We start from the raw sequence: 141558 nt of genomic DNA, 5'->3' as shown, positions 1-141558 counted from the left end.
TTTTTTGGTGGGGGCACAAACCAACCAGTCATTTCAGTCAGTCGTGTGGCAGACCCTGTCTCTGAAATGATGGGTTCATCAATGTTTTTCTTTTCAATCTAAGCCCCTGCAGTTTTCTGTAAGCATCTGCTTCGCTATGATGATCAACAAGTCACATGGGCAAACACTCAGGGCTGGAGGCGTAGATCTTAGGACCAGCTGCTACAAGCATGGCAGAGGTGTCACTATCACTGGTGACACCCAGAGAGGTGGCGAAGGAGATTGTAATGCAGTGCGCGCAGATAAGCAGCGCAATGGTAAAAAGGAGGCATGGTCTCATAGGTAGGGGCGTGGCCTGAATCACCATTTTGTTGCTCCGGGTATCCCGGGGGTTGGGGGCTGCACCCGGGGACCCTGTGTGTGAGTGGTGCTGGCTCCTGCACAGTGACAGAAACTGGGTGTTGCACGTAATGTCACAGTGAAACACCCATATTCTGTCACTGAAGAAGAGCCGGCACTGTGGTGTCACCCCCCCTTGGCGGGTGACACTCGGGTGTGTGCCGCAACCCTGTTGTGATGCCACTGACCCATGGGAAGCTTTACGTGGCTTACCCATGTGTTAGTAGCCCCAAGCATCTTTTGTGTTAGTCCCTGAAGAAAAACTTCAAATATTGTTTACAATTTTGTAATCAATGGGCCTAATTCAGTAAGGATTGCAAATTCTGCTAAGTAACAGAATTTGCAATCCTTTGGTTCGCATGCTGGGGCCACCCATCACAGGGCATGGCCACCCAGCATGCCGCCTCCCTTCTTGACCACGCTGAAATTGCAGTCTCAGTGCAGTTCAGCGTGATCATAAAAAATGGGTTAGCCTCCTGTTGGTGCAGACTGTACGTGTGCGCAGGAAGCCGCCACCATTTTTGTGATCGCAGCGGCTGCATGTGATGTCATGCAGCCGCTCTGACCACGCCTCATGTTTCTCCGTTGCCGACCCCATTTTGTAGCCCTGCCCCTGCACCGCTCCATCTCCGACTTTGAAATGGATTGTTGCTGACCCCCCCCCCCCCCCCCGCACCGATTGACAGTCAGAGGTGATCGCATTATCTGTGGGGTGCCACAGAAAATGCAGGCGCATGCGTATGCTCTTAGCAATTTTTGCAGTTGGATTGCTTATTGCGATTACAATCCAACCTGAATCAGGCTCTATTACCTATCACAATGCACTGCAGGTAGTACAAAATGGGGTTAATATAGGAGAAAAACCCCCAGAGCTGTGCTCCTTAACTGTCCCTGGTGGCTAGTGGAGCGGCTGCCCAGTAATCAGTGTCCACGCCAGTGCGCACACGGCCCGCCCCCTACAGCCACGCTGGATCTCGGTATAGTGTGGGCACAGAAGCCCCTTACCTCCCTTTCATCAGCGGCCTCGTGATCCCGGAGGGCGGTGTGTGTGTGACTGACCTTAGGAAGAAACCGGAGCCTCCGCTGCAGTGACCCAGCAACCAGGGCACGGGAGTATACTGCGCCGCTGGGAGTGATGGAGCTGCAGTAAAGATGTCTATTAGACCTAGCCTGCTGCAGCCCTTGTAGATTCTTATAAAAAAAGTTCTTCTTTTCTTGTCAAAATTAATAGCTAAGAATAGGCTGCCTGAGGCAGCCCCCTGTTAAGTGGCCTGCTACTGAAGGCACCAACTACAAACTGAGCTCCCTGTTCATGGAAGCGAGGTTATAGAGCAGGGGGCGCTGAGCATCTTGGGAACAGTCAAAAGCTTTGAGCCTGTTGGTGCCTCAGATCAAGATCCTACTCTACACCCCAATGTGAATCCTTGTGGAGTCCAGTGTACCCCACAGAAGAAATGAATGTGTCACACCCATTGGCAGCAACATTAGAATAGCTGCTGATGGGCACAATTGAGAAAGGAAGGGGGGAAAACATTTGAATCCAGCACATATATGTAATTTGAATATGTAATTTGTACCTTCCTACTTTAAAATGTAATGGATGAACCTCACCCTGTGAGAACTATCTTTATGATCAAGAGATCTCATATGCAAGATAAGTATGTGTTGGCAGAGGCGCTCACTGGGCAGAGATGCTGATCGCATCTCTGGCATGTGCTGGTGCACTGCGGCACCAGCACACACACACACTTCAGACCTGATCTCCTGTTGTGTGAATATGCACAGCAGAGATCAGGTCTGAATTAGGCCCTATATACAGCTGTCAGTAAGGCAGGGATCTGCTGCTGCCAGTGAGGCAGGGATCTGCTGCTGCCAGTGAGGCAGGGATGTGCTGCTGTCAGTGAAGCAGTGATCTGCTGCTGTCAGTGAGGCAGTGATCTGCTGCTGTCAGTGAGGCAGTGATCTGCTGCTGTCAGTAAGGCAGGGATGTGCTGCTATAAGTGAGGCAGGTATGTGCTGCTGTCAATGAGGCAGGGATGTGCTGCTGTCAGTGAAGCAGGGATGTGCTGCTGTCAGCAAGGCAGTGATCTGCTGCCCACTATCTCCCTATCACCCCTGCCTGAGTCACACACTTTCCCTGTCACCCCTGCCCCAGTTACCCACTATCTCCCAGTCACCGCTGCCTCAGTTAACCACTATACCTGCGACCCCTGCCTCAGTCACCCACTATACCAGTCACCACTGCTTTAGTCACCCACTATCTCTGTCACCCCTGCCTCAGTCAACCACTATCTCCATATCACCCCTGCCTCAGTCACCCACTATCCCTGTCACCCCTGCCTCAGTCACCCACTGTCACCCTATCACCCCTGCCTCAGTCACCCACTATCCCTGTCACTCCTGCCTCAGTCTCCTACTGTCCCTGTCACCCCTGCCACAGTCATCCACTATATCCCTATCACCCCTGCCTTAGTCACTGACTATCTCCCAGTCACCCCGGCCTCAGTCACCCACTATCTCCCACTCATACATGCTTTAGTCACCCACTATCTCCCAGTCATCCCTGCCTCAGTCACCTACTGACACCAGTGCAGACATTTCTGCTGCGGCCTCTCCACTCTCCAGCGTGAACGTCCTGACGACTGAGGAAATCCGCTTCCCAGTTGAGGACTCCGGGAATGAACACTTGCCGATATTGCTGGCAGATGACGTTCTACCCAATTGAGGATTTTTGATACTTCCAGCTTTGCTATGCAATTTCGAGTGCCGCCTTGATGATTTGTGTACACTACCGTGGTGGCGTTGTCCGATTGTACTTGAACAGGCCTGTTCTGTACTAGAGGCAGGGCCAGTGTCAATGAATTGAACACTGCCTGCAATTCCAGAATGTTTATCGGGAGGAGAGATTCCTCCCTGGTCCACCGATGGTGAAGGGTCGTCATCACGGCCATGACCTTGGTGAATTTCCGAGGTGCCGTGGCCAAACCAGAAGGCAGGACCTGAAATCCAAAAACTAACCAGGCACAACACTGCTTAGCTTCCAACATCAGATGAGATTGGACATATCCAGTGTGATGCGGCTGTAGATGATTTTTGCTGTTTCTAACTTCTACTTCTAACTACTGGTACATCAATGAATAAGTTTCAAAATAGAATGCATCAAGAGAACGGTGTTGGTAGTATAAAACTACCTACAGCACCTGGTATTCCCAGGTGGTCTCACATCCAAGAACAAACCAGGCCTAAAATCAGGTGATATTGGGCATATACAGTGTGGTGTGGCTGTAGATGAGCTTAGTGGTTTCTGTTAGAGTTCTTCTACTTCTAACTACTCGTACATAAATGAGTAAGCGGACGATTTATTAAACCTGGTGAAATGATAATTTGCATGGTGATAAAGTACCAGCCAATCAGCTCCTAATTGCCATGTCACAGGCTGGGTTTGAAAAATGACAGTTAGGAGCTGACTGGCTTGTACTTTATCACCTTGCACTTTATCAGTTCACCAGGCTTAATAGATCTGCCCCAATGTTTCAAAATGGAATGCATCAAGAGAACGGTGTCAGTATTGTAAAAATACACACAGCTCCTGGTATTTCCTGGTGGTCTCCCATCCAAGTACTAAAACCAGGACCAACACTGCTCAGCTTCCATGATCAGGAGAGATTGGGCAAATCCAGTGTGCTGTGGCTGTAGATGAGCTGGTGGTTTTTATTACAGCTCTTCTACTTCTAACTTCTGGTACATAAAAGAATATATGTAAAAATTAAATGTACCAAGAAAATGGTGTTGGTAGTTTAAAAACACCTAAAGAATCTGATACTACCAAGCAGTCTCCCATCCATGTATTAACAAAGTCCAATACTGCTTTGCTTCAAAAATCAAATGAGATTGGGCATATCCAGTGTGGTGTGGCTTTAGATAAGCTTTGTGGTTTCTGTTAGAGCTCTTCTACTTCTAACTACTGGTACATTAATGAATATGTATAAGGTTGTAGTTTATCCAATATGCCTTTACTACCTTACCTTTCAACCCTCCCTCCCTCCCCTCTTCTCCTTATAGCTTCCTTAGTTCTCTCCTCCTCATGTGTGCGTTATTTGTTTTCTCATACGTCCTAGATGATGCTGGGGTCACATTAAGAACCATGGGGTATAGACGGGATCCGCAGGAGACATGGGCACTTTAAGACTTTCAAAGGGTGTGAACTGTCTCCTCCCTCTATGCCCCTCCTCCAGACTCCAGTTTTAGTATTGTGCGCAGTGATACTGGATGCACTACAGGGGAGCTCTACTGAGTTTCTCTGAAAAGACTTGTTAGTTTTTTTTATTTTCAGGGAGGCTGCTGGCAACAGTCTCCCTGCTTCGTGGGACTTAGGGGAGAGAAGTATGACCAACTTCTAGTGAGTTCAATGGCTCTGCTTCAGGCTGACAGGATACCATTAGCTCCTGAGGGTGCTGCTCGCTAGGTACGCCTAGATGCACACTCCCGCAGCCTGCCGTCACCCCCTTACAGAGCCAGAAGACAGATGATGCTGGGGTCACATTAAGAACCATGGGGTATAGACGGGATCCGCAGGAGACATGGGCACTTTAAGACTTTCAAAGGGTGTGAACTTCTTCTCCAGTGATGGCATTCTGAGGTACCGAGCAGCGAGCGGAACGCTGCGCGCCATGCTCCCACACAAACACAGGCACTGCAGGGTGCAGGGCACGGGGGGGGGCACCCTGGGCAGCATAAATTCCTCACAAAAGGCTGGAAAAAGTGGACATTAGTGCCTGGGCACTGTCCTTACCCCGCTAGCGTAATTAATTATTTCTGAGCGGGACAGATATGCGCCATTACAGTAGCGGGGCTTCTTCCTCACCTCACCAGAACATCTTTAGAGCATTACAAGTCTATCACTATAGAGTTTATTATTTCCCAGACTGTGTACTTTTGGCGCTGGATTGTGAGCTGAAAAATCCTCTGTGTCCCTCTGACAGATTTACTGACGGTCTGTCCCCCATAAGCCGATGTGTCTGTGGGTACTTGGTACATGTGTGTCAACATGTCGGTGGCTGAATGTTTTTCCCAAGAGGAAACTATATTAGGAATGCAGACATATGATGGTGGCCCTGTTGGCACCACCAATAACTGACTGGGTAAAAGTTTCAGTAATATCAGAGTAAGGTTGGATAAATCTGTGTCCCAGACACAGACGTAGAGAATAGATGTGATGTTCATGGCTATGTTTCTTTTCCCTCAGGCCCCGCGGGGTCGCAAAAATGTTATTTTGCCCAGTTACTACACACTGATACTGACACGGATACTGATTCCTATGTCGACCATAATGTTTCCTGATTAGATCCAATATTGGCAAGGAGCATTCAGTACATGATTGTGGATATTAAGGACATATTAAAATTACTGAAGACCCTGCTGTTCCTGACAAAGGGGTCTATATGTATGTATATATAGATATATAATGAAAGCTGATGTAACGTTCCTCCATCTCTGTTTGAGAAAGTCTGGGCCAGCTCGACAAGATGGTTTCAAATCCCCAAAAGGATTCTGGTTGTTTATTCATTTCCCGCCGCGGACAGAATAAAGTGGGAGTCACCCCCTGTTCTGCACGGGGCCCTGTCACAAATCCAGCGGATCGTATGCAGGAAGCTACATTATTTCTAGTTATGTAACCAAGGGTACATTACTTAGACCTGCCATTACATGTGCATGGGTGAGTAGTAGTATTCAAGAATTGGTCGAATACCTTGTCATCCGATATAGATACCTTGGAGAGATGGGATACTCCTTACGTTGTATCATATCAAGGACACTGCAGCATACTTACGTGAGACTGCAAGGGATATAGGACTCTTGAGTTCACGGGCCAATTTCATGGCAGTCTCGGATAGGAGGGCATTGTGGATTCAACAAGAGAATGCTGATGCTGACTCCAAGAAGAAAGGGAGTCTCTTCCCTATGAAGGTGAAGCGTTGTTTGGTGACTGCCTAGTTAATTTGATCTCGGCAGCTCCCGCAGGTAAGTCAACCTTCTTGCCCTATGTTCCCTCCCAACGGATGAAGACGCATCATTATCTGATGCAGTCATTTCGGCCCAATAGATATGCAAGAAGTTAAGATTCCCCTTTCTTTGCAGGTAGAGGAAGGAGAAGAGGGAAGAGGTCTGCATCCTCTTCAAGATCGCAGGAGCAGAGATCATCCTCTGCTTCTGCCAAATCCACCGCATGACGCTTGGGCTCTCTTGCAGGAGCCCGCACCAGTGGGGGCACGTCTAAAACTCTTCAGTCAGTTCTGGATTCATTCGGACCTGGACTCGTGTGTTTTACAAATAGTGTCCCAAGGGTACAAACTGGGGTTTCAAGACGTTCCCCCTGACCGATTGTTCAAATCGGCTTTAGTCAGCAGGGAGAAGGTTTTTATTCAAGCCTCTCCGTGGTCCCTAAGCCGGACAGCTCAGTCAGACCAATCTGAAATCTGAAATCCCTCAATTTCTACCTAAGGAAATTAAATTTCAAGATGGAATCTCTCAGTGCAGTGATCTCCAGTCCGGAGGAAGGAGATTTCATGGTTTTGGTAGACATAAAGGATGCCTACTTACATGTTCCCATTTAGCCTCTGCATCAAGCTACCTGAGGTTTGCAATTCAGTATTGTCATTACCAATTTCAGACATTGCCGTTTGGTCTGTCCACGGCTCCGAGGATTTTCACCAGGGTGATCGCAAGCAAGGAGTAACAATTATCCCGTACTTGGATGATCTTTTGATAAAGGCGAAATCCAGGGACCAGTTAGTGCGAAACATTGCACTCTCCCTGACAGTTCTTCAACAACATAGTTGGCTCCTAAACTTGCCAAAATCGCAGTTGGTCCCAATGACGCGGTTGTTGTTTTTGGGAGTGATACTGGACACAGAAGAGGTTTTCTTCCAGTGGAAAGGCTCTGGAGATCCAGAGTCTGGTCAAACAAATTCTGAAACCAGCAAGAGTGTTAATCCATCAATGCATTTGGTTGCTGGGTAAGATGGTTGCGGCCTACGAGCCCATTCAGTTTGGCTGGTTCCATGCCAGAGTGTTCCAGTGGGACCTGTTGGACAAGTGGTCCGGATCCCACCTACACACGCACCGGAGGATAATCCTGTCTTCCAAGACCAGAATCTCACTCCATTGGTGGCTGCACAGTTCTCACCTCCTAGAGGGGCGAAGGTTCGGGATCCAGGACTGGATCCTAGGGACCATGGATGCAACCCTCCGAGGCTGGGGAGCAGTCACACAGGGGGAAAACGTCCAAGGAAGATGGTCAAGTCGGGAAAGTTGTCTCCACATAAATGTTCTGGAGTTAAGGGCCATTTAATAACTGCAGACACAGTACGCACTGGGACGGGTGCCCAGCATCCTCTACGGACTAAGAGAAAAGGATTTACCGGTAGGTATTAAAATCCTATTTTCTCTAACGTCCTAGAGGATGCTGGGGACTCCGTAAGGACCATGGGGATAGACGGCTCCGCAGGAGACATGGGCACTTTAAGAAAGACTTTAGTTCTGGGTGTGCACTGGCTCCTCCCTCTATGCCCCTCCTCCATACCTCAGTTTGATACTGTGCCCAGTGGAGACTGGGTGCTTTTCAGGAGCTCTCCTGAGCTTTCTGACAAAGTATTTTGTTAGGTTTTTAATTTTCAGGGAGCACTGCTGGCAACAGACTCCCTGCATCGAGGGACTGAGGGGAGAGAAGCAGCCCTACTCTCCGAGTTGCAAGGTCCTGCTTCTTAAGCTACTGGACACCATTAGCTCCAAAGGGATTAGCTCCAAAGGGATTGGTACGCAGGATCTCACCCTCGCCGTCCGTCCCAGAGCCGCGCTGCCGTCCCCCTCGCAGAGCCGTAAGATAGAAGCCGGGTGAGTATGAGAAGAAAAGAAGACTTCAGAGGCGGCAGAGGACTTCATGATCTTCATTGAGGTAACGCACAGCACTGCAGCTGTGCGCCATTGCTCCCATACACCTCACATACTCCGGTCACTGTAAGGGTGCAGGGCGCAGGGGGGGCGCCCTGGGCTGCAATATAAACCTCTTTTTGGCAGAAATATAACATATATACAGCTGGGCACTGTATATATGTATGAGCCGCCGCCAATTGTACAGTTTAAGCGGGACAGAAGCCCGCCGCCGAGGGGGCGGGGCTTCTCCCTCAGCACTCACCAGTGCCATTTTTTCTCCACAGCACAGCTGAGAGGAAGCTCCCCGGACTCTCCCCTGCTTATACCACGGTAGACAAGAGGGTTGAAAAGAGAGGGGGGGGCACATAATTTGGCGCAAATTACATACAGCAGCGCTACTGTGCAAACATTAAGTTACTGTGCTATTCCTGGGTTATATAGCGCTGGGGTATGTGCTGGCATACTCTCTCTCTGTCTCTCCAAAGGGCAGAGCCGGCCATAGGCATAGGCAAACTAGGCAATTGCCTAGGGCATTTGATATGCCTAGGGGCATCAGCAACTTCTGCTGATTAAAATGATATGCGGCATGCCTATATTCTGTGTGTAGCATTTCATATGCAGATACAGCCACAGTCTCACACAGTATATAGGCGTGCTGCATATCATTTTAATCAGCAGAAGCTGCGTGTGCATCCTAACAACATAGCAATGCAAATAAGATGCATTTTAATAAAAAAAAGGTGCCCCAACGTTAGCATTGAGGCAAGATTTATGAGGACACATCTGTATCCAAGCAGAGGCAGAGGTCACAGTGTTAGTGGCAGTGTGAGTGCTGTGTGCATGTGAGTGGGTTGATTGTGCAGTAGTGTTCGGAATATGAGTAAGGAGCATTATGTGTGTCATGTAAAAATGCATTAATAATGTGCAACATATGTGTAAGGGGCACTATGTGTGTCATTATGTGTATAAGGGCATTAATAATGTGCGGCATATGTGTAAGGGACATTGGTGGTCATTCCGAGTTGTTCGCTCGGTAATTTTCTTCGCATCGCAGCGATTTTCCGCTAATTGCGCATGCGCAAGGGTGGTCATTCCGAGTTGTTCGCTCTGTAATTTTCTTCGCATCGCAGCGATTTTCCGCTAATTGCGCATGCGCAATGTTCGCTCTGCGACTGCGCAAAGTAAATTTGCTATGCAGTTAGGTATTTTACTCACGGCATTACGAGGTTTTTTCTTTGTTCTGCTGATCGTAGTGTGATTGACAGGAAGTGGGTGTTTCTGGGCGGATACTGGCCGTTTTATGGGTGTGTGTGAAAAAACGCTGCCGTTTCTGGGTAAAACGCGGGAGTGTCTGAAGAAACGGGGGAGTGTCTGGGCGAACGCTGGGTGTGTTTGTGACGTCAAACCAGGAACGAAACTGACTGAACTGATCACAGTTGTCGAGTAAGTCTGGAGCTACTCAGAAACTGCTAAGAAGTGTCTATTCGCAATTCTGCTAATCTTTCGTTCGCAATTTTGATAAGCTAAGATTCACTCCCAGTAGTCGGCGGCTTAGCGTGTGCAATGCTGCTAAAAGCAGCTTGCGAGCTAACAACTCGGAATGAGGGCCATTATGTGTAAAAGGGCATTAATAAAGGTTGTCATAATGTGTAAGACGCATTATGTTTATAAGGACATTAATGATGTGTCTCATATGTGTAAGGGGCATTACTGTGTGGAATTATGTGTATAAATGCATTACTAATGTGTGGCATTATGTGTATAAGGTGCTCTAATATGTAGCGTTGCGTATAGAAAGGGCATTTACTGTGTTGTCTAATGTGAATAAAGAGCAATAGGGTGTGGTGTAATGTAAATAAGGAGCAATTCAGTGTGATGTAATGTGAATAAGGAGCACTACTGTACGAAGTAACGTTTATAAGGTAAAGTGATACTACTGTGGGATGTAATGTGAATTATGGACACTATCACGTGATCAAATGTGAATAAAATTGCAGTACTGTGTGGCGGAATTTTAATTGGGGGTACTATTGTGTGGACATGCCCATTGCCAGCAAAAACACACCCCTTTTTGGACTGTGCGCCAAATGTGCGAACTGTTCCTGTTTAGAATATAGGGGGTACAAACACCAAAATAAGTACTGTTATGGGTGAGGTTTGATGGTGCTGGGAAAGAGGTGCAAGGTCAGAGGCGGAACCAGCGGTGGTGCTAGGGGGCACCAGGCAAAATCTTGCCTAGGGCATCATATTGGTTAGGGCCAGCTCTGCCAAAGGGCCTTGTGGGGGAAATGTCTTCAGTAAAAGCATTCCCTGTGTGTGTGGTGTGTCGGTACGCGTGTGTCGACATGTCTGAGGAAGAAGGCTATATTAGAGAGGAGCGGGAGCAAATGAATGTGGTGTCTCCGCCGACACCTGATTGGATGGATATGTGGAATGTTTTAATTGCTAGTGTAAACTCATTGCACAAAAGATTAGACAAGGCTGAAGATTTGGGACAGTCAGGGTCTCAACCCATGCCTGATCCTATGTCGCAGGGACTGTCAGGGTCTCATAAGTGCCCACTATCCAGATTGTTGACACAGATACCGGCACGGATTCTGACTCCAGTGTCGATTACGATGATGCAAAGTTACAGCCAAAATTGGCAAAATACATTTGATATATGATTATGGCAATAAAAGATGTTTTGCACATCACAGAGGAGCCCCCTATCCCTGACAAGAGGGTACATATGTACAAGGGAAAGAAGCCTGAGGTAACCTTTTCCCCTCACACGAGCTGAACGAGTTATGTGAAAAAGCTTGGGAATCTCCTGCAGATTTCCAAAAGGATTCTTATGGCGTATCCTTTCCCATCAACGGATAGGTTACGATGGGAATCCTCCCCTTGGGTGGACAAAGCATTAACACGCTTATCCAAGAAGTTAGCCCTCCCGTCCCAGGATACGGCTACCCTCAAAGAGTCTGCTGACCGCAAACAGGAGATTACCCTGAAGTCCATTTATACACATTCAGGTACCTTACTCAGACCGGCAATTGCGTCGGCCTGGGTGTGTATGTGTAGTGCTGTAGCGGCATGGACGGATACCCTAGATAAGGATACTATTTTATTGCCCCTGGGGCATATAAGAGATGATGTCCTATATATGTGTGTATGCAAACTACAGGTGGTGCTGCATGGCTCACACCCTTTTGCTTGTCTTGTAGAGCAACTCTGGAGCTGTTACTGGGTCCAGCTGCTGCAAGAAATCAGCTTGAATGCTTCAGGGGCTGGGGCATGGCCAACATGAGCCCCACACTGATGGGGGTGTATAAAGCGATCTAGGGGTCATCCAAGCGCAACCCCACAAAGGCCGCCATGCCCTGCGTGACCATTTTCTCTTTTCATATGCAGACGAGGGTTGCAGCCAACTATACCCATTGCTTGGATGACATCACCATATGCGAATCCATCTGCTGCAGGCCTTCCCCCAGGAATGCTTGCACTAGTTGTTGCATTTGGTTTGTTGTTTGGGGGGTGCTTCAGTATTAGGCAGCCTTCTGCCCTCACACATTCGTCTGAAAATGTGTTCTCCCTGCAGTTGTTGTCCCCAGATGAGAGTTCCCTTGTGCTGCCTCAGTTGAATCTCCTTTACTTGACGGAGGTGTGCCTGAGCAGCGGCCCTCCCCAGCCCTATCTCAAATCATACTTATTTTGCTTAGGTGATACCATGGTCATGAAGATTGTTTTCCCAGGGTGAGGTTCATTCATTGCATTCTGGGTATGCTGACCTCTGTGATTTCCCCAAATGTGGGAATCTCGACTGCATAATTTGTGGTAGGGGGGGGACTGCATTTGTGCTTTCCCCTGGTTGGCTCTGGTATAATTTAGATCTCATTGTCTCAGGTCTCTCTCCAGCCTAGTTTGCTGTCTGTTTCCACTTCTCTTTTCTTGAGCCCCTCCCTTCTATGCCCTTGTGCACTATCCTGACTTCTCCCGTCTGCTTACTTTGTGCCTTCCAACGCACAATGCGAACTACAGGTGGTGTTGCAGGGCCCACACCCTTTTATTTGCCTTACAGAGCAGCTCTGGAGCTGTTACAGTGCCCAGCTGCAGCAAGAAATCAGCTTGAATGCTTCAGGGGCTGGGGCATGGCCAACATGAGCCCCACACCAAAGGAGGGTGGGGGGTGTTCAATGCGAACTAGGGGTCATCCAAGCGCCCCTTTTCTCTTTTCATATGCAGATGAGGGTTCCAGCCAACTTTGGCCCACTGCTTGGATGACATCACCGTATGCAAATCCGTCTGCTGCAGACCTTTCCCCAGGAATGCTTGTACTAGTTGTTGCATATGGTTTGATGTTTGAGGGTGCTTCAGTATTAGGCAGCCTTCCGCCCTCTCATTTTCATCTGAAAAGATGTGGTCTCCCTGCAGTTGTTGTCCCCAGACAAGAGTTCCCTTGTGCTTCCTCAGTTGAATCTCCTTAACTTGACGGGGGTGTGCTCGAGCAGCCGCCCTCCACAGCCCTATCCCAACACATGCTTTTCTTGCGTATGAGATCTCTTGATCATGAAGATAGTTCTCACAGGGTGAGGTTCATCCATTACATTTTAAAGTAGGAAGGTACACATTACATATTCAAATTACATATATGTGCTGGATTCAAATGTTTTCCCCCCTTCCTTTCTCAATTGTGCCCATCAGCAGCTATTCTAATGTTGCTGCCAATGGGTGTGACACATTAATTTCTTCTGTGGGGTACACTGGACTCCACAAGGATTCACATTGGGGTGTAGAGTAGGATCTTGATCTGAGGCACCAACAGGCTCAAAGCTTTTGACTGTTCCCAAGATGCTCAGCGCCCCCTGCTCTATAACCTCGCTTCCATGAACAGGGAGCTCAGTTTGTAGTTGGTGCCTTCAGTAGCAGGCCACTTAACAGGGGGCTGCCTCAGGCAGCCTATTCTTAGCTATTAATTTTGACAAGAAAAGAAGAACTTTTTTTATAAGAATCTACAAGGGCTGCAGCAGGTTAGGTCTAATAGACATCTTTACTGCAGCTCCATCACTCCCAGCGGCGCAGTATACTCCCGTGCCCTGGTTGCTGGGTCACTGCAGCGGAGGCTCCGGTTTCTTCCTAAGGTCAGTCACACACACACCGCCCTCCGGGATCACGAGGCCGCTGATGAAAGGGAGGTAAGGGACTTCTGTGCCCACACTATACCGTGATCCAGCGTGGCTGTAGGGGGTGGGCCATGTGCGCACTAGCGTGGACACTGATTACTGGGCAGCCGCTCCACTAGCCACCAGGGACAGTTAAGGAGCACAGCTCTGGGGGGGTTTTCTCTTATATTAACCCCATTTTGTACTACCCGCAGTGCATTGTGATAGGTAATAGAGCCTGATTCAGGTTGGATTGCAATCGCAATAAGCAATCCAACTGCAAAAATTGCTAAGAGCATACGCATGCGCCTGCATTTTCTGCGGCACCCCGCAGATAATGCGATCGCTTCTGACTGTCAATTGGTGCTGGGGGGGGGGGTCAGCAACAATCCATTTCCAAGTCGGAGATGGAGCGGTGCATGGGCAGGGCTACAAAATGGGGTCGGCATCGGAGAAACAGGAGGCGTGGTCAGAGCTGCTGCATGACATCACATGCAGCAGCTGCGATCACAAAAATGGTGGCGGCTTCCTGCGCACACATACAGTCTGCACCAACAGGAGGCTGACCCATTTTTTATGATCACGCTGAACTGCACTGAGACTGCAATTTCAGCGTGGTCAAGAAGGGAGGCGGCATGCTGGGTGGCCCCAGCATGCGAACCAAAGGATTGCAAATTCTGTTACTTAGCAGAATTTGCAATCCTTACTGAATTAGGCCCATTGATTACAAAATGTATTTGTAAATATTTGAAGTTTTTCTTCAGGGACTAACACAAAAGATGCTTGGGGCTACTAACACATGGGTAAGCCACGTAAAGCTTCCCATGGGTCAGTGGCATCACAACGGGGTTGCGGCCCACACCCGAGTGTCACCCGCCAAGGGGGGTGACACCAAAGTGCCGGCTCCTCTTCAGTGACAGAATATGGGTGTTTCACTGTAACATTACGTGCAACACCCAGTTTCTGTCACTGTGCAGGAGCCAGCACCACTCACACACTAGTCCCCGGGTGCAGCACTCAACCCCCGGGATACCCGGAGCAACAAAATGGAGATTCAGGAAAACAGGCCACACCCCTACCTATGAGACCATGCCTCCTTTTTACCATTGCGCTGCTTATCTGCGCGCACTGCATTACAATCTCCCTCGCTGCCTCTCTGGGTGTCACCAATGATAGTGACACCTTTGCCATGCTTGTAGCAGCTGGTCCTAAGATCTACGCCTCCAGCCCTGAGTGTTTGCCCTTGTGACTTGTTGATCATCATAGCGAAGCAGATTCTTACAGAAAACTGCAGGGGCTTAGATTGAAAAGAAAAACATTGACGAACCCATCATTTCAGCAACAGGGTCTGCCACACGGCTGACTGAAATGACTGGTTGGTTTGGGCCCCCACCAAAAAAGCAGCAATCAATCTCTCCTTGCACAAACTGGCTCTACAGAGGCAAGATGTCCACCTCATCATCCTCCGATTCCTCACCCCTTTCACTGTGTACATCGCCCCCCTCACATATTATTAATTCGTCCCCACTGGAATCCACCATCTCAGATCCCTGTGTACTTTCTGGAGGCAATTGCTGGTAAATGTCTCCACGGAGGAATTGATTATAATTCATTTTGATGATCATCATCTTCTCCACATTTTCTGGAAGTAACCTCGTACGCCGATTGCTGACAAGGTGAGCGGCTGCACTAAACACTCTTCTGGAGTACACACTGGAGGGAGGGCAACTTAGGTAGAATAAAGCCAGTTTGTGCAAGGGCCTCCAAATTGCCTCTTTTTCCTGCCAGTATACATACGGACTGTCTGACGTGCCTACCTGGATGCGGTCACTCATATAATCCTCCACCATTCTTTCAAAGGTGACAGAATCATATGTAGTGACAGTAGACGACATGTCAGTAATCGTTGCCAGGTCCTTCAGTCCGGACCAGATGTCAGCACTCACTCCAAACTTCCCTGCATCACCGCCAGTGGGTGGGCTCGGAATTCTTAGCCTTTTCCTTGCACCCCCAGTTGCGGGAGAATGTGAAGGAGGAGCTGTTGACGGGTCACGTTCCGCTTGACTTGACCATTTTCTCACCAGCAGGTCTTTGAACCTCTGCAGACTTGTGTCTGCCGGAAAGAGAGCTACAATGTAGGTTTTAAATCTAGGATCGAGCACGGTGGCCAAAATGTATTGCTCTGATTTCAACAGATTGAATCCTGGTTAAGCGAATTAAGGGCTCCATCCACAAGTCCCACATGCCTAGCGGAATCGCTCTGTTTTAGCTCCTCCTTCAATGTCTCCAGCTTCTTCTGCAAAAGCCTGATGAGGGGAATGACCTGACTCAGGCTGGCAGTGTCTGAACTGACTTCACGTGTGGCAAGTTCAAAGGGTTGCAGAACCTTACACAACGTTGAAATCATTCTCCACTGCGCTTGAGTCAGGTGCATTCCCCCTCCTTTGTCTATATCGTGGGTAGATGTATAGGCTTGAATGGCCTTTTGCTGCTCCTCCATCCTCTGAAGCATATAGAGGGTTGAATTCCACCTCGTTACCACCTCTTGCTTCAGAGGATGGCAGGGCAGGTTCAGGAATGTTTGGTGGTGCTCCAGTCTTCGGCACGCGGTGGCTGAATGCAGAAAGTGGCCCGCAATTCTTCGGGCCACCGACAGCATCTCTTGCACGCCACAGTCGTTTTTTTAAATAATTCTGCACCACCAAATTCAATGTATGTGCAAAACATGGGACGTGCTGGAATTTGCCCAGATGTAATGCACGCACAATATTGGTGGCATTGTCCGATGTCACAAATCCCCAGGAGAGTCCAATTGGGGTAAGCCATTCTGCGATGATGTTCCTCAGTTTCCGTAAGAGGTTGTCAGCTGTGTGCCTCTTATGGAAAGCGGTGATACAAAGCGTAGTCTGCCTAGGAACGAGTTGGCATTTGCGAGATGCTGCTACTGGTGCCGCCGCTGCTGTTCTTGCTGCGGGAGGCAATACATCTACCCAGTGGGCTGTCACAGTCATATAGTCCTGAGTCTGCCCGGCTCCACTTAACCACGGACATGTGGACTAGTGGACCTTGGGTACAACTGCATTTTTTAGGACACTGGTGACTCTTTTTCTGAGGTCTGTGTACATTTTCGGTATCGCCTGCCTAGAGAAATGGAACCTAGATGGCATTTGGTACCGGGGACACAGTACCTCAATCAAGTCTCTAGTTGCCTCTGAATTAACGATGGATACCGGAACCACGTTTCTCACCACCCAGGCTGACAAGACCTGAGTTATCCGCTTTGCAGCAGGATGACTGCTGTGATATTTCATCTTCCTCGCAAAGGACTGTTGGACAGTCAATTGCCTACTGGAAGTAGTACAAGTGGTCTTCCGACTTCCCCTCTGGGATGACGATCGACTCCCAGCAGCAACAACAGCAGCGCCAGCAGCAGTAGGCGTTACACTCAAGGATGCATCGGAGGAATCCCAGGCAGGAGAGGACTCGTCAGACTTGCCAGTGACATGGCCTGCAGGACTATTGGCTTTCCTGTCTAAGGAGGAAATTGACACTGAGGGAGTTGGTGGTGTGGTTTGCAGGAGCTTGGTTACAAGAGGAAGGGATTTAGTGGTCAGTGGACTGCTTCCGCTGTCATCCAAAGTTTTTGAACTTGTCACTGACTAATGATTAATGCGCTGCAGACGACGTATAAGGGAGGATGTTCTGAGGTGGTTAACGTCCTTACCCCTACTTATTACAGCTTGACAAAGGCAACACACGGCTTGACACCTGTTGTCCGCATTTGTGTACAGGATGCATACCTTCATGTCCCCATTTATCCATCTTATCAGGCGTACCTCAGATTTGCGGTACAGGACAGTCATTGCCAATTTCAGACGTTGCTGTTTGGTCTCTCCACGGCCCAGAGAATTTTCACCAAGGTAATGGCGGAAATGATGGTTCTCCTGCGTAAGCAAGGTGTCACAATTATCCCGTACTTGAGCGATCTCATAAAAGCGAGATCAAGAGAGCAGTTGCTGAACAGCGTATCACTTTCACTGAAAGTGTTACAGCAACACGGCTGGATTTTCAATATCCCAAAGTCGCAGTTGGTTTCTACGACTCGTCTGTCTTTCTTGGGCATGATTCTGGACACAGACCAGAAGAGAGTTTATCTCCCGATAGGAAAGGCCCAGGAACTCATGACTCTTGTCAGGAACCTATTGAAACCAAAACTTGTGTCAGTGCATCACTGCACTCGAGTCCTGGGAAAGATGGTGGCATCATACGAAGCCATTCCATTCGGCAGGTTCCATGCGAGGACTTTCCAATGGGACCTACTGGACAAGTGGTCTGGGTCACATTTGCAGATGCATTGGTTGATCACCCTGTCCCCCAGGGTCAGGGTATCACTCCTGTGGTGGCTGCAGAGTGCTCACCTTCTCGAGTGACGCAGATTCGGCATTCAGGACTGGATCCTGGTGACCACAGAGGCAAGCCTCCAAGGTTGGGGAGCAGTCACACAGGGAAGAAATATCCAAGGTCTTTGGTCAAGTCAAGAGACTTGTCTTCACATCAACATCCTGAAACTAGGGGCCATATACAATGCCCTACGTCAAGCGGAGACCTTACTTCGCGACCAACCGGTTCTGATCCAGTCAGACAACGTCACCGCAGTGGCTCATGTAAACCGCCAAGGCGGCACAAGGAGCAGAGTGGCGATGGCACAAGCCACCAGAATTCTTCGCTGGGTGGAGAATCACGCAAGCGCACTGTCAGCAGTGTTCATTCTGGGAGTGGACAACTGGGAAGCAGACTTCCTCAGCAGACACGACCTACATCCGGGAGAGTGGGGACTTCATCAGGAAGTCTTTGCACAGATTACAAGTCGGTGGGAACTGCCACAGATAGACATGATGGCGTCCCGGCTCAACAAAAAGCTACAGAGGTATTGCGCAAGGTCAAGAGACCCTCAGGCAGTAGCTGTAGACACCCTAGTGACACCGTGGGTGTTCCAGCCGGTCTATGTATTTCCTCCTCTTCCTCTCATACCCAAGGTGTTAAGGATAATAAGACAAAGAGGAGTGAGAACAATCCTCATTGTTCCAGATTGGCCACGGAGGACCTGGTATCCGGATCTGCAGGAAATGCTCACAGAAGATCCGTGGCCTCTTCCTCTAAGACAGGACCTGTTGCATCAGGGGCCCTGTCTGTTCCAAGACTTACCGCGGCTGCGTTTGACGGCATGGCGGTTGAATGCCGGATCCTAGCAGTGAAAGGCATTCCGGTTGAGGTCATCCCTACGCTGATAAAGGCTAGGAAGGATGTAACGTCAAAACATTACACCGTATATGGCGAAATTATGTTTCTTGGTGTGAGGCCAGGAATGCTCCTACGGAAGAATTCCATCTGGGCCGTTTCCTTCACTTCCTACAAACTGGAGTGAATTTGGGCCTAAAATTAGGCTCTATTAAGGTCCAGATTTCGGCCTTATCCATTTTCTTTCAAAAAGAATTGGTTTCTCTTCCAGAAGTTCAGACTTTTGTAAAAGGAGTGCTGCATATTCAGCCTCCTTTTGTGCCTCCGGTGGCACCTTGGGACCTTAACGTGGTGTTAAGTTTTCTAAAATCACACTGGTTTGAACCACTTAAAACGGTGGAGTTAAAATATCTCACATGGAAGGTGGTCATGTTATCAGCCTTGGCTTCGGCTAGGCGAGTGTCGGAATTAGCGGCTTTGTCACATAAAAGCCCATATTTGGTGTACCATGTGGATAGAGCGGAATTGCGGACCCGTCCTCAATTCCTACCAAAAGTGGTCTCATCTTTTCATATGAACCAACCTATTGTGGTGCCTTTGGCTACGCGTGACTTGGAGGATTCCGAGTTACTTGATGTGGTCAGGGCTTTGAAAATTTACGTGGCCAGGACGGCTAGAGTCAGGAAAACTGAAGCGCTGTTTGTCCTGTATGCAACCAACAAGATTGGTGCCCCTGCTTCAAAGCAGGCTATTGCTCGCTGGATTTGTAACACGATTCAGCAAGCGCATTCTATGGCTGGATTGCAGTTACCGAAATCGGTCTAGGCCCATTCCACGAGGAAAGTGGGCTCTTCTTGGGCGGCTGCCCGAGGGGTCTCGGCACTACAGCTGTGTCAAGCTGCTACTTGGTCAGGTTCAAACACCTTTTCAAAATACTATAGGTTTGATACCCTGGCTGAGGAGGAACTCATGTTTGCTCAATCGGTGCTGCAGAGTCATCCGCACTCTCCCGCCCGTTTTGGAGCTTTGGTATAATCCCCATGGTCCTTACGGAGTCCCCAGCATCCTCTAGGACGTTAGAGAAAATAAGATTTTAAACCTACCGGTAAATCTTTTTCTCGTAGTCCGTAGAGGATGCTGGGCGACCGTCCCAAGTGCGGACTACTTCTGCAATACTTGTATATAGTTATTGCTTCAATAAGGGTTATGTTATAGTTGCATCGGTCCTGCACTGATGCTACAGTATGTTGTTTTTTCGTACTCATAACTGGGTAGTTTATCACAAGTTATACGGTGTGATTGGTGTGGCTGGTATGAATCTTGCCCTGGATTAACAAAATCCTTTCCTCATACTGTCAGTCTCCTCTGGGCACAGTTTCTCTAACTGTGGCATAGAGGGGCATAGAGGGAGGAGCCAGTGCACACCCAGAACTAAAGTCTTTCTTAAAGTGCCCATGTCTCCTGCGGAGCCCGTCTATCCCCATGGTCCTTACGGAGTCCCCAGCATCCTCTACGGACTACGAGAAAAAGATTTACCGGTAGGTTTAAAATCTTATTTTCTACTTTATTCTTTTCTATCCTAGTTTATTACGACCAACTTTCATCCAAGGAGTTTGATATTCTACTACCTGCATGCAATTTAAATTGCTTAAATTGTTTATATGGTTGATTTGTCCTTCACAATCCATAATCTGCAACTTGGATGTACTTGTGTCATTGAAAATCTTATAATAAAAATGTTTATATATTGAAAAAAAAAGTTATAAGACATATGCCTACCTACTAAATGGGGTAAAATTAGGGGATTCTGTACTGGAAAAGGACTTAGGTGTCCTCATAGATAGCAAGCTAAGCAGTAGTACCCAAAGTAGGACTGCAGCAAAGAAGGCTAATAAGATATTAGCATGCATAAAACGGGGTATTGATGCTAGGGACGAGAGTATTATACTCCCGTTATATAAATCACTAGTGAGGCCACACCTTGAATACTGTGTACAGTTCTGGGCACCGTACTACAAAAAGGATATCCTGGAGCTTGAAAAGGTACAGAGGAGGGCGACCAAACTAATTAAGGGCATGGAGATGATGGAATACAAGGAAAGGCTTGAAAGACTAGGCATGTTTACATTGGAAAAGCGGAGACTAAGAGGGGATATGATCAACATCTACAAATATATAAGGGGACAATACACAGAGCTTGCGCGGGACCTGTTTCTGGTTAGATCAACACAGAGGACTCGTGGACACTCGCTCAGGTTAGAGGAGAGGAGATTCCGCACAATACAGCGTAAAGGCTTTTTCACGGTAAGGACAATACGTGTTTGGAATTCCCTGCCCGAGGGAGTTGTAATGGCGGAATCTGTCAACACCTTTAAGAATGGGTTAGATAAATTCCTATTGGATAAGGATATCCAGGGGTATGGTGCATAGTCATGCATTATAGTTACTATAAATAGGGATAAAATGTAATGGCTGACAGCAGCATCAGTCAGAAATTTTAGTAAAATCATCATGCATAGGACACCACAAATAGGTTGAACTCGATGGACAATTGTCTTTTTTCAACCTCAGATACTATGTTACTATGTTACTATGTAATATTTGAAGAAACAAAATAAAATAAAGCTATGTATTGGGTTTCACTAACAAGCACATTGGAAGACTTGACTACTGTTAAAAGACATGCATTACATGGTATAGAGCCACAAACCACAATGTAGTAAAATAAAAACAAACTTACATGTGTATCAAACCTATGTGAGGCTTACATTGATAGTGCAAGATCAACACTCTATCAACTGTGCAAACTAGACTGCACATAAATGCCATAAAATTTATCTGAGATTTTAGTAAATAAGGCCCGTTGCTGTCCGGGTCACACAGCCGTCACGGCCCCGCCCCCATACGGTCCGGTCATGTCTGCGTTGTCCTGACTGTGCCCCCAAAATGGCGGCACAACGCCGCTGGCCCGACTCCTCCTGCCCAGTGACCGCCTCTACCTGTCAATCAGGCAGAGGCGCTCACTGGGCAGAGATGCTGATCGCATCTCTGGCATGTGCCGGTGCACTGTGGCACCAGCACACACGCACTTCAGACCTGATCTCCTGTTGTGTGAATATGCACAGCAGGGATCAGGTCTTAATTAGGCCCTATATACAGCTGTCAGTAAAGCAGGGATGTGCTGCTGCCAGTGAGGCAGGGATGTTCTGCTGTCAGTGAAGCAGTGATGTGCTGCTGTCAGTGAAGCAGTGATGTGCTGCTGTCAGCGAGGCAGTGATGTGCTGCTGTCAGCGAGGCAGGGATGTGCTGCTATAAGTGAGGCAGGGATGTGCTGCCGTCAATGAGGCAGGGATGTGCTGCCGTCAATGTTGCAGGGATGTGTTGCTGTCAACGTTGCAGGGATGTGCTGCTGTCAGTGAATCAGGAATGTGCTGCTGCAGTGAGGCAGAGATATGCTGCCCACTATCTCCCTATCACCCCTGCCTGAGTCACACACTTTCCCTGTCACCCCTGCCTCAGTTACCCACTATCTCCCAGTCACCGCTGCCTCAGTCAACCACTATACCTGCGACCCCTGCCTCAGTCACCCACTATCCCTGTCACCCCTGCCTCAGTCTCTTACTGTCCCTGTCACCCCTGCCACAGTCATCCACTATCTCCCTATCATCCCTGCCTTATTCATTTATTATCCCTGTCACCCACTTTCTTCCCATACTTACCCAACCCCTTCCTATCACCCCTCCCTCAGTAACCCACTATCTCCCTGTCACCCCTGCCTAAGTCACCCACTATCACTGTCACCCCTGCATCAGTCACCCACTATCTCCCAGTCACCCCGGCTTCAGTCACCCACTATATCCCACTCATACATGCTTCAGTCACCCACTATCTCCCAGTCATCCCTGCCTCAGTCACCTACTGACACCAGTGCAGATATTTCTGCTGCAGCCTCTCCACTCTCCAGCGTGAACGTCCTGACGACTGAGGAAATCCGCTTCCCAGTTGAGGACTCCGGGAATGAACACTGCCGATATTGCTGGCAGATGACGTTCTACCCAACTGAGGATTTTTTTATACTTCCAGCTTTGCCATGCAGTTTCGAGTGCCGACTTGATGATTTGTGTACACTACCGTGGTGGCGTTGTCCGATTGTACTTGAACAGGCCTGTTCTGTACTAGAGGCAGGGCCAGTATCAATGAATTGAACACTGCCCGCAATTCCAGAATGTTTATCGGGAGGAGAGATTCCTCCCTGGTCCACCGATGGTGAAGGGTCGTCATCACGGCCATGACCTTGGTGAATTTCCGAGGTGCCGTGGCCAAACCAGAAGGCAGGACCTGAAATCCAAAAACTAACCAGGCACAACACTGCTTAGCTTCCAACATCAGATGAGATTGGACATATTCAGTGTGATGCGGCTGTAGATGATTTTTGCTGTTTCTAACTTCTACATCAATGAATAAGTTTCAAAATAGAATGCATCAAGAGAACGGTGTTGGTAGTATAAAACTACCTACAGCACCTGGTATTCCCAGGTGGTCTCACATCCAAGAACAAACCAGGCCTAAGATCAGGTGATATTGGGCATATACAGTGTGGTGTGGCTGTAGATGAGCTTAGTGGTTTCTGTTAGAGTTCTTCTACTTCTAACTACTAGTACATAAATGAATAAGCGGCCGATTTATTAAACCTGGTGGAATGATAATTTGCATGGTGATAAAGTACCAGCCAATCAGCTCCTAATTGCCATGTCACAGGCTGGGTTTGAAAAATGACAGTTAGGAGCTGACTGGCTGGTACTTTATCACCTTGCACTTTATCAGTTCACCAGGCTTAATAGATCTGCCCCAATGTTTCAAAATGGAATGCATCAAGAGAACGGTGTTGGTATTGTAAAAATACACACAGCTCCTGGTATTTCCTGGTGGTCTCCCATCCAAGTACTAAAACCAGGACCAATACTGCTCAGCTTCCATGATCAGGAGAGATTGGGCAAATCCAGTGTGCTGTGGCTGTAGATGAGCTGGTGGTTTCTGTTAGAGCTTTTCTACTTCTAACTTCTGGTACATAAAAGAATACGTGTAAAAATTAAATGTACCAAGAAAAGGGTGTTGGTAGTTTAAAAACACCTAAAGAATCTGATAATACATGGATGGGAGACTGCTTGGTAGTAACAAAGTCCAATACTGCTTTGCTTCAAAGATCAAATGAGATTGGGCATATCCAGTGTGGTGTGGCTTTAGATAAGCTTTGTGGTTTCTGTTAGAGCTCTTCTACTTCTAACTACTGGTACATTAATGAATATGTATAAGGTTGTAGTTTATCCAATATGCCTTTACTACCTTACCTCCCCCCCCCCCTCCCCTCCCCTCCCCTCCTTATAGCTTCCTTTGTTCTCTCCTCCTCGTGTGTGCGTTATTTGTTTTCTAATACGTCCTAGAGGATGCTGGGATCACATTAAGAACCATGGGGTATAGACGGGATCCGCAGGAGACATGGGCACTTTAAGACTTTCAAAGGGTGTGAACTGTCTCCTCCCTCTATGCCCCTCCTCCAGACTCCAGTTTTAGAATTGTGCCCAGTGAGACTGGATGCACTACGGGGGAGCTCTACTGAGTTTCTCTGAAAAGACTTATGTTAGTTTTTCTTATTTTCAGGGAGGCTGCTTCGTGGGACTTAGGGGAGAGAAGTATGACCAACTTCTAGTGAGTTCAATGGCTCTACTTCTGGCTGACAGGACACCATTAGCTCCTGAGGGTGCTGATCGCTGGGTACGCCTAGATGCCCACTCCCGTAGCCTGCCGTCACCCCCTTACAGAGCCAGAAGTCAGAAGACAGGCGAGTAGCAGAAGAACAGATGGCATTCTGAGGTACCACGCAGCGAGCGGAATGCTGTGCGCCATGCTCCCACACAAACACAGGCACTGCAGGGTGCAGGGCGTTGGGGGGGGGGGGGCACCCTGGGCAGCATAAATTCCTCACAAAAGGCTGGCAAAAGTGGACATTAGTGCCTGGGCACTGTCCTTACCCCACCAGCGTAATTAATTATTTGTTTCTGAGCGGGACAGAAGCGTGCCATTACAGCGGCGGGGCTTCTTCCTCACCTCACCAGCACATCTATAGAGCGTTACAAGTCTATCACTATAGAGTTTATTATTTCCCAGACTGTGTACTTTTGACGCTGGGTTGTGAGCTGAAAAATCCCATCTGTCCCTCTGACAGATTTACTGTAGGTCTATCCCCCATAAGCCGATGTGTCTGTGGGTACTTGGTACATGTGTGTCAACATGTCGGTGGCTGAATGTTTTTCCCAAGAGGAAACTATATTAGGAATGCAGACATATGATGGTGGCCCTGTTGGCACCACCAATAACTGACTGGGTGAAAGTTTCAGTAATATCAGAGTGAGGTTGGATAAATCTGTGTCCCAGACACAGACGTAGAGAAAAGATGTGATGTTCATGGCTATGCTTCTTTTCCCTCAGGCCCCGCAAAAATGTTATTTTGCCCAGTTACTACACACTGATACTGACTCAGATACTGATTCCTATGTCGACCATAATATTTCCTGATTAGATCCAATATTGGCAAGGAGCATTCAGTACATGATTGTGGATATTAAGGACATATTAACATCACTGAGGACCCTGCTGTTCCTGACAAAGGGGTCTATATGTATGTATATATAGATATATAATGAAAGCTGATGTAACGTTCCTCCATCTCTGTTTGAGAAAGTCTGGGCCAGCTCGACAAGATGGTTTCAAATCCCCAAAAGGTTTCCGGTTGTTTATTCATTTCCTGCTGCGGACAGAATAAAGTGGGAATCACCCCCTGTTCTGCACGGGGCCCTGTCACAAATCCAGCGGATCGTATGCAGGAAGCTACATTATTTCTAGTTATGTAACCACGGGTACATTACTTAGACCTGCCATTACATGCGCATGGGTGAGTAGTAGTATTCAAGAATTGGTCGAATACCTTGTCATCCGATATAGATATCCTGGAGACATGGGATGCTCCTTACGTTGGATCATATCAAGGACACTGCAGCATACTTACGACTGCAAGGGATATAGGACTCTTGAGTTCACGGGCCAATTTCATGGCAGTCTCGGATAGGAGGGCATTGTGGATTCACCAAGGGAATGCTGATGCTGACTCCAAGAAGAAAGGGAGTCTCTTCCCTATGAAGGTGAAGCCTTGTTTGGCGACGGCCTAGTTAATTTGATCTCGGCAGCTCCCGCAGGTAAGTCAACCTTCTTGCCCTATGTTCCCTCTCAACGGATGAAGACGCATCATTATCTAACGCAGTCATTTTGGCCCAATAGATATGCAAGAAGTTAAGATTCCCCTTTCTTTGCAGGTAGAGGAAGGAGAAGAGGGAAGAGGTCTGTAGCCTCTTCAAGATCGCAGGAGCAGAGATCGTCCTCTGCTTCTGCCAAATCCACTGCATGACGCTGGGGCTCTCTTGCAGGAGCCCACACCAGTGGGGACACGTCTAAAACACTTCAGTCAGTTCTGGATTAATTTGGACCTGGACTCGTGGGTTTTACAAATAGTGTCCCAAGGGTACAAACTGGGGTTTCAAGACGTTCCCCCTCACCGATTGTTCAAATCGGCCTTAGTCAGCAGGGAGAAGGCTTTTATTCAAGCCTCTTCGTGGTCCCGAAGCCGGAAGGCTCAGTCAGACCAATCTGAAATCTGAAATCCCTCAATTTCTACCTAAAGAAATTAAATTTTAAGATGGAATCTCTCAGGGTAGGGATCTCCAGTCCGGAGGAAGGAGATTTCATGGTTTTGGTAGACATAAGGATGCCTACTTACATGTTCCGTTTAGCCACTGCATCAAGCTACCTGAGGTTTGCAATTCAGGATTGTCATTACCAATTTCAGACGTTGCCGTTTGGTCTGTCCACGGCTCCGAGGATTTTCACCAGGGTGATGGCGGAAATGATGGTTCTCCTTCGCAAGCAAGGAGTCACAATTATCCCGTACTTGGATGATCTCTTGATAAAGGCGAGATCCAGGGACCAGTTGTTGCAAAACATTGCACTCTCCCTGACAGTTCTTCAACAACATGGTTGGCTCCTAAACTTGCCAAAATCGCAGTTGGTCCCAATGACGCGGTTGTTGTTTTTGGGAGTGATACTGGACACAGAAGAGGTTTTCTTCCAGTGGAAAGGCTATGGAGATCCAGAGTCTGGTCAAACAAATTCTGAAACCAGCAAGAGTGTTAATCCATCAATGCATTCGGTTGCTGGGGAAGATGGTTGCGGCCTACGAGGCCATTCAGTTTGGCAGGTTCCATGCTAGAGTGTTCCAGTGGGACCTGTTGGACAAGTGGTCCGGATCCCACCTACACATGCACCGGAGGATAATCCTGTCTTCCAAGACCAGAATATCACTCCATTGGCGGCTGCACAGTTCTCACCTCCTAGAGGGGCGATGGTTCGGGATCCAGGACTGGATCCTAGGGACCACGGATGCAACCCTCCGAGGCTGGGGAGCAGTCACACAGGGGGAAAACATCCAAGGAAGATGGTCAAGTCGGGAAAGTTGTCTCCACATAAATGTTCTGGATTTAAGGGCCATTTAATAACTGCAGACACAGTACGCACTGGGACGGGTGCCCAGCATCCTCTACGGACTAAGAGAAAAGGATTTACCGGTAGGTATTAAAATCCTAGTTTCTCTAACGTCCTAGAGGATGCTGGGGACTCCGTAAGGACCATGGGGATAGACGGGCTCCGCAGGAGACATGGGCACTTTAAGAAAGACTTTAGTTCTGGGTGTGCAGTGGCTCCTCCCTCTATGCCCCTCCTCCATACCTCAGTTTGATACTGTGCCCAGTGGAAACTGTGTGCTTTTCAGGAGCTCTCCTGAGCTTTCTGACAGAAAGTATTTTGTTTGGTTTTTAATTTTCAGGGAGCACTGCTAGCAACAGACTCCCTGCATCGAGGGACTGAGGGGAGAGAAGCAGCCCTACTCTCTGAGTTGCAAGGTCCTGCTTCTTAGGTTACTGGACACCATTAGCTCCAGCGGGATTGGTACGCAGGATCTCACCCTCGCCGTCCGTCCCAGAGCCGCGCCGCCGTCCCCCTCGCAGAGCCAGAAGATAGAAGCCGGGTGAGTATGAGAAAAGAGACTTCAGCGGTGGCAGAAGACTTCATGATCTTCACTGAAGTAACGCACAGCACTGCAGCTGTGCGCCATTGCTCCCATACACCTCACATACTCCGGTCACTGTAAGGGTGCAGGGCGCAGGGGGGGCACCCTGGGCAGCAATATAAACCTCTTTTTGGAAAAAATATAACATATATACAGCTGGGCACTGTATATATGTATGAGCCCCCGCCAATTTTACAGTTTAAGCGGGACAGAAGCCCGCCGCCGAGGGGGCGGGGCTTCTCCCTCAGCACTCACCAGCGCAATTTTTTCTCCACAGCACCGCTGAGGCAGCTCCCCAGACTCTCCCCTGCTGAAACCACGGTAGACAAGAGGGTTGAAAAGAGGGGGGGGGGCACATAATTCGGCGCAAATTACATACAGCAGCACTACTGGGCAAACATTAAGTTACTGTGTTATTCCTGGGTTATATAGCGCTGGGGTGTGTGCTGGCATACTCTCTCTCTGTCTCTCCAAAGGGCCTTGTGGGGAAACTGTTTTCAGAAAAAGCATTCCCTGTGTGTGTGGTGTGTCGGTACACGTGTGTCGACATGTCTGAGGAAGAAGGCTATATTAGAGAGGAGCGGGAGCAAATTAATGTGGTGTCTCTGCGACAGCTGATTGGATGGATATGTGGAATGTTTTAAATGCTAGTGTAAACTCAGTGCACAAAAGATTAGACAAGGCTGAAGCTTCGGGACAGTCAGGGTCTGAACCCATGCCTGATCCTATGTCGCAGGGACTGTCAGGGTCTCATAAGCGCCCACTATCCCAGATTGTTGACACAGATACTGACACGGATTCTGACTCCAGTGTCGATTACGATGATGCAAAGTTACAGCCAAAATTGGCAAAATCCATTCGATATAGGATTATGGCAATAAAAGATGTTTTGCACATCACAGAGGAACCCCCTGTCCCTGACAAGAGGGTACATATGTACAAGGGAAAGAAGCCTGAGGTAACCTTTTCCCCTCACACGAGTTATGTGAAAAAGCCTGGGAATCTCCAGATAAAAGACTACAGATTTCCAAAAGGATTCTTATGGCGTATCCTTTCCCATCAATGGATAGGTTAAGATGGGAATCCTCCCCTAGGGTGGACAAAGCATTAACACGCTTATCCAAGAAGGTAGCCCTCCCGTCCCAGGATACGGCTACCCTCAAAGAGTCTACTGACCGCAAACAGGAGATAACCCTGAAGTCCATTTATACACATTCGGCTACCTTACTCAGACCGGCAATTGCGTCGGCCTGGGTGTGTAGTGCTGTAGCAGCATGGACGGATACCTTATCTGAGGGCAGAGCCGGATTAAGGCAGGGGCATAGGGGGCAAGTACCCCCGGGCCCTCACCTCTAATGGGGCCCCCCAGCCGGAGCCGTTTTCATTTTCTTAAATGGCCGCCAGGGGGGTTACAACAAAGTCAGGAATGTCTCACGAGTCAGCTGTGCAGTGTGCAGTGCTCTCCCACGCGCATGCAGTTGAGAGAAATGCTGCTGCTGCGGGACTCTGGGAGCAGGCCCAGAGGCATGACGCGCTCTGACCAATGAGCATTCAGCAGCGCTGTCCTCTACTGCGTCTGTCACAGCTCCACGTGATAGAGGAAGGGGAAGAAACAACAGAGCGTGTGCATTTCCTCTCCCACCCTCCGCAGCCCCCATCCAGTCTGCTCCGCACAGGCACAAAATGACTGAGTAAACATCCGAGCAGGGAGAAGCTGTAGATGCCGGCCTGATCAGTGGTATAGGAGATGAGGTACACAGCAGTAAAAGCCTGTCTGACAGCACACGGAGCTCAGTATAGTGCACACACTGCAGAGCAAAGGGAGAAGGAGATGGGCATATTGGGGGAGGGAGAGTACGGGAAGGTGGGAGGTAAGGGCTACTGCTTGGATGACAGAAATATACAGCCACTGCACAGGAGGAGAGGTAGAGAGACTGGAAGGAGGATCCTTCTTGGTCTTAAAGAGCTATTACAGATAAAGGTAGATTCCTCAGTCACAGCCAGCAGCATGTCCCACAATTAGCCCCAGCAAGAGCTGCACTATTATTATTATTATTATTATTATTATTATTATTATTAAGCTGTATTTAATATTTATAGGGCGTCACATGTCTGCAGCACTGATCAACTAGGTTTTCAACCATTGAAAGAGGCTTGAAGAAGTGGGGGTGGAGCCCTGGGGCAGAGAGTCCACAGAGGAGGTGGCAAGAGTATTTGATGATGAAACAGGAGGAATCATACTCCTTTACACACAGGGGTTAGATGTATTTTAAGGCAACAGGGAAGAAAGCAGTAACTGTACACTTTAAGGTGGTCATTCCGAGTTGATCGGTTGCTAGCAGTTTTTAGCAGCCATGCAAACGCTATGCCGACACCCACTGGGAGTGTATTTTAGCTTAGCAGAAGTGCGAACGAAAGGATCGCAGAGCGGCAGCAAAATAATTTTGAGCAGTTTCAGAGTAGCTTCAGACCTACTCAGCGCTTGCGATCACTTCAGACTGTTCAGTTCCTGTTCACAAACACGCCCTGCGTTCGGGCAGCCAGCCTGCGTTTTTCCTGGCACGCCTGCGTTTTCTCGATCACTCCCTGAAAAAGGTCAGTTGACACCCAGAAACGCCCCTTTCCTGTCAATCACTCTGCTATCATTAGCGATATCGCTCAGTGTGTATGCACTAGATCGATTGCCCAGGAGTTCAAGGGCAAACACTGACGATATCGCTCATGGAGCGTATCATCTAGTGTGTACCCGGCTTTAGCCTATGTTGACATACCCTATTTACTATAAAACTGTTATGTAACATTATCAGCTCCATCGGATCATTCCCACCCTCACTGCCCAAAAAGAGTTAGGGCCAGATGTACTAAGCCTTGAAAAGTGATAAAGTGGACAGACATAAAGTACCAGCTAATCAGCTCCTAGCTGCCATGTTACAAGCTGGGTTTGAAAAATGACAATTAGGAGTAGTTTATCATTCTCCACTTTATCACTTTTTAACGGCTTAGTACATCTGCCCTTACTGCCCTTTTGCACCCTGGTATCCAAAGCTCTTTGAACCAAATACTGGGTGAACTGGAAAGCCTCACTTTCAGCTAGCGGCTGCCTCATGGAGGTGTGGGGGCACACAGCAGGCACAGCCAATCGGGTATTGCTGATAAGAGGGCCCCAAGTTTTAAGAGCCCCGGGCCCCCCAAAGGCTTAATCCGGCCCTGTCTGAGGGGATGGATACCCTAGATAAGGATACTATTTTATTGACCCTGGGGCATATAAGAGATGCTGTCCTATATGTGTGTATGCAAAGTACAGGTGGTGCTGCAGGGCTCACACCCTTTTACTTGTCTTGTAGAGCAACTCTGGAGCTGTTATTGGATCCATCTGCTGCAGGCCTTCCCCCAGGAATGCTTGCACTAGTTGTTGCATTTGGTTTGTTGTTTGGGGGTGCTTCAGTATTAGGCAGCCTTCTGCCCTCCCACATTCATCTGAAAATGTGTTCTCCCTACAGTTGTTGTCCCCAGATGAGAGTTCCCTTGTGCTTCCTCAGTTGAATCTCCTTAACTTGACGGGCGTGTGCCCGAGCAGCCGCCCTCCACAGCCAGGGCCGGATTAAGCCTTCAGGGGGCCTGGGGTACTTTAGATAGGGGGGCCCTCTTATCAGAACTACCCCCCTGGTAATGTCCATTATGTGTGTGCCTGCTCCTCCCACTACAGCAATTCGCTGTACCCACATCCAGAGCCAGATTTAGACCATCAGTGTAGGTCCCCCCTCCCTCGATTGAATGCAGTTTCACACACACACACACACACACACACACACACACACACACACACACACATACTGCCCCCATAGCTGAACACATACATGCTGCCCCCATAGCTGCACACACACACTGCCTTACTGACATGGACACCTCTTACTGACAGATACCACTTACTGACATGTCACAGACGCATCTTACTGATACAAACACTGACACACATACACTTAATGACACAGACACCGCTTACTGACAGACACCCTTACTGACACAGACAAACACACCTTACTTACACACCACTTACTGGCATATGCATACTTAGAGCCACCCCTTAGTGATACAGATACAAGTTACTGATACAAACATTTACTGACACCCCTTACTGACACAAACACTTACTGAAACACACACTTATTGACACAGAGTCCACTTACTGACAGATATCCCCTACTGACACTATTTACTGACACATTATCATACATATCTACAGGCACACCTTACTGACAGAGAAAACTTACTAACACAGATACCCCTTACTGACACACACAACACACTTATTCACACAGATACGACTGACTGACTGACTGACTGTCTGACATAGACACCACTTATTGGCTGATACCTCTTACTGACACACAAACCTACTGACATGCACACACTAACACACTTACTGACACAAAAACACACACTGACACACTTACTGACATACACACTTCATGGCATACATTCAGTAGCTGATCTTGCCACGGGCAAGCAGGACTTTTGCCCGGGGCGCCGCCTTCCTCTGGGAAGGGAAACTAGACGCGTACGCGTCTAGTTTCCCTTCGTGGAGAGGTCCTTTACTGTGCGGTGCGCGATGATGTCATCGCGCACCGCGCATCATTCCAGTCTGTACAGGGGGCGTAAATGCACGCCCCCTGTATGAAGCCACACACCCCCAATGCCGCCCGGGGCGCCAGAAGCCCCGGAACCGGCCCTGCATACATTCACACAGAAGATGACACTGTGTGGGATTGGCACTCGCCTTTTCAAAATCCAGATTTCTTTACTTGTTTGACCTTTGCCACTTTTTATTAGCTGCAGTCAGAGGTCTGTTCATTCTCTGCTTCAATCCGCTTGGTCTGTCTCTCCTCAGAGAGACGCTGGGAGGAGGTGTGGTCTGCTACTGCTGTACACTGTACAGTAGCTGCGTAACCCTTCGTGCTGCCACTCAGCGATGCAGAATGACTTCAGTGTGCAAGACAGCAGGGGGCGGTTGTGTCAGAGGCAGGACAGCTCTAGCTGGGGCAGTGGCAAACGCAGGATTTTTGTTGGGGGTTTCCGTACATGTATGTACTGTAGGATATATATATATATATATATATATATATAGTTACATACATATACAGATGCAGCAGTGCCCGGCACTCTCAACAATATTTACAATGGCCCATAAGGATTTAATAGCAGACATAGTGGAGGCGGCACTCAACGGACATCATGAGGCAAACAAAAATCACTGTACCAACCACATGTACAGCACTAACGTTTCGGAACATTAAGCCTTCATCAGTGAACTCTGATGAAGGAATAAAGTTCTAATACGTTAGTATTTGCGTTATGAAGTCCATTGAGTGCCGCCCCCACTATATGATAGATAGATTTTACTTTTTTTTTCCCCTGGTAAAAAAAAAGGCAGGGGCAATCAGATTTTATTTAAAAAAAAAAAAACTATATACAAGGTCACGGTATACCAATGTGTCGAAGCTACGGGCTCCTGACTTTTTAAACCGGATTACAATTAAATAGAGAAGCACCTGAGTATCAGACCACTGCACACACACACACATACATTATCATACTTAAACACACGCAGCACACACAGCATACATACATACATACATACATACATACATACATACACAGAGTATACTTGCACACACAGTAAACATACATACAGGAAGTATACACACACTATACATGCACACAGCATGATACATACACATAGTACACATGCACACAGCATACATACATACTTATATTACATGCACATAGCATATATACATACTTATATTACATGCACACAGCATATATATATATACATATATACACACACTGTGATGACACACACCATTAAGAGGAAGCATGCCACTCATTCAATCACATGCTACTCACCACACAAACTGCTGCAGTATATGGGACAGCATGCCACATGGCCTACTGGCCCTTTCTTCATCTGGCTGCTTGCATAGTCAGTGGAGAGAGAGACAGCAGCAGCCGCTGCCTGCTCTCACCCAGAGGGCTGTTTCAAAGAAGACTCAGTCAAGAGGAGTCAGGCACGTTCATGTACAGCCTGTGAGGAGCTGCTCGTTATCGCTGCAGCTCCCCCTACAGGCAGCCAGCCGCCTGACAGTGTAGGGAGCTGGAGCAGCCGTGTATTGTATACACGCAATGAAAAAAAAAAAAAAAACATCTTTCAGCAGCGCTGATGATCGTCGGTCAGGGGGGCCCCCTAAGATTAGAGGGCCTGGGGTACTGACCCCCTGTGACCCCCCCTTAATCCGGCTCTGTCCACAGCCCTATCCCAACACATACTTATCTTGCATATGAGATCTCTTGATCATGAAGATAGTTCTCACAGGGTGAGGTTCATCCATTACATTTTAAAGTAGGAAGGTACAAATTACATATTCGAATTACATATATGTGCTGGATTCAAATGTTTTCCCCCCTTCCTTTCTCAATTGTGCCCATCAGCAGCTATTCTTATGTTGCTGCCAATGGTTGTGACACATTTTTTTCTTCTGTGGGGTACACTGGACTCCACAAGGATTCACATTGGGGTGTAGAGTAGGATCTTGATCTGAGGCACCAACAAGCTCAAAGCTTTTGACTGTTCCCAAGATACTCAGCGCCCCCTCCTCTATAACCTCGCTTCCATGAACAGGGAGCTCAGTTTGTAGTTGGTGCCTTCAGTAGCAGGCCACTTAACAGGGGGCTGCCTCAGGCATCCTATTCTTAGCTATTAATTTTGACAAGAAAAGAAGAACTTTTTTAATAAGAATCTACAAGGGCTGCAGCAGGCTAGGTCTAATAGACATATTTACTGCAGCTCCATCACTCCCAGCGGCACAGTATACTCCAGTGCCCCGGTTGCTGGGTCACTGCAGCGGAGGCTCCGGTTTCTTCCTAAGGTCAGTCACACACACACCGCCCTCCGGGATCACGAGGCCGCTGATGAAAGGGTGGTAAGGGGCTTCTGTGCCCACTTTATACCGTGATCCAGCGTGGCTGTAGGGGGCGGGCCGTGTGCGCACTGGCGTGGACACTGATTACTGGGCAGCTGCTCCACTAGCCACCAGGGACAGTTAAGGAGCACAGCTCTGGGGGTTTTTCTCCTATATTAACCCCATTTTGTACTACCCGCAGTGCATTGTGATAGGTAATAGGGCCTGATTCAGGTTGGATTGCAATCGCAATAAGCAATCCAACTGCAAAAAATGCTAAGAGCATACGCATCCGCCTGCAGATAATGCGATCGATTCTGCCTGTCAATCGGTGCAGGGGGGGGAGGGGGGTCAACAACACTCCATTTCCAAGTCGGAGATGGAGCGGTGCGGGGGCAGGGTTTCAATATTGGGTCGGCAACGGAGAAACAGGAGGAGTGGTCAGAGCGGCTGCATGACATCACATGGGCCGGACTCCGCCAGTGGAGCCCCAGCGTCATGCAGTAGATTTTGTAGAGGCCGGGGAGGACTTCTGTTCCTGGGAGCTAGCTGTGTTGTGCATCTTTTTTCCTCTGCCCCTACCTCTGGCAAGAAAGGACGCACCTCGCACTTTCTTGTTTCTTTGTGACCGAAAGGACTGCATTTGATAATGCAGAGCTTTCTTATGCTGTGAGGGAACATAAGGTAAAAAATTTGATTTTCCAGCTGTAGCTGTGCGTGTTAATGCTTTGTCCATCCTAGGGGAGGATTCCCATCGTAACCTATCCGTTGATGGGAAAGGATACGCCATAAGAATCCTTTTGGAAATCTGCAGTCTTTTATCTGGAGATTCCCAAGCTTTTTCACATAACTCGTTCAGCTCGTGTGAGGGGGGAAAGGTTACCTCAGGCTTCTTTCCCTTGTACATATGTACCCTCTTGTCAGGGACAGGGGGTTCCTCTGTGATGTGCAAAACATCTTTTATTGCCATAATCCTATATCGAATGGATTTTGCCAATTTTGGCTGTAACTTTGCATCAACGTAATCGACACTGGAGTCAGAATCCGTGTCGGTATCTGTGTCAACAATCTGGGATAGTGGGCACTTATGAGACCCTGACAGTCCCTGCGACATAGGATCAGGCATGGGTTGAGACCCTGACTGTCCCAAAGCTTCAGCCTTGTCTAATCTTTTGTGCAATGAGTTTACACTAGCATTTAAAACATTCCACATATCCATCCAATGAGGTGTCGGTGGAGACACCACATTCATTTGCTCCCGCTCCTCTCTAATATAGCCTTCTTCCTCAGACATGTCGACACACGTGTACCGACACACCACACACACAGGGAATGCTTTTTCTGAAGACAGTTTCCCCACAAGGCCCATTGGAGAGACAGAGAGAGAGAGTATGCCAGCACACACCCCAGCGCTATATAACCCAGGAATAACACAGTAACTTAATGTTTGTCCAGTAGCGCTGCTGTATGTCATTTGCGCCGAATTATGTGCCCCCCCTCTCTTTTCAACCCTCTTGTCTACCATGGTATAAGCAGGGGAGAGTCCGGGCAGCTTCCTCTCAGCGGTGCTGTGGAGAAAAAATGGCGCTGCTGAGTGCTGAGGGAGAAGCCCCGCCCCCTCGGCGGCGGGCTTCTGTCCCGCTTAAACTGTAAAATTGGCAGGGGCTCATACATATACAGTGCCCAGCTGTATATATGTTATATTTTTGCCAAAAAGAGGTTTATATTGCTGCCCAGGGCGCCCCCCCTGCGCCCTGCACCCTTACAGTGACCGGAGTATGTGAGGTGTATGGGAGCAATGGTGCACAGCTGCAGTGCTGTGCGTTACCTCAGTGAAGATCATGAACTCTTCTGCCGCCTCTGAAGTCTTCTTTTCTTCTCATACTCACCCGGCTTCTATCTTCTGAATCTGCGAGGGGGACGGCGGCGCGGCTCTGGGACGGACGGCGAGGGTGAGATCCTGCGTACCAATCCCTCTGGAGCTAATGGTGTCCAGTAGCCTAAGAAGCAGGACCTTGCAACTCAGAGAGTAGGGCTGCTTCTCTCCCCTCGGTCCCTCGATGCAGGGAGTCTGTTGCCAGCAGTGCTCCCTGAAAATTAAAAACCTAACAAAATACTTTCTGTCAGAAAGCTCAGGAGAGCTCCTGAAAAGCACCCAGTCTCAACTGGGCACAGTATCAAACTGAGGTATGGAGGAGGGGCATAGAGGGAGGAGCCAGTGCACACCCAGAACTAAAGTCTTTCTTAAAGTGCCCATGTCTCCTGCGGAGCCCGTCTATCCCCATGGTCCTTACGGAGTCCCCAGCATTCTCTAGGACATTAGAGAAACTAGAATTTTAATACCTACCGGTAAATCCTTTTTTTCTTAGTCCGTAGAGGATGCTGGGCACCCGTCCCAGTGTGTACTGTGTCTGCTGTTATTAAATGGCCCTTAACTCCAGAACATCTATGTGGAGACAACTTTCCCGACTTGACCATCTTCCTTGGACGTTTTCCCCCTGTGTGACTGCTCCCCACCTCGAAAGGGTTGCATCCGTGGTCCCTAGGATCCAGTCCTGGATCCCGAACCATCGCCCCTCTAGGAGGTGAGAACTGTGCAGCCACCAATGGAGTGAGATTCTGGTCTTGGAAGACAGGATTATCCTCCGGTGCATGTGTAAGTGGGATCCGGACCACTTGTCCAACAGGTCCCACTGGAACACTCTGGCATGAAACCTGCCAAACTGAATGGCCTCGTAGGCCAAAACCATTTTCCCCAGCAACCGAATGCATTGATGGATTAACACTCTTGCTGGTTTCAGAATTTGTTTGACCAGACTCTGGATCTCCATAGCCTTTCCACTGGAGGAAAACCTCTTCTGTGTCCAGTATCACTCCCAAAAACAACAACCGCGTCATTGGGACCAACTGCGATTTTGGCAAGTTTAGGAGCCAACCATGTTGTTGAAGAACTGTCAGGGAGAGTGCAATGTTTTGCACCAACTGGTCCCTGGATCTCGCCTTTATCAGGAGAACATCCAAGTACGGGATAATTGTGACTCCTTGCTTGCAAAGGAGAACCATCATTTCCGCCATCACCCTGGTGAAAATCCTCGGAGCCGTGGACAGACCAAATGGCAACGTCTGAAATTAGTAATGACAATCCTGAATTGCAAACCTCAGGTAGCTTGATGCAGTGGCTAAATGGGAACATGTAAGTAGGCATCCTTTAAGTTTACCAAAACCATGAAATCTCCTTCCTCCGGACTGGAGATCACTACCGTGAGAGATTCCATCTTGAAATTGAATTTCTTTAGGTAGAAATTGAGGGATTTCAGATTTCAGATTGGTCTGACTGAGCAGTCCGGCTTCGGGACCACGAAGCGGCTTGAATAAAAACCTTCTCCCTGCTGACTAAGGCTGATTTGAACAATCGGTGAGGGGGAACGTCTTGAAACCCCAGTTTGTACCCTTGGGACACTATTTATAAAACCCATGAGTCCAGGTCCGAATGAATCCAGAACTGACTGAAGAGTTTTAGACGTGCCCCCACTGGTGCGGGCTCCTGCAAGAAAGCCCTAGCGTCATGCAGTGGATTTGGCAGAAGCAGAGGACAATCTCTGCTCCTGCAATCTTGAAGAGGCTACAGACCTCTTCCCTCTTCTCCTTCCTCTACCTGCAAAGAAAGGGGAATCTTAACTTCTTGCATATCTATTGGGCCGAAATGACTGCATCAGATAATGATGCGTCTTTATCCGTTGAGAGGGAACATAGTGCAAGAAGGTTGACTTACCTGCGGGAGCTGCCGAGATCAAATTATCTAGGCCGTCGCCAAACAAGGCTTCACCTTCATAGGGAAGAGACTCCCTTTCTTCTTGGAGTCAGTATCAGCATTTCCTTGGTGAATCCAGATATACAGGGAATGGGGGGAAGGGGATGTGTTCTGCACCAGCTATTAAATTCTAAATATTTGTATGAAGAGGCCCCAATAAATGTCCATCAGTTATATTAAATATTAATTGTAGGACGTTCGGGGTGCTACCAGAGACAAGTAATGTTATGCAGGAAAGGAGAAGAGAAAAGAATGTCTCTTTTGCTGGCGCACAAATGATGATTTAAAAATTAACTTTTAATAAATTTGTTAAAATTGTCTAAACACGAAATAAAGTACAATAAGTTTGTATAATGTAATTACCATATATAATAAATGGAAATACATTTATTAATATCAAGGTTCGCTACCTGTGTTGTGTCTTTATTATTGATCCAAATTGACTATATCAATTAGTCTGATATTGAATTACTGGACACTATGTAATATTAGTTGAATGTATATTAGTAATTCACTTGACAAATGTCAGAACCTGGCAATAGTTCTACATATCATACACTTACAGCACTCTTTCCACAATATTTTCCCTTTATTCCAGATCAAATGGTATAATCCCCCACAGTAATTATTCCTGTTGTAGTATAGTACAGTATGGTTGCTGGGGACGTCTTTAATGAAAAGAGAGGGAACATCTAATGTGTCTCCTTATGGGTAAAATACTTGCAAGCTAAGTGCTATGAATAGCATCAGCATGTAGATAAATGCTGAGTGTTAGGTGAGTAATGCAGATAAATAGGGATATCTAATAATTCTACAGAATAGTGGGTGAATTATTAGATATCCCTATTTATCTGCACCTCTAAGCACACTATTTGACTGTTCACACCCTGCTGTGCCTATTACCCATCTCCTCCACCACCCTCAACACTGACCCACACATCATTCACCCACAAAGATACAATAAAGGTAGTTTGGATAAATTAGCTAAATGAAATGGATTTAACCAATTTATCTAAATGACCATTTTTGGATGTTTTCCAGTGTTTGGGAGCAAATGGTCAATTGTCATTTGCTGCCACATATTAGCATAATTTTGTTTCAACTAGAAAAAAAAATTGGACAGATAATCTAAGTGTGGATCCAGTTTAATGCTGATTTCAGAGCCAACTATAGACTTGATTGAGGTACTGTGTCCCCGGTACCAAATACCAATTAAAATAATATTGTGAGGTGTGAGGTGTTCAAAAAAGACTGAAAATGAGTGGAAATTATGGTTATTGAGGTTAATAATACTATGGGATCAAAATTACCCCCAAATTCTATGATTTAAGCTGTTTTTTAGGGTTTTTTGAAAAAAACACCCGAATCCAAAACACACCCGAATCCGACAAAAAAATTTCGGTGAGGTTTTGCCAAAACGCGTCCGAACCCAAAACACGGCCGCGGAACCGAACCCAAAACCAAAACCCGAAAAATTTCCGGTGCACATCACTACTTAATTAGAACTTCGGTCAATGTGAATTAACCATTGGACTCAACCATGGTTATCCTTAAAACCCAGGGGTCTATTTAAGATCGATCTTAATCGATGTTGGGCTTCCAGGTTGAAAAAAACACACATTTACTAACATTTTAAAATTTATATAAAAAATCATCTGTTCGTAAATGCAGTGCACATGGTTTTGCCCAACTGCTAACAAAATTCCTGCTGCGATCAACTTGGAATTACCCCCATCGATTGATGTTTTCACACTGCTCGTTCCAACCCCAAAAACTATGAAGAGGATGGGGGCATATACGCAGGGTCCATCCTGTGCATGTGCCTACATTTTCTCCGGGTGCCCCGCAGAAAATGCGAATGCCTCTGCCTGTCAATCAGTAGAGGGCATACCTTCGCAGGTATATCGCGATCATGAGCCATGTCTCCCATTTTTGTCATTATAGGTGCTCTGTGAGCTGCTGACCATGCCCCAGCCCCTCTGTCTCCCGTGAATAGACATTGGGGCTTATTCAGACCAGATCGCTTCAATTTATTTTCACCCAGCGGGCAATCAGGTCTGCACTGCACATGCGTATGCGCCACAATGCGTAGGTGCGACGGTCCGGAGATCACAAGAAGATTGACAAGAAGAGGGTGTTTGTGTGGGTGGCAACTGAATGTTTCTAGGGAGTGTCCGGAATAACACTGGAGGGACCCGGCGTTTTGTGGGAGGATTTGTGACGTCACCTCAATGGCTGAGTAAGTGCTGAGCTGTGCAGCTCTTGTGCACATGTGATCACACACCTGCACAGCAAATTTTCCCTTCCGCTGTAGGCGGCAACCACCTGATCACAGGGATGCAAAAAACACACCCTAGCGATCAGGTCTGAATTACCCACAATGTGCAAGCTACAGGGAGCCTTCCACCCCCCCCCCCTTCCCCATGACTATGGGACACTGGGGGGGGGGGGGGTTGTTTGGGTTAGCTGGACATTCCCAAAAACAGTGACTGTCCTGCAAAAATTGGGTTAGTTGGGAGGTATGTGCAAATACATTTATTGTTTTGCATGCAGGGTAAATACTGGCTTCTTTGACATTTAGCCACAAATGCTGCACAGTTGAATTACAGTATTACACTGCAATTAACAGTTATGCTAGGACATTCCTTCTCCCAAAATCTACCTCTCTCTGCATGTTACATCTGTCCCACAGTGGCGTGCGGTGAGGTCAGTGGCTAGTGAGGCACTACAGCCATAATGTCCGCCGAATCCTGCCGATGACCCTTAGCCAATGCCCGCTACTGCCTCTGAGCCGATACCCACTGCCACCGCCAATGGCTTACAAACTCTCCCACAATCAACTGACCCAGCCCTCCACCACTAATTTCTATCTCAGTCCGATGCCGCCAATGCCCGCTGCCTGCCTGCTCATGTGATATATTATAAATTTTTAAAGAAAAAAAATGAGTGTTTGGGACTGGGAAGGGTGAGGGAGGAAGACATGAATGCAATTTTGTTGTCCAGGGCTTCCATTAACTTAAAGGAGAAGGGTCTGAATGGGTTAAAAAAAAATGTGTGAGGTCCCCCCTCCTTAGTATAACCAGCCTCTTTGAGCCGGTCCTGGTTATTTAAATACTGGGGGAAAAATTGGACAGAGGTTCCCCGTATTTAGACAACCAGCACCGGGCTCTTAGACGGGTCCTGGTTCCAAAAATACGTGGGACAAAAGATGTAGGGGTCCCCCATATTTTTTAAAACCAGCACCGGGCTCCACTAGCCAGAGAGATAATGCCACAGCCAGGGGACACTTTTATGTAGGTCCCTGCGGCCCTGGCATTACCCCTCCAACTAGTCACCCCTGGCCGGGGTTCCCTGGAGGAGTGGGGACCCCTTAAATCAAGAGGTTCCTCCCCTCGAGGCACCCAAGGGCCAGGGGTGAAGCCTGAGGCTGTCCCCAGCACCCCTGGGTGGTGGGCGACGGGCTGATAGCCATATGTGTAAAAAAAGAATATTGTTTTTTTGTTGTGGAACTACAAGGCCCAGCAAGCCTCCCCCGCTTGCTGGTACTTGGAGAACCTCAAGTACCAGCAGGCGGGGAAATAACGGGCTCGCTGGTACCTGTAGTTCTACAACAACAAAAAATACCCAAATAAAAACACAAACACACACACCGTGACAGTAAAATTATTGAGACAGGCTGTAGCATGTGGATGCATGTAACCCTATAAAAGTGATGGATTGGGTGACTATTACAATACCCACTGTTGCTGTCTGAAAAATGATGGATTTATAGATTGCTCTGCCGAGATATGTTTTTTTTCTAAAATGCACCACAGGTATGGATGGATAGTATACTTGACGACACAGAGGTAGGTAGAGCAGTGGCCTACTGTACCGTACTGCTATATATTATATTATTTATTATTATTATCCTTTATTTATATGGCGCCACAAGGGTTCCGCAGCACCAAATTACAGAGTACATAAACAAATAATCAAACAGGAAAACAGCAACTTACAGTTGATGACAATATAGGTCAAGTACAGGGTAAATAAACATAGCTACATCAGCAGATGACACTGGAATAAGTATCAGGTGGCAGAAGACTGCTGGATTTGGTGCTGCTGAAGATTATTAAAGTAAGAAAAGAGTAAGCACATGAGGGAAGAGGGCCCTGCTCATGAGAGCTTACATTCTAAAGGGGAGGGGTAGAAAGACAGGGGTGAGACAGATGGGGTACATAGAGAGTGTGGAACAGAGGTTTAGGATGAGATTTGGCTGGGTTTGGTGAAGAAGTGGGTCTTGAGAGCCCATTTGAAGTTTTGTAGAGAGGTGGAGAGTCTGAGGGGGAGAGGTAGGGAATTCCAGAGAAGTGGTGCAGCGCATGAAAAATCTTGGAGGTAGGAGTGGGAGGAAGTAATCCGTAGGCAGGAGAGTCGGCGTGCATTAGCAGAGCGAAGAGGACGGGTGGGAGTGTAAAGCGAGATAAGATCAGAGATGTAGATGGGAGAGGAGTGGGTGAGGGTTTTGTAAGCAAGTGTGAGAAGCTTGAAATGGATTCTGAAAGGGAAGGGGAGCCAGTGAAGGACTAGTAAGAGAGGAGAGGTGGACGTAGTGCATTTGGTGAGGAAAATGAGCCGGGCAGCAGCATTGAGGATAGATTGGAGTGGAGAGAGGTATTTGTCAGGAATGCCAGTCAGGAGGAGATTACAGTAGTCCAGTCTGGAGATGACCAGTGAGTGGATAAGAGTCTTAGTAGCATCCTGGGTCAGAAAGGGTCTGATCCTGGAAATATTTTTTAGATGAAAACGGCAGGTTTGTGAGAGGTGCTGAATGTGTGGTTTGAAGGAGAGGGAGGAGTCAAGGATTACTCCAAGACAGCGCACTTGGGGGGTAGAGGAGATAGTAGTGCCATCAATAGATAATGAGATTGTAGGAGGTGAGGTTATGCGGGAGGGAGGGAAGATGATCAGCTCGGTCTTAGACATGTTAAGTTTAAGAAAGCGCTGGGACATCCAGGAAGAGATAGCAGAGAGACAGTTGGAGATACGAGTGAGGAGAGTAGGGGAGAGGTCTGGAGAGGAAAGATAGATTTGAGTGTCATTAGCATAGAGATGATATTGGAAACCAAAAGAACTAATGAGCTTACCTAGTGAGGACGTATAGAGAGAGAAGAGGACCAAGGACAGAACCTTGGGGTACCCCTACAGTTAGTGGAAGTGAGGGGGAGGTGGAGTCATGAGAGGAGACAGAGAATGACGGTCAGAAAGGTAGGACGACAACCAAGAGAGGGCAGTGTTACGCAGACCAATGGAGTGAAGGATTTGCAGTAGGAGAGGATGGTCCACAGTGTCAAAAGCAGCAGAGAGATCAAGTAGAATAAGTAGAGAGTAGTGTCCCTTAGATTTAGCAGCATGGAGGTCATTGCATACTTTTGTAAGGGCAGTTTCAGTGGAGTGGAGAGGACGGAAGCCAGACTGGAATGGGTCAAGCAGTGAGTGTGAGGAAAGAAAGGAAGTAAGGCGGTTGTAGACAATACGCTCAAGGAGTTTGGAGGCAAAAGGGAGAAGAGAGATGGGTCGGTAGTTGGAGAGAGTGTTTGGATCAAGGTTAGGTTTTTTAAGAATAGGAGAGATGAGAGCGTGCTTGAAGGCAGAGGGGACAGTGCCTGATGAGAGGGAGAGATTGAGAAGGTGGGAAAGATGGGAACAAGCAGAAGAAGAGATGTGGCAGAGGAGGCGGGAGGGGATAGGGTCAAGTGGGGAGGTGGTGAGGGGACAGGAACGAATGAGGGCCATGACTTCCTCTCCAGATGCATGGGAGAAAGATGACAGAGTTGGTGCGAGGGATGGGGAGGGTTGGTAAGGGATGGGAGAAGGCTGGTTACTGATAGTCTGGTGTGATGTGATGTCCTGACGTATGGAGTCAATTTTGGATGTGAAGTAAGTGGCAAAGTCAAGAGCAGAGAGTGAGGAAGGGAGACGAGGTGGAGGTGGGCAGAGGAGTGAGTTGAGAGTGGCAAAGAGGCGCCGGGGGTTGGAAGACTGGGAGGAGATGAGGTTCTTGAAGTATGACTGTTTAGCAAGAGAAAGGGCAGCACTGAAGGATGAGAGCATAAGTTTGAAATGGAGGAAGTCTGCCTTAGAGCGTGATTTCCTCCAGTGTCGCTCAGCAGTACGTGAGCATTTTTGCAGATATCTGGTGCATTTGGTGTGCCAGGGTTGAGGTGTTAATTTGCGAGGGTGAACAGTGGTTGGTGGAGCAACAGAGTCAAGAGCAGAAGTAAGGGAAGCATTGTATGTGGAAGTGGCTTGTTCAGGGCATGAGAGAGAGAGAGAATAGGAGAGAGAAGTGAGTCAAACAGGGAGGAAAGGAATGTGGTGTCAATAGCTTCAATGTTACGCTTAGTGATGGTAGCCTTAGGAGGTTGAGATGGGGAAGTCGAGAGAGATAGGTTGAAGGAGAGCAGGTGGTGGTCAGAGAGGGGAAATGGGGAGTTGGAAAAATCAGAAATATCACAGCGGTGAGTGAAGACCAGATCCAGTGAGCTCCCATTCACATGGGAGGGTGAGGAGGTCCACTGGGAGAGACCAAGTGAAGAGGTGAGGTTAAGGAGTTTAGAGGCAGGGGATTGTGTGGGGATGTCAATAGGGATGTTGAAATCGCCTAGGATAATGGTGGGAATGTCCGAAGAGAGGAAGTGAGGAAGCCAGGAAGCAAAGTTGTCGATGAATTTGGAAGCAGTGCCAGGGGGGCGGTAAATGACAGCTACTCTAAGATGGACTGGTTGGAAGAGACATATGGAGTGGACCTCAAATGTAGATAATATAAGGGATGGTTCTGGTGGTATGAGTTGGTAGGAGTAACTAGAAGGTATAAGGACTCCAACACCACCCCCATGGCGACCCCCAGGTCGGGGGGTGTGTGTGTGAATGTAAGGCCCCCAGCAGAGAGAGCAGCAGCAGAAGTAGTGTCAGAGGGCGTAATCCAAGTTTCAGTAATGGCTAGTAGGTGTAGGGAGTTGGAAATGAAAAGGTCATGAGTGGGGACCAGTTTGTTACAAACGGATCTGGCATTCCAGAGGGCACAGGATAGGGGGTATGAGTTTGTGGGAGAGATGTGAATTAGATTTTCAGGGTTGCTGTAGCGATGAGGTGGGATTAACTTTGAGGGCAGGGATGAGAGAGTAGTGATGGTACGGGTGCCTGAGATAGGAGGGGAAACTGCAGGAGGTGGGCAGGGAGGGAGGTCAGTGTGATGTGGATGGGGGTGTGGGGAGGTGACAGGGAAGGGAGAGAGGGAGCAGGGCTGAGTTGTGGGGTAGCAGGACCATGGGGCAGAGGTGAATGAAAGTGGGGTAACAGGAAAGGTGGGGGAAGGAAACAGAGGGATGGAGGGGAGACAGAGGAGGAGGTGGAGGAGACTAGGGGGGAAGGATAAAGATACATTATTAGGTAGACACTGAGTGATGTGGGGAGTATAAGAAAGCATTGACATAGTGTTAAGTAGGTAAATAGGTTGAGGGAAAGTGGAAGTAGGAGAGGAGACTGTAAGGGAATCCGAGCAGAAGAATTGTAGAAATGCAGGTGAGAAAAGCAGTGTAGGCTCAAGGGGTGTAGATTTAGTATGAAATGAATCAAAAGCGTAGATAAAGTGGGTGCAGAAATGTATTTGGAGTGTAAGAAATGAAAGGATTGTGTGAGGTTTAAGAAGCAATGGTAATTATGTTAGATGTTTTAAGTGTTTGCAGGTAAAATTGCATTGGTGCAGCTGTGCTTAAAAAACAAAATTACAATAATACAGATACAGGCATTTGTAGGTGAAATGGATGGTTTATGAAATGTCCAAGTAAGGTAGTTCTGTGCTATGTAATCAGATGCAACAATCAGGAGGTGAGTGATCTGAGGAGTAAGTGACTCACATTTGTTATTAGTTCTTCAGTTTTCTTTGTTTTGTTAGATTGGTGTGCTTCTGTTTTCCTTCTTTTTCACTTCGATTGAACGCTAATTGAACACTGCTGTTATGTGTCAATTTTATCACGCTTTTATAAAAATGCACGCTTAGATCAATAAATGCACAGCCAAATGGCTTTGCACAGCCTACACCATTGGACTTTAGTAGAAGACTATTACAAGTGAAACCAATAATTGAAATCTGTAACCACACCCCACCCCCTCAAATGCCAGGCAATAAATTACCTTAAAAACAACAACCAGGCATTCCACAAAGATTAAACTGGGTCTATATCATTCAAAACTTTAAAAAAGTACTTCAAAATCACATACTATGCAATAATGTTTCAATTTGCATTACCCAGCAGAATTAGCTTTGCATATATAGATATAGTGCAGCAGAATAGATTGGTGGTTGTAGTCAATTGTAATTACCTGTAGGTGACAAGAAGAGAAGAAACGTCAATTCACAATCGATATCAGCTGAAGATAAATTAACGCTGATTGAACGCTGCGTTATGTGTCAATTTTATCACGCTTTGATAAAAATGCATGCTTAGATCAATAAATGCACAGCCAAACAGCTTTGCACATCCTACACCATTGGACTTAAGTAGAAGTCTGGTGGTCAGCAAAATTTTGCACTGTCCTCCTACTATATATAGTGCGCACAACTACTAAAATACACCACAGGTATGGATGGATAGTATACTTGACGACACAGAGGTAGGTAGAGCAGTGGCCTACTGTACCGTATTGCTATATATTATATACTGGTGGTCAGCAAAATTCTGCCCTGTCCTCCTACTATATATACTGCGCACAACTACTAAAATACACCACAGGTATGGATGGATAGTATACTTGACGACACAGAGGTAGGTAGAGCAGTGGCCTACTGTACCGTACTGCTAATTATTATATACTGGTGGTCAGCAAAATTCTGCCCTGTCCTCATACTATATAATACAATGCAGCACAGATATGGAGCATTTTTCAGGCAGAGAACGTAGATATTTTCAGCACACTGAGCACAGATATTTGCAAGCACACTGAGCACAGATATTTGCAAGCACACTGAGCACAGATATTTGCAGCACACTGAACACAGAAACTGAGAAAACGCTGCACGTCCTCTCCCTATCATCTCCAATGCACAAGTGAAAATGGCGGCGACGCGTGGCTCCTTATATAGAATAGAATAGCTGCTGACGGGCACGATTGAGGGAGGAAAGGGACATTTGAATCCAGCCCATAGATGCAATGTGAATATGTAATTTGTACCTTCCTATCTTAAAATGTATATACAGTGTATATGTCACAACTGAGGGCCTGAGCTGACTGGAGGCAGCCTCAGTTGTAGGGGCTGAGGTGTAGTGGAACCTGGGAGGTTGTATCAGACCCCTGGACATGTAAGTTAAATGTAGAAGAATTGCCCGAAGGCGTGCCCACGACAACCAGGATAAAAGTCAATGATGTTTATTTTGACAAACTCCATGCATCACAGCAGTAATAAAAGAGAAACATAAAATCAGCAGAGAAATAATACAGTTCCTGGGTACTACAGGAGGGCAAGGACCACAGGGCTCTGGTAGTATGAGACAGTTCTTATTATCTTCTAGTTGGAAAGTCCTTACTAGGCCCGACTGTAGCAATGGAGATAGCCCAGGATCATACTAGCTGGTGTTCCAGGAAAAGCTGGGCTGCTGTGGATAAAATGGCTGCTGTGGGTACTGGCTGAAACCAGACTGATGTAAGCACGGAGTGGATTGCTGGATGGAACCAGCCAAATAATAAATGAAGCTTGAGAGCGATGAAATATGATTGATATATGGAGTTTGAGAGCGGTGAAATAATAGTGCCGGTGGTGAGTGGTAATCTGCGGAAATGATACCGGCACTTTAAGAAGAGCTGATCTCTGCTGGAAGCTAGGCTGGAAGCAGGTAAATCTGTAACTGGAAACAGATGAGTCCCAGAGGACTGGAGAGTCAGGCTGCACCGCAGGTGGTAGACTAGAGCGGGTCTCTTTAGTGGAGGTTTGGAGATGGTAACTGGAACCTGGAAAACAACCACGGGAGAGAGACAAACTGGAACTAGGTTTGACAACCAAATCACTGACGCCTTCCTTGCTCAGGCACAGAATACTTATACCTGCAGCAAGGAAGGGATTGGCTAGGCAATTATGCAGATTACAATGGAAACATCGGATTGGTGGAAATGAACAGGTGACAGAATCCAACATGGCTGCGCCCATGCAGACACTTGGAGGGAAGATTGGTTTGATAATCCATGTGGGAACTTTAACAGCAATGGCGGCGCCGGCCACAGTAAACAGGAGACGCCAGACTGATGAGTGCACATTTGAACCACGCGGGCAACAGCGGAGGCCGCGGCTGACATAAGCGCCACTCTGACATCCTGCATGCAGAAACTCAGGGACGGCAGCGGAGGCCGCGGGAGATGCCATTCAAGATGTAACATGGCGCCGCTGTGACAGCGTCTCAGAGTGACAGGAGAGGAGGCAGGAATGGGGACATCAGAATAACAGATGGGATCCGGTCCTGGAGCGCTGAGCCAGCCTTAGGAGGCATCTGAAAGGTAAGTTATGGCGTCCAGATACCCGGATCGTGACAGTATACACTAGAGGTCTTTCCGAACCCCCTAATCCTAACATTGTAATTTGCTTTAGGGCGCACCTCCAATTAGTCTAGTGTTTCTTGCTGCCTTTCCAATGAAGCAAGTTTAATTTAGTAATAGGTGAAAAACCATCCCTACAAAGGTGTTAATCAGAGACTTGGCTTTGTGGACACTTTTCAGAGAACAACTTTGTTAGCATAAAAGTAAAGCCAGAAAATGAAGAGCTGTTTAATCACTAGAGATGAGCGCCGGAAATTTTTCGGGTTTTGTGTTTTGGTTTTGGGTTCGGTTCCGCGGCCGTGTTTTGGGTTCGACCGCGTTTTGGCAAAACCTCACCGAATTTTTTTTGTCGGATTCGGGTGTGTTTTGGATTCGGGTGTTTTTTTCAAAAAACCCTACAAAACAGCTTAAATCACAGAATTTGGGGGTCATTTTGATCCCAAAGTATTATTAACCTCAAAAACCATAATTTCCACTCATTTTCAGTCTATTCTGAATACCTCACACCTCACAATATTATTTTTAGTCCTAAAATTTGCACCGAGGTCGCTGTGTGAGTAAGATAAGCGACCCTAGTGGCCGACACAAACACCGGGCCCATCTAGGAGTGGCACTGCAGTGTCACGCAGGATGTCCCTTCCAAAAAACCCTCCCCAAACAGCACATGACGCAAAGAAAAAAAGAGGCGCAATGAGGTAGCTGTGTGAGTAAGATAAGCGACCCTAGTGGCCGACACAAACACCGGGCCCATCTAGGAGTGTCACTGCAGTGTCACGCAGGATGTCCCTTCCAAAAAACCCTCCCCAAACAGCACATGACGCAAAGAAAAAAAGAGGCGCAATGAGGTAGCTGTGTGAGTAAGATAAGCGACCCTAGTGGCCGACACAAACACCGGGCCCATCTAGGAGTGGCACTGCAGTGTCACGCAGGATGTCCCTTCCAAAAAACCCTCCCCAAACAGCACATGACGCAAAGAAAAAAAGAGGCGCAATGAGGTAGCTGACTGTGTGAGTAAGATAAGCGACCCTAGTGGCCGACACAAACACCGGGCCCATCTAGGAGTGGCACTGCAGTGTCACGCAGGATGTTCCTTCCAAAAAACCCTCCCCAAACAGCACATGACGCAAAGAAAAAAAGAGGCGCAATGAGGTAGCTGACTGTGTGAGTGAGATAAGCGACCCTAGTGGCCGACACAAACACCGGGCCCATCTAGGAGTGGCACTGCAGTGTCACGCAGGATGTCCCTTCCAAAAAACCCTCCCCAAACAGCACATGACGCAAAGAAAAAAAGAGGCGCAATGAGGTAGCTGACTGTGTGAGTAAGATAAGCGACCCTAGTGGCCGACACAAACACCGGGCCAATCTAGGAGTGGCACTGCAGTGTCACGCAGGATGTCCCTTCCAAAAAACCCTCCCCAAACAGCACATGACGCAAAGAAAAAAAGAGGCGCAATGAGGTAGCTGACTGTGTGAGTAAGATAAGCGACCCTAGTGGCCGACACAAACACCGGGCCCATCTAGGAGTGGCACTGCAGTGTCACGCAGGATGTCCCTTCCAAAAAACCCTCCCCAAACAGCACATGACGCAAAGAAAAAAAGAGGCGCAATGAGGTAGCTGACTGTGTGAGTAAGATAAGCGACCCTAGTGGCCGACACAAACACCGGGCCCATCTAGGAGTGGCACTGCAGTGTCACGCAGGATGTCCCTTCCAAAAAACCCTCCCCAAACAGCACATGACGCAAAGAAAAATAAAAGAAAAAAGAGGTGCAAGATGGAATTGTCCTTGGGCCCTCCCACCCACCCTTATGTTGTATAAACAAAACAGGACATGCACACTTTAACCAACCCATCATTTCAGTGACAGGGTCTGCCACACGACTGTGACTGATATGATGGGTTGGTTTGGACCCCCCCCAAAAAAGAAGCAATTAATCTCTCCTTGCACAAACTGGCTCTACAGAGGCAAGATGTCCACCTCATCATCATCCTCCGATATATCACCGTGTACATCCCCCTCCTCACAGATTATCAATTCGTCCCCACTGGAATCCACCATCTCAGCTCCCTGTGTACTTTGTGGAGGCAATTGCTGCTGGTCAATGTCTCCGCGGAGGAATTGATTATAATTCATTTTAATGAACATCATCTTCTCCACATTTTCTGGATGTAACCTCGTACGCCGATTGCTGACAAGGTGAGCGGCGGCACTAAACACTCTTTCGGAGTACACACTTGTGGGAGGGCAACTTAGGTAGAATAAAGCCAGTTTGTGCAAGGGCCTCCAAATTGCCTCTTTTTCCTGCCAGTATAAGTACGGACTGTGTGACGTGCCTACTTGGATGCGGTCACTCATATAATCCTCCACCATTCTTTCAATGGGGAGAGAATCATATGCAGTGACAGTAGACAACATGTCCGTAATCGTTGTCAGGTCCTTCAGTCCGGACCAGATGTCAGCATCAGCAGTCGCTCCAGACTGCCCTGCATCACCGCCAGCGGGTGGGCTCGGAATTCTGAGCCTTTTCCTCGCACCCCCAGTTGCGGGAGAATGTGAAGGAGGAGATGTTGACAGGTCGCGTTCCGCTTGACTTGACAATTTTCTCACCAGCAGGTCTTTCAACCCCAGCAGACTTGTGTCTGCCAGAAAGAGAGATCCAAGGTTGGTTTTAAATCTAGGATCGAGCACGGTGGCCAAAATGTAGTGCTCTGATTTCAACAGATTGACCACCCGTGAATCCTTGTTAAGCGAATTAAGGGCTCCATCCACAAGTCCCACATGCCTAGCGGAATCGCTCCGTGTTAGCTCCTCCTTCAATGTCTCCAGCTTCTTCTGCAAAAGCCTGATGAGGGGAATGACCTGACTCAGGCTGGCAGTGTCTGAACTGACTTCACGTGTGGCAAGTTCAAAGGGCATCAGAACCTTGCACAACGTTGAAATCATTCTCCACTGCACTTGAGACAGGTGCATTCCACCTCCTATATCGTGCTCAATTGTATAGAATTGAATGGCCTTTTGCTGCTCCTCCAACCTCTGAAGCATATAGAGGGTTGAATTCCACCTCGTTACCACTTCTTGCTTCAGATGATGGCAGGGCAGGTTCAGTAGTTTTTGGTGGTGCTCCAGTCTTCTGTACGTGGTGCCTGTACGCCGAAAGTGTCCCGCAATTCTTCTGGCCACCGACAGCATCTCTTGCACGCCCCTGTCGTTTTTTAAAAAATTCTGCACCACCAAATTCAAGGTATGTGCAAAACATGGGACGTGCTGGAATTTGCCCATATTTAATGCACACACAATATTGCTGGCGTTGTCCGATGCCACAAATCCACAGGAGAGTCCAATTGGGGTAAGCCATTCCGCGATGATCTTCCTCAGTTGCCGTAAGAGGTTTTCAGCTGTGTGCGTATTCTGGAAAGCGGTGATACAAAGCGTAGCCTGCCTAGGAAAGAGTTGGCGTTTGCGAGATGCTGCTACTGGTGCCGCCGCTGCTGTTCTTGCGGCGGGAGTCCATACATCTACCCAGTGGGCTGTCACAGTCATATAGTCCTGACCCTGCCCTGCTCCACTTGTCCACATGTCCGTGGTTAAGTGGACATTGGGTACAACTGCATTTTTTAGGACACTGGTGAGTCTTTTTCTGACGTCCGTGTACATTCTCGGTATCGCCTGCCTAGAGAAGTGGAACCTAGATGGTATTTGGTAACGGGGGCACACTGCCTCAATAAATTGTCTAGTTCCCTGTGAACTAACGGCGGATACCGGACGCACGTCTAACACCAACATAGTTGTCAAGGACTCAGTTATCCGCTTTGCAACAGGATGACTGCTGTGATATTTCATCTTCCTCGCAAAGGACTGTTGGACAGTCAATTGCTTACTGGAAGTAGTACAAGTGGGCTTACGACTTCCCCTCTGGGATGACCATCGACTCCCAGCAGCAACAACAGCAGCGCCAGCAGCAGTAGGCGTTACACGCAAGGATGCATCGGAGGAATCCCAGGCAGGAGAGGACTCGTCAGAATTGCCAGTGACATGGCCTGCAGGACTATTGGCATTCCTGGGGAAGGAGGAAATTGACACTGAGGGAGTTGGTGGGGTGGTTTGCGTGAGCTTGGTTACAAGAGGAAGGGATTTACTGGTCAGTGGACTGCTTCCGCTGTCGGCCAAAGTTTTTGAACTTGTCACTGACTTATTATGAATGCGCTGCAGGTGACGTATAAGGGAGGATGTTCCAAGGTGGTTAACGTCCTTACCCCTACTTATTACAGCTTGACAAAGGGAACACACGGCTTGACAAATGTTGTCCGCATTTCTGGTGAAATACTTCCACACCGAAGAGCTGATTTTTTGGGTATTTTCACCAGGCATGTCAACGGCCATATTCCTCCCACGGACAACAGGTGTCTCCCCGGGTGCCTGACTTAAACAAACCACCTCACCATCAGAATCCTCCTTGTCAATTTCCTCCCCAGCGCCAGCAACACCCATATCCTCCTCATCCTGGTGTACTTCAACACTGACATCTTCAATCTGACTATCAGGAACTGGACTGCGGGTGCTCCTTCCAGCACTTGCAGGGGGCGTGCAAATGGTGGAAGGCGCATGATCTTCACGTCCAGTGTTGGGAAGGTCAGGCATCGCAACCGACACAATTGGACTCTCCTTGTGGATTTGGGATTTCGAAGAACGCACAGTTCTTTGTGGTGCTTTTGCCAGCTTGAGTCTTTTCAGTTTTCTAGCGAGAGGCTGAGTGCTTCCATCCTCATGTGAAGCTGAACCACTAGCCATGAACATAGGCCAGGGCCTCAGCCGTTCCTTGCCACTCCGTGTGGTAAATGGCATATTGGCAAGTTTACGCTTCTCCTCCGACAATTTTATTTTAGGTTTTGGAGTCCTTTTTTTACTGATATTTGGTGTTTTGGATTTGACATGCTCTGTACTATGACATTGGGCATCGGCCTTGGCAGACGACGTTGCTGGCATTTCATCGTCTCGGCCATGACTAGTGGCAGCAGCTTCAGCACGAGGTGGAAGTGGATCTTGATCTTTCCCTAATTTTGGAACCTCAACATTTTTGTTCTCCATATTTTAATAGGCACAACTAAAAGGCACCTCAGGTAAACAATGGAGATGGATGGATACTAGTATACAATTATGGATGGACTGCCGAGTGCCGACACAGAGGTAGCTACAGCCGTGGACTACCGTACTGTACTGTGTCTGCTGCTAATATAGACTGGTTGATAATGAGATGTAGTATGTATAAAGAAGAAAGAAAAAAAAACCACGGGTAGGTGGTATACAATTATGGATGGACTGCCGAGTGCCGACACAGAGGTAGCTACAGCCGTGGACTACCGTACTGTACTGTGTCTGCTGCTAATATAGACTGGTTGATAATGAGATGTAGTATGTATAAAGAAGAAAGAAAAAAAACCACGGGTAGGTGGTATACAATTATGGACGGACTGCCGAGTGCCGACACAGAGGTAGCTACAGCCGTGGACTACCGTACTGTACTGTGTCTGCTGCTAATATAGACTGGATGATAATGAGATGTAGTATGTATAAAGAAGAAAGAAAAAAAAACCACGGGTAGGTGGTATACAATTATGGACGGACTGCCGAGTGCCGACACAGAGGTAGCTACAGCCGTGGACTACCGTACTGTACTGTGTCTGCTGCTAATATAGACTGGTTGATAATGAGATGTAGTATGTATAAAGAAGAAAGAAAAAAAAACCACGGGTAGGTGGTATACAATTATGGATGGACTGCCGAGTGCCGACACAGAGGTAGCTACAGCCGTGGAATACCGTACTGTACTGTGTCTGCTGCTAATATAGACTGGATGATAATGAGATGTAGTATGTATAAAGAAGAAAAAAAAACCACGGGTAGGTGGTATACAATTATGGATGGACTGCCGAGTGCCGACACAGAGGTAGCTACAGCCGTGGACTACCGTACTGTACTGTGTCTGCTGCTAATATAGACTGGTTGATAATGAGATGTAGTATGTATAAAGAAGAAAGAAAAAAAAAACACAGGTAGGTGGTATACAATTATGGACGGACTGCCGAGTGCCGACACAGAGGTAGCTACAGCCGTGGACTACCGTACTGTACTGTGTCTGCTGCTAATATAGACTGGATGATAATGAGATGTAGTATGTATAAAGAAGAAAGAAAAAAAAACCACGGATAGGTGGTATACAATTATGGACGGACTGCCGAGTGCCGACACAGAGGTAGCTACAGCCGTGGACTACCGTACTGTACTGTGTCTGCTGCTAATATAGACTGGTTGATAATGAGATGTAGTATGTATAAAGAAGAAAGAAAAAAAAACCACGGGTAGGTGGTATACAATTATGGATGGACTGCCGAGTGCCGACACAGAGGTAGCTACAGCCGTGGACTACCGTACTGTACTGTGTCTGCTGCTAATATAGACTGGATGATAATGAGATGTAGTATGTATAAAGAAGAAAAAAAAAACCACGGGTAGGTGGTATACAATTATGGATGGACTGCCGAGTGCCGACACAGAGGTAGCTACAGCCGTGAACTACCGTACTGTGTCTGCTGCGACTGGATGATAAATAATGATATAAAAAATATATATATATCACTACTGCAGCCGGACAGGTATATATTATATAATGACGGACCTGCTGGACACTGTCTGTCAGCAGAATGAGTTTTTTATAGAATAAAAAAACACCACACAAGTCACACGACGAGTGTTTAACTTTTTCAGGCAATCACAATATAGTATACTATACTGGTGGTCAGTGTGGTCAGGTCACTGGTCAGTCACACTGGCAGTGGCACTCCTGCCTGCAGCAAAAGTGTGCACTGTTTAATTTTAATAATATGTATGTACTCCTGGCTCCTGCTATAACCTATAACTGCTCCCCAGTCTCCCCCACAATTAAGCTGTGTGAGCACAGTCAGATATTATACATAGATGATGCAGCACACTGGGCTGAGCACAGATATGGTATGTGACTGAGTCACTGTGTATCGTTTTTTTCAGGCAGAGAACGGATTATATTAAATAAAACTGCACTGGTGGTCACTGGTCAGTGGTCAGTCACTAGTAAACTCTGCACTCTCTAGTACTCCTAAGCTCCAGTAAATCAAGTGTCTCTGTCTCAATCTCACTCTCTCTCTTCTAATCTAAATGGAGAGGACGCCAGCCACGTCCTCTGCCTATCAATCTCAATGCACGTGTGAAAATGGCGGCGACGCGCGGCTCCTTATATAGAATCCGAGTCTCGCGATAGAATCCGAGCCTCGCGAGAATCCGACAGCGTCATGATGACGTTCGGGCGCGCTCGGGTTAACCGAGCAAGGCGGGAAGATCCGAGTCGCTCGGATCCGTGTAAAAAAAGCTGAAGTTCGGGCGGGTTCGGATTCCGAGGAACCGAACCCGCTCATCTCTATTAATCACTCAATTGGATTTTTTTGCCAGCATATTTCTTTTTCTCTGCAACCCACTGCTAAATTGTGCTTCCTAGCTGTTTTTATAAAATCACTGAATCAAATCTAACTCTGATTACATCAGAGAAGGCCAGGTACCCTACACCATAACAGGGGGTTTGAAATTTTGACTTGTCTACTTAAAGATCACCAAAATCTGATCAAAAGGTCAATTACGTCCCTGGGTGGGATTGAACCACCAACCTTTTGGTTAATAGCCGAACACACTAACCGATTGCGCCACAGAGACACTTTGCAAAAAGTACATACTGACAAAGGCTAATAAGCATTTATCTAGAACGTTTCCTAGAAAAACTTTAAAAAGTCAATAATCTGGAGAGTTTTTGTAAGATGTTTCTTCCACCAACCAACGAAGAAACACATTGGTACTTTTCCATGATGAGTGAGTGCTTCAGGTTCTCTTGCACTTACATGTGCAGCAGAGTACTGCAATGGAAGCATGCTGGGCCCATAACCCAGAGGTAGGCAGATTGAAACTATCCTTTGCTATATGCATTTTTTTTTTTGTTAATTAAAGTAATCCAAAACTGGGATTGATATTTTGGTTCTTTTATTTTTACTTAAAGTACAATAACTTTTACCATTTTAATTTGTTTTAATAGTATATTGACAGTATTGTTTTCTTTCAAAAATCCACTTAATTTTCTTTACCCTATTATTAAAATGGTAATTGACAAAAACAAACTACATTGTCACCAGAAGAGCAATACAAAATGTACAAGTGATATATTAAAATCATCTTTTCAGCTTGAATTTCAATGATGCATTGGGGCAACGATTTTGTTAGCAACATCTTCACCCTTAAATAAAGATTTTCTTAATTCCTTACCTGTGTGCTAATTAGATATCACCTTGTTTTCACATTAAACAGACTTCCACATGAGAAAGCAGCAAGGATGCAGTGGCGTTAATGTTTCCTGGTGTCAACCCGTATTATTTCAGTAGACATTGAAATGAGGATGCATCTTGCTGCCTTTCCAATGAAGCAAGTTTAATTTAGTAATAGGTGAAAAACCATCCTTACAAAGGTGTTAATCAGAGACTTGGCTTTGTGGACACTTTTCAGGAGAACAAATTTGTTAGCATAAAAATAAAGCCAGAAAATGAAGAGCTGTTTAATCACTCAATTGGATTTTTTTGCCAGCATATTTCTTTTTCTCTGCAACCCACTGCTAAATTGTGCTTCCTAGCTGTTTTTATAAAATCACTGAATCAAATCTAACTCTGATTACATCAGAGAAGGCCAGGTACCCTACACCATAAGAGGGGGTTTGAAATTTTGACTTGTCTACTTAAAGATCACCAAAATCTGATAACAAGGTCAATTACGTTCCTGGGTGGGATTGAACTTGGTCGGCTCTCGTATAATTCAGATCTCTTTGTCTCAGGTCTCTCTCCAGCCTAGTTTGCTGTCTGTTTCCACTTCTCTTTTCTTGAGCCGCTCCCTTCTATGCCCTTGCGCACTATCCTGACTTCTCTCGTCTGCTTACTTTGTGCATTCCAACGCACAATGCAAAAGGCCGCCATGCCCTGCATACCCCTTTTCTCTTTTCATGTGCAGATGAGGGTTCCAGCCAACTTTGGCCCACTGCTTGGATGACATCACCATATGCAAATCCATCTGCTGCAGGCCTTCCCCCAGGAATGCTTGTACTAGTTGTTGCATTTGGTTTGTTGTTTGGGGGTGCTTCAGTATTAGGCAGCCTTCTGCCCTCCCATGTTCATCTGAAAATATGTGTTCTCCCTGCAGTTGTTGTCCCCAGATGAGAGTTCCCTTGTGCTGCCTCAGTTGAATCTCCTTTACTTGACAGAGATGTGCCTGAGCAGCGGCCCTCCCCAGCCCTATCCCAAATCATACTTATTTTGCATAGGAGATACCATGGTCATGAAGATTGTTCTCCCAGGGTGAGGTTCATTCATTGCATTCTGGGTATGCTGACCCCTGTGATTTCCCCAAATGTGGGAAACTCGACTGCATTATTTGTGGTAGTGGGGGACTGTGTTTGTGCTTTTCTCTGGTCAGCTCTGGTAAAAGTCAGATTTCTTTGCCTCAGATCTTCCTCTAGCCTTGTTCTTCTTTTGAGAGTTCTCTTGTGCTGTCTCAGTTGGATCTCCTTCACTTGACAGGGGGGTGCCCGAGCAGCGACCCTCCCCAGCTCTAGCCCAACTCCTACTTACCTGCCAAGTGAGATACTATGATCATGAAGGTGCTTCTCCCAGGGCAAGGCTTACCCATTGCACTCTGGGTGTGTTGCTCCTGCGATTTCCCCAAATGTGGGACACTTGACTGCATAATTTGTGTTTCCCCTGGTCGGCTCTCGTATAATTCAGATCTCTTTGTCTCAGGTCTCTCTCCAGCCTAGTTTGCTGTCTGTTTCCACTTCTCTTTTCTTGAGCCGCTCCCTTCTATGCCCTTGCGCACTATCCTGACTTTTCCCGTCTGCTTACTTTGTGCATTCCAACGCACAATGCGAACTACAGGTAGTGCTGCAGGGCCCACACCCTTTTACTTGCCTTACAGAGGAGCTCTGGAGCTGTTACAGTGCCCAGCTGCTGCAAGAAATCAGCTTGAATGCTTAAGGGGCTGGGGCATAGCACTCATGAGCCCCACACCGAAGGAGGGTGGAGGTGTTTAATGCGAACTAGGGGTCATCCAAGCGCCGCAAAAGGCCGCCATGCCCTGCACACCCCTTTTCTCTTTTCATATGCAGACGAGGGTTGAAGCCAACTTTGACCCACTGCTTGGATGACATCACCATATGCAAATCCATCTGCTGCAGGCCTTCCCCCAGGAATGCTTGTACTAGTTGTTGCATTTGGTTTGTTGTTTGGGGGTGCTTCAGTATTAGGCAGCCTTCTGCCCTCCCATGTTCATCTGAAAATATGTGTTCTCCCTGCAGTTGTTGGCCCCAGATGAGAGTTCCCTTGTGCTGCCTCAGTTGAATCTCCTTTACTTGACAGAGATGTGCCTGAGCAGCGGCCCTCCCCAGCCCTATCCCAAATCATACTTATTTTGCATAGGAGATACCATGGTCATGAAGATTGTTCTCCCAGGGTGAGGTTCATTCATTGCATTCTGGGTATGCTGACCCCTGTGATTTCCCCAAATGTGGGAAACTCGACTGCATTATTTGTGGTAGTGGGGGACTGTGTTTGTGCTTTCCTCTGGTCAGCTCTGGTAAAAGTCAGATTTCTTTGTCTCAGATCTTCCTCTAGCCTTGTTCTTCTTTCGAGAGTTCCCTTGCGCTGCCTCAGTTGGATCTCCTTCACTTGACATGGGGGTGCCCGAGCAGCGACCCTCCCCAGCTCTAGCCCAACTCCTACTTACATGCCAGGTGAGATACTATGATCATGAAGGTGCTTCTCCCAGGGCAAGGCTCACCCATTGCACTCTGGGTGTGCTGCTCCTGCGATTTCCCCAAATGTGGGAAACATGACTGCATAATTTTTGTTTCCCTTGGTCGGCTCTTGTATAATTCAGATCTCTTTGTCTCAGGTCTCTCTCCAGCTAGTTTGCTGTCTGTTTCCACTTCTCTTTTCTTGAGCCGCTCCCTTCTATGCCCTTGCGCATTATCCTGTCTTTTCCCGTCTGCTTACTTTGTGCCTTCCAATGCACAATGCAAACTACAGGTAGTGCTGCAGGGCCCACACCCTTTTACTTGCCTTACAAAGCAGCTCTGGAGCTGTTACAGTGCCCAGCTGCTGCAAGAAATCAGCTTGAATGCTTAAGGGGCTGGGGCATAGCCAACATGAGCCCCACACCGAAGGAGGGTGGGGGTGTTTAATGCGAACTAAGGGTCATCCAAGCGCCGCAAAAGGCCGCCATGCCCTGCATACCCCTTTTCTCTTTTCATATGCAGATGAGGGTTACAGCCAACTTTGGCCCACTGCTTGGATGACATCACTGTATGCAAATGCGTCTTCTGCAGACCTTCCCCCAGGAATGCTTGTACTAGTTGTTGCATTTGGTTTGTTGTTTGGGGGTGCTTCAGTATTAGGCAGCCTTCTGCCCTCCCATGTTCATCTGAAAATATGTGTTCTCCCTGCAGTTGTTGTCCCCAGATGAGAGTTCCCTTGTGCTGCCTCAGTTGAATCTCCTTTACTTGACAGAGATGTGCCTGAGCAGCGGCCCTCCCCAGCCCTATCCCAAATCATACTTATTTTGCATAGGAGATACCATGGTCATGAAGATTGTTCTCCCAGGGTGAGGTTCATTCATTGCATTCTGGGTATGCTGACCCCTGTGATTTCCCCAAATGTGGGAAACTCGACTGCATTATTTGTGCTTTCCTCTGGTCAGCTCTGGTAAAAGTCAGATTTCTTTGTCTCAGATATTCCTCTAGCCTTGTTCTTCTTTTGAGAGTTCTCTTGTGCTGTCTCAGTTGGATCTCCTTCACTTGACAGGGGGGTGCCCGAGCAGCGACCCTCCCCAGCTCTAGCCCAACTCCTACTTACCTGCCAGGTTAAATACTATGATCATGAAGGTGCTTCTCCCAGGGCAAGGCTCACCCATTGCTCTCTGGGTGTGTTGCTCCTGCGATTTCCCCAAATGTGGGACACTTGACTGCATAATTTGTGTTTCCCCTGGTCGGCTCTCGTATAATTCAGATCTCTTTGTCTCAGGTCTCTCTCCAGCCTAGTTTGCTGTCTGTTTCCACTTCTCTTTTCTTGAGCCGCTCCCTTCTATGCCCTTGCGCACTATCCTGACTTCTCCCGTCTGCTTACTTTGTGCATTCCAACGCACAATGCGAACTACAGGTAGTGCTGCAGGGCCCACACCCTTTTACTTGCCTTACAGGGCAGCTCTGGAGCTGTTACAGTGCCCAGCTGCTGCAAGAAATCAGCTTGAATGCTTAAGGGGCTGGGGCATAGCCAACATGAGCCCCACACCGAAGGAGGGTGGAGGTGTTTAATGCGAACTAGGGGTCATCCAAGCGCCGCAAAAGGCCGCCATGCCCTGCACGCCCCTTTTCTCTTTTCATATGCAGACGAGGGTTGAAGCCAACTTTGACCCACTGCTTGGATGACAGAACCATATGCAAATCCATCTGCTGCAGGCCTTCCCCCAGGAATGCTTGCACTAGTTGTTGCATTTGGTTTGTTGTTTGGGGGTGCTTCAGTATTAGGCAGCCTTCTGCCCTCCCATGTTCATCTGAAAATATGTGTTCTCCCTGCAGTTGTTGTCCCCAGATGAGAGTTCCCTTGTGCTGCCTCAGTTGAATCTCCTTTACTTGACAGAGATGTGCCTGAGCAGCGGCCCTCCCCAGCCCTATCCCAAATCATACTTATTTTGCATAGGAGATACCATGGTCATGAAGATTGTTCTCCCAGGGTGAGGTTCATTCATTGCATTCTGGGTATGCTGACCCCTGTGATTTCCCCAAATGTGGGAAACTCGACTGCATTATTTGTGGTAGTGGGGGACTGTGTTTGTGCTTTCCTCTGGTCAGCTCTTGTAAAAGTCAGATTTCTTTGTCTCAGATCTTCCTCTAGCCTTGTTCTTCTTTCGAGAGTTCCCTTGCGCTGCCTCAGTTGGATCTCCTTCACTTGACAGGGGGGTGCCCGAGCAGTGACCCTCCCCAGCTCTAGCCCAACTCCTACTTACCTGCCAGGTGAGATACTATGATCATGAAGGTGCTTCTCCCAGGGCAAGGCTCACCCATTGCACTCTGGGTGTGCTGCTCCTGCGATTTCCCCAAATGTGGGAAACTTGACTGCATAATTTTTGTTTCCCTTGGTCGGCTCTCGTATAATTCAGATCTCTTTGTCTCAGGTCTCTCTCCAGCCTAGTTTGCTGTCTGTTTCCACTTCTCTTTTCTTGAGCCGCTCCCTTCTATGCCCTTGCGCACTATCCTGACGTCTCCCGTCTGCTTACTTTGTGCCTTCCAATGCACAATGCAAACTACAGGTAGTGCTGCAGGGCCCACACCCTTTTACTTGCCTTACAAAGCAGCTCTGGAGCTGTTACAGTTCCAAGCTGCTGCAAGAAATCAGCTTGAATGCTTAAGGGGCTGGGGCATAGCCAACATGAGCCCCACACCGAAGGAGGGTGGAGGTGTTTAATGCGAACTAGGGGTCATCCAAGCGCCGCAAAAGGCCGCCATGCCCTGCACGCCCCTTTTCTCTTTTCATATGCAGACGAGGGTTGAAGCCAACTTTGACCCACTGCTTGGATGACATCACCATATGCAAATCCATCTGCTGCAGGCCCTCCCCCAGGAATGCTTGCACTAGTTGTTGCATTTGGTTTGTTGTTTGGGGGTGCTTCAGTATTACGCAGCCTTCTGCCCTCCCATGTTCATCTGAAAATATGTGTTCTCCCTGCAGTTGTTGTCCCCAGATGAGAGTTCCCTTGTGCTGCCTCAGTTGAATCTCCTTTACTTGACAGAGATGTGCCTGAGCAGCGGCCCTCCCCAGCCCTATCCCAAATCATACTTATTTTGCATAATAGATACCATGGTCATGAAGATTGTTCTCCCAGGGTGAGGTTCATTCATTGCATTCTGGGTATGCTGACCCCTGTGATTTCCCCAAATGTGGGAAACTCGACTGCATTATTTGTGGTAGTGGGGGACTGTGTTTGTGCTTTTCTCTGGTCAGCTCTGGTAAAAGTCAGATTTCTTTGCCTCAGATCTTCCTCTAGCCTTGTTCTTCTTTTGAGAGTTCTCTTGTGCTGTCTCAGTTGGATCTCCTTCACTTGACAGGGGGGTGCCCGAGCAGCGACCCTCCCCAGCTCTAGCCCAACTCCTACTTACCTGCCAAGTGAGATACTATGATCATGAAGGTGCTTCTCCCAGGGCAAGGCTTACCCATTGCACTCTGGGTGTGCTGCTCCTGCGATTTCCCCAAATGTGGGACACTTGACTGCATAATTTGTGTTTCCCCTGGTCGGCTCTCGTATAATTCAGATCTCTTTGTCTCAGGTCTCTCTCCAGCCTAGTTTGCTGTCTGTTTCCACTTCTCTTTTCTTGAGCCGCTCCCTTCTATGCCCTTGCGCACTATCCTGACTTTTCCCGTCTGCTTACTTTGTGCATTCCAACGCACAATGCGAACTACAGGTAGTGCTGCAGGGCCCACACCCTTTTACTTGCCTTACAGAGGAGCTCTGGAGCTGTTACAGTGCCCAGCTGCTGCAAGAAATCAGCTTGAATGCTTAAGGGGCTGGGGCATAGCACTCATGAGCCCCACACCGAAGGAGGGTGGAGGTGTTTAATGCGAACTAGGGGTCATCCAAGCGCCGCAAAAGGCCGCCATGCCCTGCACACCCCTTTTCTCTTTTCATATGCAGACGAGGGTTGATGCCAACTTTGACCCACTGCTTGGATGACATCACCATATGCAAATCCATCTGCTGCAGGCCTTCCCCCAGGAATGCTTGTACTAGTTGTTGCATTTGGTTTGTTGTTTGGGGGTGCTTCAGTATTAGGCAGCCTTCTGCCCTCCCATGTTCATCTGAAAATATGTGTTCTCCCTGCAGTTGTTGTCCCCAGATGAGAGTTCCCTTGTGCTGCCTCAGTTGAATCTCCTTTACTTGACAGAGATGTGCCTGAGCAGCGGCCCTCCCCAGCCCTATCCCAAATCATACTTATTTTGCATAGGAGATACCATGGTCATGAAGATTGTTCTCCCAGGGTGAGGTTCATTCATTGCATTCTATGTATGCTGACCCCTGTGATTTCCCCAAATGTGGGAAACTCGACTGCATTATTTGTGGTAGTGGGGGACTGTGTTTGTGCTTTCCTCTGGTCAGCTCTGGTAAAAGTCAGATTTCTTTGTCTCAGATCTTCCTCTAGCCTTGTTCTTCTTTCGAGCGTTCCCTTGCGCTGCCTCAGTTGGATCTCCTTCACTTGACAGGGGGGTGCCCGAGCAGCGACCCTCCCCAGCTCTAGCCCAACTCCTACTTACCTGCCAGGTGAGATACTATGATCATGAAGGTGCTTCTCCCAGGGCAAGGCTCACCCATTGCACTCTGGGTGTGCTGCTCCTGCGATTTACCCAAATGTGGGAAACTTGACTGCATAATTTTTGTTTCCCTTGGTCGGCTCTCGTATAATTCAGATCTCTTTGTCTCAGGTCTCTCTCCAGCCTAGTTTGCTGTCTGTTTCCACTTCTCTTTTCTTGAGCCGCTCCCTTCTATGCCCTTGCGCACTATCCTGACTTCTCCCGTCTGCTTACTTTGTGCCTTCCAATGCACAATGCAAACTACAGGTAGTCCTGCAGGGCCCACACCCTTTTACTTGCCTTACAAAGCAGCTCTGGAGCTGTTACAGTGCCCAGCTGCTGCAAGAAATCAGCTTGAATGCTTCAGGGGCTGGGGCATAGCCAACATGAGCCCCACACCGAAGGAGGGTGGAGGTGTTTAATACGAACTAGGGGTCATCCAAGCGCCGCAAAAGGCCGCCATGCCCTGCACGCCCCTTTTCTCTTTTCATATGCAGACGAGGGTTGAAGCCAACTTTGACCCACTGCTTGGATGACATAACCATATGCAAATCAATCTGCTGCAGGCCTTCCCCCAGGAATGCTTGCACTAGTTGTTGCATTTGGTTTGTTGTTTGGGGGTGCTTCAGTATTAGGCAGCCTTCTGCCCTCCCATGTTCATCTGAAAATATGTGTTCTCCCTGCAGTTGTTGTCCCCAGATGAGAGTTCCCTTGTGCTGCCTCAGTTGAATCTCCTTTACTTGACAGAGATGTGCCTGAGCAGCGGCCCTCCCCAGCCCTATCCCAAATCATACTTATTTTGCATAGGAGATACCATGGTCATGAAGATTGTTCTCCCAGGGTGAGGTTCATTCATTGCATTCTAGGTATGCTGACCCCTGTGATTTCCCCAAATGTGGGAAACTCGACTGCATTATTTGTGGTAGTGGGGAACTGTGTTTGTGCTTTCCTCTGGTCAGCTCTGGTAAAAGTCAGATTTCTTTGTCTCATTTCTTCCTCTAGCCTTATTCTTCTTTCGAGAGTTCCTTTGTGCTGCCTCAGTTGGATCTCCTTCACTTGACAGGGGGGTGCTTGAGCAGCGACCCTCCCCAGCTCTAGCCCAACTCCTACTTACCTGCCAGGTGAGATACTATGATCATGAATGTGCTTCTCCCACAGCAAGGCTCACCCATTGCACTCTGGGTGTGCTGCTCCTGCGATTTCCCCAAATGTGGGACACTTGACTGCATAATTTGTGTTTCCCCTGGTCGGCTCTCGTATAATTCAGATCTCTTTTTCTCAGGTTTCTCTCCAGCCTAGTTTGCTGTCTGTTTCCACTTCTCTTTTCTTGAGCCGCTCCCTTCTATGCCCTTGCGCACTATCCCGACTTCTCCCGTCTGCTTACTTTGTGCCTTCCAACACACAATGCGAACTACAGGTAGTGCTGCAGGGCCCACACCCTTTTACTTGCCTTACAGAGCAGCTCTGGAGCTGTTACAGTGCCAAGCTGCTGCAAGAAATCAGCTTGAATGCTTCAGGGGCAGGGGCATTGCCAACATGAGCCCCACACCAAAGGAGGGTGGGGGTATTTAATGCGAACTAAGGGTCATCCAAGCGCCGCAAAAGGCCGCCATGCCCTGCATACCCCTTTTCTCTTTTCATATGCAGATGAGGGTTACAGCCAACTTTGGCCCACTGCTTGGATGACATCACTGTATGCAAATGCGTCTTCTGCAAACCTTCCCCCAGGAATGCTTGTACTAGTTGTTGCATTTGGTTTGTTGTTTGGGGGTGCTTCAGTATTAGGCAGCCTTCTGCCCTCCCATGTTCATCTGAAAATATGTGTTCTCCCAGCAGTTGTTGTCCCCAGATGAGAGTTCCCTTGTGCTGCCTCAGTTGAATCTCCTTTACTTGACAGAGATATGCCTGAGCAGCGGACCTCCCCAGCCCTATCCCAAATCATACTTATTTTGCATAGGAGATACCATGGTCATGAAGATTCTTCTCCCAGGGTGAGGTTCATTCATTGCATTCTGGGTATGCTGACCCCTGTGATTTCCCCAAATGTGGGAAACTCGACTGCATTATTTGTGGTAGTGGGGGACTGTGTTTGTGCTTTCCTCTGGTCAGCTCTGGTAAAAGTCAGATTTCTTTGTCTCAGATCTTCCTCTAGCCTTGTTCTTCTTTCGAGAGTTCCCTTGTGCTGCCTCAGTTGGATCTCCTTCACTTGACAGGGGGGTGCCCGAGCAGCGACCCTCCCCAGCTCTAGCCCAACTCCTACTTACCTGCCAGGTGAGATACTATGATCAGGAAGGTGCTTCTCCCAGGGCAAGGCTCACCCATTGCACTCTGGGTGTGCTGCTCCTGCGATTTCCCCAAATGTGGGACACTTGACTGCATAATTTGTGTTTCCACTGGTCGGCTTTCATATAATTCAGATCTCTTTGTCTCAGGTCTCTCTCCAGCCTAGTTTGCTGTCTGTTTCCACTTCTTTTTTTTTGAGCCCCTCCCTTCTATACCCTTGTGCACTATCCTGACTTCTCCTCCTGTCTGCTTACTTATTGCCTTCCAATGCACAATGCGAACTACAGGTAGTGCTGCAGGGCCCACACCCTTTTACTTGCCTTACAGAGCAGCTCTGGAGCTGTTACAGTGCCAAGCTGCTGCAAGAAATCAGCTTGAATGCTTCAGGGGCTGGGGCATTGCCAACATGAGCCCCACACCGAAGGAGGGTGGGGGTGTTTAATGTGAACTAGGGGTCATCCAAGCGCCGCAAAAGGCCGCCATGCCCTGCACGCCCCTTTTCTCTTTTCATATGCAGACGAGGGTTGAAGCCAACTTTGACCCACTACTTGGATGACACAACCATATGCAAATCCATCTGCTGCAGGCCTTCCCCCAGGAATGCTTGCACTAGTTGTTGCATTTGGTTTGTAGTTTGGGGGTGCTTCAGTATTAGGCAGCCTTCTGCCCTCCCATGTTCATCTGAAAATATGTGTTCTCCCTGCAGTTGTTGTCCCCAGATGTGAGTTCCCTTGTGCTGCCTCAGTTGAATCTCCTTTACTTGACAGAGATGTGCCTGAGCAGCGGCCCTCCCCAGCCCTATCCCAAATCATACTTATTTTGCATAGGAGATACCATGGTCATGAAGATTGTTCTCCCAGGGTGAGGTTCTATTCAAAATCGCAGTTGGTCCCAATGACGCGGTTGTTGTTTTTGGGAGTCATACTGGACACAGAAGAGGCTTTCTTCCAGTGGAAAGGCTATGGAGATCCAGAGTCTGGTCAAACAAATTCTAAAACCAGCAAGAGTGTTAATCCATCAATGCATTCTGTTGCTTGGAAAGATGGTTGCGGCCTACGAGGCCATTCAGTTTGGCAGGTTCCATGCCAGAGTGTTCCAGTGGGACCTGTTGGACAAGTGGTCCGGATCCCACCTACACATGCACCGGAGGATAATCCTGTCTTCCAAGACCAGAATCTCACTCCATTGGTGGCTGCACAGTTCTCACCTCCTAGAGGGGCGATGGTTCGGGATCCAGGACTGGATCCTAGGGACCACGGATGCAACCCTCCGAGGCTGGGGAGCAGTCACACAGGGGAAAACATCCAAGGAAGATGGTCAAGTCAGGAAAGTTGTCTCCACATAAATATTCTGGAGTTAAGGGCCATTTAATAACTGCAGACACAGTACGCACTGGGACGGGTGCCCAGCATCCTCTACGGACTAAGAGAAAAGGATTTACCGGTAGGTATTAAAATCCTATTTTCTCTAACGTCCTAGAGGATGCTGGGGACTCCGTAAGGACCATGGGGATAGACAGGCTCCGCAGGAGACATGGGTACTTTAAGAAAGACTTTAGTTCTTGGTGTACACTGGCTCCTCCCTCTATGCCCCTCCTCCAGACCTCAGTTTGATACTGTGCCCAGTGGAGACTGGATGCTTTCAGGAGCTCTCCTGAGCTTTCTGACAGAAAGTATTTTGTTAGGTTTTTAATTTTCAGGGAGCACTGCTGGCAACAGATTCCCTCATCGAGGGACTGAGGGGAGAGAAGCAGCCCTACTCTGAGTTGCAAGGTCCTGCTTCTTAGGCTACTGGACACCATTAGCTCCAGAGGGATTGGTACGCAGGATCTCACCATCGCCGTCCGTCCCAGAGCCGCGCCTCCGTCCCCCTTGCAGAGCCGGAGGATAGAAGCCGGGTGAGTATGAGAAGAAAAGAAGACTTCAGAGGTGGCAGAAGACTTCATGATCTTCACTGAAGTAACGCACAGCACTGCAGCTGTGCGCCATTGCTCCCATACAGCTCACACACTCCAGTCACTGCAGGGTGCAGGGCGCAGGGGGGGGGGGGGGCACCTGGGCAGCAATATAACCTCTTTTTGGCAAAAATATAACACATATACAGCTGGGCACTATATATATGTATGAGCCCCCACCAATTTTACAGTTTAAGCGGGACAGAAGCCCGCCGCCGAGGGTGCGGGGCTTCTCCCTCAGCACTCACCAGCGCCATTTTTTCTTCACAGCACCGCTGAGAGGAAGCTCCCCGGACTCTCCCCTGCTTATACCATAGTAGACAAGAGAGTTGAAAAGAGGGGGGGGGGCACATAATTCGGCGCAAATTACATACAGCAGTACTACTGGGCAAACATTAAGTTACTGTGTATTCCTGGGTTATATAGCGCTGGGGTGTGTGCTGGCATACTCTCTCTCTGTCTCTCCAAAGGGCCTTGTGGGGAAACTGTCTTCAGAAAAAGCATTCCCTGTGTGTGTGGTGTGTCGGTACACGTGTGTCGACATGTCTGAGGAAGAAGGCTATATTAGAGAGGAGCAGGAGCAAATGAATGTGGTGTCTCCACCGACAGCTGATTGGATGGATATGTGGAATGTTTTAAATGCTAGTGTAAACTCATTGCACAAAAGATTAGACAAGGCTGAAGCTTTGGGACAGTCAGGGTCTCAACCCATGCCTGATCCTATGTTGCAGGGACTGTCAGGGTCTCATAAGCGCCCACTATCCCAGATTGTTGACACAGATACCGACACGGATTCTGACTCCAGTGTCGATTACGATGATGCAAAGTTACAGCCAAAATTGGCAAAATCCATTCGATATATGATTATGGCAATAAAAGATGTTTTGCACATCAGAGAGGAATCCCCTGTCCCTGACAAGAGGGTACATATGTACAAGGGAAAAAAGCCTGAGGTAACCTTTGAGGGGGTCACACGAGCTGAACGAGTTATGTGAAAAAGCTTGGGAATCTCCAGATAAAAGACTGCAGATTTCCAAAAGGATTCTTATGGCGTATCCTTTCCTATCAATGGATAGGTTACGATGGGAATCCTCCCCTAGGGTGGACAAAGCATTAACACGCTTATCCAAGAAGGTAGCCCTCCCGTCCCAGTATACGGCTACCCTCAAAGAGTCTGCTGACCGCAAACAGGAGATTACCCTGAAGTCCATTTATACACATTCAGGTACCTTACTCAGACCGGCAATTGCGTCGGCCTGGGTGTGTAGTGCTGTAGCGGCATGGACGGATACCTTATCTGAGGGGATGGATACCCTAGATAAGGATACTATTTTATTGACCCTGGGGCATATAAGAGATGCTGTCCTATATATGTGTGTATGCAAACTACAGGTGGTGCTGCAGGGCTCACACCCTTTTACTTGTCTTGTAGAGCAACTCTGGAGCTGTTACTGGGTCCAGCTGCTGCAAGAAATCAGCTTGAATGCTTCAGGGGCTGGGGCATGGCCAACATGAGCCCACACTGATGGGGGGTGGGGGTGTATAAAGCGATTTAGGCGTCATCCAAGCGCAACCCCACAAAGGCCGCCATGCCCTGCGTGACCCTTTTCTCTTTTCATATGCAGACGAGGGTTGCAGCCAACTATGCCCACTGCTTGGATGACATCACCATATTCAAATCCATCTGCTGCAGGCCTTCCCCCAGGAATGCTTGCACTAGTTGCTGCATTTGGTTTGTTGTTTGGGGGTGCTTCAGTATTAGGCAGCCTTCTGCCCTCCCACATTCGTCTGAAAATGTGTTCTCCCTGCAGTTGTTGTCCCCAGATGAGAGTTCCCTTGTGCTGCCTCTGTTGAATCTCCTTAACTTGACAGGGGTGTGCCCGAGCAGCCGCCCTCCACAGCCCTATCCCAACACATACTTATCTTGCATATGAGGTCTCTTGATCATGAAGATAGTTCTCACAGGGTGAGGTTCATCCATTACATTTTAAAGTAGGAAGGTACAAATTACATATTCAAATTACATATATGTGCTGGATTCAAATGTTTTCCCCCCTTCCTTTCTCAATTGTGCCCATCAGCAGCTATTCTAATGTTGCTGCCAATGGGTGTGACACATTAATTTCTTCTGTGGGGTACACTGGACTCCACAAGGATTCACATTGGGGTGTAGAGTAGGATCTTGATCTGAGGCACCAACAGGCTCAAAGCTTTTGACTGTTCCCAAGATGCTCAGCGCCCCCTCCTCTATAACCTCGCTTCCATGAACAGGGAGCTCAGTTTGTAGTTGGTGCCTTCAGTAGCAGGCCACTTAACAGGGGGATGCCTCAGGCAGCCTATTCTTAGCTATTAATTTTGGCAAGAAAAGAAGAACTTTTTTTATAAGAATCTACAAGGGCTGCAGCAGGCTAGGTCTAATAGACTTCTTTACTGCAGCTCCATCACTCCCAATGGCGCAGTATACTCCCGTGCCCCGGTTGCTGGGTCACTGCAGCGGAGGCTCCGGTTTCTTCCTAAGGTCAGTCACACACACACACCGCCCTCCGGGATCACGAGGCCGCTGATGGGGGCGGGCCGTGTGCGCACTGGCGTGGACACTGATTACTGGGCAGCCGCTCCACTAGCCACCAGGGACAGTTAAGGTTGGGGTTTTTTCTCCTATATTAACCCCATTTTGTACTACCCGCAGTGCATTGTGATAGGTAATGGGGCCTGATTCAGGTTGGATCGCAATCCAACTGCAAAAACTGCTAAGAGCATACGCATCCGCCTGCATTTTCTGCGACACCCCGCAGATAATGCGATCGCCTCTGTCTGTGAATCGGTGAAGGGGGGGGTGGGAGGGGGGTCAACAACACTCCATTTCCAAGTCGGAGATGGAGCGGTGCGGGGGCATGGTTTCAAAATGGGGTCGGCAACGGAGAAACAGGAGGTGTGGTCAGAGCAGCTGCATGACATCACATGGGCCGGACTCTGCCAGTGGAGCCCCAGCGTCATGAGGTAGATTTTGTAGAGGCCGGGGAGGATTTCTGTTCCTGGAAACTAGCTGTGTTGTGCAGCTTTATTCCTCTGCCCCTACCTCTGGCAAGAAAGGACGCACCTCGCACTTTCTTGTTTCTTTGTGACCGAAAGGACTGCATTTGATAATGCGGAGCTTTCTTATGCTTTGAGGGAACATAAGGTAAAATATTTGATTTTCCAACTGTAGCTGTGCGTGTTAATGCTTTGTCCATCCTAGGGGAGGATTTCCATCGTAACCTATCCGTTGATGGAAAAGGATACGCCATAACAATCCTTTTGGAAATCTGCAGTCTTTTATCTGGAGATTCCCAAGCTTTTTCACATAACTCGTTCAGCTCGTGTGACCCCCTCAAAGGTTACCTCAGGCTTCTTTCCCTTGTACATATGTACCCTCTTGTCAGGGACAGGGGGTTCCTCTGTGATGTGCAAAACATCTTTTATTGCCATAATCATATATCGAATGGATTTTGCCAATTTTGGCTGTAACTTTGCATCATCGTAATCGACACTGGAGTCAGAATCCATGTCGGTATCTGTGTCAACAATCTGGGATAGTGGGCGCTTATGAGACCCTGACAGTCCCTGCAACATAGGATCAGGCATGGGTTGAGACCCAGACTGTCCCAAAGCTTCAGCCTTGTCTAATCTTTTGTACAATGAGTTTACACTAGCATTTAAAGCATTCCACATATCCATCCAATCAGGTGTCAGCGGAGAAATTTTCTTTCTAGTGTCCTTCGTTTGCGAGAAAAATGCAAAGGTACAAGACAGCTTTTCCTTGCCAATATCTCTCTTTTGCAAAGAGCTACGCATTGGAAAATTCAGGGCTATACCGTGTAGATATAGCACTAACAGGAGGCTTTAAAATTTTCATTCTAGTGTCCTTCGTTTGAGAGAAAAATGCAAAGGTACAAGACAGCTTTTCCTTGCCAATATCTCTCTTTTGCAAAGAGCTGCGCATTGGAAAATTCAGGGCTATGCCGTGTAGATGATGGCCTAACAGGAGGCTTTAAAATTTTCTTTCTAGTGTCCTTCGTTTGCGAGAAAAATGCAAAGGTACAAGACAGCTTTTCCTTGCCAATATCTCTCTTTTGCAAAGAGCTACGAATTGGAAAATTCAGGGCTATACCGTGTAGATATAGCACTAACAGTAGGCTTTAAAATTTTCATTCTAGTGTCCTTCGTTTGGGAGAAAAATCCAATGGTACAAGACAGCTTTTCCTTGCCAATATCTCTCTTTTGCAAAGAGCTGCGCATTGGAAAATTCAGGGCTATGCCGTGTAGATGATGGCCTAACAGGAGGCTTTAAAATTTTCTTTATAGTGTCCTTCGTTTGGGAGAAAAATGCAAAGGTACAAGACAGCTTTTCCTTGCCAATATCTCTCTTTTGCAAAGAGCTGCGCATTGGAAAAATCAGGACTATGCCGTGTAGATGATGGCCTAACAGGAGGCTTTAAAATTTTCTTTCTAGTGTCCTTCGTTTGGGAGAAAAATGCAAAGGTACAAGACAGCTTTTCCTTGCCAATATCTCTCTTTTGCAAAGAGCTGCGCATTGGAAAATTCAGGGCTATGCCGTGTAGATGATGGCCTAACAGGAGGCTTTAAAATTTTCTTTCTAGTGTCCTTCGTTTGCGAGAAAAATGCAAAGGTACAAGACAGCTTTTCCTTGCCAATATCTCTCTTTTGCAAAGAGCTACGCATTGGAAAATTCAGGGCTATACCGTGAAGATATAGCACTAACAGGAGGCTTTAAAATTTTCATTCTAGTGTCCTTCGTTTGGGAGAAAAATTCAATGGTACAAGACAGCTTTTCCTTGCCAATATCTCTCTTTTGCAAAGAGCTGCGCATTTGAAAATTCAGGGCTATGCCGTGTAGATGATGGCCTAACAGGAGGCTTTAAAATTTTCTTTCTAGTGTCCTTCGTTTGGGAGAAAAATGCAAAGGTACAAGACAGCTTTTCCTTGCCAATATCTCTCTTTTGCAAAGAGCTGCGCATTGGAAAATTCAGGGCTATGCCGTGTAGATGATGGCCTAACAGGAGGCTTTAAAATTTTCTTTCTAGTGTCCTTCGTTTGGGGCTGCAGCAGGCTAGGTCTAATAGACATATTTACTGCAGCTCCATCACTCCCAGCGGCACAGTATACTCCAGTGCCCCGGTTGCTGGGTCACTGCAGCGGAGGCTCCGGTTTCTTCCTAAGGTCAGTCACACACACACCGCCCTCCGGGATCACGAGGCCGCTGATGAAAGGGTGGTAAGGGGCTTCTGTGCCCACTTTATACCGTGATCCAGCGTGGCTGTAGGGGGCGGGCCGTGTGCGCACTGGCGTGGACACTGATTACTGGGCAGCTGCTCCACTAGCCACCAGGGACAGTTAAGGAGCACAGCTCTGGGGGTTTTTCTCCTATATTAACCCCATTTTGTACTACCCGCAGTGCATTGTGATAGGTAATAGGGCCTGATTCAGGTTGGATTGCAATCGCAATAAGCAATCCAACTGCAAAAATTGCTAAGAGCATACGCATCCGCCTGCAGATAATGCGATCGATTCTGCCTGTCAATCGGTGCAGGGGGGGGAGGGGGGTCAACAACACTCCATTTCCAAGTCGGAGATGGAGCGGTGCGGGGGCAGGGTTTCAATATTGGGTCGGCAACGGAGAAACAGGAGGCGTGGTCAGAGCGGCTGCATGACATCACATGGGCCGGACTCCGCCAGTGGAGCCCCAGCGTCATGCAGTAGATTTTGTAGAGGCCGGGGAGGACTTCTGTTCCTGGGAGCTAGCTGTGTTGTGCATCTTTTTTCCTCTGCCCCTACCTCTGGCAAGAAAGGACGCACCTCGCACTTTCTTGTTTCTTTGTGACCGAAAGGACTGCATTTGATAATGCAGAGCTTTCTTATGCTGTGAGGGAACATAAGGTAAAAAAATTGATTTTCCAGCTGTAGCTGTGCGTGTTAATGCTTTGTCCATCCTAGGGGAGGATTCCCATCGTAACCTATCCGTTGATGGGAAAGGATACGCCATAAGAATCCTTTTGGAAATCTGCAGTCTTTTATCTGGAGATTCCCAAGCTTTTTCACATAACTCGTTCAGCTCGTGTGAGGGGGGAAAGGTTACCTCAGGCTTCTTTCCCTTGTACATATGTACCCTCTTGTCAGGGACAGGGGGTTCCCCTGTGATGTGCAAAACATCTTTTATTGCCATAATCCTATATCGAATGGATTTTGCCAATTTTGGCTGTAACTTTGCATCAACGTAATCGACACTGGAGTCAGAATCCGTGTCGGTATCTGTGTCAACAATCTGGGATAGTGGGCACTTATGAGACCCTGACAGTCCCTGCGACATAGGATCAGGCATGGGTTGAGACCCTGACTGTCCCAAAGCTTCAGCCTTGTCTAATCTTTTGTGCAATGAGTTTACACTAGCATTTAAAACATTCCACATATCCATCCAATGAGGTGTCGGTGGAGACACCACATTCATTTGCTCCCGCTCCTCTCTAATATAGCCTTCTTCCTCAGACATGTCGACACACGTGTACCGACACACCACACACACAGGGAATGCTTTTTCTGAAGACAGTTTCCCCACAAGGCCCATTGGAGAGACAGAGAGAGAGAGTATGCCAGCACACACCCCAGCGCTATATAACCCAGGAATAACACAGTAACTTAATGTTTGTCCAGTAGCGCTGCTGTATGTCATTTGCGCCGAATTATGTGCCCCCCCTCTCTTTTCAACCCTCTTGTCTACCATGGTATAAGCAGGGGAGAGTCCGGGCAGCTTCCTCTCAGCGGTGCTGTGGAGAAAAAATGGCGCTGCTGAGTGCTGAGGGAGAAGCCCCGCCCCCTCGGCGGCGGGCTGCTGTCCCGCTTAAACTGTAAAATTGGCAGGGGCTCATACATATACAGTGCCCAGCTGTATATATGTTATATTTTTGCCAAAAAGAGGTTTATATTGCTGCCCAGGGCGCCCCCCCTGCGCCCTGCACCCTTACAGTGACCGGAGTATGTGAGGTGTATGGGAGCAATGGTGCACAGCTGCAGTGCTGTGCGTTACCTCAGTGAAGATCATGAACTCTTCTGCCGCCTCTGAAGTCTTCTTTTCTTCTCATACTTACCCGGCTTCTATCTTCTGAATCTGCGAGGGGGACGGCGGCGCGGCTCTGGGACGGACGGCGAGGGTGAGATCCTGCGTAGCAATCCCTCTGGAGCTAATGGTGTCCAGTAGCCTAAGAAGCAGGACCTTGCAACTCAGAGAGTAGGGCTGCTTCTCTCCCCTCGGTCCCTCGATGCAGGGAGTCTGTTGCCAGCAGTGCTCCCTGAAAATTAAAAACCTAACAAAATACTTTCTGTCAGAAAGCTCAGGAGAGCTCCTGAAAAGCACCCAGTCTCAACTGGGCACAGTATCAAACTGAGGTATGGAGGAGGGGCATAGAGGGAGGAGCCAGTGCACACCCAGAACTAAAGTCTTTCTTAAAGTGCCCATGTCTCCTGCGGAACCCGTCTATCCCCATGGTCCTTACGGAGTCCCCAGCATTCTCTAGGACATTAGAGAAACTAGAATTTTAATACCTACCGGTAAATCCTTTTTTTCTTAGTCCGTAGAGGATGCTGGGCACCCGTCCCAGTGTGTACTGTGTCTGCTGTTATTAAATGGCCCTTAACTCCAGAACATCTATGTGGAGACAACTTTCCCGACTTGACCATCTTCCTTGGACGTTTTCCCCCTGTGTGACTGCTCCCCACCTCGAAAGGGTTGCATCCGTGGTCCCTAGGATCCAGTCCTGGATCCCGAACCATCGCCCCTCTAGGAGGTGAGAACTGTGCAGCCACCAATGGAGTGAGATTCTGGTCTTGGAAGACAGGATTATCCTCCGGTGCATGTGTAAGTGGGATCCGGACCACTTGTCCAACAGGTCCCACTGGAACACTCTGGCATGAAACCTGCCAAACTGAATGGCCTCGTAGGCCAAAACCATTTTCCCCAGCAACCGAATGCATTGATGGATTAACACTCTTGCTGGTTTCAGAATTTGTTTGACCAGACTCTGGATCTCCATAGCCTTTCCACTGGAGGAAAACCTCTTCTGTGTCCAGTATCACTCCCAAAAACAACAACCGCGTCATTGGGACCAACTGCGATTTTGGCAAGTTTAGGAGCCAACCATGTTGTTGAAGAACTGTCAGGGAGAGTGCAATGTTTTGCACCAACTGGTCCCTGGATCTCGCCTTTATCAGGAGAACATCCAAGTACGGGATAATTGTGACTCCTTGCTTGCGAAGGAGAACCATCATTTCCGCCATCACCCTGGTGAAAATCCTCGGAGCCGTGGACAGACCAAATGGCAACGTCTGAAATTAGTAATGACAATCCTGAATTGCAAACCTCAGGTAGCTTGATGCAGTGGCTAAATGGGAACATGTAAGTAGGCATCCTTTAAGTTTACCAAAACCATGAAATCTCCTTCCTCCGGACTGGAGATCACTACCGTGAGAGATTCCATCTTGAAATTGAATTTCTTTAGGTAGAAATTGAGGGATTTCAGATTTCAGATTGGTCTGACTGAGCAGTCCGGCTTCGGGACCACGAAGCGGCTTGAATAAAAACCTTCTCCCTGCTGACTAAGGCTGATTTGAACAATCGGTGAGGGGGAACGTCTTGAAACCCTAGTTTGTACCCTTGGGACACTATTTATAAAACCCATGAGTCCAGGTCCGAATGAATCCAGAACTGACTGAAGAGTTTTAGACGTGCCCCCACTGGTGCGGGCTCCTGCAAGAAAGCCCTAGCGTCATGCAGTGGATTTGGCAGAAGCAGAGGACAATCTCTGCTCCTGCAATCTTGAAGAGGCTACAGACCTCTTCCCTCTTCTCCTTCCTCTACCTGCAAAGAAAGGGGAATCTTAACTTCTTGCATATCTATTGGGCCGAAATGACTGCATCAGATAATGATGCGTCTTTATCCGTTGAGAGGGAACATAGTGCAAGAAGGTTGACTTACCTGCGGGAGCTGCCGAGATCAAATTAACTAGGCCGTCGCCAAACAAGGCTTCACCTTCATAGGGAAGAGACTCCCTTTCTTCTTGGAGTCAGTATCAGCATTTCCTTGGTGAATCCAGATATACAGGGAATGGGGGGAAGGGGATGTGTTCTGCACCAGCTATTAAATTCTAAATATTTGTATGAAGAGGCCCCAATAAATGTCCATCAGTTATATTAAATATTAATTGTAGGACGTTCGGGGGTGCTACCAGAGACAAGTAATGTTATGCAGGAAAGGAGAAGAGAAAAGAATGTCTCTTTTGCTGGCGCACAAATGATGATTTAAAAATTAACTTTTAATAAATTTGTTAAAATTGTCTAAACACGAAATAAAGTACAATAAGTTTGTATAATGTAATTACCATATATAATAAATGGAAATACATTTATTAATATCAAGGTTCGCTACCTGTGTTGTGTCTTTATTATTGATCCAAATTGACTATATCAATTAGTCTGATATTGAATTACTGGACACTATGTAATATTAGTTGAATGTATATTAGTAATTCACTTGACAAATGTCAGAACCTGGCAATAGTTCTACATATCATACACTTACAGCACTCTTTCCACAATATTTTCCCTTTATTCCAGATCAAATGGTATAATCCCCCACAGTAATTATTCCTGTTGTAGTATAGTACAGTATGGTTGCTGGGGACGTCTTTAATGAAAAGAGAGGGAACATCTAATGTGTCTCCTTATGGGTAAAATACTTGCAAGCTAAGTGCTATGAATAGCATCAGCATGTAGATAAATGCTGAGTGTTAGGTGAGTAATGCAGATAAATAGGGATATCTAATAATTCTACAGAATAGTGGGTGAATTATTAGATATCCCTATTTATCTGCACCTCTAAGCACACTATTTGACTGTTCACACCCTGCTGTGCCTATTACCCATCTCCTCCACCACCCTCAACACTGACCCACACATCATTCACCCACAAAGATACAATAAAGGTAGTTTGGATAAATTAGCTAAATGAAATGGATTTAACCAATTTATCTAAATGACCATTTTTGGATGTTTTCCAGTGTTTGGGAGCAAATGGTCAATTGTCATTTGCTGCCACATATTAGCATAATTTTGTTTCAACTAGAAAAAAAAATTGGACAGATAATCTAAGTGTGGATCCAGTTTAATGCTGATTTCAGAGCCAACTATAGACTTGATTGAGGTACTGTGTCCCCGGTACCAAATACCAATTAAAATAATATTGTGAGGTGTGAGGTGTTCAAAAAAGACTGAAAATGAGTGGAAATTATGGTTATTGAGGTTAATAATACTATGGGATCAAAATTACCCCCAAATTCTATGATTTAAGCTGTTTTTTAGGGTTTTTTGAAAAAAACACCCGAATCCAAAACACACCCGAATCCGACAAAAAAATTTCGGTGAGGTTTTGCCAAAACGCGTCCGAACCCAAAACACGGCCGCGGAACCGAACCCAAAACCAAAACCCGAAAAATTTCCGGTGCACATCACTACTGATAGGATATCATGCTTGAGCACGGGTGACTTAATTAGAACTTCGGTCAATGTGAATTAACCATTGGACTCAACCATGGTTATCCTTAAAACCCAGGGGTCTATTTAAGATCGATCTTAATCGATGTTGGGCTTCCAGGTTGAAAAAAACACACATTTACTAACATTTTAAAATTTATATAAAAAATCATCTGTTCGTAAATGCAGTGCACATGGTTTTGCCCAACTGCTAACAAAATTCCTGCTGCGATCAACTTGGAATTACCCCCATCGATTGATGTTTTCACACTGCTCGTTCCAACCCCAAAAACTATGAAGAGGATGGGGGCATATACGCAGGGTCCATCCTGTGCATGTGCCTACATTTTCTCCGGGTGCCCCGCAGAAAATGCGAATGCCTCTGCCTGTCAATCAGTAGAGGGCGTACCTTCGCAGGTATATCGCGATCATGAGCCATGTCTCCCATTTTTGTCATTATAGGTGCTCTGTGAGCTGCTGACCATGCCCCAGCCCCTCTGTCTCCCGTGAATAGACATTGGGGCTTATTCAGACCAGATCGCTTCAATTTATTTTCACCCAGCGGGCAATCAGGTCTGCACTGCACATGCGTATGCGCCACAATGCGTAGGTGCGACGGTCCGGAGATCACAAGAAGATTGACAAGAAGAGGGTGTTTGTGTGGGTGGCAACTGAATGTTTCTAGGGAGTGTCCGGAATAACACTGGAGGGACCCGGCGTTTTGTGGGAGGATTTGTGACGTCACCTCAATGGCTGAGTAAGTGCTGAGCTGTGCAGCTCTTGTGCACATGTGATCACACACCTGCACAGCAAATTTTCCCTTCCGCTGTAGGCGGCAACCACCTGATCACAGGGATGCAAAAAACACACCCTAGCGATCAGGTCTGAATTACCCACAATGTGCAAGCTACAGGGAGCCTTCCACCCCCCCCCCCCTTCCCCATGACTATGGGACACTGGGGGGGGGGGTTGTTTGGGTTAGCTGGACATTCCCAAAAACAGTGACTGTCCTGCAAAAATTGGGTTAGTTGGGAGGTATGTGCAAATACATTTATTGTTTTGCATGCAGGGTAAATACTGGCTTCTTTGACATTTAGCCACAAATGCTGCACAGTTGAATTACAGTATTACACTGCAATTAACAGTTATGCTAGGACATTCCTTCTCCCAAAATCTACCTCTCTCTGCATGTTACATCTGTCCCACAGTGGCGTGCGGTGAGGTCAGTGGCTAGTGAGGCACTACAGCCATAATGTCCGCCGAATCCTGCCGATGACCCTTAGCCAATGCCCGCTACTGCCTCTGAGCCGATACCCACTGCCACCGCCAATGGCTTACAAACTCTCCCACAATCAACTGACCCAGCCCTCCACCACTAATTTCTATCTCAGTCCGATGCCGCCAATGCCCGCTGCCTGCCTGCTCATGTGATATATTATAAATTTTTAAAGAAAAAAAATGAGTGTTTGGGACTGGGAAGGGTGAGGGAGGAGGACATGAATGCAATTTTGTTGTCCAGGGCTTCCATTAACTTAAAGGAGAAGGGTCTGAATGGGTTAAAAAAAATGTGTGAGGTCCCCCCTCCTTAGTATAACCAGCCTCTTTGAGCCGGTCCTGGTTATTTAAATACTGGGGGAAAAATTGGACAGAGGTTCCCCGTATTTAGACAACCAGCACCGGGCTCTTAGACGGGTCCTGGTTCCAAAAATACGTGGGACAAAAGATGTAGGGGTCCCCCATATTTTTAAAACCAGCACCGGGCTCCACTAGCCAGAGAGATAATGCCACAGCCAGGGGACACTTTTATGTAGGTCCCTGCGGCCCTGGCATTACCCCTCCAACTAGTCACCCCTGGCCGGGGTTCCCTGGAGGAGTGGGGACCCCTTAAATCAAGAGGTTCCTCCCCTCGAGGCACCCAAGGGCCAGGGGTGAAGCCCGAGGCTGTCCCCAGCACCCCTGGGTGGTGGGCGACGGGCTGATAGCCATATGTGTAAAAAAAGAATATTGTTTTTTTGTTGTGGAACTACAAGGCCCAGCAAGCCTCCCCCGCTTGCTGGTACTTGGAGAACCTCAAGTACCAGCAGGCGGGGAAATAACGGGCTCGCTGGTACCTGTAGTTCTACAACAACAAAAAATACCCAAATAAAAACACAAACACACACACCGTGACAGTAAAATTATTGAGACAGGCTGTAGCATGTGGATGCATGTAACCCTATAAAAGTGATGGATTGGGTGACTATTACAATACCCACTGTTGCTGTCTGAAAAATGATGGATTTATAGATTGCTCTGCCGAGATATGTTTTTTTTCTAAAATGCACCACAGGTATGGATGGATAGTATACTTGACGACACAGAGGTAGGTAGAGCAGTGGCCTACTGTACCGTACTGCTATATATTATATTATTTATTATTATTATCCTTTATTTATATGGCGCCACAAGGGTTCCGCAGCACCAAATTACAGAGTACATAAACAAATAATCAAACAGGAAAACAGCAACTTACAGTTGATGACAATATAGGTCAAGTACAGGGTAAATAAACATAGCTACATCAGCAGATGACACTGGAATAAGTATCAGGTGGCAGAAGACTGCTGGATTTGGTGCTGCTGAAGATTATTAAAGTAAGAAAAGAGTAAGCACATGAGGGAAGAGGGCCCTGCTCATGAGAGCTTACATTCTAAAGGGGAGGGGTAGAAAGACAGGGGTGAGACAGATGGGGTACATAGAGAGTGTGGAACAGAGGTTTAGGATGAGATTTGGCTGGGTTTGGTGAAGAAGTGGGTCTTGAGAGCCCATTTGAAGTTTTGTAGAGAGGTGGAGAGTCTGAGGGGGAGAGGTAGGGAATTCCAGAGAAGTGGTGCAGCGCATGAAAAATCTTGGAGGTAGGAGTGGGAGGAAGTAATCCGTAGGCAGGAGAGTCGGCGTGCATTAGCAGAGCGAAGAGGACGGGTGGGAGTGTAAAGCGAGATAAGATCAGAGATGTAGATGGGAGAGGAGTGGGTGAGGGTTTTGTAAGCAAGTGTGAGAAGCTTGAAATGGATTCTGAATGGGAAGGGGAGCCAGTGAAGGACTAGTAAGAGAGGAGAGGTGGACGTAGTGCATTTGGTGAGGAAAATGAGCCGGGCAGCAGCATTGAGGATAGATTGGAGTGGAGAGAGGTATTTGTCAGAAATGCCAGTCAGGAGGAGATTACAGTAGTCCAGTCTGGAGATGACCAGTGAGTGGATAAGAGTCTTAGTAGCATCCTGGGTCAGAAAGGGTCTGATCCTGGAAATATTTTTTAGATGAAAACGGCAGGTTTGTGAGAGGTGCTGAATGTGTGGTTTGAAGGAGAGGGAGGAGTCAAGGATTACTCCAAGACAGCGCACTTGGGGGGTAGAGGAGATAGTAGTGCCATCAATAGATAATGAGATTGTAGGAGGTGAGGTTATGCGGGAGGGAGGGAAGATGATCAGCTCGGTCTTAGACATGTTAAGTTTAAGAAAGCGCTGGGACATCCAGGAAGAGATAGCAGAGAGACAGTTGGAGATACGAGTGAGGAGAGTAGGGGAGAGGTCTGGAGAGGAAAGATAGATTTGAGTGTCATCAGCATAGAGATGATATTGGAAACCAAAAGAACTAATGAGCTTACCTAGTGAGGACGTATAGAGAGAGAAGAGGACCAAGGACAGAACCTTGGGGTACCCCTACAGTTAGTGGAAGTGAGGGGGAGGTGGAGTCATGAGAGGAGACAGAGAATGACGGTCAGAAAGGTAGGACGACAACCAAGAGAGGGCAGTGTTACGCAGACCAATGGAGTGAAGGATTTGCAGTAGGAGAGGATGGTCCACAGTGTCAAAAGCAGCAGAGAGATCAAGTAGAATAAGTAGAGAGTAGTGTCCCTTAGATTTAGCAGCATGGAGGTCATTGCATACTTTTGTAAGGGCAGTTTCAGTGGAGTGGAGAGGACGGAAGCCAGACTGGAATGGGTCAAGCAGTGAGTGTGAGGAAAGAAAGGAAGTAAGGCGGTTGTAGACAATACGCTCAAGGAGTTTGGAGGCAAAAGGGAGAAGAGAGATGGGTCGGTAGTTGGAGAGAGTGTTTGGATCAAGGTTAGGTTTTTTAAGAATAGGAGAGATGAGAGCGTGCTTGAAGGCAGAGGGGACAGTGCCTGATGAGAGGGAGAGATTGAGAAGGTGGGAAAGATGGGAACAAGCAGAAGAAGAGATGTGGCAGAGGAGGCGGGAGGGGATAGGGTCAAGTGGGGAGGTGGTGAGGGGACAGGAACGAATGAGGGCCATGACTTCCTCTCCAGATGCATGGGAGAAAGATGACAGAGTTGGTGCGAGGGATGGGGAGGGTTGGTAAGGGATGGGAGAAGGCTGGTTACTGATAGTCTGGTGTGATGAGATGTCCTGGCGTATGGAGTCAATTTTGGATGTGAAGTAAGTGGCAAAGTCAAGAGCAGAGAGTGAGGAAGGGAGACGAGGTGGAGGTGGGCAGAGGAGTGAGTTGAGAGTGGCAAAGAGGCGCCGGGGGTTGGAAGACTGGGAGGAGATGAGGTTCTTGAAGTATGACTGTTTAGCAAGAGAAAGGGCAGCACTGAAGGATGAGAGCATAAGTTTGAAATGGAGGAAGTCTGCCTTAGAGCGTGATTTCCTCCAGTGTCGCTCAGCAGTACGTGAGCATTTTTGCAGATATCTGGTGCATTTGGTGTGCCAGGGTTGAGGTGTTAATTTGCGAGGGTGAACAGTGGTTGGTGGAGCAATAGAGTCAAGAGCAGAAGTAAGGGAAGCATTGTATGAGGAAGTGGCTTGTTCAGGGCATGAGAGAGAGAGAGAATAGGAGAGAGAAGTGAGTCAAACAGGGAGGAAAGGAATGTGGTGTCAATAGCTTCAATGTTACGCTTAGTGATGGTAGCCTTAGGAGGTTGAGATGGGGAAGTCGAGAGAGATAGGTTGAAGGAGAGCAGGTGGTGGTCAGAGAGGGGAAATGGGGAGTTGGAAAAATCAGAAATATCACAGCGGTGAGTGAAGACCAGATCCAGTGAGCTCCCATTCACATGGGAGGGTGAGGAGGTCCACTGGGAGAGATCAAGTGAAGAGGTGAGGTTAAGGAGTTTAGAGGCAGGGGATTGTGTGGGGATGTCAATAGGGATGTTGAAATCGCCTAGGATAATGGTGGGAATGTCAGAAGAGAGGAAGTGAGGAAGCCAGGAAGCAAAGTTGTCGATGAATTTGGAAGCAGTGCCAGGGGGGCGGTAAATGATAGCTACTCTAAGATGGACTGGTTGGAAGAGACATATGGAGTGGACCTCAAATGTAGATAATATAAGGGATGGTTCTGGTGGTATGAGTTGGTAGGAGTAACTAGAAGGTATAAGGACTCCAACACCACCCCCATGGCGACCCCCAGGTCGGGGGGGGTGTGTGTGAATGTAAGGCCCCCAGCAGAGAGAGCAGCAGCAGAAGTAGTGTCAGAGGGCGTAATCCAAGTTTCAGTAATGGCTAGTAGGTGTAGGGAGTTGGAAATGAAAAGGTCATGAGTGGGGACCAGTTTGTTACAAACGGATCTGGCATTCCAGAGGGCACAGGATAGGGGGTATGAGTTTGTGGGAGAGATGTGAATTAGATTTTCAGGGTTGCTGTAGCGATGAGGTGGGATTAACTTTGAGGGCAGGGATGAGAGAGTAGTGATGGTACGGGTGCCTGAGATAGGAGGGGAAACTGCAGGAGGTGGGCAGGGAGGGAGGTCAGTGTGATGTGGATGGGGGTGTGGGGAGGTGACAGGGAAGGGAGAGAGGGAGCAGGGCTGAGTTGTGGGGTAGCAGGACCATGGGGCAGAGGTGAATGAAAGTGGGGTAACAGGAAAGGTGGGGGAAGGAAACAGAGGGATGTAGGGGAGACAGAGGAGGAGGTGGAGGAGACTAGGGGGGAAGGATAAAGATACATTATTAGGTAGACACTGAGTGATGTGGGGAGTATAAGAAAGCATTGACATAGTGTTAAGTAGGTAAATAGGTTGAGGGAAAGTGGAAGTAGGAGAGGAGACTGTAAGGGAATCCGAGCAGAAGAATTGTAGAAATGCAGGTGAGAAAAGCAGTGTAGGCTCAAGGGGTGTAGATTTAGTATGAAATGAGTCAAAAGCGTAGATAAAGTGGGTGCAGAAATGTATTTGGAGTGTAAGAAATGAAAGGATTGTGTGAGGTTTAAGAAGCAATGGTAATTATGTTAGATGTTTTAAGTGTTTGCAGGTAAAATTGCATTGGTGCAGCTGTGCTTAAAAAACAAAATTACAATAATACAGATACAGGCATTTGTAGGTGAAATGGATGGTTTATGAAATGTCCAAGTAAGGTAGTTCTGTGCTATGTAATCAGATGCAACAATCAGGAGGTGAGTGATCTGAGGAGTAAGTGACTCACATTTGTTATTAGTTCTTCAGTTTTCTTTGTTTTGTTAGATTGGTGTGCTTCTGTTTTCCTTCTTTTTCACTTCGATTGAACGCTAATTGAACACTGCTGTTATGTGTCAATTTTATCACGCTTTTATAAAAATGCACGCTTAGATCAATAAATGCACAGCCAAATGGCTTTGCACAGCCTACACCATTGGACTTTAGTAGAAGACTATTACAAGTGAAACCAATAATTGAAATCTGTAACCACACCCCACCCCCTCAAATGCCAGGCAATAAATTACCTTAAAAACAACAACCAGGCATTCCACAAAGATTAAACTGGGTCTATATCATTCAAAACTTTAAAAAAGTACTTCAAAATCACATACTATGCAATAATGTTTCAATTTGCATTACCCAGCAGAATTAGCTTTGCATATATAGATATAGTGCAGCAGAATAGATTGGTGGTTGTTGTCAATTGTAATTACCCAGCAGAATTAGCTTTGCATATATAGATATAGTGCAGCAGAATAGATTGGTGGTTGTAGTCAATTGTAATTACCTGTAGGTGACAAGAAGAGAAGAAACGTCAATTCACAATCGATATCAGCTGAAGATAAATTAACGCTGATTGAACGCTGCGTTATGTGTCAATTTTATCACGCTTTGATAAAAATGCATGCTTAGATCAATAAATGCACAGCCAAACAGCTTTGCACATCCTACACCATTGGACTTAAGTAGAAGTCTGGTGGTCAGCAAAATTTTGCACTGTCCTCCTACTATATATAGTGCGCACAACTACTAAAATACACCACAGGTATGGATGGATAGTATACTTGACGACACAGAGGTAGGTAGAGCAGTGGCCTACTGTACCGTATTGCTATATATTATATACTGGTGGTCAGCAAAATTCTGCCCTGTCCTCCTACTATATATACTGCGCACAACTACTAAAATACACCACAGGTATGGATGGATAGTATACTTGACGACACAGAGGTAGGTAGAGCAGTGGCCTACTGTACCGTACTGCTAATTATTATATACTGGTGGTCAGCAAAATTCTGCCCTGTCCTCATACTATATAATACAATGCAGCACAGATATGGAGCATTTTTCAGGCAGAGAACGTAGATATTTTCAGCACACTGAGCACAGATATTTGCAAGCACACTGAGCACAGATATTTGCAAGCACACTGAGCACAGATATTTGCAGCACACTGAACACAGAAACTGAGAAAACGCTGCACGTCCTCTCCCTATCATCTCCAATGCACAAGTGAAAATGGCGGCGACGCGTGGCTCCTTATATAGAATAGAATAGCTGCTGACGGGCACGATTGAGGGAGGAAAGGGACATTTGAATCCAGCCCATAGATGCAATGTGAATATGTAATTTGTACCTTCCTATCTTAAAATGTATATACAGTGTATATGTCACAACTGAGGGCCTGAGCTGACTGGAGGCAGCCTCAGTTGTAGGGGCTGAGGTGTAGTGGAACCTGGGAGGTTGTATCAGACCCCTGGACATGTAAGTTAAATGTAGAAGAATTGCCCGAAGGCGTGCCCACGACAACCAGGATAAAAGTCAATGATGTTTATTTTGACAAACTCCATGCATCACAGCAGTAATAAAAGAGAAACATAAAATCAGCAGAGAAATAATACAGTTCCTGGGTACTACAGGAGGGCAAGGACCACAGGGCTCTGGTAGTATGAGACAGTTCTTATTATCTTCTAGTTGGAAAGTCCTTACTAGGCCCGACTGTAGCAATGGAGATAGCCCAGGATCATACTAGCTGGTGTTCCAGGAAAAGCTGGGCTGCTGTGGATAAAATGGCTGCTGTGGGTACTGGCTGAAACCAGACTGATGTAAGCACGGAGTGGATTGCTGGATGGAACCAGCCAAATAATAAATGAAGCTTGAGAGCGATGAAATATGATTGATATATGGAGTTTGAGAGCGGTGAAATAATAGTGCCGGTGGTGAGTGGTAATCTGCGGAAATGATACCGGCACTTTAAGAAGAGCTGATCTCTGCTGGAAGCTAGGCTGGAAGCAGGTAAATCTGTAACTGGAAACAGATGAGTCCCAGAGGACTGGAGAGTCAGGCTGCACCGCAGGTGGTAGACTAGAGCGGGTCTCTTTAGTGGAGGTTTGGAGATGGTAACTGGAACCTGGAAAACAACCACGGGAGAGAGACAAACTGGAACTAGGTTTGACAACCAAATCACTGACGCCTTCCTTGCTCAGGCACAGAATACTTATACCTGCAGCAAGGAAGGGATTGGCTAGGCAATTATGCAGATTACAATGGAAACATCGGATTGGTGGAAATGAACAGGTGACAGAATCCAACATGGCTGCGCCCATGCAGACACTTGGAGGGAAGATTGGTTTGATAATCCATGTGGGAACTTTAACAGCAATGGCGGCGCCGGCCACAGTAAACAGGAGACGCCAGACTGATGAGTGCACATTTGAACCACGCGGGCAACAGCGGAGGCCGCGGCTGACATAAGCGCCACTCTGACATCCTGCATGCAGAAACTCAGGGACGGCGGCGGAGGCCGCGGGAGATGCCATTCAAGATGTAACATGGCGCCGCTGTGACAGCGTCTCAGAGTGACAGGAGAGGAGGCAGGAATGGGGACATCAGAATAACAGATGGGATCCGGTCCTGGAGCGCTGAGCCAGCCTTAGGAGGCATCTGAAAGGTAAGTTATGGCGTCCAGATACCCGGATCGTGACAGTATACACTAGAGGTCTTTCCGAACCCCCTAATCCTAACATTGTAATTTGCTTTAGGGCGCACCTCCAATTAGTCTAGTGTTTCTTGCTGCCTTTCCAATGAAGCAAGTTTAATTTAGTAATAGGTGAAAAACCATCCCTACAAAGGTGTTAATCAGAGACTTGGCTTTGTGGACACTTTTTTCAGAGAACAACTTTGTTAGCATAAAAGTAAAGCCAGAAAATGAAGAGCTGTTTAATCACTAGAGATGAGCGCCGGAAATTTTTCGGGTTTTGTGTTTTGGTTTTGGGTTCGGTTCCGCGGCCGTGTTTTGGGTTCGACCGCGTTTTGGCAAAACCTCACCGAATTTTTTTTGTCGGATTCGGGTGTGTTTTGGATTCGGGTGTTTTTTTCAAAAAACCCTACAAAACAGCTTAAATCATAGAATTTGGGGGTCATTTTGATCCCAAAGTATTATTAACCTCAAAAACCATAATTTCCACTCATTTTCAGTCTATTCTGAATACCTCACACCTCACAATATTATTTTTAGTCCTAAAATTTGCACCGAGGTCGCTGTGTGAGTAAGATAAGCGACCCTAGTGGCCGACACAAACACCGGGCCCATCTAGGAGTGGCACTGCAGTGTCACGCAGGATGTCCCTTCCAAAAAACCCTCCCCAAACAGCACATGACGCAAAGAAAAAAAGAGGCGCAATGAGGTAGCTGTGTGAGTAAGATAAGCGACCCTAGTGGCCGACACAAACACCGGGCCCATCTAGGAGTGTCACTGCAGTGTCACGCAGGATGTCCCTTCCAAAAAACCCTCCCCAAACAGCACATGACGCAAAGAAAAAAAGAGGCGCAATGAGGTAGCTGTGTGAGTAAGATAAGCGACCCTAGTGGCCGACACAAACACCGGGCCCATCTAGGAGTGGCACTGCAGTGTCACGCAGGATGTCCCTTCCAAAAAACCCTCCCCAAACAGCACATGACGCAAAGAAAAAAAGAGGCGCAATGAGGTAGCTGACTGTGTGAGTAAGATAAGCGACCCTAGTGGCCGACACAAACACCGGGCCCATCTAGGAGTGGCACTGCAGTGTCACGCAGGATGTTCCTTCCAAAAAACCCTCCCCAAACAGCACATGACGCAAAGAAAAAAAGAGGCGCAATGAGGTAGCTGACTGTGTGAGTAAGATAAGCGACCCTAGTGGCCGACACAAACACCGGGCCCATCTAGGAGTGGCACTGCAGTGTCACGCAGGATGTCCCTTCCAAAAAACCCTCCCCAAACAGCACATGACGCAAAGAAAAAAAGAGGCGCAATGAGGTAGCTGACTGTGTGAGTTAGATAAGCGACCCTAGTGGCCGACACAAACACCGGGCCAATCTAGGAGTGGCACTGCAGTGTCACGCAGGATGTCCCTTCCAAAAAACCCTCCCCAAACAGCACATGACGCAAAGAAAAAAAGAGGCGCAATGAGGTAGCTGACTGTGTGAGTAAGATAAGCGACCCTAGTGGCCGACACAAACACCGGGCCCATCTAGGAGTGGCACTGCAGTGTCACGCAGGATGTCCCTTCCAAAAAACCCTCCCCAAACAGCACATGACGCAAAGAAAAAAAGAGGCGCAATGAGGTAGCTGACTGTGTGAGTAAGATAAGCGACCCTAGTGGCCGACACAAACACCGGGCCCATCTAGGAGTGGCACTGCAGTGTCACGCAGGATGTCCCTTCCAAAAAACCCTCCCCAAACAGCACATGACGCAAAGAAAAATAAAAGAAAAAAGAGGTGCAAGATGGAATTGTCCTTGGGCCCTCCCACCCACCCTTATGTTGTATAAACAAAACAGGACATGCACACTTTAACCAACCCATCATTTCAGTGACAGGGTCTGCCACACGACTGTGACTGATATGACGGGTTGGTTTGGACCCCCCCCAAAAAAGAAGCAATTAATCTCTCTTTGCACAAACTGGCTCTACAGAGGCAAGATGTCCACCTCATCATCATCCTCCGATATATCACCGTGTACATCCCCCTCCTCACAGATTATCAATTCGTCCCCACTGGAATCCACCATCTCAGCTCCCTGTGTACTTTGTGGAGGCAATTGCTGCTGGTCAATGTCTCCCCGGAGGAATTGATTATAATTCATTTTAATGAACATCATCTTCTCCACATTTTCTGGATGTAACCTCGTACGCCGATTGCTGACAAGGTGAGCGGCGGCACTAAACACTCTTTCGGAGTACACACTTGTGGGAGGGCAACTTAGGTAGAATAAAGCCAGTTTGTGCAAGGGCCTCCAAATTGCCTCTTTTTCCTGCCAGTATAAGTACGGACTGTGTGACGTGCCTACTTGGATGCGGTCACTCATATAATCCTCCACCATTCTTTCAATGTTGAGAGAATCATATGCAGTGACAGTAGACAACATGTCCGTAATCGTTGTCAGGTCCTTCAGTCCGGACCAGATGTCAGCATCAGCAGTCGCTCCAGACTGCCCTGCATCACCGCCAGCGGGTGGGCTCGGAATTCTGAGCCTTTTCCTCGCACCCCCAGTTGCGGGAGAATGTGAAGGAGGAGATGTTGACAGGTCGCGTTCCGCTTGACTTGACAATTTTCTCACCAGCAGGTCTTTCAACCCCAGCAGACTTGTGTCTGCCGGAAAGAGAGATCCAAGGTAGGTTTTAAATCTAGGATCGAGCACGGTGGCCAAAATGTAGTGCTCTGATTTCAACAGATTGACCACCCGTGAATCCTTGTTAAGCGAATTAAGGGCTCCATCCACAAGTCCCACATGCCTAGCGGAATCGCTCCGTGTTAGCTCCTCCTTCAATGTCTCCAGCTTCTTCTGCAAAAGCCTGATGAGGGGAATGACCTGACTCAGGCTGGCAGTGTCTGAACTGACTTCACGTGTGGCAAGTTCAAAGGGCATCAGAACCTTGCACAACGTTGAAATCATTCTCCACTGCACTTGAGACAGGTGCATTCCACCTCCTATATCGTGCTCAATTGTATAGGCTTGAATGGCCTTTTGCTGCTCCTCCAACCTCTGAAGCATATAGAGGGTTGAATTCCACCTCGTTACCACTTCTTGCTTCAGATGATGGCAGGGCAGGTTCAGTCGTTTTTGGTGGTGCTCCAGTCTTCTGTACGTGGTGCCTGTACGCCGAAAGTGTCCCGCAATTCTTCTGGCCACCGACAGCATCTCTTGCACGCCCCTGTCATTTTTTAAAAAATTCTGCACCACCAAATTCAAGGTATGTGCAAAACATGGGACGTGCTGGAATTTGCCCATATTTAATGCACACACAATATTGCTGGCGTTGTCCGATGCCACAAATCCACAGGAGAGTCCAATTGGGGTAAGCCATTCCGCGATGATCTTCCTCAGTTGCCGTAAGAGGTTTTCAGCTGTGTGCGTATTCTGGAAAGCGGTGATACAAAGCGTAGCCTGCCTAGGAAAGAGTTGGCGTTTGCGAGATGCTGCTACTGGTGCCGCCGCTGCTGTTCTTGCGGCGGGAGTCCATACATCTACCCAGTGGGCTGTCACAGTCATATAGTCCTGACCCTGCCCTGCTCCACTTGTCCACATGTCCGTGGTTAAGTGGACATTGGGTACAACTGCATTTTTTAGGACACTGGTGAGTCTTTTTCTGACGTCCGTGTACATTCTCGGTATCGCCTGCCTAGAGAAGTGGAACCTAGATGGTATTTGGTAACGGGGGCACACTGCCTCAATAAATTGTCTAGTTCCCTGTGAACTAACGGCGGATACCGGACGCACGTCTAACACCAACATAGTTGTCAAGGCCTCAGTTATCCGCTTTGCAGCAGGATGACTGCTGTGATATTTCATCTTCCTCGCAAAGAACTGTTGGACAGTCAATTGCTTACTGGAAGTAGTACAAGTGGGCTTACGACTTCCCCTCTGGGATGACCATCGACTCCCAGCAGCAACAACAGCAGCGCCAGCAGCAGTAGGCGTTACACGCAAGGATGCATCGGAGGAATCCCAGGCAGGAGAGGACTCGTCAGAATTGCCAGTGACATGGCCTGCAGGACTATTGGCATTCCTGGGGAAGGAGGAAATTGACACTGAGGGAGTTGGTGGGGTGGTTTGCGTGAGCTTGGTTACAAGAGGAAGGGATTTACTGGTCAGTGGACTGCTTCCGCTGTCGGCCAAAGTTTTTGAACTTGTCACTGACTTATTATGAATGCGCTGCAGGTGACGTATAAGGGAGGATGTTCCGAGGTGGTTAACGTCCTTACCCCTACTTATTACAGCTTGACAAAGGGAACACACGGCTTGACAAATGTTGTCCGCATTTCTGGTGAAATACTTCCACACCGAAGAGCTGATTTTTTGGGTATTTTCACCAGGCATGTCAACGGCCATATTCCTCCCACGGACAACAGGTGTCTCCCCGGGTGCCTGACTTAAACAAACCACCTCACCATCAGAATCCTCCTTGTCAATTTCCTCCCCAGCGCCAGCAACACCCATATCCTCCTCATCCTGGTGTACTTCAACACTGACATCTTCAATCTGACTATCAGGAACTGGACTGCGGGTGCTCCTTCCAGCACTTGCAGGGGGCGTGCAAATGGTGGAAGGCGCATGATCTTCACGTCCAGTGTTGGGAAGGTCAGGCATCGCAACCGACACAATTGGACTCTCCTTGTGGATTTGGGATTTCGAAGAACGCACAGTTCTTTGCGGTGCTTTTGCCAGCTTGAGTCTTTTCAGTTTTCTAGCGAGAGGCTGAGTGCTTCCATCCTCATGTGAAGCTGAACCACTAGCCATGAACATAGGCCAGGGCCTCAGCCGTTCCTTGCCACTCCGTGTGGTAAATGGCATATTGGCAAGTTTACGCTTCTCCTCCGACAATTTTATTTTAGGTTTTGGAGTCCTTTTTTTACTGATATTTGGTGTTTTGGATTTGACATGCTCTGTACTATGACATTGGGCATCGGCCTTGGCAGACGACGTTGCTGGCATTTCATCGTCTCGGCCATGACTAGTGGCAGCAGCTTCAGCACGAGGTGGAAGTGGATCTTGATCTTTCCCTAATTTTGGAACCTCAACATTTTTGTTCTCCATATTTTAATAGGCACAACTAAAAGGCACCTCAGGTAAACAATGGAGATGGATGGATACTAGTATACAATTATGGATGGACTGCCGAGTGCCGACACAGAGGTAGCTACAGCCGTGGACTACCGTACTGTACTGTGTCTGCTGCTAATATAGACTGGTTGATAATGAGATGTAGTATGTATAAAGAAGAAAGAAAAAAAAACCACGGGTAGGTGGTATACAATTATGGATGGACTGCCGAGTGCCGACACAGAGGTAGCTACAGCCGTGGACTACCGTACTGTACTGTGTCTGCTGCTAATATAGACTGGTTGATAATGAGATGTAGTATGTATAAAGAAGAAAGAAAAAAAAACCACGGGTAGGTGGTATACAATTATGGATGGACTGCCGAGTGCCGACACAGAGGTAGCTACAGCCGTGGACTACCGTACTGTACTGTGTCTGCTGCTAATATAGACTGGTTGATAATGAGATGTAGTATGTATAAAGAAGAAAGAAAAAAAAAACACGGGTAGGTGGTATACAATTATGGACGGACTGCCGAGTTCCGACACAGAGGTAGCTACAGCCGTGGACTACCGTACTGTACTGTGTCTGCTGCTAATATAGACTGGATGATAATGAGATGTAGTATGTATAAAGAAGAAAGAAAAAAAAACCACGGGTAGGTGGTATACAATTATGGACGGACTGCCGAGTGCCGACACAGAGGTAGCTACAGCCGTGGACTACCGTACTGTACTGTGTCTGCTGCTAATATAGACTGGTTGATAATGAGATGTAGTATGTATAAAGAAGAAAGAAAAAAAAACCACGGGTAGGTGGTATACAATTATGGATGGACTGCCGAGTGCCGACACAGAGGTAGCTACAGCCGTGGAATACCGTACTGTACTGTGTCTGCTGCTAATATAGACTGGATGATAATGAGATGTAGTATGTATAAAGAAGAAAAAAAAAACCACGGGTAGGTGGTATACAATTATGGATGGACTGCCGAGTGCCGACACAGAGGTAGCTACAGCCGTGGACTACCGTACTGTACTGTGTCTGCTGCTAATATAGACTGGTTGATAATGAGATGTAGTATGTATAAAGAAGAAAGAAAAAAAAACCACGGGTAGGTGGTATACAATTATGGATGGACTGCCGAGTGCCGACACAGAGGTAGCTACAGCCGTGGACTACCGTACTGTACTGTGTCTGCTGCTAATATAGACTGGTTGATAATGAGATGTAGTATGTATAAAGAAGAAAGAAAAAAAAACCACGGGTAGGTGGTATACAATTATGGACGGACTGCCGAGTGCCGACACAGAGGTAGCTACAGCCGTGGACTACCGTACTGTACTGTGTCTGCTGCTAATATAGACTGGATGATAATGAGATGTAGTATGTATAAAGAAGAAAGAAAAAAAAACCACGGGTAGGTGGTATACAATTATGGACGGACTGCCGAGTGCCGACACAGAGGTAGCTACAGCCGTGGACTACCGTACTGTACTGTGTCTGCTGCTAATATAGACTGGTTGATAATGAGATGTAGTATGTATAAAGAAGAAAGAAAAAAAAACCACGGGTAGGTGGTATACAATTATGGATGGACTGCCGAGTGCCGACACAGAGGTAGCTACAGCCGTGGACTACCGTACTGTACTGTGTCTGCTGCTAATATAGACTGGATGATAATGAGATGTAGTATGTATAAAGAAGAAAAAAAAAACCACGGGTAGGTGGTATACAATTATGGATGGACTGCCGAGTGCCGACACAGAGGTAGCTACAGCCGTGAACTACCGTACTGTGTCTGCTGCGACTGGATGATAAATAATGATATAAAAAATATATATATATCACTACTGCAGCCGGACAGGTATATATTATATAATGACGGACCTGCTGGACACTGTCTGTCAGCAGAATGAGTTTTTTATAGAATAAAAAAACACCACACAAGTCACACGACGAGTGTTTAACTTTTTCAGGCAATCACAATATAGTATACTATACTGGTGGTCAGTGTGGTCAGGTCACTGGTCAGTCACACTGGCAGTGGCACTCCTGCCTGCAGCAAAAGTGTGCACTGTTTAATTTTAATAATATGTATGTACTCCTGGCTCCTGCTATAACCTATAACTGCTCCCCAGTCTCCCCCACAATTAAGCTGTGTGAGCACAGTCAGATATTATACATAGATGATGCAGCACACTGGGCTGAGCACAGATATGGTATGTGACTGAGTCACTGTGTATCGTTTTTTTTCAGGCAGAGAACGGATTATATTAAATAAAACTGCACTGGTGGTCACTGGTCAGTGGTCAGTCACTAGTAAACTCTGCACTCTCTAGTACTCCTAAGCTCCAGTAAATCAAGTGTCTCTGTCTCAATCTCACTCTCTCTCTTCTAATCTAAATGGAGAGGACGCCAGCCACGTCCTCTCCCTATCAATCTAAATGCACGTGTGAAAATGGCGGCGACGCGCGGCTCCTTATATAGAATCCGAGTCTCGCGATAGAATCCGAGCCTCGCGAGAATCCGACAGCGTCATGATGACGTTCGGGCGCGCTCGGGTTAACCGAGCAAGGCGGGAAGATCCGAGTCGCTCAGATCCGTGTAAAAAAAGCTGAAGTTCGGGCGGGTTCGGATTCCGAGGAACCGAACCCGCTCATCTCTATTAATCACTCAATTGGATTTTTTTGCCAGCATATTTCTTTTTCTCTGCAACCCACTGCTAAATTGTGCTTCCTAGCTGTTTTTATAAAATCACTGAATCAAATCTAACTCTGATTACATCAGAGAAGGCCAGGTACCCTACACCATAACAGGGGGTTTGAAATTTTGACTTGTCTACTTAAAGATCACCAAAATCTGATCAAAAGGTCAATTACGTCCCTGGGTGGGATTGAACCACCAACCTTTTGGTTAATAGCCGAACACACTAACCGATTGCGCCACAGAGACACTTTGCAAAAAGTACATACTGACAAAGGCTAATAAGCATTTATCTAGAACGTTTCCTAGAAAAACTTTAAAAAGTCAATAATCTGGAGAGTTTTTGTAAGATGTTTCTTCCACCAACCAACGAAGAAACACATTGGTACTTTTCCATGATGAGTGAGTGCTTCAGGTTCTCTTGCACTTACATGTGCAGCAGAGTACTGCAATGGAAGCATGCTGGGCCCATAACCCAGAGGTAGGCAGATTGAAACTATCCTTTGCTATATGCATTTTTTTTTTGTTAATTAAAGTAATCCAAAACTGGGATTGATATTTTGGTTCTTTTATTTTTACTTAAAGTACAATAACTTTTACCATTTTAATTTGTTTTAATAGTATATTGACAGTATTGTTTTCTTTCAAAAATCCACTTAATTTTCTTTACCCTATTATTAAAATGGTAATTGACAAAAACAAACTACATTGTCACCAGAAGAGCAATACAAAATGTACAAGTGATATATTAAAATCATCTTTTCAGCTTGAATTTCAATGATGCATTGGGGCAACGATTTTGTTAGCAACATCTTCACCCTTAAATAAAGATTTTCTTAATTCCTTACCTGTGTGCTAATTAGATATCACCTTGTTTTCACATTAAACAGACTTCCACATGAGAAAGCAGCAAGGATGCAGTGGCGTTAATGTTTCCTGGTGTCAACCCGTATTATTTCAGTAGACATTGAAATGAGGATGCATCTTGCTGCCTTTCCAATGAAGCAAGTTTAATTTAGTAATAGGTGAAAAACCATCCTTACAAAGGTGTTAATCAGAGACTTGGCTTTGTGGACACTTTTCAGGAGAACAAATTTGTTAGCATAAAACTAAAGCCAGAAAATGAAGAGCTGTTTAATCACTCAATTGGATTTTTTTGCCAGCATATTTCTTTTTCTCTGCAACCCACTGCTAAATTGTGCTTCCTAGCTGTTTTTATAAAATCACTGAATCAAATCTAACTCTGATTACATCAGAGAAGGCCAGGTACCCTACACCATAAGAGGGGGTTTGAAATTTTGACTTGTCTACTTAAAGATCACCAAAATCTGATAACAAGGTCAATTACGTTCCTGGGTGGGATTGAACTTGGTCGGCTCTCGTATAATTCAGATCTCTTTGTCTCAGGTCTCTCTCCAGCCTAGTTTGCTGTCTGTTTCCACTTCTCTTTTCTTGAGCCGCTCCCTTCTATGCCCTTGCGCACTATCCTGACTTCTCTCGTCTGCTTACTTTGTGCATTCCAACGCACAATGCAAAAGGCCGCCATGCCCTGCATACCCCTTTTCTCTTTTCATGTGCAGATGAGGGTTCCAGCCAACTTTGGCCCACTGCTTGGATGACATCACCATATGCAAATCCATCTGCTGCAGGCCTTCCCCCAGGAATGCTTGTACTAGTTGTTGCATTTGGTTTGTTGTTTGGGGGTGCTTCAGTATTAGGCAGCCTTCTGCCCTCCCATGTTCATCTGAAAATATGTGTTCTCCCTGCAGTTGTTGTCCCCAGATGAGAGTTCCCTTGTGCTGCCTCAGTTGAATCTCCTTTACTTGACAGAGATGTGCCTGAGCAGCGGCCCTCCCCAGCCCTATCCCAAATCATACTTATTTTGCATAGGAGATACCATGGTCATGAAGATTGTTCTCCCAGGGTGAGGTTCATTCATTGCATTCTGGGTATGCTGACCCCTGTGATTTCCCCAAATGTGGGAAACTCGACTGCATTATTTGTGGTAGTGGGGGACTGTGTTTGTGCTTTTCTCTGGTCAGCTCTGGTAAAAGTCAGATTTCTTTGCCTCAGATCTTCCTCTAGCCTTGTTCTTCTTTTGAGAGTTCTCTTGTGCTGTCTCAGTTGGATCTCCTTCACTTGACAGGGGGGTGCCCGAGCAGCGACCCTCCCCAGCTCTAGCCCAACTCCTACTTACCTGCCAAGTGAGATACTATGATCATGAAGGTGCTTCTCCCAGGGCAAGGCTTACCCATTGCACTCTGGGTGTGTTGCTCCTGCGATTTCCCCAAATGTGGGACACTTGACTGCATAATTTGTGTTTCCCCTGGTCGGCTCTGAGATAATTCAGATCTCTTTGTCTCAGGTCTCTCTCCAGCCTAGTTTGCTCTCTGTTTCCACTTCTCTTTTCTTGAGCCGCTCCCTTCTATGCCCTTGCGCACTATCCTGACTTTTCCCGTCTGCTTACTTTGTGCATTCCAACGCACAATGCGAACTACAGGTAGTGCTGCAGGGCCCACACCCTTTTACTTGCCTTACAGAGGAGCTCTGGAGCTGTTACAGTGCCCAAGCTGCTGCAAGAAATCAGCTTGAATGCTTAAGGGGCTGGGGCATAGCACTCATGAGCCCCACACCGAAGGAGGGTGGAGGTGTTTAATGCGAACTAGGGGTCATCCAAGCGCCGCAAAAGGCCGCCATGCCCTGCACACCACTTTTCTCTTTTCATATGCAGACGAGGGTTGAAGCCAACTTTGACCCACTGCTTGGATGACATCACCATATGCAAATCCATCTGCTGCAGGCCTTCCCCCAGGAATGCTTGTACTAGTTGTTGCATTTGGTTTGTTGTTTGGGGGTGCTTCAGTATTAGGCAGCCTTCTGCCCTCCCATGTTCATCTGAAAATATGTGTTCTCCCTGCAGTTGTTGTCCCCAGATGAGAGTTCCCTTGTGCTGCCTCAGTTGAATCTCCTTTACTTGACAGAGATGTTCCTGAGCAGCGGCCCTCCCCAGCCCTATCCCAAATCATACTTATTTTGCATAGGAGATACCATGGTCATGAAGATTGTTCTCCCAGGGTGAGGTTCATTCATTGCATTCTGGGTATGCTGACCCCTGTGATTTCCCCAAATGTGGGAAACTCGACTGCATTATTTGTGGTAGTGGGGGACTGTGTTTGTGCTTTCCTCTGGTCAGCTCTGGTAAAAGTCAGATTTCTTTGTCTCAGATCTTCCTCTAGCCTTGTTCTTCTTTCGAGAGTTCCCTTGCGCTGCCTCAGTTGGATCTCCTTCACTTGACATGGGGGTGCCCGAGCAGCGACCCTCCCCAGCTCTAGCCCAACTCCTACTTACATGCCAGGTGAGATACTATGATCATGAAGGTGCTTCTCCCAGGGCAAGGCTCACCCATTGCACTCTGGGTGTGCTGCTCCTGCGATTTCCCCAAATGTGGGAAACATGACTGCATAATTTTTGTTTCCCTTGGTCGACTCTTGTATAATTCAGATCTCTTTGTCTCAGGTCTCTCTCCAGCCTAGTTTGCTGTCTGTTTCCACTTCTCTTTTCTTGAGCCGCTCCCTTCTATGCCCTTGCGCATTATCCTGACTTTTCCCGTCTGCTTACTTTGTGCCTTCCAATGCACAATGCAAACTACAGGTAGTGCTGCAGGGCCCACACCCTTTTACTTGCCTTCTCCCAGGGCAAGGCTTACCCATTGCACTCTGGGTGTGTTGCTCCTGCGATTTCCCCAAATGTGGGACACTTGACTGCATAATTTGTGTTTCCCCTGGTCGGCTCTCGTATAATTCAGATCTCTTTGTCTCAGGTCTCTCTCCAGCCTAGTTTGCTGTCTGTTTCCACTTCTCTTTTCTTGAGCCGCTCCCTTCTATGCCCTTGCGCACTATCCTGACTTCTCCCGTCTGCTTACTTTGTGCATTCCAACGCACAATGCGAACTACAGGTAGTGCTGCAGGGCCCACACCCTTTTACTTGCCTTACAGAGCAGCTCTGGAGCTGTTACAGTGCCCAGCTGCTGCAAGAAATCAGCTTGAATGCTTAAGGGGCTGGGGCATAGCCAACATGAGCCCCACACCGAAGGAGGGTGGAGGCGTTTAATGCGAACTAGGGGTCATCCAAGCGCCGCAAAAGGCCGCCATGCCCTGCACGCCCCTTTTCTCTTTTCATATGCAGACGAGGGTTGAAGCCAACTTTGACCCACTGCTTGGATGACAGAACCATATGCAAATCCATCTGCTGCAGGCCTTCCCCCAGGAATGCTTGCACTAGTTGTTGCATTTGGTTTGTTGTTTGGGGGTGCTTCAGTATTAGGCAGCCTTCTGCCCTCCCATGTTCATCTGAAAATATGTGTTCTCCCTGCAGTTGTTGTCCCCAGATGAGAGTTCCCTTGTGCTGCCTCAGTTGAATCTCCTTTACTTGACAGAGATGTGCCTGAGCAGCGGCCCTCCCCAGCCCTATCCCAAATCATACTTATTTTGCATAGGAGATACCATGGTCATGAAGATTGTTCTCCCAGGGTGAGGTTCATTCATTGCATTCTGGGTATGCTGACCCCTGTGATTTCCCCAAATGTGGGAAACTCGACTGCATTATTTGTGGTAGTGGGGGACTGTGTTTGTGCTTTCCTCTGGTCAGCTCTGGTAAAAGTCAGATTTCTTTGTCTCAGATCTTCCTCTAGCCTTGTTCTTCTTTCGAGAGTTCCCTTGCGCTGCCTCAGTTGGATCTCCTTCACTTGACAGGGGGGTGCCCGAGCAGCGACCCTCCCCAGCTCTAGCCCAACTCCTACTTACCTGCCAGGTGAGATACTATGATCATGAAGGTGCTTCTCCCAGGGCAAAGCTCACCCATTGCACTCTGGGTGTGCTGCTCCTGCGATTTCCCCAAATGTGGGAAACTTGACTGCATAATTTTTGTTTCCCTTGGTCGGCTCTCGTATAATTCAGATCTCTTTGTCTCAGGTCTCTCTCCAGCCTAGTTTGCTGTCTGTTTCCACTTCTCTTTTCTTGAGCCGCTCCCTTCTATGCCCTTGCGCACTATCCTGACTTTTCCCGTCTGCTTACTTTGTGCATTCCAACGCACAATGCGAACTACAGGTAGTGCTGCAGGGCCCACACCCTTTTACTTGCCTTACAGAGGAGCTCTGGAGCTGTTACAGTGCCCAGCTGCTGCAAGAAATCAGCTTGAATGCTTAAGGGGCTGGGGCATAGCACTCATGAGCCCCACACCGAAGGAGGGTGGAGGTGTTTAATGCGAACTAGGGGTCATCCAAGCGCCGCAAAAGGCCGCCATGCCCTGCACACCCCTTTTCTCTTTTCATATGCAGACGAGGGTTGAAGCCAACTTTGACCCACTGCTTGGATGACATCACCATATGCAAATCCATCTGCTGCAGGCCTTCCCCCAGGAATGCTTGTACTAGTTGTTGCATTTGGTTTGTTGTTTGGGGGTGCTTCAGTATTAGGCAGCCTTCTGCCCTCCCATGTTCATCTGAAAATATGTGTTCTCCCTGCAGTTGTTGTCCCCAGATGAGAGTTCCCTTGTGCTGCCTCAGTTGAATCTCCTTTACTTGACAGAGATGTGCCTGAGCAGCGGCCCTCCCCAGCCCTATCCCAAATCATACTTATTTTGCATAGGAGATACCATGGTCATGAAGATTGTTCTCCCAGGGTGAGGTTCATTCATTGCATTCTATGTATGCTGACCCCTGTGATTTCCCCAAATGTGGGAAACTCGACTGCATTATTTGTGGTAGTGGGGGACTGTGTTTGTGCTTTCCTCTGGTCAGCTCTGGTAAAAGTCAGATTTCTTTGTCTCAGATCTTCCTCTAGCCTTGTTCTTCTTTCGAGCGTTCCCTTGCGCTGCCTCAGTTGGATCTCCTTCACTTGACAGGGGGGTGCCCGAGCAGCGACCCTCCCCAGCTCTAGCCCAACTCCTACTTACCTGCCAGGTGAGATACTATGATCATGAAGGTGCTTCTCCCAGGGCAAGGCTCACCCATTGCACTCTGGGTGTGCTGCTCCTGCGATTTACCCAAATGTGGGAAACTTGACTGCATAATTTTTGTTTCCCTTGGTCGGCTCTCGTATAATTCAGATCTCTTTGTCTCAGGTCTCTCACCAGCCTAGTTTGCTGTCTGTTTCCACTTCTCTTTTCTTGAGCCGCTCCCTTCTATGCCCTTGCGCACTATCCTGACTTCTCCCGTCTGCTTACTTTGTGCCTTCCAATGCACAATGCAAACTACAGGTAGTCCTGCAGGGCCCACACCCTTTTACTTGCCTTACAAAGCAGCTCTGGAGCTGTTACAGTGCCCAGCTGCTGCAAGAAATCAGCTTGAATGCTTAAGGGGCTGGGGCATAGCCAACATGAGCCCCACACCGAAGGAGGGTGGAGGTGTTTAATACGAACTAGGGGTCATCCAAGCGCCGCAAAAGGCCGCCATGCCCTGCACGCCCCTTTTCTCTTTTCATATGCAGACGAGGGTTGAAGCCAACTTTGACCCACTGCTTGGATGACATAACCATATGCAAATCAATCTGCTGCAGGCCTTCCCCCAGGAATGCTTGCACTAGTTGTTGCATTTGGTTTGTTGTTTGGGGGTGCTTCAGTATTAGGCAGCCTTCTGCCCTCCCATGTTCATCTGAAAATATGTGTTCTCCCTGCAGTTGTTGTCCCCAGATGAGAGTTCCCTTGTGCTGCCTCAGTTGAATCTCCTTTACTTGACAGAGATGTGCCTGAGCAGCGGCCCTCCCCAGCCCTATCCCAAATCATACTTATTTTGCATAGGAGATACCATGGTCATGAAGATTGTTCTCCCAGGGTGAGGTTCATTCATTGCATTCTAGGTATGCTGACCCCTGTGATTTCCCCAAATGTGGGAAACTTGACTGCATTATTTGTGGTAGTGGGGAACTGTGTTTGTGCTTTCCTCTGGTCAGCTCTGGTAAAAGTCAGATTTCTTTGTCTCATTTCTTCCTCTAGCCTTATTCTTCTTTCGAGAGTTCCTTTGTGCTGCCTCAGTTGGATCTCCTTCACTTGACAGGGGGGTGCTTGAGCAGCGACCCTCCCCAGCTCTAGCCCAACTCCTACTTACCTGCCAGGTGAGATACTATGATCAGGAAGGTGCTTCTCCCAGGGCAAGGCTCACCCATTGCACTCTGGGTGTGCTGCTCCTGCGATTTCCCCAAATGTGGGACACTTGACTGCATAATTTGTGTTTCCCCTGGTCGGCTCTCGTATAATTCAGATCTCTTTTTCTCAGGTTTCTCTCCAGCCTAGTTTGCTGTCTGTTTCCACTTCTCTTTTCTTGAGCCGCTCCCTTCTATGCCCTTGCGCACTATCCTGACTTCTCCCGTCTGCTTACTTTGTGCCTTCCAACACACAATGCGAACTACAGGTAGTGCTGCAGGGCCCACACCCTTTTACTTGCCTTACAGAGCAGCTCTGGAGCTGTTACAGTGCCAAGCTGCTGCAAGAAATCAGCTTGAATGCTTCAGGGGCAGGGGCATTGCCAACATGAGCCCCACACCAAAGGAGGGTGGGGGTATTTAATGCGAACTAAGGGTCATCCAAGCGCCGCAAAAGGCCGCCATGCCCTGCATACCCCTTTTCTCTTTTCATATGCAGATGAGGGTTCCAGCCAACTTTGGCCCACTGCTTGGATGACATCACTGTATGCAAATGCGTCTTCTGCAAACCTTCCCCCAGGAATGCTTGTACTAGTTGTTGCATTTGGTTTGTTGTTTGGGGGTGCTTTAGTATTAGGCAGCCTTCTGCCCTCCCATGTTCATCTGAAAATATGTGTTCTCCCAGCAGTTGTTGTCCCCAGATGAGAGTTCCCTTGTGCTGCCTCAGTTGAATCTCCTTTACTTGACAGAGATATGCCTGAGCAGCGGCCCTCCCCAGCCCTATCCCAAATCATACTTATTTTGCATAGGAGATACCATGGTCATGAAGATTCTTCTCCCAGGGTGAGGTTCATTCATTGCATTCTGGGTATGCTGACCCCTGTGATTTCCCCAAATGTGGGAAACTCGACTGCATTATTTGTGGTAGTGGGGGACTGTGTTTGTGCTTTCCTCTGGTCAGCTCTGGTAAAAGTCAGATTTCTTTGTCTCAGATCTTCCTCTAGCCTTGTTCTTCTTTCGAGAGTTCCCTTGTGCTGCCTCAGTTGGATCTCCTTCACTTGACAGGGGGGTGCCCGAGCAGCGACCCTCCCCAGCTCTAGCCCAACTCCTACTTACCTGCCAGGTGAGATACTATGATCAGGAAGGTGCTTCTCCCAGGGCAAGGCTCACCCATTGCACTCTGGGTGTGCTGCTCCTGCGATTTCCCCAAATGTGGGACACTTGACTGCATAATTTGTGTTTCCCCTGGTCGGCTCTCGTATAATTCAGATCTCTTTTTCTCAGGTTTCTCTCCAGCCTAGTTTGCTGTCTGTTTCCACTTCTCTTTTCTTGAGCCGCTCCCTTCTATGCCCTTGCGCACTATCCTGACTTCTCCCGTCTGCTTACTTTGTGCCTTCCAACACACAATGCGAACTACAGGTAGTGCTGCAGGGCCCACACCCTTTTACTTGCCTTACAGAGCAGCTCTGGAGCTGTTACAGTGCCAAGCTGCTGCAAGAAATCAGCTTGAATGCTTCAGGGGCAGGGGCATTGCCAACATGAGCCCCACACCAAAGGAGGGTGGGGGTATTTAATGCGAACTAAGGGTCATCCAAGCGCCGCAAAAGGCCGCCATGCCCTGCATACCCCTTTTCTCTTTTCATATGCAGATGAGGGTTCCAGCCAACTTTGGCCCACTGCTTGGATGACATCACTGTATGCAAATGCGTCTTCTGCAAACCTTCCCCCAGGAATGCTTGTACTAGTTGTTGCATTTGGTTTGTTGTTTGGGGGTGCTTTAGTATTAGGCAGCCTTCTGCCCTCCCATGTTCATCTGAAAATATGTGTTCTCCCAGCAGTTGTTGTCCCCAGATGAGAGTTCCCTTGTGCTGCCTCAGTTGAATCTCCTTTACTTGACAGAGATATGCCTGAGCAGCGGCCCTCCCCAGCCCTATCCCAAATCATACTTATTTTGCATAGGAGATACCATGGTCATGAAGATTCTTCTCCCAGGGTGAGGTTCATTCATTGCATTCTGGGTATGCTGACCCCTGTGATTTCCCCAAATGTGGGAAACTCGACTGCATTATTTGTGGTAGTGGGGGACTGTGTTTGTGCTTTCCTCTGGTCAGCTCTGGTAAAAGTCAGATTTCTTTGTCTCAGATCTTCCTCTAGCCTTGTTCTTCTTTCGAGAGTTCCCTTGTGCTGCCTCAGTTGGATCTCCTTCACTTGACAGGGGGGTGCCCGAGCAGCGACCCTCCCCAGCTCTAGCCCAACTCCTACTTACCTGCCAGGTGAGATACTATGATCAGGAAGGTGCTTCTCCCAGGGCAAGGCTCACCCATTGCACTCTGGGTGTGCTGCTCCTGCGATTTCCCCAAATGTGGGACACTTGACTGCATAATTTGTGTTTCCCCTGGTCGGCTCTCGTATAATTCAGATCTCTTTTTCTCAGGTTTCTCTCCAGCCTAGTTTGCTGTCTGTTTCCACTTCTCTTTTCTTGAGCCGCTCCCTTCTATGCCCTTGCGCACTATCCCGACTTCTCCCGTCTGCTTACTTTGTGCCTTCCAACACACAATGCGAACTACAGGTAGTGCTGCAGGGCCCACACCCTTTTACTTGCCTTACAGAGCAGCTCTGGAGCTGTTACAGTGCCAAGCTGCTGCAAGAAATCAGCTTGAATGCTTCAGGGGCAGGGGCATTGCCAACATGAGCCCCACACCAAAGGAGGGTGGGGGTATTTAATGCGAACTAAGGGTCATCCAAGCGCCGCAAAAGGCCGCCATGCCCTGCATACCCCTTTTCTCTTTTCATATGCAGATGAGGGTTACAGCCAACTTTGGCCCACTGCTTGGATGACATCACTGTATGCAAATGCGTCTTCTGCAAACCTTCCCCCAGGAATGCTTGTACTAGTTGTTGCATTTGGTTTGTTGTTTGGGGGTGCTTCAGTATTAGGCAGCCTTCTGCCCTCCCATACGCCATAAGAATCCTTTTGGAAATCTGCAGTCTTTTATCTGGAGATTCCCAAGCTTTTTCACATAACTCGTTCAGCTCGTGTGACCCCCTCAAAGGTTACCTCAGGCTTCTTTCCCTTGTACATATGTACCCTCTTGTCAGGGACAGGGGGTTCCTCTGTGATGTGCAAAACATCTTTTATTGCCATAATCATATATCGAATGGATTTTGCCAATTTTGGCTGTAACTTTGCATCATCGTAATCGACACTGGAGTCAGAATCCATATCGGTATCTGTGTCAACAATCTGGGATAGTGGGCGCTTATGAGACCCTGACAGTCCCTGCAACATAGGATCAGGCATGGGTTGAGACCCTGACTGTCCCAAAGCTTCAGCCTTGTCTAATCTTTTGTACAATGAGTTTACACTAGCATTTAAAGCATTCCACATATCCATCCAATCAGGTGTCAGCGGAGACACCACATTCATTTGCTCCCGCTCCTCTCTAATATAGCCTTCTTCCTCAGACATGTCGATACACGTGTACCGACACACCACACACACAGGGAATGCTTTTTCTGAAGACAGTTTCCCCACAAGGCCCTTTGGAGAGACAGAGAGAGAGTATGCCAGCACACACCCCAGCGCTATATAACCCAGGAATAACACAATAACTTAATGTTTGTCCAGTAGCGCTGCTGTATGTAATTTGCGCCGAATTTTGTGCCCCCCCCTCTTTTCAACCCTCTTCTCTACCGTGGTATAAGCAGGGGAGAGTCCGGGGAGCTTCCTCTCAGCGGTGCTCTGGAGAAAAAATGGCTCTGGTGAGTGCTGAGGGAGAAGCCCCGCCCCCTCGGCGGCGGGCTTCTGTCCCGCTTAAACTGTAAAATTGGCGGGGGCTCATACATATATACAGTGCCCAGCTGTATATATGTTATATTTTTGCCAAAAAGAGGTTTATATTGCTGCCCAGGGTGCCCCCCCTGCGCCCTGCACCCTTACAGTGACCGGAGTATGTGAGGTGTATGGGAGCAATGGCGCACAGCTGCAGTGCTGTGCGTTACCTCAGTGAAGATCATGAACTCTGCAGAGCCCGTCTATCCCCATGGTCCTTACGGAGTCCCCAGCATCCTCTAGGACGTTAGAGAAACTAGGATTTTAATACCTACCGGTAAATCCTTTTCTCTTAGTCTGTAGAGGATGCTGGGCACCCGTCCCAGTGCGTACTGTGTCTGCAGTTATTAAATGGCCCTTAACTCCAGAACATTTATGTGGAGACAACTTTCCTGACTTGACCATCTTCCTTGGACGTTTTCCCCCTGTGTGACTGCTCCCCAGCCTCGGAGGGTTGCATCTGTGGTCCATAGGATCCAGTGCTGGATCCCGAACCATCGCCCCTCTAGGAGGTGAGAACTGTGCAGCCACCAATGGAGTGAGATTCTGGTCTTGGAAGACAGGATTATCCTCCGGTGCATGTGTAGGTGGGATCCGGACCACTTGTCCAACAGGTCCCACTGGAACACTCTAGCATGGAACCTGCCAAACTGAATGGCCTCGTAGGCCACAACCATCTTCCCCAGCAACCGAATGCATTGATGGATTAACACTCTTGCTGGTTTCAGAATTTGTTTGACCAGACTCTGGATCTCCATAGCCTTTCCCCTGGAAGAAAACCTCTTCTGTGTCCAGTATGACTCCCAAAAACAACTACCGCGTCATTGGGACCAACTGCGATTTTGGCAAGTGTAGGAGCCAACCATGTTGTTGAAGAACTGTCAGGGAGAGTGCAATGTTTTGCACCAACTGGTCCCTGGATCTCACCTTTATCAGGAGATCATCCAAGTAAGGGATAATTGTGACTCCTTGCTTGCGAAGGAGAACCATCATTTCCGCCATCACCCTGGTGAAAATCCTCGGAGCCGTGGACAGACCAAACGGCAATGTCTGAAATTGGTAATGACAATCCTGAATTGCAAACCTTAGGTAGCTTGATGCAGTGGCTAAATGGGAACATGTAAGTAGGCATCCTTTATGTCTACCAAAACCATGAAATCTCTTTCCTCCGGACTGGAGATCACTACCCTGAGAGATTCCATCTTGAAATTGAATTTCTTTAGGAAGAAATTGAGGGATTTCAGAATTTAGATTGGTCTGACTGAGCCGTCCGGCTTCGGGACCACGAAGAGGCTTGCATAAAAACCTTCTCCCTGCTGACTAAGGCCGATTTGAACAATCGGTGAGGGGGAACGTCTTGAAACCCCAGTTTGTACCCTTGGGACACTATTTGTAAAACCCACGAGTCCAGGTCCGAATGAATCCAGAACTGACTGAAGAGTTTTAGACGTGCCCCCACTGGTGTGGGCTCCTGCAAGAAAGCCCCAGCGTCACGCAGTGGATTTGGCAGAAGCAGAGGACAATCTCTGCTCCTGCGATCTTGAAGAGGCTACAGACCTCTTCCTTCTCCTTCCTCTACCTGCAAAGAAAGGGGAATCTTAACTTCTTGCATATCTATTGGGCCAAAATGACTGCGGTAGATAATGATGCGTCTTCATCCGTTGAGAGGGAACATAGGGCAAGAAGGTTGGCTTACCTGCGGGAGCTGCCGAGATCAAATTAACTAGGCCGTCGCCAAACAAGGCTTCACCTTCATAGGGAAGAGACTCCCTTTCTTCTTGGAGTCAGCATCAGCATTCCCTTGGTGAATCCACAATGCCCTCCTATCCGAGACTGCCATGAAATTGGCCCGTGAACTCAAGAGTCCTATATCCCTTGCAGTCGTAAGTATGCTGCAGTGTCAACAGGCCAACTAAACCCTCCCCCCTCCTTTTACCCCATCACTTTGTCCAGTCCCTGTTGTCCATACTGTATTGCCATTATTATGCATGTTGCTGTGCTGGCCCTTTTCTGAATGTCCCTGCCACCGCCACCGAAGAGCTGGATAGCCCAGTATGAAAACCACCTGCCGGCCTCACTGACGGTCCGAGTCAAAGGCTCCATTTTTTTTTTAAAGATCCCTCTGCCAAGTTAAGGGGGGCTTAAGGGGGCCCCAGAGATATCAGTGTACTGGGGCCCAAGATTTCTGTTGCTGGCCCTGACCCTCAGGGGCGTATCTACCCCTTGGCCAGGATGTCACTTGCCAGGAGCACCATCCAGGTTTCAGTTGTGGGATTAGAGTTCATACAGTAATTAAATGTTTTCATATTGAGAACTACATCTCCCAGCATATACAGTGTGCTGGGGATGCTAACAAGCTTTATTTAAAAGTTTAAAAAAACATTGCTTTTATAATTGCAATGGTTAAAAAGGGAGAGCTATAAATCAATTTATCAGTGAATGATCGCAGTTTGAGCCGTTACATTTTACTGAACCACCTATCCCTCCACACTCACTACCTGTCCTCAGGATACATTTACCATCCCGGCAGATGGTATACCGGCGGTCATTTGACCGATGTTGGAATCCTGACACCACTTGGGAGACTGGTGCCGGCACACAGACAGCCAACATCCCGAAGGTGAGTATTGGAGGGAGGGTTAGGAGTCGGACCAGGGGAGGTGGTGTAAGGGAAGGCACTAGGAGGGGGGGGGGTAGCCCTAGCTGCCACCCCCTGAGGGTTAGCCCTATCCGCCACCCCCCCAGAGGGTTAGTATTAGGATTGGGGATCATGTGACCTCTGGAATCCCGAGCGCCGGATGCCATACCCAACCCCCTTTACTTTTTCAGGCATTTCTATCTCTCCTCTCTCTATGGTGTTCCAATTGCCCACTTTCCCTTGTGCTTTACTCTCTCTCTCTCTCTCTCTCTCCTTTGTTTAGAGCATCAGTTTCTGTAGTCCACTTATACCCTTATTTTTTCCAGTGTTTCACTAACTCTCTGATGTAATGAGGATGTATGGTCTAGAGGGATCAGTAATGCATTGTACTGTATAGAGGCGTCAGGGATGTAGCGTAGGGAATAGAGGCGTCATGGATGTGGCGTAGGGAATAGAGGCATCATGGATGTGGCGTAGGAAATAGAGGCGTCAGGGATGTGGCGTAGGGAATAGAGGCGTCAGGGATGTGGCGTAGGGAATAGAGGCGTCAGGGATGTGGCGTAGGGAATAGAGGCGTCAGGGATGTGGCGTAGGGAATAGAGGCGTCAGGGATGTGGCGTAGGGAATAGAGGCATCAGGGATGTGGCGTAGGGAATAGAGGCGTCAGGGATGTGGCGTAGGGAATAGAGGTGTCAGGGATGTAGCGTAGGGAATATAGGCATCAGGGATGTACTAGCAGGTATATAGAGGTCAGTGTACTGTAAAGAGGTGTCAGTAATGCAGTGATGGTTATAGAAAGGTCAGTGATGTAGTGTAGGGTATAGAGGGGTCAGTTATGTAGTGTGGGGTAAAGAGGGGTCAGTAAAGATACTAAGCTGAAGTACTTAGAACACTTCTTGAATTAAGACACAACCTGCAAGAAAAAGTATGCAATATGGGTGAAAAGGCAAATGTCAGAGGTCTGATACAAGTGACCAGCTCCATACCTTGCACCACATAGCGTTATGTTAAACTGGGATATGTTCTTTTTTGGTGTGTGTGTGTGTGTGTGTGTGTGTGTGTGTGTGTGCCAAAGGCTGCCTGCCTTATTGCTCCTCCCCCATCCGGCTCCCAAGCACCTCTGCTGCCCAGTGATCCAGGAGCCTGCTGCTAGGAAGAAGTGGCCGAGCTTCAGCAAGCGAGTCTGGAAACTGGCGGAGGAAGTCATGATAACCAGATAATGGGGAGTGGAGAGCCAGTTCCAAGGTAATACTTTATACAGCTGGTTGAGATCCTGGTCGGTGGATATGGATTCCAAGAAAACCCTGGAGGTGCTTCCTATCAAGGGAGACACTCTCTTTGGAGAAGACCTCAATAAGATTGTAGCTGATCTGGCTACTGCTAAAACAACTTGCCTACCTAGTATGACTCCTACCACGTAGAAGGCTAAAAGTACTTTTCCTTGGCCCTTTCATCCTCCAGGTAAAGCGTACCCATGGTCAGGCATACCCAAAGCAAGCTCATGCTTCCAGACCTGCCAAGCCCAGACTGAAGCAAGCCTGGGCTGCCCGTCAGCCTGCTTCCAAAACGGACAAGCCTGCCGCATGACGGGGCGGGCCTCCCTCTGGGGGATCCCAGGGTGGGGGGCCCGACTTCTAAGTTTGGCATAGAAAGGTATAATTCTAAGATAGAGAATTCTATTTGGAGCTCACCTTGTACTTTGTGAAGAAATAATCAGCATTGTGGCTGAGCAGATACATGTAGTGTGTGGCTGCAAACTGCATGGATCTGCTGCGTTGCAATGCTGATACTTTTTTTTTCAAAGTACCAATAGCTTCATATAATGTTCACAATTTTTATGCAGGATCAAATAGCTCAATGGGTAGGGTGTTTGATTAGAATTCAACAGGTTATAGGTTTGAATCCTTGGTATTGTAGTTTGAGATGTTGGCATCCTATCACCTGGGATATCATACTAAATAAATGGAGTTGATCAATTTTTTTTTTTTTTATTAAACTAGGGACAATTTCCAGATACTTTTATTTATAACTGAGATTGCCCCCTGGAACTTCACATCAGTTGACAACTATGCATGAGTGGGCAGTGCTTGCCCTGGATCTGCCCACCCATTTGTGTGCCATCATAAAAGAAAGCATAACTGACAGTTATCCTGGGCGTACACTACACAATTATCTGTCAGGCTATCTATCCAGTCTGGATGGATGGAATAAAAATCTGGTAATGTATAGGAGCAAATGTCAATTAACCATTTGCTCCCAAACACTAGAAAAGTGGTCAAAAATGGTCATTACACAAATTGGTTAAACCCAAAATTTAACCAATTTGTTTAGGGGACCATTTTTGTCCATTTTCTAGTGTTTGAGAGTAAATCGTTGATGGTCATTTGCTCACATAGATAACCGGATTTCTATTCCAATCAGCCAGTGTTGGAGAGATGGTCTGCCAGATTACATAATGCATACCAGAGCCATAACTAGACTTTTTAGTGCCCTGTGACAGAGAATTATATGCCCCCCCCCCCACACTATTTTTGCAATATGGACAAAAGGCGCATGCCTCGTGGGGAAGGGGCATAACAAGATTGGTCTCAGAGAAAGCACATGAGATATGAAGATATATCTAGTATACTTGACACTCAATGGTTTGTGGTATTGCCGGGGGGCCCTCCTTAAATGCATATACAGTCACACATGGCTTGCTTGTGCAAATGGCATATCAGCAGTCAGCACTAACTGGTGACATGCCATTTGTACAAGTAAGTCATGTGTGACTAATATATAAACACACTTTATTAAATAACACCTCAAACTACCATACCCAGGATTCAAACCTATAACCTGTTGAATTCTAATCAAACACCCTACCCATTGAGCTACTTGATCCTGCATAAAAATTGTGAACATTATATGAAGCTATTGGTACTTTGCAAAAAAAAATTATTAGCATTGCAACTCAGCAGATCAATGCAGTGTGCAGCCACACACTCCATATATCTGCTCAGCCACAATGCTGATTATTTCTTCACAAAGTACAAGGTGAGCTCCAAATAGAATTCTCTAGCTTAGATTATACCTTTCTATGCAAGGGTAAATAGCTCAATTGTTTGACTGCAATGCCACAGGAAATGGTTTGGATCCAAGACAGTGTGACTGAATAATAAAGAAACCTTAAGATGAGTTCATGAATGTTGTATAAGTATTAGTGAGAGAAGGGGTCAGGAGCATGCTAGGCTGCAAAAAATAAGGTAGGCTGCAAGTGAAAGTAATGATCTCCTATATATTTTCCCAGATCTGTCACTCTGTGTGGCTAACTCTGGGGGAAGTCACAGCAATGGGCGGAGACGGCATCTGCAGGACGATACACCAGTGCCAGCAGCAGACCGTAACAAAGTGACAGATTTGGGAGAATATATAGGAGGTAGGGAGGTGGCCATGGTACATGGCTGACCAAGGGACACTAGCTCATGTACCCCTTTACCACTGAGGCTAGCCACCAAGGATGGACCTGTCACCAGTGCACATGCAATAACCTCTTCTGCTGCCCTCTTTGCAACTCAGATTGCCCAGTGCTCCCCTTCGCTAACAGTCCACAAAGTTTCCCCATCTCACGATCTGCCTCCTCACCGCCACTTTCATCTCTACAGCACACGCGCATATCATACAAGATCCCATCATGCGTACGTAGGTCTGAAATGCCAGAGGGAGGTTGGGGGGAGATTGACATGCGCCAGCAACACCACACAGCTCACTGTGACCACAGTGGAGAGGCGCTGCAACAGGACAATACACCAACCTCGGAGCAAGGAACTGCGTCGGTCAGGAGGAGAACTATTTCAATAGCATAAAAAGGTTAGTGCGTCCCACCCTATGGACACCAGACTCATCAATTCACTGTTGCCAGAGTCTCATACAATGACTCTGAACCTCTAAGCACACTATTTGACTGTCCACACCCTGCTGTGCCTATTACCCATCTCCTCCACCACCCTCAACACTGACCCACACATCATTCACCCACAAAGATACAATAAAGGTAGTTTGGATAAATTAGCTAAATGAAATGGATTTAACCAATTTATCTAAATGACCATTTTTGGATGTTTTCCAGTGTTTGTGAGCAAATGGTCAATTGTCATTTGCTGCCACATATTAGCATAATTTTGTTTCAACTAGAAAAAAAAAATGGACAGATAATCTAAGTGTGGATCCAGTTTAAAGGTCCGTATTCACGGACCGATTTTGGGGAGAGATGTGTGCTGAGCGAACTGCTCAGCACACATCTCTCCCCCCGCTCAGCACAGCGTGATGTGTGCTGAGCGTACGGGGGGTGGGGGGGCGCTCATTTCACCCCCTGTGTAGGGCATTCTGTGTGTATCCAGCTTAACAGGTGTGAGCATCATACAACTACTGACTTGCGAGTAACTATACAGCAGCTCCATACCTTGTGACTTGAAGAAACACCAGTTAACCCCGGGAATGCTGCAGTCAAAGCAACAATTCCTCTTCTTACATTCCGCTGCACTTATTGTGGGGTAGCCGCAATCCCTTCTGCTGTACGGTTCCACATTACATTGTTTCTTGTCACTTCCTGTTGATGCAGTAAGGAAACATCCAGGAATTACAGCAGCTTAGTTTTTTTTTTTTTTTAACTGGTGCAATTTAGCTAGATCACAGGGCAATTTAGCTCCTTTGGTCCTTTTTTAGGACCAGTTAATCAGACAGTTGAGCAAACTGAAAAACAGCTAACAGGAAATTTCCACTTAAATGGTATTTTCTAATCTTATCTGACCATGACTAAGAATAAAGGATACACAAGATAAACTCTTATAGCTATTGACCTTATCCATGTTTAAGCTCCATCAAATCTGTAATCAATAGCACTACATGCTCCCACTCTACCACTGTACTGTATACTCTACCTGTGTTTTTAAGGTAAAAACACCATTTAACCCCAGTGACACTTGAATTAAAGCAGCAGCCTCTATAATAGCATTCTTTAGCATTAATCCCAGGAAATCTGCAATCTTCACGCTCTTTGATAGCCACGCTACATTGCTGTTTACTTGGATGGAGCAGAGAGCACAACATCAGGACATAGGAAATATTACAATGCATGATAAGAAAGGTGTGAGTTCTACAGCAAGGCTCTAACCCTTTGCCAGTGCCAAATACATAGGGCTTAACTCAGATCTGATCACAGCAGCAAATTTATTAGCTAAAACCATGTACACTGCAGGGGGGGGTGTATAATATGTGCAGAGAGAGTTAGATTTTGGTGCGGTGTGTTCAAACTGAAATCTACATTGCAGTGTAAAAACAAAACAGCCAGTATTTACCCTGCACACAAACAATATAACCCACCTAAATCTCTCTGCAAATGTTATATCTGCCCCCCCCCCCCCCCCCCCCATCCCTGCAGTGCACATGGTTTTGCCCACTAGCTAACAAATTTGCTGCATCTGGGAATTACAGCATCTTAATATTTCTTTTTACAGAGGGTTCAGCAAATTAAATTATTTAGTGAAATACTGTAATCATAACAGTTACAGGGATATTGTAGGTAGATTTATTGTCAGTGGATAAATGTAAAAATTAAACCCTTAGGCATAGTTCCCAAATGCTGCCATTGCAATCCAGATTTTAAGGATATCATGCTTGAGCACGGGTGACTTAATTAGAACTTCGGTCAATGTGAATTAACCATTGGACTCAACCATGGTTATCCTTAAAACCCAGGGGTCTATTTAAGATCGATCTTAATCGATGTTGGGCTTCCAGGTTGAAAAAAAAACACACATTTACTAACATTTTAAAATTTATATAAAAAATCATCTGTTCGTAAATGCAGTGCACATGGTTTTGCCCAACTGCTAACAAAAATCCTGCTGCGATCAACTCAGAATTACCCCCCATGGCCCTCATTCCGAGTTGTTCGCTCGCAAGCTGCTTTTAGCAGCATTGCACACGCTAAGCCGCCGCCTACTGGGAGTGAATCTTAGCATCTTAAAATTGCGAACGAAAGATTTGCACTATTGCGATAAGACATCTCTGTGCAGTTTCTGAGTAGCTCGAGACTTACTCTGCCAGTGCGATCAGTTCAGTGCTTGTCGTTCCTGGTTTGACGTCACAAACACACCCAGCGTTCGCCCAGACACTCCTCCGTTTCTCCAGCCATTACCGCGTTTTTCCCAGAAACGGTAGCATTTTTTCCCACACGCCCCTAAAACGGTCTGTTTCCGCCCAGAAACACCCACTTCCTGTCAATCACATTACGATCACCAGAACGATGAAAAAACCGTGAGTAATATTCCTAACTGCATAGCAAATTTACTTGGCGCAGTCGCAGTGCGAACATTGCGCATGCGCATTAAGCGGAAAATCGCTGCGATGCGAAGAAAATTACCGAGCGAACAACTCGGAATGACCACCTATGTGCACTGCAGGGAAGGCAGATTTAACATGTGCAGAGAGAGTTAGATTTGGGTGTGGTGTGTTCAATCTGCAATCTAATTTGCAGTGTAAAAATAAAGCAGTCAGTATTTACCCTGCACAGAAACAAAATAACTCACCCAAATCTAACTCTTTCTGCACATGTTATATCTGCCTCCCCTGCAGTACACATGGTTTTGCCCAACTGCTAACAAAATTCCTGCTGCGATCAACTTGGAATTACCCCCATCGAATTACCCCCATTTTCACACTGCTCGTGTATATAAGACATAGGGCCTAATTCAGTTTGGATCGTAATACGCGTTCCAACCGCAAAAACTATGAAGAGGATTGGGGCATATACGCAGGGTCCATCCTGTGCGTGTGCCTACATTTTCTCCGGGTGCCCCGCAGAAAATGCGAATGCCTCTGCCTGTCAATCAGTAGAGGGCGTACCTTCGCAGGTATATCGCGATCATGAGCCATGTCTCCCATTTTTGTCATTATAGGTGCTCTGTGAGCTGCTGGCCATGCCCCAGCCCCTCTGTCTCCCGTGAATAGACATTGAGGCTTATTCAGACCAGATCGCTTCAATTTATTTTCACCCAACGGGCAATCAGGTCTGCACTGCACAAGCGTATGCGCCACAATGCGTAAGTGCGACGGTCCGGAGATCACAAGAAGATTGACAAGAAGAGGGTGTTTGTGTGGGTTGCAACTGAATGTTTCTAGGGAGTGTCCGGAAAAACACTGGAGGGACCCGGCGTTTTGTGGGAGGATTTGTGACGTCACCTCAATGGCTGAGTAAGTGCTGAGCTGTGCAGCTCTTGTGCACATGTGATCACACACCTGCACAGCAAATTTTCCCTTCCGCTGTAGGCGGCAACTACCTGATTACAGGGATGCAAAAAACACACCCTAGCGATCAGGTCTGAATTACCCACAATGTGCATATTTGCAGAGCAACAAGCTACAGGGAGCCTTCCACCCCCCCCCCTTCCCCATGACTATGGGACACTGCGGCCCCCACAGGGGGGGGGGGTTGTTAGCTGGACATTCCCAAAAAAAGTGACTGTCCTGCAAAAATTGGTATAGTTGGGAGGTATGTTCAAATACATTTATTGTTTTGCATGCGGGGTAAATACTGGCTTCTTTGACATTTAGCCACAAATGCTGCACAGCTGAATTACAGTATTACACTGCAATTAACAGTTATGCTAGGACATTCCCCCTCCCAAATCTACCTCTCTCTGCATGTTACATCTGTCCCACAGTGGCGTGCGGTGAGGTCAGTGGCTAGTGAGGCACTACAGCCATAATTTCCGCCGAATCCTGCCGATGACCCTTAGCCAATGCCCGCTACTGCCTCTGAGCCGATACCCGCTGCCACCGTCAATGGCTTACAAACTCTCCCACAATCAACTGACCCAGCCCTCCACCACTAATTTCTATCTCAGTCCGATGCCGCCAATGCCCGCTGCCTGCCTGCTCATTGTTCTTGTTATATATTATACATTTTTAAAGAAAAAAAAATGAGTGTTTGGGACTGGGAAGGGTGAGGGAGGAGGACATGAATGCACTTTTGTTGTCCAGGGCTTCCATTAACTTAAAGGAGAAGGGTCTGAATGGGTTAAAAAAAATGCGTGAGGTCCCCCCTCCTTAGTATAACCAGCCTCGGGCTCTTTGAGCTGGTCCTGGTTATTTAAATACTGGGGGGAAAATTGGACAGGGGTTCCCCGTATTTAGACAACCAGCACCGGGCTCTTAGAACGGTCCAGGTTCCAAAAATACGTGGGACAAAAGATGTAGGGGTCCCCCATATTTTTAAAACCAGCACCGGGCTCCACTAGCCAGAGAGATAATGCCACAGACGGGGGACACTTTTATGTAGGTCCCTGCGGCCCTGGCATTACCCCTCCAACTAGTCACCCCTGGCCGGGGTTCCCTGGAGGAGTGGGGACCCCTTAAATCAAGAGGTTCCTCCCCTCGAGGCACCCAAGGGCCAGAGGTGAAGCCCGAGGCTGTCCCCAGCACCCCTGGGTGGTGGGTGCCGGGCTGATAGCCATGTGTGTAAAAAAAGAATATTGTTTTTGTTGTTGTGGAACTACAAGGCCCAGCAAGCCTCCCCCGCTTGCTGGTACTTGGAGAACCTCAAGTACCAGCAGGCGGGGAAATAACGGGCTTGCTGGTACCTGTAGTTCTACAACAACAAAAAATACCCAAATAAAAACACAAACACACACACCGTGACAGTAAAATTATTGAGACAGGCTGTAGCATGTGGGTGCATGTAACCCTATAAAAGTGATGGATTGGGTGACTATTACAATACCCACTGTTGCTGTCTGAAAAATTATGGATTTATAGATTGCTCTGCCGAGACATGTTTTTTTCTAAAATGCACCACAGGTATGGATGGATAGTATACTTGACGACACAGAGGTAGGTAGAGCAGTGGCCTACTGTACCGTACTGCTATATATTATATTATTTATTATTATTATTATTATCCTTTATTTATATGGCGCCACAAGGGTTCCGCAGTGCCCAATTACAGAGTACATAAACAAATAATCAAACAGGAAAACAGCAATTTACAGTTGACAACAATATAGGACAAGTACAGGGTAAATAAACATAGCTACATCAGCAGATGACACTGGAATAAGTATCAGGTGGCAGAAGACTGCTGGATTTGGTGCAGGTGAAGATTATTAAAGTAAGAAAAGAGTAAGCACATGAGGGAAGAGGGCCCTGCTCGTGAGAGCTTACATTCTAAAAGGGAGGGGTAGACAGACAGGGGTGAGACAGATGGGGTACATAGAGAGCGTGGAACAGAGGTTTAGGATGAGATTTGGCTGGGTTTGGTGAAGAAGTGGGTCTTGAGAGCCCGTTTGAAGTTTTGTAGAGAGGTGGAGAGTCTGAGGGGGAGAGATAGGGAATTCCAGAGAAGTGGTGCAGCACGTGAAAAATCTTGGAGGTAGGAGTGGGAGGAAGTAATCCGTAGGCAGGAGTCGGTGTGCATTAGCAGAGCGAAGAGGGCGGGTGGGAGTGTAAAGCGAGATAAGATCAGAGATGTAGATGGGAGAGGAGTGGGTGAGGGCTTTGTAAGCAAGTGTGAGAAGCTTGAAATGGATTCTGAAAGGGAAGGGGAGCCAGTGAAGAACTAGTAAGAGAGGAGAGGTGGACGTAGTGCGTTTGGTGAGGAAAATGAGCCGGGAAGCAGCATTGAGGATAGATTGGAGTGGAGAGAGGTATTTGTCAGGAATGCCAGTCAGGAAGAGATTACAGCAGTCCAGTCTGGAGATGACCAGTGAGTGGATAAGAGTCTTAGTAGCATCCTGGGTCAGAAAGGGTCTGATCCTGGAAATATTTTTTAGATGAAAACGGCAGGTTTGTGAGAGGTGCTGAATGTGTGGTTTGAAGGAGAGGGAGGAGTCAAGGATTACTCCAAGACAGCGCACTTGGGGGGTAGAGGAGATAGTAGTGCCATCAATAGATAATGAGATTGTAGGAGGTGAGGTTATGCGGGAGGGAGGTAGGATGATCAGCTCGGTCTTAGACATGTTAAGTTTAAGAAAGCGCTGGGACATCCAGGAAGAGATAGCAGAGAGACAGTTGGAGATACGAGTGAGGAGAGTAGGGGAGAGGTCTGGAGAGGAAAGATAGATTTGAGTGTCATCAGCATAGAGATGATATTGGAAACCAAAAGAACTAATGAGCTTACCTAGTGAGGACGTATAGAGAGAGAAGAGAAGAGGACCAAGGACAGAACCTTGGGGTACCCCTACAGTTAGTGGAAGTGAGGGGGAGGTGGAGTCATGAGAGGAGACAGAGAATGAACGGTCAGAAAGTTAGGACGACAACCAAGAGAGGGCTGTGTTACGCAGACCAATGGAGTGAAGGATTTGCAGTAGGAGAGGATGGTCCACAGTGTCAAAAGCAGCAGAGAGATCAAGTAGAATAAGTAGAGAGTAGTGTCCCTTAGATTTAGCAGCATGGAGGTCATTGCATACTTTTGTAAGGGCAGTTTCAGTGGAGTGGAGAGGACGGAAGCCAGACTGGAATGGGTCAAGCAGTGAGTGTGAGGAAAGAAAGGAAGTAAGGCGGTTGTAGACAATACGCTCAAGGAGTTTGGAGGCAAAAGGGAGGAGAGAGATGGGTCGGTAGTTGGAGAGAGTGTTTGGATCAAGGGTAGGTTTTTTAAGAATAGGAGAGATGAGAGCGTGCTTGAAGGCAGAGGGGACAGTGCCTGATGAGAGGGAGAGATTGAGAAGGTGGGAAAGATGGGAAAAAGCAGAAGAAGAGAGGTGGCAAAGGAGGCGGGAGGGGATTGGGTCAAGTGGGGAGGTGGTGAGGGGACAGGAACGAATGAGGGCCATGACTTCCTCTCCAGATGCATGGGAGAAAGATGACAGAGTTGGTGCGAGGGATGGGGAGGGTTGGTAAGGGTTGGGAGAAGGCTGGTTGCTGATAGTCTGGTGTGATGTGATGTCCTGACGTATGGAGTCAATTTTGGATGTGAAGTAAGTGGCAAAGTCAAGAGCAGAGAGTGAGGAAGGGAGACGAGGTGGAGGTGGGCAGAGGAGTGAGTTGAGAGTGGCAAAGAGGCGCCGGGGGTTGGAAGACTGGGAGGAGATGAGGTTCTTGAAGTATGACTGTTTAGCAAGAGAAAGGGCAGCACTGAAGGATGAGAGCATAAGTTTGAAATGGAGGAAGTCTGCCTTAGAGCGTGATTTCCTCCAGTGTCGCTCAGCCGTACGTGAGCATTTTTGCAGATATCTGGTGCATTTGGTGTGCCAGGGTTGAGGTGTTAATTTGTGAGGGTGAATAGTGGTTGGTGGAGCAACAGAGTCAAGAGCAGAAGTAAGGGAAGCATTGTATGTGGAAGTGGCTTGTTCAGGGCATGAGAGAGAGAGAATAGGAGAGAGAAGTGAGTCAAACAGGGAGGAAAGGAATGTGGTGTCAATAGCTTCAATGTTACGCTTAGTGATGGTAGCCTTAGGAGGTAGAGATGGGGAAGTCGAGAGAGATAGGTTGAAGGAGAGCAGGTGGTGGTCAGAGAGGGGAAATGGGGAGTTGGAAAAATCAGAAATATCACAGCGGTGAGTGAAGACCAGATCCAGTGAGCTCCCATTCACATGGGAGGGTGAGGAGGTCCACTGGGAGAGACCAAGTGAAGAGGTGAGGTTAAGGAGTTTAGAGGCAGGGGATTGTGTGGGGATGTCAATAGGGATGTTGAAATCGCCTAGGATAATGGTGGGAATGTCAGAAGAGAGGAAGTGAGGAAGCCAGGAAGCAAAGTTGTCGATTAATTTGGAAGCAGTGCCAGGGGGGCGGTAAATGACAGCTACTCTAAGATAAACTGGTTGGAAGAGGCATATGGCGTGGACCTCAAATGTAAAGAATATAAGGGATGGTTCTGGTGGTATGAGTTGGTAGGAGTAACTAGAAGGTAAAAGGACCCCAACACCACCCCCATGGCGACCCCCAGGTCGGGGTGTGTGTGTGAATGTAAGGCCCCCAGCAGAGAGAGCAGCAGCAGAAGTAGTGTCAGAGGGCGTAATCCAAGTTTCAGTAATGGCTAGTAGGTGTAGGGAGTTGGAAATGAAAAGGTCATGAGTGGGGACCAGTTTGTTATAAACAGATCTGGCATTCCAGAGGGCACAGGATAGGGGGTATGAGTTTGTGGGAGAGATGTGAATTAGATTTTCAGGGTTGCTGTAGCGATGAGGTGGGATTAACTTTGAGGGCAGGGATGATGAGAGAGTAGTGATGGTACGGGTGCCTGAGCTAGGAGGGGAAACTGCAGGAGGTGGGCAGGGAGGGAGGTCAGTGTGATGTGGATGGGGGTGTGGGGAGGTGACAGGGAAGGGAGAGAGGGAGCAGGGCTGAGTTGTGGGGTAGCAGGACCATGGGGCAGAGGTGAATGAAAGTGGGGTAACAGGAAAGGTGGGGGAAGGAAACAGAGGGATGGAGGGGAGACAGAGGAGGGGAGAGAGGAGGAGGTGGAGGAGACTAGGGGTGAAGGCTAAAGATACATTATTAGGTAGACACTTAGTGATGTGGGGAGTATAAGAAAACCTTGACATAGTGTTAAGTAGGTAAATAGGTTGAGGGAAAGTGGAAGTAGGAGAGGAGACTGTAAGGCAATCCGAGCAGAAGAATTGCAGAAATGCAGGTGAGAAAAGCTGTGTAGGCTCAAGGGGTGTAGATTTAGTATGAAATGAGTCAAAAGCGTAGATAAAGTGGGTGCAGAAAAGTATTTGGAGTGTAAGAAATGAAAGGATTGTGAGAGGTTTAAGAAGCAATGGTAATTATGTTAGATGTTTTAAGTGTTTGCAGGTAAAATTGCATTGGTGCAGCTGTGCTTAAAAAACAAAATTACAATAATACAGATACAGGCATTTGTAGGTGAAATGGATGGTTTATGAAATGTCCAAGTAAGGTAGTTCTGTGCTATGTAATCAGATGCAACAATCAGGAGGTGAGTGATCTGAGGAGTAAGTGACTCACATTTGTTATTAGTTCTTCAGTTTTCTTTGTTTTGTTAGATTGGTGTGCTTCTGTTTTCCTTCTTTTTCACTTCGATTGAACGCTGATTGAACACTGCTGTTATGTGTCAATTTTATCACGGTTTGATAAAAATGCACGCTTAGATCAATAAATGCACAGCCAAATGGCTTTGCACAGCCTACACCATTGGACTTAAGTAGAAGACTATTACAAGTGAAACCAATAATTGAAATCTGTAACCACACCCCACCCCCTCAAATGCCAGGCAATAAATTACCTTAAAAACAACAACCAGGCATTCCACAAAGACTAAACTGGGTCTATATCATTCAAAACTTTAAAAAAGTACTTCAAAATCACATACTATGCAATAATGTTTCAATTTGCATTACCCAGCAGAATTAGCTTTGCATATATAGATATAGTGCAGCAGAATATATTGGTGGTTGTAGTCAATTGTAATTACCTGTAGGTGACAAGAAGAGAAGAAACGTCAATTCACAATCGATATCAGCTGAAGATAAATTAATGCTGATTGAACACTGCTGTTATGTGTCAATTTTATCACGCTTTGATAAAAATGCATGCTTAGATCAATAAATGCACAGCCAAACGGCTTTGCACAGCCTACACCATTGGACTTAAGTAGAAGACTATTACAAGTGAAACCAATAATTGAAATCTGTAACCACACCCCACCCCCTCAAATGCCAGGCAATAAATTACCTTAAAAACAACAACCAGGCATTCCACAAAGATTAAACTGGGTCTATATCATTCAAAACTTTAAAAAAGTACTTCAAAATCACATACTATGCAATAATGTTTCAATTTGCATTACCCAGCAGAATTAGCTTTGCATATATAGATATAGTGCAGCAGAATATATTGGTGGTTGTAGTCAATTGTAATTACTCAGCAGAATTAGCTTTGCATATATAGATATAGTGCAGCAGAATATATTGGTGGTTGTAGTCAATTGTAATTACCCAGCAGAATTAGCTTTGCAAATATAGATATAGTGCAGCAGAATATATTGGTGGTTTTAGTCAGTTGTAATTACCCAGCAGAATTAGCTTTGCATATATATAGTGCAGCAGAATATATTGGTGGTTGTAGTCAAATTAAGCAGACGGGAGAAGTCAGGATAGTGCGCAAGGGCATAGAAGGGAGCGGCTCAAGAAAAGAGAAGTGGAAACAGACAGCAAACTAGGCTGGAGAGAGACCTGAGACAAAGAGATCTGAATTATACGAGAGCCGACCAGGGGAAAAACAAATTATGCAGTCAAGTTTCCCACATTTGGAAAAATCACAGGAGCAGCACACCCAGAGTGCAATGAGTGAGCCTTGCCCTGGGAGAAGCACCTTCATGATCATAGTATATCACCTGGCAGGTAAGTAGGAGTTGGGCTAGAGCTGGGGAGGGTCGCTGCTCGGGCACCCCCCTGTCAAGTGAAGGAGATCCAACTGAGGCAGCACAAGGAATCTCTCGAAAGAAGAACAAGGCTAGAGGAAGATCTGAGACAAATAAATCTGACTTTTACCAGAGCTGACCAGAGGAAAGAACAAACACAGTCCCCCACTACCACAAATAATGCAGTCGAGTTTCCCACATTTGGGGAAATCATACGGGTCAGCATACCCAGAATACAATGAATGAACCTCACCCTGGGAGAACAATCTTCATGACCATGGTATCTCCTATGCAAAATAAGTATGATTTGGGATAGGGCTTGGGAGGGCCGCTGCTCAGGCACATCTCTGTCAAGTAAAGGAGATTCAACTGAGGCAGCACAAGGGAACTCTCATCTGGGGACAACAACTGCAGGGAGAACACATATTTTCAGATGAACATGGGAGGGCAGAAGGCTACCTAATACTGAAGCACCCCCAAACAACAAACCAAATGCAACAACTAGTGCAAGCATTCCTGGGGGAAGGCCTGCAGCAGATGGATTTGCATATGGTGATGTCATCCAAGCAGTGGGTCAAAGTTGGCTTCAACCCTCGTCTGCATATGAAAAGAGAAAAGGGGCGTGCAGGGCATGGCAGCATTTTTCGGCGCTTGGATGACCCCTAGTTCGCATTAAACACCTCCACCCTCCTTCGGTGTGGGGCTCATGTTGGCTATGCCCCAGCCCAGAAGCATTCAAGCTGATTTCTTGCAGCAGCTGGGCACTGTAACAGCTCCAGAGCTGCTCTGTAAGGCAAATAAAAGGGTGTGGGACCTGCAGCACTACCTGTAGTTCGCATTGTGCGTTGGAAGGCACAAAGTAAGCAGACGGGAGAAGTCAGGATAGTGCGCAAGGGCATAGAAGGGAGCAGCTCAAGAAAAGAGAAGTGGAAACAGACAGCAAACTAGGCTGGAGAGAGACCTGAGACAAAGAGATCTGAATTATACGAGAGCCGACCAGGGGAAACACAAATTATGCAGTCAAGTTTCCCACATTTGGGGAAATCGCAGGAGCAGCACACCCAGAGTGCAATGGGTGAGCCTTGCCCTGGGAGAAGCACCTTCGTGATTATAGTATCTCACCTGGCAGGTTAGTAGGAGTTGGGCTAGAGCTGGGGAGGGTCGCTGCTCGGGCACCCCCCTGTCAAGTGAAGGAGATCCAACTGAGGCAGCACAAGGGAACTCTCGAAATAAGAACAAGGCTAGAGGAAGATCTGAGACAAAGAAATCTGACTTTTACCAGAGCTGACATCACATCACACCAGACTATCAGTAACCAGCCTTCTCCCATCCCTTACCAACCCTCCCCATCCCTCGCACCAACTCTGTCATCTTTCTCCCATGCATCTGGAGAGGAAGTCATGGCCCTCATTCGTTCCTGTCCCCTCACCACCTCCCCACTTGACCCTATCCCCTCCCGCCTCCTCTGCCACATCTCTTCTTCTGCTTGTTCCCATCTTTCCCACCTTCTCAATCTCTCCCTCTCATCAGGCACTGTCCCCTCTGCCTTCAACCACGCTCTCATCTCTCCTATTCTTAAAAAACCTACCCTTGATCCAAACACTCTCTCCAACTACCGACCCATCTCTCTTCTCCCTTTTGCCTCCAAACTCCTTGAGCGTATTGTCTACAACCGCCTTACTTCCTTTCTTTCCTCACACTCACTGCTTGACCCATTCCAGTCTGGCTTCCGTCCTCTCCACTCCACTGAAACTGCCCTTACAAAAGTATGCAATGACCTCCATGCTGCTAAATCTAAGGGACACTACTCTCTACTTATTCTACTTGATCTCTCTGCTGCTTTTGACACTGTGGACCATCCTCTCCTACTGCAAATCCTTCACTCCATTGGTCTGCGTAACACTGCCCTCTCTTGGTTGTCGTCCTACCTTTCTGACCGTTCATTCTCTGTCTCCTCTCATGACTCCACCTCCCCCTCACTTCCACTAACTGTAGGGGTACCCCAAGGTTCTGTCCTTGGTCCTCTTCTCTCTCTATACGTCCTCACTAGGTAAGCTCATTAGTTCTTTTGGTTTCCAATATCATCTCTATGCTGATGACACTCAAATCTATCTTTCCTCTCCAGACCTCTCCCCTACTCTCCTCACTCGTATCTCCAACTGTCTCTCTGCTATCTCTTCCTGGATGTCCCAGCGCTTTCTTAAACTTAACATGTCTAAGATCGAGCTGATCATCTTCCCTCCCTCCCGCATAACCTCACCTCCTACAATCTCATTATCTATTGATGGCACTACTATCTCCTCTACCCCCCAAGTGCGCTGTCTTGGAGTAATCCTTGACTCCTCCCTCTCCTTCAAACCACACATTCAGCACCTCTTACAAACCTGCCGTTTTCATCTAAAAAATATTTCCAGGATCAGACCCTTTCTGACCCAGGATGCTACTAAGACTCTTATCCACTCACTGGTCATCTCCAGACTGGACTACTGTAATCTCCTCCTGACTGGCATTCCTGACAAATACCTCTCTCCACTCCAATATATCGTCAATGCTGCTGCCCGGCTCATTTTCCTCACCAAATGCACTACGTCCACCTCTCCTCTCTTACTAGTCCTTCCCTGGCTCCCCTTCCCTTTCAGAATCCATTTCAAGCTTCTCACACTTGCTTACAAAGCCCCTAACCACTCCTCTCCCATCTACATCTCTGATCTTATCTCGCTTTACACTCCCACCCGTCCTCTTCGCTCTGCTAATGCACGCCGACTCTCCTGCCTACGGATTACTTCCTCCCACTCCTACCTCCAAGATTTTTCACGTGCTGCACCACTTCTCTGGAATTCCCTACCTCTCCCCCTCAGACTCTCCACCTCTCTACAAAACTTCAAATGGGCTCTCAAGACCCACTTCTTCACCAAACCCAGCCAAATCTCATCCTAAACCTCTGTTCCACGCTCTCTATGTACCCCATCTGTCTCACCCCTGTCTGTCTACCCCTCCCCTTTAGAATGTAAGCTCTCACGAGCAGGGCCCTCTTCCCTCATGTGCTTACTCTTTTCTTACTTTAATAATCTTCAGCTGCACCAAATCCAGCAGTCTTCTGCCACCTGATACTTATTCCAGTGTCATCTGCTGATGTAGCTATGTTTATTTACCCTGTACTTGTCCTATATTGTCATCAACTGTAAGTTGCTGTTTTCCTGTTTGATTATTTGTTTATGTACTCTGTAATTGGGTGCTGCGGAACCCTTGTGGCGCCATATAAATAAAGGATAATAATAATAATAAATAATATAATATATAGCAGTACGGTACAGTAGGCCACTGCTCTACCTACCTCTGTGTCATCAAGTATACTATCCATCCATACCTGTGGTGCATTTTAGAAAAAAAACATATCTCGGCAGAGCAATCTATAAATCCATCATTTTTCAGACAGCAACAGTGGGTATTGTAATAGTCACCCAATCCATCACTTTTATAGGGTTACATGCATCCACATGCTACAGCCTGTCTCAATAATTTTACTGTCACGGTGTGTGTGTTTGTGTTTTTATTTGGGTATTTTTTTGTTGTTGTAGAACTACAGGTACCAGCGAGTCCGTTATTTCCCCGCCTGCTGGTACTTGAGGTTCTCCAAGTACCAGCAAGTGGGGGAGGCTTGCTGGGCCTTGTACTTCCACAACAAAAAAACAATGTTCTTTTTTTACACTTATGGCTATCAGCCCGGCACCCACCACCCAGGGGTGCTGGGGACAGCCTCGGGCTTCACCCCTGGCCCTTGGGTGCCTCGAGGGGAGGAACCTCTTGATTTAAGGGGTCCCCACTCCTCCAGGGAACCCCGGCCAGGGGTGACTAGTTGGAGGGGTAATGCCAGGGCCGCAGGGACCTACATAAAAGTGTCCCCCGTCTGTGGCATTATCTCTCTGGCTAGTGGAGCCCGGTGCTGGTTTTAAAAATATGGGGGACCCCTACATCTTTTGTCCCACGTATTTTTGGAACCAGGACCCGTCTAAGAGCCCGGTGCTGGTTGTCTAAATACGGGGAACCTCTGTCCATTTTTCCCCCCAGTATTTAAATAACCAGGACCGGCTCAAAGAGGCTGGTTATACTAAGGAGGGGGGACCTCACACATTTTTTTTTAACCCATTCAGACCCTTCTCCTTTAAGTTAATGGAAGCCCTGGACAACAAAAGTGCATTCATGTCCTCCTCCCTCACCCTTCCCAGTCCCAAACACTCATTTTTTTTTTCTTTAAAAATTTATAATATATCACAAGAACAATGAGCAGGGCATTGGCGGCATCGGACTGAGATAGAAATTAGTGGTGGAGGGCTGGGTCAGTTGATTGTGGGAGAGTTTGTAAGCCATTGGCGGTGGCAGTGGGTATCGGCTCAGAGGCAGTAGCGGGCATTGGCTAAGGGTCATCGGCAGAATTCAGCGGACATTATGGCTGTAGTGCCTCACTAGCCACTGACCTCACCGCACGCCACTGTGGGACAGATGTAACATGCAGAGAGAGGTAGATTTTGGGAGAAGGAATGTCCTAGCATAACTGTTAATTGCAGTGTAATACTGTAATTCAACTGTGCAGCATTTGTGGCTAAATGTCAAAGAAGCCAGTATTTACCCTGCATGCAAAACAATAAATGTATTTGCACATACCTCCCAACTAACCCAATTTTTGCAGGACAGTCACTTTTTTGGGAATGTCCAGCTAACCCAAACAACCCCCCCCCCCCCCAGTGTCCCATAGTCATGGGGAAGGGGGGGGTGGAAGGCTCCCTGTAGCTTGTTGCTCTGCAAATATGCACATTGTGGGTAATTCAGACCTGATCGCTAGGGTGTGTTTTTTGCATCCCTGTGCTCAGGTAGTTGACGCCTACAGCGGAAGGGAAAATTTGCTGTGCAGGTGTGTGATCACATGTGCACAAGAGCTGCACAGCTCAGCACTTACTCAGCCATTGAGGTGACGTCACAAATCCTCCCACAAAACGCCGGGTCCCTCCAGTGTTTTTCCGGACACTCCCTAGAAACATTCAGTTGCCACCCACACAAACACCCTCTTCTTCTCAATCTTCTTGTGATCTCCGGACCGTCGCACCTACGCATTGTGGCGCATACGCATGTGCAGTGCAGACCTGATTGCCCGCTGGGTGAAAATAAATTGAAGCGATCTGGTCTGAATAAGCCACAATGTCTATTCACGGGAGACAGAGGGGCTGGGGCATGGTCAGCAGCTCACAGAGCACCTATAATGACAAAAATGGGAGACATGGCTCATGATCGCGATATACCTGCGAAGGTACGCCCTCTACTGATTGACAGGCAGAGGCATTCGCATTTTCTGCGGGGCACCCGGAGAAAATGTAGGCACATGCACAGGATGGACCCTGCGTATATGCCCCCATCCTCTTCATAGTTTTTGCGGTTGGAACGAGCAGTGTGAAAACATCAATCGATGGGGGTAATTCCAAGTTGATCGCAGCAGGAATTTTGTTAGCAGTTGGGCAAAACCATGTGTACTGCAGGGGAGGCAGATATAACATGTGCTGAAAGAGTTAGATTTGGGTGAGTTAATTTGTTTCTGTGCATGGTAAATACTGACTGCTTTATTTTTACACTGCAAATCAGATTGCAGATTGAACACACCACACCCAAATCTAACTCTGGTGGTCATTCCGAGTTGTTCGCTCGGTAATTTTCTTCGCATCGCAGCGATTTTCCGATTATTGCGCATGCGCAATGTTCGCACTGTGACTGCGCCAAGTAAATTTGCTATACAGTTAGGAATTTTACTCACGGCATTACGAGGTTTTTTCTTCGTTCTGGTGATCGGAGTGTGATTGACAGGAAGTGGGTGTTTCTGGGCGGAAACTGGTCATTTTATGGGCGTGTGGGAAAAAACGCTACCGTTTCAGGGAAAAACGCGGGAGTGGCTGGAGAAACGGAGGAGTGTCTGGGCGAACGCTGGGTGTGTTTGTGACGTCAAACCAGGAACGACAAGCACTGAACTGATCGCACTGGCAGAGTAAGTCTCGAGCTATTCAGAAACTGCACAGAGATGTCTTTTCGCAATATTGCGAATCTTTCTTTCGCAATTTTAAGATGCTAAGATTCACTCCCAGTAGGCGGCGGCTTAGCGTGTGCAATGATGCTAAAAGCAGCTTGCGAGCGATCAACTCGGAATGAGGGCCTCTCTCTGCACATGTTAAATCTGCCTTCCCTGCAGTGCACATGGGGGGTAATTCTGAGTTGATCGCAGCAGGATTTTTGTTAGCAGTTGGGCAAAACCATGTGCACTGCATTTACGAACAGATGATTTTTTATATAAATTTTAAAATGTTAGTAAATGTGTGTTTTTTTCAACCTGGAAGCCCAACATCGATTAAGATCGATCTTAAATAGACCCCTGGGTTTTAAGGATAACCATGGTTGAGTCCAATGGTTAATTCACATTGACCGAAGTTCTAATTAAGTAGTGATGTGCACCGGAAATTTTTCGGGTTTTGTGTTTTGGTTTTGGGTTCGGTTCCGCGGCCGTGTTTTGGGTTCGGACGCGTTTTGGCAAAACCTCACCGAAATTTTTTTGTCGGATTCGGGTGTGTTTTGGATTCGGGTGTTTTTTTCAAAAAACCCTAAAAAACAGCTTAAATCATAGAATTTGGGGGTCATTTTGATCCCATAGTATTATTAACCTCAATAACCATAATTTCCACTCATTTTCAGTCTTTTTTGAACACCTCACACCTCACAATATTATTTTAATTGGTATTTGGTACCGAGGACACAGTACCTCAATCAAGTCTATAGTTGGCTCTGAAATCAGCATTAAACTGGATCCACACTTAGATTATCTGTCCATTTATTTTTTCTAGTTGAAACAAAATTATGCTAATATGTGGCAGCAAATGACAATTGACCATTTGCTCCCAAACACTGGAAAACATCCAAAAATGGTCATTTAGATAAATTGGTTAAATCCATTTCATTTAGCTAATTTATCCAAACTACCTTTATTGTATCTTTGTGGGTGAATGATGTGTGGGTCAGTGTTGAGGGTGGTGGAGGAGATGGGTAATAGGCACAGCAGGGTGTGGACAGTCAATTATTAGATATCCCTATTTATCTGCATTACTCACCTAACACTCAGCATTTATCTACATGCTGATGCTATTCATAGCACTTAGCTTGCAAGTATTTTACCCATAAGGAGACACATTAGATGTTCCCTCTCTTTTCATTAAAGACGTCCCCAGCAACCATACTGTACTATACTATAACAGGAATAATTACTGTGGGGGATTATACCATTTGATCTGGAATAAAGGGAAAATATTGTGGAAAGAGTGCTGTAAGTGTATGATATGTAGAACTATTGCCAAGTTCTGACATTTGTCAAGTGAATTACTAATATACATTCAACTAATATTACATAGTGTCCAGTAATTCAGTATCAGACTAATTGATATAGTCAATTTGGATCAATAATAAAGACACAACACAGGTAGCGAACCTTGATATTAATAAATGTATTTCCATTTATTATATATGATAATTACATTATACAAACTTATTGTACTTTATTTCGTGTTTAGACAATTTTAACAAATTTATTAAAAGTTAATTTTTAAATCATCATTTGTGCGCCAGCAAAAGAGACATTCTTTTCTCTTCTCCTTTCCTGCATAACATTACTTGTCTCTGGTAGCACCCCCGAACGTCCTACAATTAATATTTAATATAACTGATGGACATTTATTGGGGCCTCTTCATACAAATATTTAGAATTTAATAGCTGGTGCAGAACACATCCCCTTCCCCCCATTACCTGTATATCTGGATTCACCAAGGAAATGCTGATGCTGACTCCAAGAAGAAAGGGAGTCTCTTCCCTATGAAGGTGAAGCCTTGTTTGGCGCCGGCCTAGTTAATTTGATCTCGGCAGCTCCCGCAGGTAAGTCAACCTTCTTGCACTATGTTCCCTCTCAACGGATAAAGACGCATCATTATCTGATGCAGTCATTTCGGCCCAATAGATATGCAAGAAGTTAAGATTCCCCTTTCTTTGCAGGTAGAGGAAGGAGAAGAGGGAAGAGGTCTGTAGCCTCTTCAAGATTGCAGGAGCAGAGATTGTCCTCTGCTTCTGCCAAATCCACTGCATGACGCTAGGGCTTTCTTGCAGGTGCCCGCACCAGTGGGGGCACGTCTAAAACTCTTCAGTCAGTTCTGGATTCATTCGGACCTGGACTCATGGGTTTTACAAATAGTGTCCCAAGGGTACAAACTGGGGTTTCAAGACGTTCCCCCTCACCGATTGTTCAAATCAGCCTTAGTCAGCAGGGAGAAGGTTTTTATTCAAGCCTCTTCGTGGTCCCGAAGCCGGACGGCTCAGTCAGACCAATCTGAAATCTGAAATCCCTCAATTTCTACCTAAAGAAATTCAATTTCAAGATGGAATCTCTCACGGTAGTGATCTCCAGTCCGGAGGAAGGAGATTTCATGGTTTTGGTAAACTTAAAGGATGCCTACTTACATGTTCCCATTTAGCCACTGCATCAAGCTACCTGAGGTTTGCAATTCAGGATTGTCATTACTAATTTCAGACGTTGCCATTTGGTCTGTCCACGGCTCCGAGGATTTTCACCAGGGTGATGGCGGAAATGATGGTTCTCCTTCGCAAACAAGGAGTCACAATTATCCCGTACTTGGATGTTCTCCTGATAAAGGCGAGATCCAGGGACCAGTTGGTGCAAAACATTGCACTCTCCCTGACAGTTCTTCAACAACATGGTTGGCTCCTAAACTTGCCAAAATCGCAGTTGGTCCCAATGACGCGGTTGTTGTTTTTGGGAGTGATACTGGACACAGAAGAGGTTTTCCTCCAGTGGAAAGGCTATGGAGATCCAGAGTCTGGTCAAACTAATTCTGAAACCAGCAAGAGTGTTAATCCATCAATGCATTCGGTTGCTGGGGAAGATGGTTGCGGCCTACGAGGCCATTCAGTTTGGCAGGTTCCATGCCAGAGTGTTCCAGTGGGACCTGTTGGACAAGTGGTCCGGATCCCACCTACACATGCACCGGAGGATAATCCTGTCTTCCAAGACCAGAATCTCACTCCATTGGTGGCTGCACAGTTCTCACCTCCTAGAGGGGCGATGGTTCGGGATCCAGGACTGGATCCTAGGGACCACGGATGCAACCCTTTCGAGGTGGGGAGCAGTCACACAGGGGGAAAACGTCCAAGGAAGATGGTCAAGTCAGGAAAGTTGTCTCCACATAAATATTCTGGAGTTAAGGGCCATTTAATAACAGCAGACACAGTACACACTGGGACGGGTGCCCAGCATCCTCTACGGACTAAGAGAAAAGGATTTACCGGTAGGTATTAAAATTCTAGTTTCTCTAATGTCCTAGAGTATGCTGGGGACTCCGTAAGGACCATGGGGATAGCAGGAGACATGGGCACTTTAAGAAAGACTCTAGTTCTGGGTGTGCACTGGCTCCTCCCTCTATGCCCCTCCTCCATACCTCAGTTTGATACTGTGCCCAGTGGAGACTGGGTGCTTTTCAGGAGCTCTCCTGAGCTTTCTGACAGAAAGTATTTTGTTAAGTTTTTAATTTTCAGGGAGCACTGCTGGCAACAGACTCCCTGCATCGAGGGACTGAGGGGAGAGAAGCAGCCCTACTCTCTGAGTTGCAAGGTCCTGCTTCTTAGGCTACTGGACACCATTAGCTCCAGAGGGATTGGTACGCAGGATCTCACCCTCGCCGTCCATCCCAGAGCCGCGCCGCCGTCCCCCTCGCAGATTCAGAAGATAGAAGCCGGGTGAGTATGAGAAGAAAAGAAGACTTCAGAGGCGGCAAAAGAGTTCATGATCTTCACTGAGGTAATGCACAGCACTGCAGCTGTGCACCATTGATCCCATACACCTCACATACTCCGGTCACTGTAAGGGTGCAGGGCGCAGGGGGGGCACCCTGGGCAGCAATATAAACCTCTTTTTGGCAAAAATATAACATATATACAGCTGGGCACTGTATATGTATGAGCCCCTGCCAATTTTACAGTTTAAGCGGGACAGAAGCCCGCAACCGAGGGGGCGGGGCTTCTCCCTCAGCACTCACCAGCGCCATTTTTTCTCCACAGCACCGCTGAGAGGAAGCTGCCCGGACTCTCCCCTGCTTATACCACGGTAGACAAGAGGGTTGAAAAGAGAGGGGGGGCACATAATTAGGCGCAAATTACATACAGCAGCGCTACTGGACAAACATTAAGTTACTGTGTTATTCCTGGGTTATATAGCGCTGGGGTGTGTGCTGGCATACTCTCTCTCTCTGTCTCTCCAATGGGCCTTGTGGGGAAACTGTCTTCAGAAAAAGCATTCCCTGTGTGTGTGGTGTGTCGGTACACGTGTGTCGACATGTCTGAGGAAGAAGGCTATATTAGAGAGGAGCAGGAGCAAATGAATGTGGTGTCTCCGCCGACACCTGATTGGATGGATATGTGGAATGTTTTAAATGCTAGTGTAAACTCATTGCACAAAAGATTAGACAAGGCAGAAGCTTTGGGACAGTCAGGGTCTCAACCCATGCCTGATCCTATGTCGCAGGGACTGTCAGGGTCTCATAAGCGCCCACTATCCCAGATTGTTGACACAGATACCGACACGGATTCTGACTCCAGTGTCGATTACGTTGATGCAAAGTTACAGCCAAAATTGGCAAAATCCATTCGATATAGGATTATGGCAATAAAAGATGTTTTGCACATCACAGAGGAACCCCCTGTCCCTGACAAGAGGGTACATATGTACAAGGGAAAGAAGCCTGAGGTAACCTTTCCCCCCTCACACGAGCTGAACGAGTTATGTGAAAAAGCTTGGGAATCTCCAGATAAAAGACTGCAGATTTCCAAAAAGATTCTTATGGCGTATCCTTTCCCATCAACGGATAGGTTACGATGGGAATCCTCCCCTAGGATGGACAAAGCATTAACACGCACAGCTACAGCTGGAAAATCAATTTTTTTACCTTATGTTCCCTCACAGCATAAGAAAGCTCCGCATTATCAAATGCAGTCCTTTCGGTCACAAAGAAACAAGAAAGTGCGAGGTGCGTCCTTTCTTGCCAGAGGTAGGGGCAGAGGAAAAAAGCTGCACAACACAGCTAGTTCCCAGGAACAGAAGTCCTCCCCGGCCTCTACAAAATCTACTGCATGTTGCTGGGGCTCCACTGGCGGAGTCCGGCCCATGTGATGTCATGCAGCCGCTCTGACCACGCCTCCTGTTTCTCCGTTGCCGACCCAATATTGAAACCCTGCCCCCGCACCGCTCCATCTCCGACTTGGAAATGGAGTGTTGTTGACCCCCCTCGCCCCCCCCCCCCCCTGCACCGATTGACAGGCAGAGGCGATCGCATTATCTGCAGGCGGATGCGTATGCTCTTAGCAAATTTTGCAGTTGGATTGCTTATTGCGATTGCAATCCAACCTGAATCAGGCCCTATTACCTATCACAACGCACTGCGGGTAGTACAAAATGGGGTTAATATAGGAGAAAAACCCCCAGAGCCGTGCTCCTTAACTGTCCCTGGTGGCTAGTGGAGCAGCTGCCCAGTAATCAGTGTCCACGCCAGTGCGCACACGGCCCGCCCCCTACAGCCACGCTGGATCACGGTATAGTGTGGGCACAGAAGCCCCTTACCACCCTTTCATCAGCGGCCTCGTGATCCCGGAGGGCGGTGTGTGTGTGACTGACCTTAGGAAGAAACCGGAGCCTCCGCTGCAGTGACCCAGCAACCGGGGCACGGGAGTATACTGTGCCGCTGGGAGTGATGGAGCTGCTGTAAATATATCTATTAGACCTAGCCTGCTGCAGCCCTTGTAGATTCTTATTAAAAAAGTTCTTATTTTCTTGTCAAAACTAATAGCTAAGAATAGGATGCCTGAGGCAGCCCCCTGTTAAGTGGCCTGCTACTGAAGGCACCAACTACAAACTGAGCTCCCTGTTCATGGAAGCGAGGTTATAGAGGAGGGGGCGCTGAGTATCTTGGGAACAGTCAAAAGCTTTGAGCTTGTTGGTGCCTCAGATCAAGATCCTACTCTACACCCCAATGTGAATCCTTGTGGAGTCCAGTGTACCCCACAGAAGAAAAAAATGTGTCACAACCATTGGCAGCAACATTAGAATAGCTGCTGATGGGCACAATTGAGAAAGGAAGGGGAGAAAACATTTGAATCCAGCACATATATGTAATTCGAATATGTAATTTGTACCTTCCTACTTTAAAATGTAATGGATGAACCTCACCCTGTGAGAACTATCTTCATGATCAAGAGATCTCATATGCAAGATAAGTATGTGTTGGGATAGGGCTGTGGAGGGCGGCTGCTCGGCACACCCCCGTCAAGTTAAGGAGATTCAACTGAGGAAGCACAAGGGAACTCTCATCTGGGGACAACAACTGCAGGGAGAACACATTTTCAGATGAATGTGGGAGGGCAGAAGGCTGCCTAATACTGAAGCACCCCCAAACAACAAACCAAATGCAACAACTAGTGCAAGCATTCCTGGGGGAAGGCCTGCAGCAGATGGATCCAGTAACAGCTCCAGAGTTGCTCTACAAGACAAGTAAAAGGGTGTGAGCCCTGCAGCACCACCTGTACTTTGCATACACACATATATAGGACAGCATCTCTTATATGCCCCAGGGTCAATAAAATAGTATCCTTATCTAGGGTATCAATCCCCTCAGATAAGGTATCCGTCCATGCTGCTACAACACTACACACCCAGGCCGACGCAATTGCCGGTCTGAGTAAGGTACCCGAATGTGTATAAATGGACTTCAGGGTTATCTCCTGTTTGCGGTCAGCAGACTCTTTGAGGGTAGCCGTATCCTGGGACGGGAGGGCTACCTTCTTGGATAAGCGTGTTAATGCTTTGTCCACCCTAGGGGAGGATTCCCATCTTAACCTATCCATTGATGGGAAAGGATACGCCATAAGAATCCTTTTGGAAATCTGCAGTCTTTTATCTGGAGATTCCCAAGCTTTTTCACATAACTCGTTCAGCTCGTGTGAGGGGGAAATGGTTACCTCAGGCTTCTTTCCCTTGTACATATGTACCCTCTTGTCAGGGACAGGGGGTTCCTCTGTGATGTGCAAAACATCTTTTATTGCCATAATCATATATCGAATGGATTTTGCCAATTTTGGCTGTAACTTTGCATCATCGTAATCGACACTGGAGTCAGAATCCGTGTCAGTATCTGTGTCAACAATCTGGGATAGTGGGCGCTTATGAGACCCTGACAGTCCCTGCGACATAGGATCAGGCATGGGTTGAGACCCTGACTGTCCCGAAGCTTCAGCCTTGTCTAATCTTTTGTGCAATGAGTTTACACTAGGGATGTGCACTTGAAATTTTTCAGATTTTGTGTTTTGGTTTTGGGTTCGGTTCCGCGGCCGTGTTTTGGGTTCGAACACGTTTTGGCAAAACCTCACCGAATTTTTTTTGTCGGATTCGGGTGTGTTTTGGATTCGGGTGTTTTTTTCAAAAAACCCTAAAAAACAGCTTAAATCATAGAATTTGGGGGTCATTTTGATCCCAAAGTATTATTAACCTCAAAAACCATAATTTCCACTCATTTTCAGTCTATTCTGAACACCTCACACCTCACAATATTATTTTTAGTCCTAAAATTTGCACCGAGGTCGCTGGATGACAAAGCTAAGCGACCCAAGTGGCCGACACAAACACCTGGCCCATCTAGGAGTGGCACTGCAGTGTCACGCAGGATGGCCCTTCCAAAAAACACTCCCCAAACAGCACATGACGCAAAGAAAAAAAGAGGCGCAATGAGGTAGCTGTGTGACTAAGCTCAATGACCCAAGTGGCCGACACAAACACCTGGCCCATCTAGGAGTGGCACTGCAGTGTCACGCAGGATGGCCCTTCCAAAAAACACCCCCCAAACATCACATGACGCAAAGAAAAAAAGAGGCGCAATGAGGTAGCTGTGTGAGTAAGCTAAGCGACCCTAGTGGCCGACACAAACACCTGGCCCATCTAGGAGTGGCACTGCAGTGTCACGCAGGCTGGCCCTTCAAAAAACTACTCCCCAAACAGCACATGACGCAAAGAAAAAAAGAGGCGCAATGAGGTAGCTGCGTGAGTAAGCTAAGCGACCCTAGTGGCCGACAAAAACACCTGGCCCATCTAGGAGTGGCACTGCAGTGTCACGCAGGATGGCCCTTCAAAAAACACTCCCCAAACAGCACATGACGCAAAGAAGAAAAAAAAGAGGCGCAATGAGGTAGCTGTGTGAGTAAGCTAAGCGACCCTAGTGGCCGACACAAAAACCTGGCCCATCTAGGAGTGGCACTGCAGTGTCACGCAGGATGGCCCTTCAAAACAATACTCCCCAAACAGCACATGACGCAAAGAAAAATTAAAGAAAAAAGAGGTGCAAGATGGAATTGTCCTTGGGGCCCTCCCACCCACCCTTATGTTGTATAAACAGGACATGCACACTTTAACCAACCCATCATTTCAGTGACAGGGTCTGCCACACGACTGTGACTGAAATGACGGATTGGATTGGACCCCCACCAAAAAAGAAGCAATTAATCTCTCCTTGCACAAACTGGCTCTACAGAGGCAAGATGTCCACCTCATCATCATCCTCCGATATATCACCGTGTACATCCCCCTCCTCACAGATTATCAATTCGTCCCCACTAGAATCCACCATCTCAGCTCCCTGTGTACTTTGTGGAGGCAATTGCTGCTGGTCAATGTCTCCACGGAGGAATTGATTATAATTCATTTTAATGAACATCATCTTCTCCACATTTTCTGGATGTAACCTCGTACGCCGATTGCTGACAAGGTGAGCGGCGGCACTAAACACTCTTTCGGAGTACACACTTGTGGGAGGGCAACTTAGGTAGAATAAAGCCAGTTTGTGCAAGGGCCTCCAAATTGCCTCTTTTTCCTGCCAGTATAAGTACGGACCGTCTGACGTGCCTACTTGGATGCGGTCACTCATATAATCCTCCACCATTCTTTCAATGGGGAGAGAATCATATGCAGTGCCAGTAGACGACATGTCCGTAATCGTTGGCAGGTCCTTCAGTCCGGACCAGATGTCAGCATCAGCAGTCGCTCCAGACTGCCCTGCATCACCGCCAGCAGGTGGGCTCGGAATTCTGAGCCTTTTCCTCGCACCCCCAGTTGCGGGAGAATGTGAAGGAGGAGATGTTGACAGGTCGCGTTCCGCTTGACTTGACAATTTTCTCACCAGCAGGTCTTTGAACCCCAGCAGACTTGTGTCTGCCGGAAAGAGAGATCCAAGGTAGGTTTTAAATCTAGGATCGAGCACGGTGGCCAAAATGTAGTGCTCTGATTTCAACAGATTGACCACCCGTGAATCCTTGTTAAGCGAATTAAGGGCTCCATCCACAAGTCCCACATGCCTAGTGGAATCGCTCTGTCTTAGCTCCTCCTTCAATGTCTCCAGCTTCTTCTGCAAAAGCCTGATGAGGGGAATGACCTGACTCAGGCTGGCAGTGTCTGAACTGACTTCACGTGTGGCAAGTTCAAAGGGCAGCAGAACCTTGCACAACGTTGAAATCATTCTCCACTGCGCTTGAGACAGGTGCATTCCACCTCCTATATCGTGCTCAATTGTATAGGCTTGAATGGCCTTTTGCTGCTCCTCCAACCTCTGAAGCATATAGAGGGTTGAATTCCACCTCGTTACCACTTCTTGCTTCAGATGATGGCAGGGCAGGTTCAGGCGTTTTTGGTGGTGCTCCAGTCTTCTGTACGTGGTGCCTGTACGCCGAAAGTGTCCCGCAATTCTTCTGGCCACCGACAGCATCTCTTGCACGCCCCTGTTGTTTTTTAAATAATTCTGCACCACCAAATTCAAGGTATGTGCAAAACATGGGACGTGCTGGAATTTGCCCAGATTTAATGCACACACAATATTGCTGGCGTTGTCCGATGCCAAAAATCCACAGGAGAGTCCAATTGGGGTAAGCCATTCCGCGATGATCTTCCTCAGTTGCCGTAAGAGGTTTTCAGCTGTGTGCGTATTCTGGAAACCGGTGATACAAAGCGTAGCCTGCCTAGGAAAGAGTTGGCGTTTGCGAGATGCTGCTACTGGTGCCGCCGCTGCTGTTCTTGCGGCGGGAGTCCATACATCTACCCAGTGGGCTGTCACAGTCATATAGTCCTGACCCTGCCCTGCTCCACTTGTCCACATGTCCGTGGTTAAGTGGACATTGGGTACAGCTGCATTTTTTAGGACACTGGTGACTCTTTTTCTGAGGTCTGTGTACATTTTCGGTATCGCCTACCTAGAGAAATGGAACCTAGATGGTATTTGGTACCGGGGACACAGTACCTCCAACAAGTCTCTAGTTGGCTCTGCAGTAATGATGGATACCGGAACCACGTTTCTCACCACCCAGGATGCCAAGGCCTCAGTTATCCGCTTTGCAGCAGGATGACTGCTGTGATATTTCATCTTCCTCGCAAAGGACTGTTGGACAGTCAATTGCTTGGTGGAAGTAGTAAAAGTGGTCTTACGACTTCCCCTCTGGGATGACCATCGACTCCCAGCAGCAACAACAGCAGCGCCAGCAGCAGTAGGCGTTACACGCAAGGATGCATCGGAGGAATCCCAGGCAGGAGAGGACTCGTCAGAATTGCCAGTGACATGGCCTGCAGGACTATTGGCATTCCTGGGGAAGGAGGAAATTGACACTGAGGGAGTTGGTGGGGTGGTTTGCGTGAGCTTGGTTACAAGAGGAAGGGATTTACTGGTCAGTGGACTGCTTCCGCTGTCGCCCAAAGTTTTTGAACTTGTCACTGACTTATTATGAATGCGCTGCAGGTGACGTATAAGGGAGGATGTTCCGAGGTGGTTAACGTCCTTACCCCTACTTATTACAGCTTGACAAAGGCAACACACGGCTTGACAAATGTTGTCCGCATTTCTGTTGAAATACTTCCACACCGAAGAGCTGATTTTTTGGGTATTTTCACCAGGCATGTCAATGGCCATATTCCTCCCACGGACAACAGGTGTCTCCCCTGGTGCCTGAATTAAACAAACCACCTCACCATCAGAATCCTCCTTGTCAATTTCCTCCCCAGCGCCAGC

The 141558-nt window shown here is 47.4% G+C and overlaps 31 non-coding genes and 3 pseudogenes across 31 annotated transcripts; 31 read left to right on the top strand and 3 right to left on the bottom strand.

The window, feature by feature from the left end:
- The first annotated feature begins 11994 nt into the window (after positions 1 to 11994).
- On the top strand, positions 11995 to 12159 carry LOC134898823 (U1 spliceosomal RNA). The gene has a single exon (XR_010172513.1). It is a non-coding gene; the product is annotated as a U1 spliceosomal RNA (small nuclear RNA).
- Positions 12160 to 58561: 46402 nt separating this feature from the next.
- Positions 58562 to 58725, top strand: LOC134898784 (U1 spliceosomal RNA). Its single transcript, XR_010172474.1, has one exon. It is a non-coding gene; the product is annotated as a U1 spliceosomal RNA (small nuclear RNA).
- Positions 58726 to 58877: 152 nt separating this feature from the next.
- Positions 58878 to 59040, top strand: LOC134899495 (U1 spliceosomal RNA). The gene has a single exon (XR_010173167.1). It is a non-coding gene; the product is annotated as a U1 spliceosomal RNA (small nuclear RNA).
- Positions 59041 to 59711: 671 nt separating this feature from the next.
- LOC134898724 (U1 spliceosomal RNA) lies at positions 59712 to 59875 on the top strand. Its single transcript, XR_010172415.1, has one exon. It is a non-coding gene; the product is annotated as a U1 spliceosomal RNA (small nuclear RNA).
- Positions 59876 to 60027: 152 nt separating this feature from the next.
- LOC134899472 (U1 spliceosomal RNA) lies at positions 60028 to 60179 on the top strand (annotated as a pseudogene).
- Positions 60180 to 60860: 681 nt separating this feature from the next.
- LOC134899379 (U1 spliceosomal RNA) lies at positions 60861 to 61014 on the top strand (annotated as a pseudogene).
- A 140-nt stretch (positions 61015 to 61154) lies between these two features.
- Positions 61155 to 61317, top strand: LOC134899640 (U1 spliceosomal RNA). The gene has a single exon (XR_010173291.1). It is a non-coding gene; the product is annotated as a U1 spliceosomal RNA (small nuclear RNA).
- A 671-nt stretch (positions 61318 to 61988) lies between these two features.
- On the top strand, positions 61989 to 62152 carry LOC134898723 (U1 spliceosomal RNA). The gene has a single exon (XR_010172414.1). It is a non-coding gene; the product is annotated as a U1 spliceosomal RNA (small nuclear RNA).
- A 152-nt stretch (positions 62153 to 62304) lies between these two features.
- On the top strand, positions 62305 to 62467 carry LOC134899205 (U1 spliceosomal RNA). The gene has a single exon (XR_010172886.1). It is a non-coding gene; the product is annotated as a U1 spliceosomal RNA (small nuclear RNA).
- Positions 62468 to 63138: 671 nt separating this feature from the next.
- LOC134899062 (U1 spliceosomal RNA) lies at positions 63139 to 63302 on the top strand. Its single transcript, XR_010172748.1, has one exon. It is a non-coding gene; the product is annotated as a U1 spliceosomal RNA (small nuclear RNA).
- Positions 63303 to 63454: 152 nt separating this feature from the next.
- LOC134899450 (U1 spliceosomal RNA) lies at positions 63455 to 63617 on the top strand. Its single transcript, XR_010173128.1, has one exon. It is a non-coding gene; the product is annotated as a U1 spliceosomal RNA (small nuclear RNA).
- Positions 63618 to 64288: 671 nt separating this feature from the next.
- LOC134898875 (U1 spliceosomal RNA) lies at positions 64289 to 64452 on the top strand. The gene has a single exon (XR_010172563.1). It is a non-coding gene; the product is annotated as a U1 spliceosomal RNA (small nuclear RNA).
- Positions 64453 to 64604: 152 nt separating this feature from the next.
- LOC134899213 (U1 spliceosomal RNA) lies at positions 64605 to 64767 on the top strand. The gene has a single exon (XR_010172894.1). It is a non-coding gene; the product is annotated as a U1 spliceosomal RNA (small nuclear RNA).
- A 671-nt stretch (positions 64768 to 65438) lies between these two features.
- LOC134898915 (U1 spliceosomal RNA) lies at positions 65439 to 65602 on the top strand. The gene has a single exon (XR_010172604.1). It is a non-coding gene; the product is annotated as a U1 spliceosomal RNA (small nuclear RNA).
- A 152-nt stretch (positions 65603 to 65754) lies between these two features.
- LOC134899587 (U1 spliceosomal RNA) lies at positions 65755 to 65917 on the top strand. Its single transcript, XR_010173241.1, has one exon. It is a non-coding gene; the product is annotated as a U1 spliceosomal RNA (small nuclear RNA).
- A 671-nt stretch (positions 65918 to 66588) lies between these two features.
- LOC134898829 (U1 spliceosomal RNA) lies at positions 66589 to 66752 on the top strand. The gene has a single exon (XR_010172520.1). It is a non-coding gene; the product is annotated as a U1 spliceosomal RNA (small nuclear RNA).
- A 152-nt stretch (positions 66753 to 66904) lies between these two features.
- Positions 66905 to 67067, top strand: LOC134899345 (U1 spliceosomal RNA). Its single transcript, XR_010173024.1, has one exon. It is a non-coding gene; the product is annotated as a U1 spliceosomal RNA (small nuclear RNA).
- A 31224-nt stretch (positions 67068 to 98291) lies between these two features.
- LOC134898783 (U1 spliceosomal RNA) lies at positions 98292 to 98455 on the top strand. The gene has a single exon (XR_010172473.1). It is a non-coding gene; the product is annotated as a U1 spliceosomal RNA (small nuclear RNA).
- Positions 98456 to 98607: 152 nt separating this feature from the next.
- LOC134899556 (U1 spliceosomal RNA) lies at positions 98608 to 98749 on the top strand (annotated as a pseudogene).
- Positions 98750 to 99442: 693 nt separating this feature from the next.
- Positions 99443 to 99606, top strand: LOC134898722 (U1 spliceosomal RNA). Its single transcript, XR_010172413.1, has one exon. It is a non-coding gene; the product is annotated as a U1 spliceosomal RNA (small nuclear RNA).
- Positions 99607 to 99758: 152 nt separating this feature from the next.
- LOC134899453 (U1 spliceosomal RNA) lies at positions 99759 to 99921 on the top strand. Its single transcript, XR_010173131.1, has one exon. It is a non-coding gene; the product is annotated as a U1 spliceosomal RNA (small nuclear RNA).
- A 975-nt stretch (positions 99922 to 100896) lies between these two features.
- Positions 100897 to 101060, top strand: LOC134898721 (U1 spliceosomal RNA). The gene has a single exon (XR_010172412.1). It is a non-coding gene; the product is annotated as a U1 spliceosomal RNA (small nuclear RNA).
- Positions 101061 to 101212: 152 nt separating this feature from the next.
- Positions 101213 to 101375, top strand: LOC134899233 (U1 spliceosomal RNA). Its single transcript, XR_010172914.1, has one exon. It is a non-coding gene; the product is annotated as a U1 spliceosomal RNA (small nuclear RNA).
- A 671-nt stretch (positions 101376 to 102046) lies between these two features.
- LOC134898874 (U1 spliceosomal RNA) lies at positions 102047 to 102210 on the top strand. The gene has a single exon (XR_010172562.1). It is a non-coding gene; the product is annotated as a U1 spliceosomal RNA (small nuclear RNA).
- A 152-nt stretch (positions 102211 to 102362) lies between these two features.
- Positions 102363 to 102525, top strand: LOC134899212 (U1 spliceosomal RNA). The gene has a single exon (XR_010172892.1). It is a non-coding gene; the product is annotated as a U1 spliceosomal RNA (small nuclear RNA).
- Positions 102526 to 103196: 671 nt separating this feature from the next.
- Positions 103197 to 103360, top strand: LOC134898998 (U1 spliceosomal RNA). The gene has a single exon (XR_010172686.1). It is a non-coding gene; the product is annotated as a U1 spliceosomal RNA (small nuclear RNA).
- Positions 103361 to 103512: 152 nt separating this feature from the next.
- Positions 103513 to 103675, top strand: LOC134899324 (U1 spliceosomal RNA). The gene has a single exon (XR_010173004.1). It is a non-coding gene; the product is annotated as a U1 spliceosomal RNA (small nuclear RNA).
- Positions 103676 to 104346: 671 nt separating this feature from the next.
- On the top strand, positions 104347 to 104510 carry LOC134898828 (U1 spliceosomal RNA). Its single transcript, XR_010172519.1, has one exon. It is a non-coding gene; the product is annotated as a U1 spliceosomal RNA (small nuclear RNA).
- Positions 104511 to 104662: 152 nt separating this feature from the next.
- LOC134899323 (U1 spliceosomal RNA) lies at positions 104663 to 104825 on the top strand. The gene has a single exon (XR_010173003.1). It is a non-coding gene; the product is annotated as a U1 spliceosomal RNA (small nuclear RNA).
- A 671-nt stretch (positions 104826 to 105496) lies between these two features.
- Positions 105497 to 105660, top strand: LOC134898827 (U1 spliceosomal RNA). Its single transcript, XR_010172518.1, has one exon. It is a non-coding gene; the product is annotated as a U1 spliceosomal RNA (small nuclear RNA).
- Positions 105661 to 105812: 152 nt separating this feature from the next.
- LOC134899322 (U1 spliceosomal RNA) lies at positions 105813 to 105975 on the top strand. Its single transcript, XR_010173002.1, has one exon. It is a non-coding gene; the product is annotated as a U1 spliceosomal RNA (small nuclear RNA).
- Positions 105976 to 124208: 18233 nt separating this feature from the next.
- LOC134899622 (U1 spliceosomal RNA) lies at positions 124209 to 124371 on the bottom strand. The gene has a single exon (XR_010173275.1). It is a non-coding gene; the product is annotated as a U1 spliceosomal RNA (small nuclear RNA).
- Positions 124372 to 124523: 152 nt separating this feature from the next.
- LOC134899021 (U1 spliceosomal RNA) lies at positions 124524 to 124687 on the bottom strand. The gene has a single exon (XR_010172707.1). It is a non-coding gene; the product is annotated as a U1 spliceosomal RNA (small nuclear RNA).
- A 670-nt stretch (positions 124688 to 125357) lies between these two features.
- LOC134899401 (U1 spliceosomal RNA) lies at positions 125358 to 125520 on the bottom strand. Its single transcript, XR_010173077.1, has one exon. It is a non-coding gene; the product is annotated as a U1 spliceosomal RNA (small nuclear RNA).
- Positions 125521 to 141558: the final 16038 nt, after the last annotated feature.

Source organism: Pseudophryne corroboree, chromosome 3, assembly GCF_028390025.1.
Source record: "Pseudophryne corroboree isolate aPseCor3 chromosome 3, aPseCor3.hap2, whole genome shotgun sequence".
Classification (NCBI taxonomy): domain Eukaryota; kingdom Metazoa; phylum Chordata; class Amphibia; order Anura; family Myobatrachidae; genus Pseudophryne; species Pseudophryne corroboree.
The sequence above is the reverse complement of the archived record's forward strand: the minus strand, read 5'-3'. Positions and strand labels throughout refer to the sequence as shown.